At 39.8% G+C, this 144179-nt stretch overlaps 6 protein-coding genes across 10 annotated transcripts in view; 5 read left to right on the top strand and 1 right to left on the bottom strand.

The window, feature by feature from the left end:
• The window catches only part of ydjc (YdjC chitooligosaccharide deacetylase homolog), a 7401-nt gene extending 5919 nt beyond the window's left edge, over positions 1-1482 (bottom strand). For 2 of the 4 annotated variants that reach the window (XM_058375121.1, XM_058375118.1), the window contains exon 1: positions 584-894. In XM_058375121.1, coding sequence (XP_058231104.1) covers positions 584-774 — 191 coding nt within the window. In that variant the 5' untranslated portion in view covers positions 775-894. The other 2 variants (XM_058375119.1, XM_058375120.1) reach the window with 2 other exon arrangements.
• Positions 1483-3576: 2094 nt separating this feature from the next.
• Positions 3577-7275, top strand: sdf2l1 (stromal cell-derived factor 2-like 1). Its single transcript, XM_058375744.1, has 3 exons — positions 3577-3837; positions 4973-5169; positions 6477-7275. Exons 1-3 carry the CDS (start codon positions 3660-3662, stop codon positions 6753-6755), a joined length of 654 nt encoding a protein of 217 aa, XP_058231727.1. The 5' UTR covers positions 3577-3659; the 3' UTR covers positions 6756-7275.
• Positions 7276-40491: 33216 nt separating this feature from the next.
• Positions 40492-56748, top strand: top3b (DNA topoisomerase III beta). Its single transcript, XM_058375707.1, has 17 exons — positions 40492-40767; positions 46381-46512; positions 46753-46859; positions 47240-47314; positions 47428-47624; positions 48083-48239; positions 48379-48492; positions 48579-48669; positions 48919-49073; positions 49279-49384; positions 49510-49656; positions 50328-50501; positions 51295-51423; positions 52279-52428; positions 52968-53068; positions 54668-54869; positions 56187-56748. The coding sequence occupies exons 1-17, from the start codon at positions 40698-40700 to the stop codon at positions 56663-56665; spliced, it is 2586 nt and encodes an 861-aa protein (XP_058231690.1). The 5' UTR covers positions 40492-40697; the 3' UTR covers positions 56666-56748.
• A 2412-nt stretch (positions 56749-59160) lies between these two features.
• ppm1f (protein phosphatase, Mg2+/Mn2+ dependent, 1F) lies at positions 59161-76890 on the top strand. Its single transcript, XM_058375096.1, has 8 exons — positions 59161-59314; positions 62169-62432; positions 64530-64660; positions 64905-65107; positions 65630-65818; positions 68987-69130; positions 70969-71062; positions 73137-76890. Exons 2-8 carry the CDS (start codon positions 62257-62259, stop codon positions 73439-73441), a joined length of 1242 nt encoding a protein of 413 aa, XP_058231079.1. The 5' UTR covers positions 59161-59314; positions 62169-62256; the 3' UTR covers positions 73442-76890.
• Positions 76891-78818: 1928 nt separating this feature from the next.
• On the top strand, positions 78819-104250 carry mapk1 (mitogen-activated protein kinase 1). Its single transcript, XM_058375493.1, has 8 exons — positions 78819-79284; positions 92475-92657; positions 94516-94705; positions 94790-94906; positions 96227-96341; positions 100981-101112; positions 101222-101331; positions 101419-104250. The coding sequence occupies exons 1-8, from the start codon at positions 79115-79117 to the stop codon at positions 101533-101535; spliced, it is 1134 nt and encodes a 377-aa protein (XP_058231476.1). The 5' UTR covers positions 78819-79114; the 3' UTR covers positions 101536-104250.
• Positions 104251-107126: 2876 nt separating this feature from the next.
• On the top strand, positions 107127-131255 carry ypel1 (yippee-like 1). Of its 2 annotated transcripts, none has more exons than XM_058375504.1 (5): positions 107127-107720; positions 113686-113973; positions 127307-127350; positions 128072-128180; positions 130620-131255. In XM_058375504.1, exons 2-5 carry the CDS (start codon positions 113857-113859, stop codon positions 130707-130709), a joined length of 360 nt encoding a protein of 119 aa, XP_058231487.1. In that variant the 5' UTR covers positions 107127-107720; positions 113686-113856; the 3' UTR covers positions 130710-131255. The 2 variants fall into 2 exon arrangements, with proteins under 2 accessions (XP_058231487.1, XP_058231486.1); XM_058375503.1 differs by lacking the exon at positions 107127-107720 and adding an exon at positions 109780-109981.
• Positions 131256-144179: the final 12924 nt, after the last annotated feature.

Here is a 144179-nt window from a genome sequence, read left to right as displayed (position 1 = left end):
TACACAGGAATACAAGTACTTGGGCAGATTGTTTTTATATATCAGCAACTAATGTTATCATATTGCTCACAATGACAAATCACTGCTCATCACAGAGTCCCAACAATCCATCACTAATCACAATCTCCTTTTCTCCATCACACAAAAACTGCTAAGAAATGAAATGTATTGGAATCCAATAAACGTGTCTTAGATGTGCTAGAATTCCACTCATGTAAATTGCCATAATAATGGAAACATTAAGAAGATACAGTGGAATAATATTCGTTAATTGCCAGCACTCATCTGTATTAATTGAACTGATGGATCCAAACAAGAGATGAGAAAGCTCCAGAAGGCATAGTGATGGCTCTGACCTTGGATGTGACCAAGACATCAGAAAGCCAAAAAAGATCATTATGAATATGCAAATTAGTAGACTATATGTTGACACCTGGTGACTTTTTGACCTTTCTGGCTATTTTCCTCTGAAGAGCTGGGAAAACTGGTTCCATTGCCAAACCAGTTAAAACACCGACTCCTCTGGATCTCCGTACATTTTCCATAAGGTAGCCTGTTTAAATAAATTATTTGGTGATGTTACCTCTTGGCTAGCTGGGCCGCATGTTCCGCAGAAGCTCCATTGACCAGCAAAGACGCGTTGGAGATGCCACCAGCCAGAAAAGCCTCGGCGATGCCCCGGTTCCTCCGAGTGCAGTACCCAAAATCATCTCCGGTCACCACCAGCTTGACTCTGGGCTGAGGCATGTTCAATGCCGGGCTCTGGCGGCACATAAGTCAATTACAGTTTTTGAACATCTGTGGGGTGACTAGTTTCCTTTAAAGGTTAAATTAGCTTCTTCAAACACTATAGCAAGCTGAACATTAACGGTAAATGTCTCTAATTTAGCAACAGCCTACATTTGCACGTGGCTCCCTTCCTGTGAGTCACGATGAGGTGGAACCTCGGTATTAAACCCAGATGAGGATCTGTTTAGTAGCCGGTAAACTCCGTCCTCTTGAATAATTCATTACTATGCTGCTAGTGAAGTGACAGTGTGTTCGGGTTTGGATTACAGTAGAATATCATCTTTCAGTAAACTATTCTTCCAGGAAATAGAGAACCTAATCTCTATATAATGGCACTAATAAACACATTGTTACATTGAACACACCACTCTGATACATACTTACTTACAAAGATACATTATTGCCTTTGGATCTATTTCTCTAGCCTTTTATTCCCAGAACCATTCAAACAAATTTTGCTCGACGTCAGTCCAGGGACTCTTAATATACGCTGTTGTACTAATTAAATACGCATAGCTGAACAGATACAAGGTTAACGTACCCATTTTATTACAAGACCCGTGCCATTTATGCCGGTTCTCCTTGATAACTAGCAACTGTGTTTTCTCCTACTCGAACTGAACAAGCCGTCATAAAAAATATTTGGGTTTGCTCCCAAATATATCTCTATTTGCTCCCTTACGTAGAGCATTACATAGTCTTTAGTAGACGTTACATCATTCCCTACGTAGTGCACTAATATAGACACTGTAGATGTATTTGAAATTTGGCCTTAGACTTAAATACGCTTCCTTTTCCGGGGGTTTGATTCCCTCTACTGGACATATAGAGCAATGATTATTGAGTTTTCACTTTCTTTTTATTTCTATATTTTTCATAATAGCAATCATATTTATTTATACATTTTCCACATTTCTTATTTTTAGTCATTTATTCAGTCTACTCTCTATATAAAACATAATAGTTGAGAGTTTACACTTAAAACTGTTGGACCAATTTAGTCAATTATAGCAAAATCCTCAATGTTACATAAAACCTGTCCTTTGAGGTCTTTCTTTTCCAATACCTTGTTGTATTTAATCACAACTTAGATGGCATATTTAGCTAGATTTATACATTTAAACATTTTTTTTAATTGTCTTACATTGTAGACATTCATTTCTTAACCTGTGCATAAAGTTTATTTGCCAACAGAACAAAACACCCTTAACAGCCTTATTTAAATGGACCGAAAGTTCCTTCAAAAACTGGAAAATGTATTTAAAAAAATCTTCACAGCTGAGACAGGAAACTGTAGAACAAATTCATAACAGAGACCTTTTGTTACATCTGGTATTCCCCTATTCACCTAAACAAAATATTTTACATACTTTTGCCTGTGGTTCACAACACTAGGTAAAAATAAATAAGCTCTCCATGCTTGATAGTAGAATTACAGGCATACCCAGTGGCTCACTATTATGCTATGATATAACTGGTTTGGATAGTATTTGTGGCCATGCTTGAGTAGATTTTAACTTTAGATTGTGAAAGAAAGAAAGAAAGAAAGAAAGAAAGAAAGAAAGAAAGATAGAAAGAAAGAAAGAAAGTACTACTACTAATTAGTAATTAGTACAACTAATTCACTTGCAGGTTCACCAGGAAATAACTTTGCCTTAAGTACTTTGTATGTTGGAAAGCTTCACCAGGGTTTTTCACCCTTTTTGTTGACTGGTCCAGCTTTAGTCCTTTACTCTTTCCAGCACTCTCACCTTCCTATTTGTACACTCTGCCCAAATATCTCAGATAGCAAATCTTCAACTTTCATGCTAATACCACCATGATCGTCATCTCATAGATCACTAACTAGCCAAGTGCAGTTTACTTTTCTTATGTTTGATTTCTTTTTACTACATTAAAAGTGTCCGGCAAACCATGACAGAAGAAAGAAGAAGAAGCTCTTGTAATTATATGCATTTATCCTTATGTCTGAGAAGGTTTTTCTCTTATTCAGCACCTTTGTAATGTTAGTAGAAATACACCAATCAGGCATAACATTATGACTACTGAGAGGTGACCTGAATAACACTGATGATCTCTTCATCATGGCACCTGTTAGTGGGTGGCATATATTAGGCAGCAAGTGAACGTTTTGTCCTCAAAGTTGATGTGTTAGAAGCAGGAAAAATGGACAAGTGTAAGGATTTGATGAAGGGCCAAATTGTGATGGCTAGACGACTGGATCAGAGCATCTCCAAAACTGCAGCTCTTGTGGGGTGTTCCCGGTCTGCAGTGGTCAGTATCTATCAAAAGTGGTTCAAGGAAGGAACAGTGGTGAACAGGGTGACAGGGTAAGGGGCGGCCAAGGCTCATTGATGCATGTGGGGAGCGAAGGCTGGCCCGGGTGATCCGATCCAACAGACGGTTGTTGCTGAAGGAGTTAATGCTGGTTCTGATAGAAAGGTGTCAGAATACACAGTGGCTGCAAAAAGGGGGACCAACACAATATTAGGCGGGTGGTCATAATGTTATGCCTGATGTATAGTCAACAGAGAAAACTTTTTATGAGGATAAAGAATTTTACAGCAACAAATTATTACCAGAATCGTTAAATACATGACAAATATTTCAGTGTCAACCTTTGTGGAGGGTTATTTTCCTTTAAGTAAACTTCATGCAAATTTACATAGATAGCGTTTTGTTTCAGCGTAGCCGCGGCGACGCGTTGCGTCATCACGCCTCTCGACCAATCGCCGATTACCGGGTGTTCGCATTACTTCCTGGTTTTCGGACTTGTCATGCTGTGATTGGTCAGCAGCAGCTCCGGTGTTTTGAATGGAGCTGGTCGACCTCGCGGTGGTTATGTAGGTATTCTCTACTACATCTGCGCAATGGAACCTGCAAAAGCCACACGCGTCTGTTTAGATTTCTTCTTATTGTTTTTCATCTTCGCAAAATGTCAGGGTCGCGAGTCAGACTCGGAATATGTTACGTGTGGATCTTTGGTCAAACTGATGAACCCAAAGCACAACGTTAGACTCCACTCGCATGATGTGAAATACGGCTCAGGTAATAAACAGCCTACAGGAAATTAATGTAATCTTCTACAAATACAGCTCTAACACAGTTCAACACCAGGAGCACGTATTAGTATTATCAGTATATATTTACTGTTATAAATTGTTATTTCCTTGAACCCTGCCGGTTAGCTTATTAGCCATGTGGCTAATACCACCATGCAATAATAGTCATGTATTATGCTAATATGTTTATTTGTGAGTGAACTGCAGGTTGAATTCAGCCAGCTAGTGCTGATGAAATACTACATGGTTTGCACAACATAGAAAGCAAGCTGATGAAGGATTGAGATAAATAATCATCTTGCATATTGGGGTTTCTCATTCTTGTTGCTTAGCAGCTCACTTCCGGTTTGTTCTGTTTTTTCCCTTTTTGACACGACATAATGAAGTTTTCTGCCTTTACCTTTTTTTACTACCATAACAAAGCAGTCTGGCATTTGGCAAATAAAATGTTTCCTGTATATTGAAGGATGTTAGATGTTGTTTATAAGACCATGAATGTCATTTATTCATCTGTTTATCTTAAGTAAGAGCTTTATCCTGGTCAGGGATGCAGTGGATCCGGAGTCTGTCACAAGGCATGAGGAGGGAATACATTCTGAATGAGATGCTAGGCATCATACACACACCCACACACAAAAAACACAAACCTAGTCACACCATCATAGGGGTCAGTTTAGCATATCCAGTCCACCTGCTGTCCTGTGGAGGTGTGAGGCAGGTTTAGTTGTCTTTATTTGTCATACATTACTGCACAGTGAAGTTATTTCTTCGTATATTCCGTCCTTGTGGGTTGGGGTCAGAGCACAGGGTCAGCCATGATACAGCACCCCTGGAGCAGGGTGGGTTGGGGGCCTTGCTCAAGGGCCCAGCGGCGGTGGTGTGTCTTGAACCCCGATCTTCTGGTCAACACCCCAGAACTGTAACCACTTGAGCTACCACCACCGTGGGTGAAGGAAACCCACATGTACACAGGAATAGCATGCAAAACGTTACACAGACAGTAACCCAAGTGCTACCTTTTGTACCACTGTGCAGCATTGACACTGCTATAACATCCTAATATATAATATATATACAGTATGGCTTATGCATATGACTATTTTCCAATATACCCCTGATAGGTAGTGGGCAGCAGTCAGTAACAGGTGTGGATGCAGTAGACGACGCAAACAGTTACTGGCGCATCCGTGGTAAACCAAATGAAATATGCCAGCGTGGAGTGCCCATTAAATGTGGTCAGGCTATCCGTTTCACTCACATGAAGACAGGACGCAACCTCCACAGTCACCATTTCAGCTCTCCTCTTTCGAACCACCAGGTAATTTGTTTATTTGTTTTGAATTTTGAGTTTATTTGATTTCATTACTTTCTCACACATGCATTCAGTGTGTATGCTTTCCTTCCCCAAAGTGAGCAGAACCAGAGCGGTGTGGTTTTAATTCCTCTTTGCTATTTAGGTACTACAAAAACAAATTTCTTTAAATGGGCAATAAAGAAATAAATGTTTTCACCCACTCAAATGCTTGATTCTAAAATCAGCTATGTAGAGTAGTAATACACATCCGTTAAAGAGAGAAACTCTACTATTTTGTCTGTGCCTCAGCATGTCAAAAAAAAGGAACTGGGAGAAAAAAACGAACACACACAAACACCTGCACACATGCTCGACTCACTGTTGGAGAGATGTTTCCAAATTACTAGTAGGTGATTACTAGAAAAGATATTAGAAAATACTCTAAACAAAAGCAGACTCATATATTAGATATTCATGACATGGCATGACATTGTTCTGTATGTAACAGATGTCTCCTGTCTCAGGGCATTCCATCAGACTGATACTCTGCTTCATATGTCCTTATATGAGGACAGCAGGTTATATATATATATATATATATATATATATATATATATATATATATATGGAGACTAATAAAATTACTGGGCTGCGTTTCTCTGCAAGTCACCCTCATTTTGAATTTATTTGAAGCTCATGAAATTTTCCTCCCATTTTTCTCTTATCAAGACAACTCGGTTCCATAAATATACAAATTGTAAATTATTTATTTTTATAATTATTATTTTTTATTGTTTATGCCCTTTGACACATTATATGTGCTGCATTAGTGTATTTGCTATCTCTTTGTTTTGTATTTTTAATGTTTTTTTGCCAGTATTTTATTAAAGACATGGGTGTGACATGTCTTGTTTTGTTTTTTAAGATTTGAAAACACACACCCCTCAGTAATTATCTGGAAATTATCTTTTTTAGGTTCACTAGTAGTATTTTATTATTCCCTGAGGTTACGTTTGAAGGATTGCAGTCATTAGATTTAATATTTTTTTAATTAGTAATAGCAGATTCCTTTATTCCCTCAAACAGAAATGTACTGTGGGTTTTTAAGAGGCATGATGTTGGTTAAGTATTTTCAGAATATCTAGCTTTTAGTCATCCAGGTTGGTTTATACTAATCCTGTCATTTTGTTCTAAATGCACAAATAAAATAACATGCATCTTATTCCATCTCTGTATTTTGTCTAAAAAATGTCTGCAGACTTTGCATGAATGTTTCTTGAGCTTCATAGTAACTGTGCTTTTCGGTTGCAAAAAAAAAATGGTGAATGCAGGAGGTGAGTGCTTTTGGAGAGAACGGTGAAGGTGATGATTTAGATGTGTGGACGGTCCAGTGCAGCGGGACCTACTGGGAGCGTGAAGATGATGTCCAGTTCAAGCATCTTGGCACCAGTGTCTTCCTCAGCGTGACTGGAGAGCAGTATGGCCATCCAATCAGGGGCCAGCGTGAGGTTCATGGAATGCCCTCGCCCAATTCGAACAGCTACTGGAAAGTGATGGAGGGGGTTTTTATTCTTCCCGGTACTGAACCCTTAAATCATGATGAGCTCTGATGACTCAAAAAGCACTGTACTCTCAGCCAATAAAGACTGTACCACTATTTCACAACTGGTGTTGCTTTATTTTCATTTGTCCTGTCTGATCTGAGTTTAGTTTTTATTTCCAGTTTATTTTCTACTCCTCATGTCTGCTTTGTAATTAAAAAATCACATCATCAATAAAATGTATGGAATAAAAATGCTAATTTGAATCAGTTTCCCTGTTGGAAAGGAATGACATTTCTTTCATTACTTGCATTTTTATTTTCTTATGTATATAGGTAAAATGACTACTGGCTGTGTGTTTGAGGTTTTTGCAGTGGCTGTTCTGTATTTATCAGTAGTGCATAGTCTGTTGATCAGCTGTTTGAAGGATGGAATTATACTATAAAAATAAATTCATTTTTACAAACATGAAATCAGGTTTTGGCAGTCCATGCCCTCCATCACTGTATGTGTTTTATTCTCTTGATAACTATGAATGAATGAATAAATAAATTTAAATAAAACACACACATTATGACCACCTGCCTAATATTGTATTGCTCCCCTTTTTGCTGCCAAAACAGTCCTGACCCGTCATGCACTGTGTATTCTGACACCTTTCTATCAGAACCAGCATTAACTTCTTCAGCAATTTGATCAACAGTAGCTCGTCTGTTGGATCGGACCACACGGGCCAGCCTTTGCTCTCCACGTGCATCAATGAGTCTTGGCCGCCCATGACCCTGTCGCCAGTTCACCGCTGTTCCTTCCTTGGACCACTTTTGATAGATACTGACCACTGCAGACCAGGAACACCCCACAAGAGCTGCAGGTTTGTAGACGCTCTGATCCAGTCGTCTAGCCACAATTTGGCCCTTGTCAAATTCTAACACATTAACTGACACAATGTTCACTTGCTGCCTAATATATCCCACCCACTAACAGGTGCCATGATGAGGAGATCATCAGTGTTATTCACTTCACCTCTCACTGGTCATAATGTTATGCCAGATCGGTATATAAACGGGTAAAGATACATTCTTCTGTCTCCCTGTATTATCCCTGCCATTTTGTGACACAATACAAAATAATACATGTGTAATAAGTTAATATAATGAAATTTAGCCTAAACTCACTCATCAAATGATCAATATAAATAACAAAATAAATTTAAATACAATATTTTGAATTTCTATTTTCTATTTTGAATTTATATATATATATATATAGAGAGAGAGAGAGAGAGAGAGAGAGAGAGAGAGAGAGAGAGTCCTCCACTCTCTTTTCTTCTTATTATTATTATTATATTTATTTTATTTTTATTATTATTATTATTTTGTTATATATTATACTATTTGGAGCTACAATTTATTTGCGCAATTTTTAAAAAAAATAATATTACATTTAAATCAAAAGAATTTATATAAGATGAGTTTCCTAAATGTATCACATTCAAAGCTGTTTATCAATTACGATGTCTTTCACTTTATGATGCTTTTGGGAAACTGAGTCCTAGTGATCATAATGTGGAAATTAGGGATAATAACTGGAAAACCGCAGACAGGTGACAAAGTGGGAAATAATTATAAAGCGTTTTAGTAGCTTTAATAGTTTTGGTGATAATGATGATAAAGAGTGCTGTCTAACAGGTCGCTATTTAAGTGTTCATCTGTATTGGGGACTGGTGTGTGTGATGGTCTAAGAATGATTTTCGTCATTAACATCCTCATCGAACCATTCAAAGAGCCCTTGTGTATTCTGGCCGGGGGCGTGGCCATCATGGGAGAGACCACGCCCACCACAGGATAAAGGTGATTAGAGAGATAGAAACGTATTGATTTGCAGTGACAAGTAAACATTTGGGAAATGTCGTACATAACATAAAAAACGGAGTCCATAATGTCAGGCAATACAAAAAAATGAAAATAACTAATCAGTTAAAATCTTGCCGCGGGGAATTAAAAAAATTAAGAAGGTACAAAGGATTTGGCCACATTTTTCCCTATAAATTTCCCCATTCTCTAAATCTGAAGGATCTACGTTGTTTTTCTCTCAACTGACAGCAGAAACCGTGTAAATGCTTTCCAGCCTCATTGAAGATAGATATCTGAGTAAAAGCCGCCCATGTGATAATTTCTGCCAGTAGGTGGCGCACTAGCATTAAAAGAAGTGATCAAAGTACAGCCGTTTCTGCAATAACGAAATCCTCCATGTTGTGATTCACTGTGACCCTTGTCATTTAAAGCCTTAAGTTTAATACCTCAAGTGTCGAAATGAAAAATATGCCGTTCTCATACCTTATATAAAAATGTCCACTAATATAAAAATATGACTGAATTATCATTTCTCTGTGAATTCGTCTATATAGACTTCCTAAACAGAGTTTTCCCATCATGGCGTCCGAAGTTCTTTCAAATTAGGGGGAAAGAAACCTTAAAACACTCAACATACTTATTCCAAGCCTATTTATGTAAACGAATAAAAGGAATATCACACTTAATGTTAAAACACTTTAGCATGTCACCAGTATGCTAATGGCGTTGTATTTCGACGTTACTAGCAAACACTGGATCATAGAACGGAGTGGAAAATAACAAGATGTTTTACCAAATATCAATATAACTCATATTCTGACATTTTGTCTGGATACATATATATAGGAAATATCAATATTTAGCACGAATTCCCTTGTGTTGTCCTTCGTTCAGTTGCTGAGGTACACGTTGCTAGCATCACATTTCTATTACACATTAACTGACGTTTAAACAATGTTTATAAGCATGTAATATATTTCTTTTTGTGTTTCGTTTGCTTATATAATTAAACTACACTGTGTGTAACAGCTACGTGTCTATATACTATGCTTGAATCCAAGTAATTAGGATATACAACTTGCTAGTTCATTTACATGCCCACAAATAGCCTTCTAATACATTACTAACTTTATAACATAAAGCAAAACTGAATATCCATCAACTGTGATTTGTGTTTTATGTGAATATAGTGGGATGAAATAATTCAGATGACACTATGTAGCCACTCATGTATTTGTTTTGTTTTGTTGTTTTTCTTTTTCATTTTGGCCTACACATAGTAAGTAGGAAGTATTACAAAATCCTGATAATAGTCCCTCTAAGTTGGTTTGGTCAGTAATTAACCCATATTATTTCCCGTGACATCTGTCACTTCAAGCAAGTAAACAAAATCCAAGCTAACCTGTAAAGTAGAGTCTCTCTCTGGATATTAAATTTCACAGCAGGTAAAGTTAACAGCATTTCTGAATACGTTCATCAGTAAGCTACATGAATGTAATACAAATTACAATAAATAAATTATTTCAGCTTTTATTTATTCATCTGCCTTTTACAGTGTCACATACAAAGAATAAGCACAAACACATTCGGACATGTTTAATTGTGGGTAAATTTGTGGTTGGGAGCTCTGTGTGTTAGCCAGCTACATCAGTGAAAAACACACACATTGCAGAGAAATAGATAGATAGATAGATAGATAGATACGTATGGGTTTGTATGTGTGTGTTTTAGTCTAGTGGACTGATGCCCTTTCATTATTGCACTGCTAGCTGCATCTCCCACAGTAGTGCAACAGAGAAAGAGTGTCAGGCAACAGACGACTAACAGTCAGTGGATACAAGAGCTTTTCCAGACCTACACTCGCATGCACATTATGTCTGTCTGTTTGTCTATCTATTTACCTATCACACAAAAGAATTTAATCTTTGCTTCACCTAACACTAATTGTTATCGTAAGATTTGCTCAGTGTGTAAAGCTCCTTAACCAAAGCAGCGTGTTAATAAAATCAATAAAATCATACATTACCTAATCCACATTGCAGGAACTGTCATTTTGTATGCATTATTGTGTATCCATTCAAAGATGAGGTCAGAATTAAGTTTAAAACCAAGATATGGCATATGACCCATATGTGCTTTCATGCTTCTCTGAAAGATAAACCTCAATCCTTAGTGCGTCTGGATATGTCTAAATAAATACTTATATAATCAAATCATTAGATTGTCCTGATTAAATTGTGGGAAAACATCAAATCAATGTACCAACATGCCTGCAGGGTCATTTGTTTTCAAAACACACTTTCTGTAACGAGTTCAATGTGTTCGAAAGCAAAACAAAAATGAACAGAACCTTGCATTTAATGTAATTGAATGTTTACTGTTTCAGCAATAATCTTTAGGGATCAATGAAGCATAATCATACTGTTCATACAAACAAACCCCAAAAGATCCCAATCTTTCTAGATTTATTTACAATGGGAGCCAGACCTAATTCCTGAATTTTGATGTTTAATCATTTGCACAAGTGCAGAAAAATACATCTCATCAAACAATAATTATTACAGTTTTGTTTGGATTAAAAGATATACTATTTTTTTAAATACTTTAAATTAAGGCAAAGAAAATGAGCATTCATACATCAGGCTTCCTTGCTGTAATTAAATAATGATGTAATTCAGCAAGCTGGCATCTAATATTTTGCTATATATTATGCTATATTTCTCCACATATATGAGGAATCTCAGGACCACATTTCTGTAAACTCATATAATTCGTAAAGAAATGCAAAATAAATTGAAATGAACATAACAGCAAATATACATTCATTACACCATCACTGCATTGTCTTACATTTTTTCCTAATCATATAAAAACAGTCAAATTCCTATTGTAGATATGCCTTAAAGTCAAGACCCTATAAGCAATATTGCACTACTACAGTTACAGTTGAAAAAGCAGAGGCAATATTGATAGGGTCTCGCCTGCAAGGTGGAATTCGTATTGTAAATGCATTATAGCATTTTAAAGTAAACAGGGCTGAGCTTTTATGTGAAAATATGGCTTTTTCCTTAAAGAAATTACTAGTGAGCTTTAAACCTCTGCTTGTGACCACACCCCCTTTCCTGCTGCCTACCATCAAGCCTACTACAGCACTGTCCATCCTGCCTTTTTTTTTTTTTTAACCACCTCCATATATTACCATACATTTACATCAAGCCTGTTTTGTATGAACGACACACAAAACTTGTATTTGCATTAGAATGCATGATTCACAAACTTTAAACTGTCTTACATTTTTATAATTTGTATGATAATTTTCTGATTCAGTCTGTATGTTGAGATTTAAATTGAAAACAATGGAAATTCAGATCAAACCATGGTGTTGGAGGGATTGCCTCAGTGGAGAACAAACAATAAATATATTACAAAAAAAATTAAATCATCCTAAACATACACAATCTCCTTTCCCATTCATGTGAAATGTACAGCCTAAAAAAAAATCACTTTGCAGAGAAAAAAAAAAAACCAAACAGTCGATATTTTTCTTATTGCCTATACAGTGATAAAGATATGACAAAACCCTTGCTGAAAGAGCCATAAAATTCAATTAGCCCATATGACATCCACTCATTTCAGTGTAGCTTAGAATGCTGCAAAGCTTTTAAGATCAGAAGCACTCAATCCAAATACGCCTATGTTACTGGATCCTGATTCACCTTCATGACACATAGCAACACACAAATGATTAAACCTTATATGCTTCACTTTCACGTTGGTAAACTCTTTAATTCCTCACATACCAGCTTTTGCCTGCGAGCAAATGACATGCTCCAACAGAATAGTTTTTGTGCCCCCCCCCTCCCCCTTTCTTGGGGGATTTCACGTTGAAGTGACATGCATGATCGTACATGTCCCATGCCAAATATGGCTGATTTTTTTTTTTAAACGAGCCTTTCTTTCATAGTGAAGACATGTAATAAATGCGGGTGTATACGGAGACGAGATCTGTACACTCTTAAGTATGGGTGACTACACTATACACTGCGTAAAATATCAATAGTGGACAACGGCACTAATGGCATTAATATTATAGTCAATAATAACAATAATGGCAACAAGCATCATGCAAATCTCTTAATGAGAAAGGTTCCAACTGATAAATGAGCCCGCCGGAAAATAACACTAGTTGGGCCCTAATGTGTTACCATATATTAAAGGTTGTTCTGGTTTGTAGGCCAAATATTTTTTACAAAAACTAAAACAGTCACAGGAAGAATGTTCATTTGCACTTACCACCAATGAAACCAACGCATTTAGCCTTCTATTAAAGTAGAGCCTTGATCATGAAGAGCAGGAAAAGGTGTCGCAAAGGCCCCGTGTTTCCTATGCCAGAGTGCCGCGCATGCGCGTTGAGCCACGCGGGAACATTTTTTCCCATGAATTTCCTTAATTCTAGGCGTTTACGGCTGCATGTGACGTCAGGTAAAATGTCCAGAAAATCCCGCCTTATATCACCACCATTGTTCACAATAAAATGACCACAGTGATAATAAACACACAGGTTATAGCTTATTTGGTGCATACAGGTTTAAATAAATAAATAAAACAATAAAAAAAAAACAATGGCTAGGAAGGAGATCAGAGTGCGAGTGTAGCCTATACAAAGCCATTTAGAGAAAGAAAAAAAAAAGACAGGAAGCCTAATTGATCATGTCATCAAGGGTGATATTCTATAATTAGGCTACACATCGCCATTGTCCAGCTTTGACGAATGGAGCGAGTGAGGTTGTTTATTTATATTTTGGTTTATGTTTTTGTGATGTGCACGCGCTAACGTGCTGCCATGGGAGACCCCGAGACCACCGCGCGTGAGGAAGGAAACGGAGGGGTGGAGGTGGAGGAGGAGGAGGTGGTGGTGGTGGTGGGCGGATGAGGGGTGGGTTGGAGTCTGCTGTTGCCAGGATACATAAAAGAGAACCAATAGAAAAGCAAATGTACCTTTCATAATCACAGATATACTATTAAAATGTCAAATCAGTGAAACAGGGAAACGCAATAAAGGTGTTGTTTATTGGATATGTTCATATAACATGCTGTATGAAGGCGAAATTCAAAGTTGAAATAACAAATCTTTTTTGCTTCACTCACGATATGGGTAAACATGCACTTGATAGCTAAAAGCTAAACTTGCACATCCCCTATGCATGATGTTATGTGGGAAGTATGAAGTCTGTAATTTAAACCATCGTCGAGTACTTTAATTCTAACCAAAAAAATGTTACAATTGTAGACTACCACCTCGAACTCTGTAGTCTGCAAGACTCTTTGTGCATGCAACATTCCGTTTAGCCAAACTTCTCACTCACTCTGTTAAGTGATGAGATTAAAGCAAAAGTTCAACTTGCCTAACCTTGCAGACACCGACCAAGGAGTAAAAATGTCACTCTGGGTGGGATGTTCCCTCCTTCCCTCCCTCTTTCCCTTCCTCTACTCACTGAACGAAACCTGCCCCCCTCCCGCATTCCTTACAAATAGTCCCATCCCCCCACCGACCTGCCTCAAATAGGAAATTCATCCCCCTCCTCCTCCTCTGTCCACAGTCTCACTATATACCCCTGCAAAATGTATAGCTTTTGTTTAAGTCCTGTGTGTCCACATAGTCTGTTTACACAGAAGCACAGAATAATTGCAATACATTATTCATACAAAGCAATTAGATGTATTAGTCCATATTCCTGACAACTAACCGCTCTCTAGCTATATGTTTAGAAGAAGACGAAGAAGAAGAAAAAAAGCACAGACAAACACTCGTACTTGTGTTATAATAGGCCTAAATGGCTTAATCTCTAATTTTGATATTTATCAGACACGGCTGTTAGAAAGCGTGGTACAAAATCCTGTCATAACGTCTCACTTTATCGCGTGACACTCCTGCCTAAGCTTTATTTTATGGATCATTTCTAAATAAATAGCCTTTGCATTTAATCCATAGCACAGTTTTGTGCGTGCTGCTCCTTCTGTTTTTTATTTATTTACTTTTTACACCATCAGCGCGTGATTAAAAAATCCCACTGGGATGAAATAAAATAATGATTCTCTAAAGTGCTTCATATTCTGTTTTGGCTGCGAGAATGGTAATAAAAAATATGGCGTGCGTTTAATTAGAAAATATAATATTGCACGTGGTACGATAGAGCTGTTTTTAAATCTGATTTAGGAAGACTTGCGGACGTTAAAAATATTCAAGATGAAGAATAAATAGCCTAAAATTAACGAGGCGTTTAATAGTCCTACTACGCCTTATCTCGGAAAGTGAGTTAAGTTAATTTCTGAATGTTATTTAAACATGTAAGTTTAAGTGCTGCAAACGAAGACGACCTCTGAAGCTCTGTTGAACAGAATGTTCTTTCTCTGGGGGCGTGGTATCGAGGCCTTTTTTTAACCACGAGGGGAAAGAGCATTGCTACTATATGGATGGCCTATAGCGCGCGCGCGCACGCACACACACACACACATATACACACACAGTCAGGGACATGGGACTTTAGCCTAACTCCAGACCTCTACAAAGTGTTTGTGGTGTCAGTGTGGGCAGTATGGCTCAAAAAGATAATGTCTCCAAGCTGTGTGGTATTAAAGAGACACACGAATACACAGTGTGCATGACAATTATGAATTAGGCTTTCATTAAAGTTTTGCCCAAATGAGAAAATGCACCAGGCAGAAAAACAAACATACACATACAAAAACAAGCAAACAAAACACTGGTTGCAAAGTAACCTATTTAACAAGGAAAAAATCCAATTGGCAAAATGGTAAACAATGCAAAATGTACAGTGAGCTTTTGGTTTACGTTTTGTTTAAAATCAGCCATGCTTTCTTTCCTTCTTTGTTTTATTTTTGTTGTTGTTTTGTTTTCAAACTAAGGTGCACTAACAAAATTTTCTTATGTGCTACAGTCTCAGTTTATTTAATAAACGTGACCAGTAATTGTGTCCAGATCCTGTTTATATATATCGTAATTTGTGGCCTGGACCAATGGGAATGAGCTTTGCCAAGTAAAGGTTAATATGATAATTTTATGACAACATTGCGACATCATATACTATACAGAAAACAACTACTAACAAATAAGATATTTTTCACAGGTCGGTTTATAAGAAATCTATTAATTTTATCAATAAGTTAAAAATATACATATCGTTATGCAGGCTAATTTATCGTGGTAATGTTCAGAAAATCATATCGTGACGTAGGTTAATTCAGCTAGGCAATTATGAGAGAAATGTATTGTGACGCAGGCTAATTTATCGTGGTAATCAGACAATCGTATCGTGAAGCAGGTTAATTTAGCTCGGCAATTATCAGAGAAATTTGTTGTGATATGCTAATTTATTGTGCCATTGATCAGAAATCCGTATCGTGACGTAAGCTAATTTAGCTCGGCAATTATCAGAGAAATGTATTGTGACGTAGGCTAATTTATCGTGCTGATGATCAGAAAATCGTATCGTGACGTAGGCTAATTTATCGTTCTAAAGATGTCGTCCACCACTAACGTGTGGGACACGTGAATACTTTTTCACGCACTCCAGACATGCAGTATACGTTTCTAGTATTACGTATTAGGGACACATGGACTTTAGGTTGGCTCCAGACTGCCACTGTATATCTGTAGTACACTTAGCACGGTCTGGGTCATATTTATTACACTAGAGTTATACTATGAAGGGCTGGAGTCAGTGTAAAGACTACTGTTATGGCCCTCTCGTGTTACGAAAAAAAAATCCCCTTAAGGGTCTGACTGAGTGTGTCCATATTAAACAGCACATGGCCTACTGCTGCCTTGGTGCTAAAGCAAATTCCTATGTCCGCATATATATCGCCATACGAGTTGGCGAAAGCCGAATGCAATGACAATACTATTGCACTGCTTGATTAGATGGTTCAGTAGTGCAACATCGTCAAAGCAAAAGACTTTAGCACTTTCTAATGAGTAGTTCAGGCTACAACCAGAGTGCTTTTGGACCTTTAAGACTATGAAGTGAAAACTGATGATCAAAATAAACGTAACTCTGACTTTACGAACTTACTGGATCACATAATTGCATGTAATTTACTATTATATACATTATCGTGTACATATTAATGTGTGCTGAAATTAAATCATTGGTGCCACCAGAACACAAATATTTGTGTATAAATTATTATATAAAACTTATGATAAAAGGATTATGATCGTTGTTTTAGAGGCAATACCTAAAAATAAAAAATAAAAAATAAGCGAGCAAATGAGGCCTAGTTTATTTTTATTTTAATAAAGATTGTCACTGAAAAATAACAATGCAGAGAAAACAATGTATGAGACTGTGTAACCAAATCTACTTCTAAGAATGAGAGTAATTTCTAGGAAGGAGTTTGGACACGTTTAACTGGAATGGTAAGGCTGGAGTGTTTCTTGTCATCCAATGCCCTTTTAATATTGCACTGCTTATCTGATTCACAGTAGTACAACAGAAAAAGGGCCCTGGTTAACAATATGAGAGGAGCAAAGCAGAAACTGACCATCTCAGCTTACTGCATTTATTTACTATGTAATTGTCCACATATCGTATTTGCTTTATATTAAATGGGGATTGTGAAATCAGGATTTCATCGTAGAACCAGGACAGAAAAAAACAACAACAGCGAGAGACTATTTCAAATATGTAAATAAACCAGCAAGACCAATTCAAATGCAGACTTTAAAGTCATAGTTTAGGATAATTTCGAAATTCTCTAACGATCCAATAAATAAATAAATAAACAAATAAATAAAAACATCACGAAAGAAGAAAGACGACAGGTTGGAATATTTTAGTCATCTCCAGAATGGCTTATAATAATTCCTGAAGTCATACAAAATAGCAAGTGAACTTCATGAAGTATTGAAATTAGTTTTGCATTGTCACACAAACACTGCTTTCCAGAACAAGAAAAAACATGATCAATGTCTTTTGTGAAATTAGTGTGAAAATAAATTTCACCAGCACAGCGATTGGAAAGGGGGGAAAAATTAACTCGATGCCTTCGAGTAGGAAACGAGGGAGAGGGGGAAAATGGGGCAAAGAGCGCATTCCGCGATACAATACCTGAATCCTTCATTTAATATGTACTATTCTTATCCCTTTTGCCAAAGTGGCAATTTGAAACCCCCCTCCTGTCCTCCACTCCTCTCCTCCTGTTCGGGGGGTGAAGTGAGGGGGCGGGAGCTGCTGAACCGAGCCTGGCATTTTCACTCTCCACTACTGAAAGATTCTGACCACTTGCAAAGCCAGTGCATGACATTAATATCTCCCACGCCTGTTGGTCTGTTTGGTATTTAATTTAATGCAATTAATTTCCTATTACGATTTATGCATCCACTGTAAATTGCATAGGCTAACGCCAATATATAAGCAACACACACTCTCTTTCTGACTCACACTCTCTTTTCCTCTCTCTCTCTCTCTCTCTCTCACACACACACACACACACACACACTATAATAATAGCACTGTTACACTTTTCAACAAGGGGATTTATACTTCTTGTTTTCCCCAACAACCTATAATAATAATAAGTAGCTCAGTTATTGCTGCTGTATTTTGAAGTAAACAAACAACTCGGAAAAAAACTTTATAATTTTTAACAAATAATGAATGAACGGGATTTACTGTTACAAACTATTCTATTTAAATAAATCAGACGTAATCATGTGGAACTTGTGTGTGAAATCCCTACAAAAGAAACAAAACAGATTCTTCTAAAAAAAATTCGTCTGGTGTTAATCTAAACTCCAACAGGCAGGCCTCGAAAAGGGCCCGAAAAAAAACACATTAGGTCAATTAAATGTTTCTAAGTAACAAGTATTGTTTTGGTTTTTTTTTATTATTATTATTATTTATTTAATGCACTATTAATATCGGCATGCTGATTGCAGGTTAACCCATGGCCTACTTTAATGGACTAATTAGACCAACATTTCAGGTAGTTCCAGAAGTGTAATTTCTAATATATCCACGGTGATCCAAGTGATGAAAGCTCGACCTCATGGAAGATAAAATATTCTTGTAAGAAGGAAACCAAGCAAAAACCAGCAAATCCAGTGTAATGCAACGCAGTGCCCTCCATGCCGTCTACAACTAGTGTGCTCTTCAACATCTCCAACTACAGCCATGTTTAGGGGCTTCAAACTAGACTAGACTAGACCAGCCACCCTGTTTGCAGTTTCACCCACCCAAAGCGACACGATATTGTCGATTTTGCCTTCAGCTCCCGCCATTTCCGAGAAATCACCCGGATGATGCTACTCACAAACAGAAAGAGGGACCCCCCTCCCGAATTTCATGAATGGTACCTGGCCAAAAGGTGAGACAATCCTTGAAAGCAGAAGAAGAAACGACAAAAACGAGAAAAAAGTTGGACCAAATAATTGCAAGCCCAAAAAAGGGGGTCATCAATAATCTCCAACCAGCTCCTTCGCTTTCATCCAGTTTAACCAACGCCATCTTGTCATCCTTGCGCATTCGTTCTTCGCATTGTCTTGGTAATGTAAATTGTAATTTATCCGTGGCCAGCCTGTCGGCCTCTCAGCTCCAAGACTCCATCTTTGACTAGTTGACATTCAGCTCTTGCTGAAGCGGATTCCATAATTTGCATGCGCGTTTCCGATTGGTCCGTTTCTGCGCTAGTCTTTGCCGCTCGATGGGCCATTGGTCGAATTCTGAGGCATTTAACTGTCCCATCACTGTCCTGATTGGTCGCTTCCCGCGAAACGTCATCATATAGTTTTAGTTTAACAATGAACGCTCACATTCCATTCTCCATTCACAAATTTTTCATTATATCTACCGCGCAACTTGAGAATTTGGTGATTTAGTTTTAGGACACAGTCACGCAACTAGCTGTAAATATATACCTGAAAATAAACATGAATAGTAAATAATGTTTAATGTTTACAGAAAAGTTGAACAGTTTAAAATTGATTGGTTAGACATGGATATAAATTCAACAACAAATCGGCATATAACAGAATGACTATTTAATCATAGTACTAGCTTTTAGAAAGGCTATCAAGTTTAAAAAAAAAAAAAAATTATAATAATATCTTGCTATTGAGAAATTGTTTTACATCCGAAAAAAATGTAATACTATGCTATACTTCACTGGGTTCTTTGCTGGTTTTGGGGACTGTTGTCTTCTTAAACGATCCTAATTTTGAAGCTTTTTTACATACGGATCGTCAATGGTTCTTGATTTGCCCGTTTTTCTTAAGGGTGTTGGCTACAGATGACTGTCAGTACTTTGCCTCGTGGCACTGTTAGAATAAAGACTAGTCTCGGACTGCTCTCATATATATATAAAACAAGTGAGTTGTGTAGATCCTTTGAAATGATCCAGGAGCAGAAATGGTGGAAAGCAATGTGGAAGGCAGTGACAGGGTTGCCAGACTGGATATGCAGATTGGGTTTCCACTTCATAGTCATAGTTTAAAACCTGATCGCTGAAGGCCTATTCCGCAGAACGGCTATAAGTACTACCAGCCCAACGCTATTTTCTCAGCTCGGTGATTAAAAATAGACAGGACAGGAAACTGGCCAATCTGGCAAACTTGTCAGTCTTGGTGGCTGGGATAGATATGCTGCATGGTTTGAGGAAAGGAGGGAAGCAGGGGGGTCCGGAGGCTCTTTGGTTGACGCCTGGAGGAGGGCAGCGGCCTGTAAAATCCGGCATTCCTGACCAATGGAGCCGAAATAATGGCATTGTCCGGCGGAAAAGGGCCCGCCTCTCGCCGCCTCGCTCTCCCCCGTTTACTGCGGCCTAATCGGTACCGAACGTTTGATCTAAAGCAGAGCGTGAATTCAGTAAGTGCTGCGGACACATGGAGAGGGGACAACTCTCAATCTGAAATGCTCTCTCTCTCTCTCTCTCTCTCTCTCTCTCTTTCATACACACTGTCATTCTGTTCTCTGTCTTTCCAAAGAACGTTTCCGCACACACACACACACACACACATTTTGCCCAACAAATAGCTATTGATATCCTCTCAGTGTACTGCAGAATATGTGCAGAATATGTGAAGAATGTGTGTGTGTGTGTGTAGGTGTGTGTGTGTGTGTGTGTGTGGGAGGGACTGCAGAGTGTAAATCACAAGCAGAGGTATGGAGGTATGTATAATATGTATGTATGTATGCATGCATGTATTTATATGCAAGGAGAGGTAATAGTCACATCAAACTGTATCACTTGTAAAAGATTTTACACATGGAACATGTTACGGTCAGTTAAATCAATATACATGATATAAAAAAAAAAACACCCACAACGCAACAACATTGTAACCTCTGGTTCGTGGCGCACGGGTTAATATTTAAGTCGTTGTGCAACATGTAGTGCACGGTTTGAAAATTCACGTGTTGTCTTTTGCATGTACACGTGATACGAGTGAAACAAGTTGCATGCTTACATTTTATATATGTGTACCGTATGCACACGTGTGGCAAATTAAAGGAAAAGCGGAGGCTCTCTTCTGCTATGGGAGGCATTTTAGTGGATTGGATTGAGTCTGTTTTTTTCCCTTTACACTGAGGTGTCAAGTGTTGGGACAAAGTTATTTTACCATAGCGAATTACAGCTTTATTTACCCACTGGTTTATAATTTCTCACCCGTCTTTACGTATTTATTTACACGTAACGTAAGACAGAAAAAAACGTGTATTAACCCTTTTCGTGTCACAAGGTGTGTATATTTATATTTCCTGGAAATGTGCATGTAGTGTACCTTAAGAAAAAGATTTATGGGCTTAATTGAAGAGCAAAACATTAAACGTACACCATATTACAAACCTCTTGGAATATATATATACATATATATATATATATATATATATATATATATATATATATATATATATATATATATTAAAGGTTGCCATAGTTGTACGTCTAAGGGTACCACCCCAGCTCCAGGCAATTTAGTTTAGTACCATTGAGTGTGGAGATGTATTCATTATTTTATATATATTACAAGCTTATTAGTTATAGACAATGCAAAAATCAAGCCCTGTACATACAAGATAAAATAACTGTATATTTATATTTAATTGTTTAATAGAAATGTATGTTGTGCATTACAAATTGTGGCACGTGACGACAGTAAATTATTTTATTATTTCACACACACACACACACACACACACACACACCCATTGTGTGTATATTGTACATTGTATCTACAATGGCCAAACTCGCAACGGCCTACAATCACGACACAGTAGAGGAAAAGAATCAGCACTTATTTTCTCCTCCCAGTCCCCGCCCATTTCCACGCACGTGACCCACGAACTGATGCCAGCCACGCCCCCAGCCGGTAGCACAACTCGTGTCTGAGCTTGAAAAACTTGTGCAGCTCTTTTTTTTCATTCACACGACTCCAGCTGGACATGTTTTCCACCTCTCTCACACACACACACACACACACACACGGATCAGAAATTTTGTCTGGCGTTGAAACTATGTGGTTTACGCGATTTGTGTCAAAACACATTTGGATAAATGATTTGAAAACCATCTTCCACATCAAAACTGACTTGAAGAATAAGATCTGAAGAATAATTTAAGAAAAACAGTTTCAATCATTTTAACTGCCCTAATTTAATGGCTATTAGGTCGCATTGTTGTTTATTTTCGTATTAAATTACCTAGGCAAATGTGTGTTTTAGTAGTGTTTGTCTAAAAATATCGTACAATAAAATGTGCCTTATTTTGGGGTTATAATTAAGTATTAGTTCATTTTTTTTCTAACAAATATTTTTTTAATGCAGAGTCAAATTCGTAAGATTCTTGCCAAGTATTTAGATAATAATAATAATAATAATAATAATAATAATAATAATAATAATAATAATAATAATAATAATTCTCGTTACACATCAGTTCATTTGAAAATTAAAAACTGCTAGTAAATATTTAGAAACATTTGTGTATACGGAGAATTTATATTTATTTAACACAAACACAAGAGTTTATTAAATTACAACATGCTCAGCAAAGATCTCTAACGATATTCTTTTTTGTAGATTGTGTATAATTTATTATTCAACAAAAGATTAGCTGTTTTCTAATAAAATGTGTGTTTTTCAGTATTAATCTGATCCTACATTTATGAGGAGGGGATTAAATTGTTCCAGTTAATTTATTAGTGTATTAATGACTCACTCAATATTCATGAGGGTAAGTATGCACGAGAATCTCCAAATTGAAATAACCTTAAGGAAAAACAAACTTGATGCAGTACGCATTGCACTAATTACATTTCATTTAAGCATTTTTTTTCTTAGTTTTGTTAAGCAACGGGTAAACTGAAGTGCTATAATTTTTTTAATGCACCTTATTTTTAAGTTATGGTGTTTATATTGTGTTATAAATGTACTGTTGGGAATATTATTATATTGTTATAGTACAGTTGTCTTTTCATCTGTGACACTAGCAGATTATTCTGCTAAAAAAGCACATAGTTAATCAAACATCTCGAAAAGAAAGCCAGGAAGCACGAATATGGGTTTTTTTTTTCATGTAAACCTGGTTCTTGAGATGTTATCTCTATTCAGTGAACATAAGCAGTCCTAAAATAATCGCGACAGGTGAAAACATTGCCCTTGATGTCTGTATTATTTCGGTTCTTTCGACCTACTTGACAGACACAGATCTAAACGTTAAACGTTTCGCTTTTTTCCTCTCCTGACTCATGCACGGGTTTCCTTCCGCCCCCAGATGGTGCATGTGGCTTCCCTTTTACCCCCTCTCCCTCTTCTCTCTTTCTCGCTCTCTTTTCTCACTTCAGAAGAAGGGGGGTTTGTGACAGAGGGCCAGTTGCTATTGATGGGTATTGATGACTGACTGAGATGGTAAGGAAATGCGGATTCGTTAAAAGGTGGGCGCCTTGAGGCAGTATGTGTTTGGTTTTCTCTCTCTCTCTCTCTCTTTTACCTTGTGATGAAGCCCATTCATACTTTACCCTCTGCCGCTTCTTTCATTCCCCAACCCATATCGAAGTCCCTCTTACACCCCCCCCCTTCTCTGACTCTTCATGCAAGCGGCAGCCCCCTGTTTTCCCTACCCCTAACCCCCCACCCCCAGGCCCTAACCCAGCCCCCTGCCGCAATCGCCCCTAATTGCATGCATGACATTCCAGCTGGGTGGGTGGCATGAAGCCTCCCACTGCAAAAGCCTTACTGCTAAAACAGTGGCGCACGATAGTGGGGAGATGCGCAGATTCACACTTAAAAACCGCAACTAGGCTATTGATACTGTCTATTTCACGCACGCGTGCGCGAGCTCACGCGCGCACAATTACAGACATAAACATCAGCTGTGCATGTAAACTGAGTGAGGGAGTAAGGACAGACACTGACATATACACACACAACCTTGTCGGGTTTTGTAAAAAAAAAATAAAAGTATGGTTATTTTAATTAGCAATTGTATTTGAAGAAGCTTTACCACCAGTGTTCTTGCAGGAGCATTTAAATCTCTGGAAAAGCTTGTTTTCCGATAAATAGTTTATACACATTTGGAACAGTTTGGCGACTGTAAAGAACTGAAATGAATGAGTTCCACGAGCATATGAGAAATAATTTAATTGTTTCTAATTATTAATCTCCAATTACAGTTTTTCATCAATTAAACGTTGCTATTATTTCTCTAAAATAATCACAGGGACGTTTTTTTTTTACAAATCCTTTTAGTCATCCGTTTAATCATAATCAGGTACACTATTATATTATATAATCAGATTAGACTATTATCAAAGAGTATTAGACTATTATCTGAAATATCTGGAACATATCGTGGAAAAAGGGAAAACATCAAGATGGTGTGTATAGACACAAAACAGATCACAGTTGATTTTCTTATAATGCGAGAGGTGTATAATGGCGATAAATTATAAATCAGGGACATAATTAAACAGTTTAATGTTTAATAATGAGCAAAGAGATCAGGCAGAGTGTGAAAAGGGGGACAGAGCCTTATAAACAGCTCTGTTCTCCTCCTCAGAGCCTCGCATAGCTGAGATTAGCATGGGACTTTAAGCTGGCCTATTCATAATGGGTATAGCACATAAACATTTCCATAGGGGCCTTTCCTTCTCCTACCTCCCCCTACCAACCGCTTTGATTTTCACTCCCTCTCTCTCTGCCTCACACACACACACACACACACACACACACAGAGACGCACACACACACCGGGCATACCTTGAATCTCTTTTAACCTCGGTACAGGAAATGCTTCCATGAATGGAAATGTAAATAATAGAAATTCACCATCATTGCCAGATGTGGGTTGGGATGTCATCGACGGTTTTTTTTTTCGTTCTCATTATGGTTCTCTCTCTTTTTCTCTCTGCACCCCCCTACACACCCACACACGAAAGAGGAAACTACGGGACCTCTTGCTGACCTCTGACCCAGTGAGGTCAGCATCCACAGAATTCCCAGATGTCAGAGTTCAGAGACGCCGTTCAGAGGCTCACGTTTCGTGCGGGGCTGTGTGGCGCCAGGACGCTTGCCTCTGCACCACACACACACACACACACCAAGCATGGCCCCTACCTGCCACCCACTCCGTATCCAGAGCTCCCAGAAGTCTGCTGTCACCATCACGTCAGTCCCATGAGCTGCCTTTACGCTCAAAATGTCGCTACTTGCAAATAGTTCATCACCTGTTTGGGTATTTGTAGTCCCACCAAAATATGCAGCTCGCAACCTTACCGAAAACATAAAGACTTGACTCAAAATGAAGACCATTTCAGCTAGCCATTAGCCTTTCACAAAAATGTAACAAACCGTAGGCTACTTTTTCAAGTCCCTGGGGTGGTAGTTCACATATACCTGTTCTGTATACCTTTGGTATATACGTGTCTTACATAAGATTTTACCTATATTCAGCTTTTAGAGAACGTAGTAGTCCTTAAGTGCCAACTATTGGACTTAAATTATTTATAAAGGTTTCTAGGTACCATGTTCCCTTGATGATATGACCTTAACAACAAAGAGCTGTAGCATACAAGAAACAAGTTCAGAGATATAGAGATTAGACTAAATATAAAGATAAATAAATAAATAGATGTAGAGATTAGCATGCTACTGGAAATGGAAAATCTTATACTAGCTATTTAGCTTGGCAATCAGTTTTTGTACCACTGTCATGTAAAAGCTTTAAATTCTCTGGAAATGTTCACGACACATTGTTTGTGCCATTATGACAAGATCTCAATTTCCACCTTAACAGAAAATATGCAAAACCAGATGTGATTCATAACATGATTAAGCACGTGAGAAATAATGACCTGGAATGTACAGTGATTTTTTAGATTCTTCACATTTTCTCATTTGGTTTTTTTTTATTTCATATTCACTTACTACTTTCCCCGTGATTCATTTGTTTCACATGTGATTTCCCCAACATTTGACTTATTTTCCACACATAAGGCATTTGGTGACATTTTCACATGTGTTTTCTCACATTAATCTTTTTTTAATCACATGTATGGTCCAAGTGAGTTGATGTGCGTTTTCAGAGAGCAACCTTCTGAGATAATGAAACCTTTACATGGATGTGATCACGTAGCTATTAATCACATAATCACATGAGGTCTGAATTTTCCTTAAGAGTAAAGATGTTGTCCCAGTGATAGCATTATACCGTTAAGAACAAATTATCGTTTCAATTAATGAATGTTTTTTTTTATTTTATTATCGTACATAACAGTATGGTTGTCTGATATTGAAATCAGTTATATATCTGGAATCACAGATGCTGCTTGTAATGATCGAGCAACTAACCACCCTCTCTCTAGTCAACCAACCTCTTTTGACTAAAATTAGCCACCCCCACCCACCAGTCAGCATCATGCCTATCACCCCCAACCATGCACACCATACCACACAGGGCCCCCAAACACACACACACACACACGCACATGCATACACACACATGCCGAGCCCTAATCACGTCTGAATATGCTTTTCCACTGCCAGTGAAGCTGAAAATATCTTCATAAACAAGGTATGCATAAGACACACAGGCTAAAAGGCTGATGTTTTGTTTTGTTGAAACTGGAATATATTCTCGAGATTTTTTATTTTTCGAAGCTTGGGGAAATTCAGATTTTGCTTAGTTTCCTACAAAATATTTATTTTCTAAACGATTAAAAGTAAATGTAACTGATTCAGACTTGGGATTTTGTCCTCCTAAAGTCACCTTTGTGCCACATTAATCTTGCTTTTTTCCCCCCACAACATAACACATGCTAATTAAATTAACATTTGTGATGTTTTTAATGAAAGACAAACCTTCTTAGTTTAACCAATAGATCCCTATAGTAGGTGCGAGAGCGGCTTTTCAAAGTGGGCGTGGTCTAGCTCGGCGTCAGACTTCCTGTCTTTGAGAGGGGGGGGGGCACACACACTACACAAGAGTATTTCTTCTACATTTTTTGTGAATTATTCCAGACTACACCGCGTTGTCTTTTCATATTTCGTTCGTCTGTGATATTTTCATGTTTTCTGTGCGTATTTTAAGCCATTCTAAATGTAATACATGAAAAAAAACAAATAGAAATTTCATGACGGGAAGCGGCAGGCATTGAGCGTTAGGAATATTTCTCATGTGAGTTCATCCATGTGAACCAAAATCCATAATTCCTGCCAGGATATTTACCTCATTTGGATGAAAGAAGAGTTAGACAGATCTCGAGAACAAACGATTGTACCTAAAACAAAAGATCAGGCTTTATGTGTATCCATATATTTACCCAGACTAACTAATTGCATATTAGTTAAGTAATTACATCATCATAAAACGGATAATAATGTTTAATGCATAGAGCTGGATCGGGTTTAACGAATTATTGCTTGTAAATCCGAATGAACACACACATGTATTTTGCAGGCTAATAAAACCTGATATATGAGGGGAAAATCACAAAGTTTGTTTTTATAATTGTTTATCAAATTTCTTAAATCATTTACAAAATTGTATGAACGTCCTTGTGTTGTTTATTTTACTACTGATGAGTGTTCACACCTTTTTGTCCCCAAATGTTTGAAATGGTTGGAATAATGTGCTAATTTAATACCTATTTATTTACACTCAGTTGTTTAAGACAACTAAATACAGCATGCTATAAATAAATAAATAAATAAATAAATAAATAAAACCCCCACATTAGATAAGTACTTATCCTGTAGTGTTAAAGGGGGGAATTAAAACTGAAAATGCACTGAAAATGTTTTACAGTGTGTACAGTACAGGTTTTTTTTGTTTATGATTCTTGACATCAAATTTCCTCAAATAGAAAAGTTGTATGCAGAGAATTTGACTTAAATTTCAGATGTTTTACAAATGACTGCATGTGGATGTTTCTCTGTGTTCTGCTGCATTATGTTCTTATGCACCTTTGCAGAGAATTAATTACATGTCAGTTCACACTAGGTAGAATATTATAAAACTAAAATGACAGCTTGCTTTTAAACTTTTAAACTATGTAACACCAGCATTCTTGGAATTTGAGAGGGGGAGAAACACCTTCAGGACATTTAGAAACACCATATTTGTGCCCTTATATTTTTCTGTCCTTCATGGACACTGTCCTGTTTTGTCAGGTATAAGACCTAGTATGTGTTAATCAGTTTATTCTGTCATATAATGCCTATGTGTAGTAATCTGAAGTAAATGAATTAGAATGTTTTCTTTCTCTGTAATCTTCAAACATCAGCTCCCTTAGGCAGTGAGGATGAAGATGACGAAGAGCCTCACTGACAGCAAAATGGAAGAAATGACGGCAGAGGCCTCAGTGATTGATTACTTTTGTTATTGATCATCTGTGTGATTGATTGGGTTTCACTGGGGGATAGGGGGAGCTGTGTGCTCTGTGTGTGGTGTGTGGATGTTGTGACAGAGCAGGTTGGACTCGGTGGTCTGAATAGCTTATATTTGACGTATTGGGATATTTTGACAGTGAGTATTTTGAGGTGCCAGGCACATGGTAGATGTTCCCTTACCGTGAGAGTGCTGCCTTCCTTTTCAACCATCTCTCAATACCATGTGTTTATATACCTGCCTCTCCACTCTGTGTGTGTGTGTGTGTGTGTGTGGTAATACCCAGGTTCGACTTCAGACGAATTCCAGGCCTTTGAGGTCTCAGTGTACATACCTCATGCATCAAAGGTCAAAGGCCAATAGCCTCCAGCGAAAGGCACAACCATGACAAGAGCACCCTGTTCAAATAATCCGAAATTCCAGCTTCCCAGGTCGGAAAGATGGAGAGGAGGAAAGGGATAAAGAGGAGAGACAGTGCAAGGAGTGGTGTGTCTGGTGAGGTGAGAGGGCTGGGGATGGAGGATGGATTTTTACTTTTTTCTTTCTAATAAAAAAACATGTCAGGAAGATAGAGCACGTCATCAATCCTGTCCAATAGAGAGAGAGAGAGAGAGAGAGACAGAGACAGAGACAGAGACAGAGAGGTGTTCCCTTAATGTAATTTTGCAAATCAGTGCAAAAGAAAAGGATCAGGAAGTAGAGAGAAACTTCTGGTCAGTGAAATATCAATGCGCTCTCAAAGTATCTTCACACCTTAGAATTATTTTAATTCAAAATTATTTGGAATTCTTTGAGTATTTTATGCTCGTCTTTTGACTCTTTTTCTCCTGAGATGTTGAACTTATAAGTATAAGTGGGAGAGAATAAAAAAGATTACCATTCCTTTATCAGAAATATCATCACTCTCCCTCAAATCACAGACATGTCTATAGATAGGTAGAAAGTAAAAATACCAGTTATACACCTGAGAAGTTTCATATGCACTGTTACCATAAAAATATAGCGTAACCTAGACTTCAGAAACATTCTCTCTCTCAGGATGAACCTGTAAAGGTACTTTGTAGAACCCTATGAAATAGAACTTCATGGTGAATGTGTGTTTATATCCTTGCTCTTTGAAATACACTTTACTCGTTCTCAAATGTTGAAATAATAAACACATACATTACTGTGCAAAGGTTCTGTTTTTAAATACAAATTTTTGTTGGGTTAGATGTATTTAATGGCTTTTACATTATTGTATTCACAAACAAGCATTTTTATGTGTCTGTAAAGAAAGGAACATATTACAGATATTATAATAGACTGCTTTTCAGATGAAAAACATCAGTTTGTCAGGGACTTCCATTCCAAAAACAGAAGCAAGTGTGAGAAAGTCTGTAGAAAAACTGTAGAAGGTTCTTACTATCCTTATAAAACTGCACAAAATGTACATGAGATTACTGATACATTCATAAACGCACCATTTACCACTCATTGATTCTGTATATTGTATTGTCGTTTACTGCTCATTATATTCGATTGGTTTCATGTAGAGAATTTTCATTGTTTTTGTTTATCTGTGCATGCTTCACATGTGCCCAAGACTTTTGCACACATATAAAACCAGTACTCCTGTTCATCCACTGATATTTCACCCATCTTTCTCACCATGCCTTTGCAAATAACGCAAAGAAATCTAAAATCAGTGTTGTGTAATAAAACATTTAGAGACAATTATATTCGGTGTCCTGTTCCTCACCTATAATTTCCACTAAACTCTTATTCTCAAATATTATTCACTCAAAGCAATATTCTGCTGTTTCTCAACCTAATTTCTATTGACGACACACATCTGTAGTTTATGTGTCAGAACAATAGACTAGAATTTCACCACTTTACCTTGTGCTGAGAAAGAAAACTTAAATAAAATGGAAGCCTAAGGGCAGTTGTTCAGATTGATGTGTTGAATATAAGAGATATAATAAACACTTTCATTAGAAAGGTCTGTGAATGTGACAGACCATCTCACTAATGCTGTTCTCATGTCATTCATTAGTGTACAGATTAAAATAAAAATAAAAAAAAATAAAAAACTTAAATTACAGATAAAAAATGGGAGAAACTAGGAACGTGTCCAATAATAATATATGTGTTGCATTAAAATGGTGTAAGCAGGTGAGTATTACTATTCCTGTTCCTGGTATAATATTTATATATTGGTAATATATATATATATATATACATATACTAATAAATATATATATATATAAGAAAACTGTGAAACTAAATAATAATAATAATTTTAAAAATCACTTTAACGATCTCTTCCAGAAAAATCATCCATTATTTTCACGTCTTCACTTGAATTTTCGAAACTTCGATCAGGATTATGATCAACATTATTAACATATAAAGGTTATGTATTATATATATATATATATATATATATATATATATATATATATATATATATATATATATATATATATATATATATATATACATATATATATAAATGAATAATGAAATTTATTTTCATGTTTTCACACATCTTATTATAATGTAGCTGCAAACATTCATTCATTCATATGAAATCAAACGAAATCCTACTTCATTTAAATTCTGAGGAGATTTTCACTGAGTTTCCCCAAAGTACCACAAAGTGAATGTAATCTTTACTGGGAAAGAGAGAGAGAGAGAGAGCGAGAGAGAGAGAGAGAGAGAGCGAGAGTATATTGAGTGTAATGCTTGCTCGACCATTTAACCATGATTTATGTGCTGCGATGGTTAATTATTGAACAAAAGGGTTTTATTCTCAGTGTCTTTGAAAAGTGTATAAAGTGTATGAGCAAAGAGCTCTTAAAGAGTCTACAACCTTTGTTCAAAGCTTGTAATCCTCAAAAAAGTAGCATATTTTAACACACAGATCATTATTTATAGAAGTAAAGAATAAAGTTTAATGCTCTGTTTCAGATAGATTGCTGTTCTAAGTGAAGGTGAAAACATATGTGCAGGTTTGTGCATGGGTATGCATGTGCTGACTTTTGCATATTTGTGTGTGTGTGTGTATGTGTGTGTGTGTGTGTGCCCTCAAGTCTCTTCACAAGGAGCTGTAAGGTGCTCTGGCCTTCAGGCAGAGACAGAGGCTCCTTCACATTCTTCCACTCTTCTGTGAAATGCAGGGTCAAATGGAGTGCAGGATGTCACTAAAGAGAAAAAAAAAGAGAAAGATCAGAAAAACAGCCACCCAGTGAGAGGGACAGAGAGAGAGAGAGAGAGGTGGGGGAAGAGAAGATGGAAGGCTCAAACTAGTTCATCTTGTTCCTCTGTGTCAATATGGTTGTCATGTATCAGTCTGTCTTCTCTCTCTCTTTCGCTTTCTCTCTCTCTCTCTGTACCATGTTTCCTGTCTGTTCTCGTTATGTCTTTAGTCACTTTTTTTCCTTCTGAAGCTTTATACGTATATGTTTTTTGATCTCACCTTTGGGAAGGAAAACACAGAAAACACAACCAGGTGTATTTCAGACAATGGATTGACATTTGTTGTACAGTGTAGTCAAGCAGAGACATAGAGAAGTCACATAGCCTTTATATGTTAATAATAATGTTGATCATAATCCTGATCGAAGTTTCTGAGCATATGCGGCTTTGAATGTTTTTCACACGTGAAGACGTGAAAAATTGGATGATTTTTCTGGAAGAAATCGTTAATGTGATTTTTTTAAAAATTATTATTATGATTATTTAGTTTAATAGTTTTCTTCTAAAACATGTTTTATTCTGATGGTTTTCAAGCAGGAAAGGAGGAAATGAAAGGAACTAAAAGATTAAGAGAAGAAAAGAGGGAAGAAAATGAGAGGAGAAAGTGATTATAGATAAAAAGAGAATTAAGGACAAACGAGTGAATTAACTTAAATTTCTTAAAAACATGTATGCATAGCAAGTGAAAGGGAAATGGATAGATTCATAAAGATGAAGTTCTAAAGAACAAATAATTTCACTTCCTTTAACAAGCAACCACCAGTTCTTCAGGTCAGTCATGCACATTTTAAGAGAAAAGAAAAGAAGAGAAGAGAAGAGAAGAGAAGAGAAGAGAAGAGAAAAGAAAAGAAAAGAAAAGAAAAGAAAAGAAAAGAAAAGAAAAGAAAAGAAGAATGAGAAGAGACAGAACAGAACAGTACGATAAGAAGAGAAGAGAAGAGAAGAGAAGAGAAGAGAAGAGAAGAGAAGAGAAGAGAAGAGAAGAGAAGAGAAGAGAAAAAAGAGGGAAGAAGGGAATAAGGAGAAAATACAAGAAAATATACAAAAAGAGTAGATCAGAGGAGAGATGAAGAGAATCAAGGTTTGTGTGTGTGTGTGTGTGTGTGTGTGAGTGTGTTAGAGAGAGAGAGAGACAGAGAGAGAGAGAAAGAGGGAGATAGAGAGAGAGAGAGAGAGAGAGAGAGAGAGAAAGAGAGAGAGAGAATTTTTCTCTCTTTTGCTGTCTTTTCTCTTCTGTTCCTCAGATACAGTTCCACCATCAATCCCTGACTGCCTTTTAACATCACCTCCGTACAGAAAAGGCAGAGATGTATAAGTCTTCCTCTTCATCTCTCTCCTCCTGCTCTTCCTCTCCATCTGTCCTTTCAGGAGGAACGGAACACGTCTGTGATTACACTTCTCTCGTGCTGTGGTGTGGGATGTGTCGTGGATGGGTGTAGAATACTGATGAACTGTAGGCTATAGATCAGCCAGTTACACCAACCATGACTCATCACATTACCCTAGTACCACCACTCTATCATTCTCTCTCTCTCTCTCTCTCTCTCTCTCTCTCACACACACACACACACACACACACACATATACATGGATCAATATAGATGCAGCAATGGGAATTTAATTGTTCACTGAGTTGGAGCAGATAGGATACCCTTGATGAAGCCACACACACACACACACACACACACACACACACAATTCTTAGGTAAATTCATTTGATAATCTGATAAATGGTTTCCAAAAAATAACAAGCAAGCATTTTCGGGTTTATTTTATTTATTTATTTATTTATTTATTTATTTATTTATTTATTTATTTATTTATTATTTTTTACAATTTTCCTTTATATCATTGTTTTGAAAGCACAAAAAAACTTATGTTGAAAAATCTTTATTTTTTGTTGTTGTTGCTTTTTAGTTATTAGTTTTTAGTTTTATATAAACGGATCGTTACATTTATATCCCTATTCTTAATTTCATTAGTTTTAAATGTAAATAAATAAATAAATAAATAAATAATCTTGTGTTCTGTTGATTGGATTGTAGCTTTTGTGAATTTTGACAAATTAAAACAAAGTTTTTGAGGCTTTTTTTGTTGTTGTTTTTGGTATTTCTGCTCTTTTCTCAGGGAAATCTGCAAAAGAAATATTGTCTATAGTGGTATATATACGTGTATTAGAGAAACAAAAATATAGAAGAAGCTCAAAATATCTTCTATAACATTTCAGGACCTTATTTTTGCAATCATACGGGACAAGAATAAGGTCAGCATTACAATTACTGAACTCTACAAGCAAATGTTTGGGGGAAAAGAAGAGAAAATATAGTTAACTTTGATAAAATGCTACATGAGGAAAAGTAGAAATCTTTTATTTACTTGAATTACTTGTTAAACCTAACCGAACTTGTGTGTCAAAAACTTTAAAAATACTGAATTATTTAAGTTATATAATTCGGATCATCAGTTTCTAGAGACATTTTAGGAGTTCATGAGCTTAGAAACATTCATTTCCTAAATTGAAATGGCACAGTAGCACAAATCTCTTAGATCAAGAGACTCTTGTGATCTGCTGTGAACCTCGAGCTGTGTTCCACTAAACCACGTAACATGGAATTTCCAACTTCTAACTAGGAAAATATAGAAAAAAACGCCTCCTCAACTCGAAAACATGAGATTGGTTTCCTCAGCCTTGAGTTCAGCAAGTGACATCAAATCAACAAGACTGTTCCCAGCATCAACAATAAAGAAGCACTTATTACTTTTACTGTATATATATATATTGTACTATTTAATTTAGACCAATTAACACACAGACTTTATTATCTATTCATTTATTAAACCTGTATCACTGGATATATACAGCTCACCGTTTTGAGAAAAAAGATACACATCACATCACTTGCTTGTTGTTAACTTAAGGTGAACATGGAGGCATCCATATTTATCATTTAAGTCCTTGTTTATATCAAATATATGTTATGGATGGATAACGGTTGGATTTATGCTAGTTTTCTCAGCCAATTAAAAGCTGTGATCCTCTGTGATCGATCTGCTTCAATTTGAAAGTGACTTATATTCAGATATTTTAGTCAATCTTATTTTGTCCTACTGTAGAGTAATGAGAAACAACTGACAGCAAGTTAGCAAATAAGAGAATATATATTTACTGTGGAATGGAAACATTGAAAATATTTTAATACAATATAGAACTTTACTTATGTCCTTGTAATTAGTAATGAGTTAGATATATATCGTTACTGTCCACTTAGTAACAGTAAGAGATCACGTGACTTCAGGGATGTGACATCAAATTACAAACACAATAATACACAATAACAATGTTCCTATAATAATAATAATAATAATAATAATAATAATAATAATAATAATAATAATAATAATAATAAAAAGAAGAAGAAGATGAAGAAAACATAGACTATTACTTCTTTCTCTCTTTCTTTCTTTCTTTCTTTCTTCCTTTCTTTATTTATTTATTTATTAGCATGTTTCAGGAAAATTTCAGTACGTTTTGGACACATGTACATGATGAAGAGCTCTAATGAAATTTGAACGTAAAATGGAAATACGTTTAAATTGTAAATAACTCAAAAATAAAATAAAATAACAAAAAAGAATAACCTAAAGAATTTGTGAATAAGATTTGTACAAGACACAACTGCACCAAGTCAGCTTACATTAATAGTAAAGGACATTTTATTCAGTTTTAGTGTTTAAATACGTTACAGTGCAGGATATTGTGCTGTTTTGTGGTCGTGTATTTATTGTATGTTTACAAAAAGGGCAAGCCGAGCCTTAAAAAACTGCTTAGATAATAAAAAACAAATAATCTGCATTAATTTAGTAAATGAAGAGAGAGAGAGAGAGAGAGAGAGAGAGAGAGAGAGAATGTTGAGTCAGTGAGTATAAAAATCTGTACATTTTAATTGGGAATTTTCGATTGTAAAGTCACACTGTCTGATAATAATAATAATGAAAATAATAAAAGCAACTTTTGGAAATATCAAAATTGCTAAAAGGTGATCTGTGATTATCCAATTTCAATTCAATTTATTTGTATAGAGCTTTTCACAATGGGCATTGTCTCAAAGCAGCTTTACAGAAGAATAGAAACATAGGAAAAATATATATAAAGATAATTAAGGTTAGTTAAGGTACTATTTTATCCCTAACATTTATCCCTAATGAGATGCCTGAGGTGATGGTGGTGAGGAAAAACTCCCTGAGATGATATGAGGAAGAAACCTTGAGAGGAACCATGCTCAGAAGGGAACCTCATCCTCATTTGGGTGACACTGGACAGTAAATAATGTAAATGTCGATAATGTCCTTTCTACAAAAGCGACCAAGAGCTCTTGAGGAACTAATAGGTCAGTGTAAATTTCAGTTCACAGCTTGGAAACAAAATCTGGCGAAGTTTTTTACTGGACAACAATCTAAGCAGATTATATATCAGATATTTTGTATAACAGTGTAGAAAAAATATATATATGTAACTGTGTAAACTGTGATGTGACTATAAATTGTATTGATTATTTATAAGAATAAAACACTGTGAAAAAATGATGAAGTAATGAAAGAAATGTAGAGAGATAAAGTGTTAAAAGGCTCCAAACAGAAAACACTACAGAGCCTCAAAACAATTCCTTTATTTGTTTGTTTCCTGAATAAACTTTTAATTGATGGATCTTTAATCATTTCTTGAACCCACAGAGAGCAAAAATAAATGTTATAATAATGTGCAAGTGGCTTTGTGGTGGAAAAAAAATTATTATTCAGTTTTTATGTCACAATAAAAATGGCTGAAAGGTTCTTCAGAGAATTACAATTTTTCTATTATTTTTTTTTATCTAATTCAAGCCATTGATTTAACAAAGATTCAGAGGCACTTTATTGCTAAAAGTCATTTTTTCTTTAAATGATGCATCTGTGACACACAGAGGATGAAATTATCAGAAATTTGGGACACATCTCATAACCAGAGAACTTATTTGGGACTAAAAGGTCATATTGTCACCCTGTACTCTGTACTCTAAAATAAAAATAAGGTGCCAGAAATATTGTTTAGAGCAATCATATAATAATAAAAAGACAGTCATGGCACTCTATGAATAACGGTGATCATGGTGTCAGTGACAAAAAATAATTAATAAGGATTCAGCAAAAGGTATTTAAATTAAGCAAAATGTCACTTTTGGGTTACTGATACACACCAACCAGGCATAACTTTATGACCACCTGCCTAATATTGTGTTGGTCTCCCTTTTGCTGCCAAAACGGCCCTGACCCTTCATGCACTGTGTATTCTGACACCTTTCTATCAGAACCAGCATTAACTTCTTCAGCAATTTGAGCAACAGTAGCTCATCTGTTGGCCGTCCATGACCCTGTCACCGGTTCACCACTGTTCCTTCCTTGGACCACTTTTGACAGATACTGACCACTGCAGACCGGGAACACCCTACAAGAGCTGCAGTTTTGGAGATGCTCTGTTCCAGTGGTCTAGCCATCACAATCTGGCCCTTCGTCAAACTCGTTCAAATCCTTACACTTGTCCATTTTTCCTGCTTCTAACACATCAACTTTGAGGACAAAATGTTCGCTTGCTGCCTAATATATCCCACCCACTAACAGGTGCCATGATGAGGAGATCATCAGTCTTATTCACTTCACCTCTCAGTGCTCATAATGTTATGCCTGATCGGTGTAAATAACAGTCTTATTTAAACAGTGTGATTTATAAGGATAGTTTTGTTTCATATTCTGGGTCTTCTCTTTTCTTGGCTCCTAGAAGAATGCTTGTTAATTGACCATTAAAATCTCAGATATAATACTTTGTCTATGTTAGTTTTGCAAACAATATGTTTCTTCTCAATAGATAGATAGATAGATAGATAGATAGATAGATAGATAGATAGATAGATAGTTTCCTCTCAATAAATAAATAAATAAATAAATAAACAAGCCAGTGTCATATTAGTTATTTCAGTGTATACCGCAAGCTCGTTGTATTTCTCAGCTCTCTATTTCCCCTTTATTTATTTTCAAACTGTTGAGACGTCAGGTTTTGGGGCCGCGGTGGTGATTAATTTGTTGTCATTTTCTGCCACCTGGCGGTCATGCGGTGTAACTACATTTTTATTCATTAAGCAGGAATACAGTGGAGACAGAATCTAATCAAAACAATTAAATTTTATATAACAAAAAGCTTATCCCTTATACAAGCCCTGAAAGAGTTTTAGACACAATGATCAGAAATAAGTCTTTTAATTTCATTATTTTTCCCCCTCCAATTCAGGGCAGATTTCAGTTATAGGAAATACACCTTAACAAAATGCACCATACCAGATAATACGTGTTTTGAAAATAATTTTTAAACAAAATAGTTTAAAAATAACCCAATTAATAAATTTGTGGTCTTTGTTTTTGTATCCAAACAGGATACCATTTTCAGGATCTTCTTTTTTATCGCAGCACAGAACGATTGTATTCATTTAATTCAGTATTCAAATATGATCAAATATGTCCCAATGTGCCCACATTTTATTATTTGGTCATTGGTTGTGAAATTCTTACACACAAAGCAGCCTCCAAATCATTTACCATTAAAAATGTTGATCTAAAAACATAAACAAAAATACCAGCGCTTTTTCTTGTTTCACTGAAAAAGCAGTAAAATCTTCAACATACGTACCAACTTTTATCCAACATCACCTGAAAGATTTTTAAATCACTGTTCATAAATAAAAAAAAGACGTCATTAATATTTAGCTTTTTTTTTTCTAGTTTTCGACAAGACAAGAATATTTATTCAGATGTTGATTTTAGGAAAGTCTCTTAAAAGCGAGATTGACCTGAATTTGTTAATCCCGTAGTAAGATTATGAAGATGCAGCTAATAAATGCCGCTAGAGGGCGCTGTTTCACAACAGCTGAAACTGCAGATCATTAAAACCGCCGCTTTCTGGTGAGACTGAAACGGTTTACTCCGGAAATATGACGTGTCCAGACACCTGAACACACACACACGCTCTCTCTCTCTCTCTCTCTCTCTCTCTCTCTCTCTCACTGTATTTCCTTCTTTGTGCTTTGTGGATATGTCTCTCTCTTTCTCTCTGTTTTTTTCTCTGTCTCTCTCTCTACCCCTCTCTTTCTCCCCTGTTTCTTTCTTTTCTCTCTCTCTCTCTCTCTCTCTCTCTCTGAGTCAAGTTCTGAGTATCAAGTTAATGCCTGAAAGCTGTAATTCAGAAGTCAGTACTTTTTCCTTGGTGATAAAGTCAGTAGTGTTGCTGCCTCACAGGTTCCTTGCGTTCATACTGTCATTGTAGATGTTCACATGTTCATCCAGTGTTTGCATGGGTTACCTCTGGGTTCTGGGTTAGATAGATAGATAGATAGATAGATAGATAGATAGATAGATAGATAGATAGATAGATAGATAGATAGATAGATAGATAGATAGATAGATAGATAGATAGATAGATAGATAGATAGATAGATAGATAGATAGATAGATAGATAGATACTTCATCCCAATGGGACCTTTACAGGTTCCAACAGTATCTACAAGCACAGGTAATAAGGTAAAAAATAAAATAAGATAGGAATATAACAAAAAATACGAAATACCTGAATTTAAGGGTACAAAATATAACAAAAAATATATAACAAAGAACCTATAATAAAATAAATATTACAAAAAATACTAAATACACAGTTTAAATATATATATATATATATATATATATATATATATATATATATATATATATATATATATATATATATACAGAGTTTAAAAAAAATTATATAACAAAAAATAATGAAGATTAATAAATGAAAAACAATACTCTGTTCATAAAAAAAACAAAAAAAAAAAAACAACAAGCCAAGGTCAAGCTCTGCTATGAAACATCCAATTTCTATTCTTCAGTCTGATGATCATGAGTCGAACTAATGAACATTCATCCTCAAGGTCACGTTCATTCAGAGGTCAACAGCTTCCGCTGTATGCCGCCTTTTACAATGGACATTGTCTCAAAGCAGCTTTACAAAAGAAGAGAAACAGAGAAAGGAGAGAAAGAAAAAATAATAAAATAAATAAAAAATAAATTCCATTCATTCATTCATTTTTTATACCTGCTTTATTCCTAATTAGGGTCACAGGGATCTGCTGGAGCCTATCCCAGCACACATTGGGCAAAAGGCAGGGGTACACCCTGGACAGGTCGTCAGTCCATCACAGGGCCACACATATAGACAGACAACCACACACACTCACACTCACTCCTATGGGCAATTTAGAATTACCAATCAACCTAATGTACATGGGAGGAAACTGGAGTACCCGGAGTAAACCCACGCAGGCATGGTGAGAACATGCAAACTCCACTCAGAACGGCCCCCTGCCTGTTCGAACCCAGGACGTTCTTGCTGTGAGGCAACAGTGCTAACCACTAAGCCCCATAAGAATAAATTATTAAATTGAATTATTAAACTATTTTATCCCTAATGAGCAAGCCTGTGGTGACGATGGTGAGATGATATGAGGAAGGAACCAGACTCAGAAGGGAACCTCATCCTCATTTGGGTATTACAGAATGATGTCTGAAAACGTCCCAAAATGAAGCACCAAAGTAGCTCAATCATCACGTGTAGACATATATTCAGCTATGATTGTCAAAGATTTTCAATTAAAACTTTTACTGTCCTTCAGTGCAGAAATGTTCCATGCGTTACAAAGGACATTGCATCAAGTAGTTTAGAGTACTTTTATTTTGTAGAAATGTGACCCGGATGTTGAAAAGCGTGCGTTCGTGCGGTTAAAAATACCGCTCTGTTTTCAATGTAATTTCTACTAAAAAGGGCACAAGATATAAATCCTGTGGATAAATCTAATGTTTATTTATTTATTTCCGAAGCGGAGTTAATCGAGTTTGAATGTATTGGTGTGAGAAATTAAGCTCTTAGTGCAGAGACTAACTAGTGCAGGGATGAAGACAGTGCTGATGGTGGCTGAAAAGCCCTCTTTGGCTCAATCCATAGCCAAAATCCTCTCTAAAGGTGAGTGAGAATATCTTAAAAAGGCTGATAAATGGACATATTTACTCATTAATTTAGTGTTTACATTTTTATCCATAATATACGATTTAAGTGAGTATTAACAGTTCTGTACATGGCTGGTTGGTGTAAATGGGCTGTTAGGAACTATCTCAAGAAGTAGTTCCTGGGGCTGATTTCTTCCTGGCCCAGTCTGTGGATTCATCCAGATCAGAACTGCTGAATATCTACAAGGAAAAATTAGTTCAAACATGCTGAAAAAATCACCTGAACAAACTGATAGACCTCTTTCACTGAAGTGTAATGATCATATCAACAACATAGAGAAGGAATACGTTGAGAAAAGAAAAGCCGAATACAAAATGATCTATAAACTATACACTGATCAGGCATAACATTATGACCACCTGACTAATATTGTATTGGTCCCCCCCTCCTTTTGCTGCCGAAACAGACCATGCACTGTGTATTCTGACACCTTTCTATCAGAATTAACGTCTTCAGCAGTTTAGGCAACAGTAGCTTGTCTGTTGGATCAGATCACACGGGTCAGTCTTCTCTCCCCACGTGCATCTATGAGTCTTGGACGCCCATGACCCTGTCACCGGTTCCCCACTGTGCCTTCCTTGGACCACTTTTGATAGATACTGACCACTGCAGACCGGGAACACCCCACAAGAGCTGCAGTTTTGGAGATGCTCTGATCCAGTGGTCTAGCCATCACAATTTGGCCCTTCGTCAAACTCGCTCAAATCCTTACAATTGTCCATTTTTCCTGCTTCTAACACATCAACTTTGAGGACAAAATGTTCACTTGCTGCCTAATATATCCCACCCACTAACAGGTGCCATGATGAGATCATCAGTCTTATTCAGTTCACCTCTCAGTGCTCATAATGTTATGGCCGATCGGTGTATGGCGCAAAGTCTGCCTACACGTGACTGTCAAGCCCTATATGTGCTTGTGTACACGTTTTTCCCAATCCATAGGCATTAATATGGAGTTGGAACTTTACTGCTGTAACAGCCTCCATGTTGTTAGGATTCAGCCACATGCGCATTACTGAGGTCAGGTGATAAGGCTTTAGGTTCCAGGTTTCATCACGGAAGTGTTCAGTGGAGTTGAGTCAAAGTCAGAGCTCTGTACAGGACACTCCAGTTCCTCCACTCCAACCTTCTCAAACCATGTCTTCATGCTGGAACAGATTTGGACAAGTTCCTATACGGCAACTTTAGAAAGCTGTCTAGATTTATCATTCTCATCGGAAGCGCATGTTAGACTTTGCTCACAAACCTGTAGGTCAGGTTGTAGAGCTGGCTGGTGGGTGAGAAGTAGTTAAGACTAAAATTAGAAATGGGAGAAAATGGGATATTTAGGAAATGCTGGCTTTATAATGTTGCCCTTTTGCACTATAACATATGAAATATGACATTGGGGAGTTTTTTGCAGTCCATACATGCAAAGAAATCAACCATAGATGTCCATAAAATAAATTATGTGTAATAATGTAAAATGATAGGGAAAAAAGTATTGAACATATGAAAAAAGGGAGGTGCAAAAAGGATATATTATTATTATTATTATTTATTTATTCATTTATTTCATTTATTTAGGTTTTAATTTTTTTATTTTTTTAAATAAATTTGCTAGTAGTAGAACACTGATTTTTTTATTTTAAATTAGGAATAATAAACATAAGATATAATCCACCTTAATATCACATTATTCGAACGTTTTTTGTGCAGTTTACTAGAATTGTTTTACTTTTCAGCCTTTTAAAAAGGTTTTATTAACATAAAAAAAATACCCCAAACCCTTTTTTGGGTTTTGTAGGAACATCTCACTCTCACATGCATGTCCATGCATACTCCATATAGAAAAAAATATATATAGACAAAGTTCATTTTATTTTTAATGCTTTATTATCCATGAACTTTGACAAGCTTTCAGGATATCACTTACACTACATGAGTATTATGGCTGTTTTCTGATAAGTAGGACCACATCTGTCTTTCTGACACGACGGAGTTGATTTCTGATAATAAAATAAATAGCCTAAGCAGGTGGTGATTAGTTCCGTCGCGCCGAGGCACATATACATGCAATGTTCACCGACTCGAACTCAATGGAGTGGTGCAGGCATCCCGGGTTTCTCCTCAGCACTGGGATTTTGATGGCGATCGGGATGCTCTCCACGCTGACGCTGCTGTCCACGCCGTTACAGGAGTGTCTCGCCAGGCACACGGCTTCGTGGATGACCTGAGGCACGCGGTCCATATCGATCCTCTCGCTGCAGATAAGAGGAAAGACTCCATTATTCTGGAAGTTTCCTGAAGGTTGCATGGGCATGTGATGAGCGGAATGATGTCGCGTTTAACAGACACAGAGAGGTGCATTAAAAAATAGAGAGTTTTAAGAAGAGACTCGTGGCAAAATCATGAAAATATGACGACAAGATTTTTTACAAAATTCACACAACAGATCCAGCATCGATTGCAGTCCTCATGCTGTACTCACACGTAGGTCCATGCTGCCAGGCTGCGCTCGTTCAGGTGTCTGGGCAGGTCAGTAACCTGAGTGTAGTAATCTGAGAGACTCGGGATGCAGGCGGGAGAGATTGCTTCGTCCACTGAGCAACCCACAGCAGGACTGCACAGACTCGGAGCCAACATCAGTACGGTCAGAGAGAGGAGAATCAGGAGCTGAGAGACAGAGAGAGAGAGAGACATGGAGGGATATAGAGAGAGGCGCAGAGGGAGAGAGAGACAGAAAGGGAGAGAGACAGAGAGAGAAACCAAGAAAGGAAGAAATAAAGAGGGAGAGATACAGGGAGGGAGTGGAGGGTGAAAGAGGGAGAGGCACAGAGAGAGAGAGAAAGAGAGAGCGAGACAGACAGACAGAAAGGGAGAGAGAGAGACAGACATGGAGGGATGGAGAGAGGTGCAGAGGGAGGGAGAGAGTGGAGGGGAAAAGTGAGAGAGAGACAGAAAGGGAGAGAGACATAGACAGAGAGAGAAATGGAGAAAGGAAGAAATAAAGAGGGAGAGATACAGGGAGGGAGTGGAGGGTGAAAGAGGGAGAGGCACAGAGAGAGAGAGAGAAAGAGAGAGTGAGACAGACAGACATGGAGGGATGGAGAGAGGTGCAGAGTGAGGTAGAGAGTGGAGGGGAAAAGTGAGAGAGAGACAGAAAGGGAGAGAGACATAGACAGAGAGAGAAACCGAGAAAGGAAGAAATAAAGAGGGAGAGATACAGGGGGGGGGGAGTGGAGGGTGAAAGAGTGAGAGGCACAGAGAGAGAGAGAAAGAGAGAGCGAGACAGACAGACAGAAAGGGAGAGAGAGAGAGAGACAGACATGGACATGGAAGGATGGAGAGAGGTGGCGAAGGAGGGAGAGAGTGGAGGGGAAAAGTGAGAGAGAGACAGAAAGGGAGCGAGACAGACAGAGAGAGAGAAAGAGAAAGGAAGAAATAAAGAGGGAGGGAGAGAGACACACAGGGGATTATATATAGGGATCATTATAATAATAATAATGATAATAATAATAATAATGATGATAATAATAATATAATGAATTGTGTAGCATGTTCCCTTTCATGCAAAATTTACTTGACTAACCTTAAAGTTGCCTGCTGTACAATCTTCCAACATTTTTGTAGAACAATTAATAGAATATTTCCTTATTTGTGCAAAATATAGCAATATTCTTGACAAAATGAAGGCAGTATATTGATGTATGATTTATATTATTATGATAGAGTCCGCACTGATAATGATAGCCACAGATATCAGAATACCAAATTAGGTTAATGTGATTTTTATAGCTCTAGATTTTTCAAAAATAAAAAACTTCTTTAAGAAAAAAAAGGTTTTTATTATTTATGAAATATTAAGAGATTAAAATGCAATATTTAAGATGAGGTATATTATAGCACCAGTATATAATCACACAATTATTTTAGCATGATAATATATATTCAAAATAATAATAATAATAAAAATCCAAAAAGAGTTCAGGAAGGAAGGTGTGGCCTGCTCTTATTTAAAAAAATCATTTAAGAAATTATATCCCATAAAATTGTATCCTATTATATCATTTATACAATTTTTTTCTATTGCATATTGAGCTGTGTGATGATTTTCTATCTGTATTTAACAAACACGGCAACAAACCCATTTTAAAATGTTGTAAACTCAGTCCTAGCTTTCCTGATGTACAGAGAAGCATCAAAAAGTCCTGAAGTCCATCCTAAATCTTTAAACGTCCATTCTAGAGTTAATACTGAGACGCTTACCTGTTGCATGATGTTCTGTAGAGGAGATGTGGGAAAGATGCTCTTCAGTCTCTTAAATGCCTGGCTTGAGTGCTGAGGTATGGTCAGTCTGCTAACCGGGAGCTGCAGGTCCAATCTGGTGCCGTTTCCTTCCTATTTATGTCGTCTGCTCTGAATAGGGTCCACCTGAGGTAACTCAGAGGTTTTTTTTAATTAAAAAAAGGTAGGAGGAGCAGGGATGATGGTCACGTCATTTCATTTTTCCTCATTATGCAAATGAGAAGCTTGGCCTTGAGTGAGACGTAACAACAGGACCAGTAAACACCAGTCAGCGTCATTCACCGCTTTCAGATTAAGACTGATGGAGTGAGTGATGGGGGAAGGGGAGGGTGGAGGCTAGATATTGTATGAATGGCGATAGAGACTGTGGAGGGGTGATATGTTCTTTCCTCCACTCCTTCTTTGCTCTTTCATTCATTCACGCATTCATTGACTCTGGATCGCTCTGCCTCCGCATCAGTAGAAGCATGTCCGGCCGTACGTCTGGTCAATAACAAATTTCTTTTCACAAATATACTGATGCAAAGTTTTTAAGCCCAGAGTGTCTACTTTCATATGAGTCATTAACCACCACTGTGGAGTGAGACATGACAGAGACATCCAGTGATGAATATGGACAAATTCTATTAATCTGTAGGATTTAATACCGCCCTTCTTCAACTCTTCTGGGAAGGCTTTCCACAAGGTTTAGGAGTGTGTTTATGGGAATTTTTGACCATTCTTCTAGAAGCACATTTGTGAGGTCAGGCACTGATGTTTGATGAGAAGGTCTGGCTCTATCAGGTTGAGGTCAGGATTTAGGTCAGGAATGAAAACCTATTCCATGAAGCTCTTTACGCACTGATCTTAATCTGAAGGCCACAGGAAGATTGGTGTGCTCCTCAGCATGTGCTGACCCCGCCCTGTGATTTTACGTGGCCTACCACTTTGCTGTTGTTCTCAATTGCTTCCACTTTGCTATAATACCACTAACAGTTGACCGTGGAATATTTAGTAGTGATGAAATTTCACGAATGGACTTATTACACACGTGTCAATCTATCACAGTACCACATTTGAATTCTCTGAGCCCCTGAGAGCGACCCATTCTTTCACAAATGTTTGTAGAAGCAGTTTCTGCATGCCTAGGTGCTGGATTTTATACACCTATGGCCATGGAAGTGATTGGAGCACCTGAATTCAATGATTTGTTGGGGTGTCCCAAACCCTTTGGCAATATAGTGTTGTTTGTATTGTATTGTTGTGTAATCACTGTGTTTTAACTCTCTGTGTGATTAACAGGCAGCTGTTCTAGCCGTAAAGGTCTGAACGGAGCATGCTCGGTACACGAGTACACGGGATTCTTCATGAGCCAAAATGTCCGCTTTAAGATGACATCAGTTTGCGGTCATGTCATGAGTCTGGATTTCACAGGCAAGCCTTCTTATAATAATAATAATAATAATAATAATAATAATAATAAATAGCTTTTTCAGCCCAATTCTTGAAATAATTTTATCATAAGTTTGTAAAGTTTTTTTAGCACAACCTAGATCAATTAATTAGACTCAAGGCCCTCTATGATTGTTTAGGAATATCTAAAATGATATTAAATATAGTTTTGTCCTTTTTTTGTCATATATTGACACTCTTCGTGTACGTTATCTGTAATAGGGAAATACAATAACTGGGATAAAGTGGATCCTGCTGAGCTTTTCAGTAAAGCACCGACTGAGAAGAAAGAAGCCAACCCTAAACTTAGCATGGTCAAATTTCTACAGGTAAATACTTCTTTTCTTCACATATAAAACATAAAACCAGACTCAGAAGTTTTTAGCTATAATATGGACACAAAACTAGTGTTTGGTGAATTTATTTTTAAAATTTTATAACCAAAGTGTGTTGGTTTTTTATTAATTAATTTATTAATTTGTTTTATATTAATTTAAAATTAAATTTATTCTTTAATTTAAATTATTATTTTTTAAATAAATTTTTTTAATTAAATTAAAGTAAAATAATAAATAAAATAAATTAAATTATTATTTTTATATTTTTTTAGACTAATGTATTGCTGGCAGTTTGTAAACAAACCAATACATTGTGATATATCTGTTTCTTTTAATGTTAATGTTCTTTTAATTCCTTTAATCGTTTCTAGGTTGAAGCTAAAGGTTGCGACTATGTTGTCTTGTGGCTGGATTGTGATAAAGAAGGAGAGAACATCTGTTTTGAGGTATGTCTCAGTCCAGTATAATTAATGAGAATCTCAATGATTGTGTATCAAACGAGTTACAAGTTCACATTATCATTTTTATAATTATGATTTCTATTTTTTTTGTGATTTAGGTCTTGGATGCCATCCGGCCAGTGATGAATAAGCCTTACGGTAACGAGTGCACTGTGTACCGAGCCAAGTTCAGCTCCATCACGGACACAGACATCTGTAATGCCATGAACCGGCTGGGAGAACCCAATAAGAACGAGGCTCTGTCTGTGGACGCTCGCCAGGAACTGGACCTTCGGATCGGCTGTGCTTTCACACGGTACACAGGCGTACACTGACTTTAAGTTTTGTTGTTAGTCAGTAATATGATTCAAATACATATATGTATATATATACTGTGTGTATATATATATATATATATATATATATATATATATATATATATATATATATATATATATATATATGTATATGTATATGTATGTATATGTATGTATGTATGTGTATATATATATATATATATATATATGTATGTATATATATATAATGTATATAAGCGGTAGCATTTATCGTTAAGGTCTAAGCCAATAGAAACCAATTGGGTGGGCTCTTTGATCAGTAAGCTGGTTATTTCTTACTGTTGCTTGGTGTTTATCTGAAAAATAAAGCCATCATTTCCACTGACATACATTAAGGGAAAATTCTTATTCATTTCTGCTTGTTAGCGGATTTATTTTCATTCGATCCTCATTAATCCACTCTCATTCCTTTATTCAGGTTCCAAACCAAATATTTTCAGGGAAAATACGGGAATCTGGACTCCTCTCTGATCTCCTTCGGCCCATGCCAGACACCGACGCTGGGCTTCTGTGTGGAGCGTCATGATAAGATCCAGTCCTTCAAACCTGAGATGTACTGGGTCATCCAGGCCAAGGTCAGTGTCCAGATGTCCAAATCATAGTTGACAGTAACAAGGACACACAGTGTCAGTGATGCAGCGATGGACATTTCCATTCAGCCATGTGATTTTCTCATTAATCATGATTTATTTTGTTTGTTTGTTTGTAATGCAGGTGTTTAAAGGCAAGGAGAGTCCGATCACTCTGGATTGGGATCGCGTTCGGGTGTTTGACCGAGAAATCGGACAGATGTTTGTCAACATGGCAAAAACGGCAAGAGAAGCTGTGGTGTGTCCATTGTCACTTAACTTCCTTTAAATGCCAGTGTAATAACTGAGTATCCTGTACATTAAGACAAGCATCTCGTTTCCCAGGTCGAGTCGGTCAGTAAGAAAGAGAAAGCCAAGCAGAGACCTCTGGCCTTGAACACAGTGGAGATGTTAAGAGTGGCTAGTTCTGCTTTGGGTAAGGAGAATAAGTGTTGCATGTCTTGCCTCAGGCTCAGCGCTTTCTCTTTTTCGTGGCCTAAAAATATTACGTTTATGATGCATGAATTCAAGAACTCTTAACAAATCCACCCTAAGCAGCTCTAGCTGTGATTTGTTTTTTACATTATTTACAAAGTGACCTAGGAGCATAATGTTTATACTGTATATTTGCAGCTTTACTACAGTTTCAGGCATGTTTCTGTGTTTTTATGTTGTTTGTGTATAGGGATGGGTCCTCAGCATGCCATGCAGGTAGCCGAGCGCTTGTACACACAGGGCTACATCAGCTACCCTCGCACTGAGACCACCCACTACCCTGAAAACTTTGACCTCAAGGGGACGCTAAGGCAGCAGGCCAACAACTCTTACTGGTCCGAGACGGTGAGACTTATCAGGGACATCCTAAAAATGTGGCAAAAAAATTCTCTTACACTGACAAAGGATAAAACCACTAAAATACTCCAACAACAGTTATAATTGCTGTCTACTGTCAAAAGAATGACACCATATACTGTATATAAAGTGTAAAGAGTTTCACATTGAAGTGCAGTGTTGTTCAGTTTTGTCAATGTTTGTGTAAAAACAGGTGAGAGCTCTTATTGATGAGGGCATTAACCGACCCAGGAAAGGTGCGGATGCAGGAGATCATCCTCCCATCACTCCGATGAGAGCTGCTACTGAGAGCGAGCTGGGTACCAATCCACACCTACATTATACATACAAGCATGTTATGGCAAATAAATCAGATTTACTTGTGTACAGACTGTATTGTGTATCACACGCCTGTTAAATTCTCTATTCTCTTTGTGCACTGCAGGTAGTGATGGGTGGCGTTTGTACGAGTACATCACACGTCACTTCATAGCCACAGTCAGTCATGACTGCAAGTACCTGCAGACCACTATCGCTTTCCAAATCGGCACTGAGGGATTCTCCTGTATCGGCAAAACTCTTCTTTCTGCAGGTGTGTGTATGGCCATTTCTGACATTACCATTTCACAGTAGGATAATGTTTGCTTGTTTACTTTTAAAAAAGGTTGAACACTGAATTTTACCAGCAACTAATTAACTTTAACTCTATAATGATTTGTAATTTTTAACAAAAATCCTACGCAATATTCACGAATCAGGCATAACATTATGAGCAGTGATTGGTGAAGTGAATAAGACTGATGATCACCTCATCATGACACCTGTTAGTGGGTGGGATATATTAGGCAGCAAGTGAACATTTTGTCCACAAAGTTGATGTGTTAGAAGAAAAATGGGCAAGCGTAAGGATTTTGATGGCTAGATGACTGGATCAGAGCATCTTCAAAACTGCAGCTCTTGTGGGGTGTTCTCTGCAGTGGTCAGGATCTATCAAAAGTAGCCCATGGAGTCCCCACCTCACAACTTACAGGACTTAAAGGATCTGCTGCTAACATCTTGGTGCCAGATACCACAGCACACCTTCAGGTATCTAGTGGAGTCCATGCCTTAACAGGTCAGGGGTGTTTCAGCAGCAAAAGGGGGACCTACACAATATTAGGCAGGTGGTCATAATGTTATGCCTGATTGGTTTCTAAGTTCTCAAAGTTTTCAAAGTTCTACACAGTGTAGTTTTAAATCTCTCTCTCTCTCTCTCTCCTCCAGGTTTTACAGAGGTGATGCCATGGCAGGGTATTCCTCTTGAGGAGGCTTTACCATCCTGTGAGAAAGGAGACACGTTTACAGTTGATGAGATTAAACTGTTGGAGAAGCAGACGAGCCCACCCGACTACCTGACCGAGGCTGAGCTCATCACTCTCATGGAGAAACACGGCATCGGTGAGAGACCAGGAGGAGAGACCTCCTTCTGTAATTATAAACACTGTCCTCTGATCACCCCAGCTCTCTTACTTTTGGTCTCAAAGATGGTCTTCCTTTTAAGCTTTCACCAAAAAAAATCTATTCACACAGCTGTTTGATTGAAATGACATTTAAAGCTACATTAATAGGAACACCTTTACACCTGCTCATCTATTCAGTTATCTAATCAGCAAAAAGCAACAACAGTCACATCCAGTGAGTGGGATTTATGGGTTTTTTTTCCCCTCACCATTCTATATAAACTCTACAGAGAAGAGGTCAACAGTTTCTGAACCATGCCAAGTTAGATCATTTCATTTTTCTGACCTGTATTGACACATTTTCATGCATTGTGCTGTGGCTACACGATTAGTTGATTGGATTATTTAGTGAATGAGTAGTTGAACATAGCAGGTTCCTAATAAACTGGCCAGTGAGAGTATGGCACACTTTGCAGTGGTAGATCTTTACTGATCCCAAATGAAATTATTTTGCCAGAGACTGCTTCAGAATACACAAGAGAAATACAAATAAATGAAATATGGGATATATACAACGTACAAGAAGGTGCCTGAGAAGATGATATTGTATATGGCATGATATTAATGTATATATTGAGATATAATATTATAGATTATAAGATGTAGATTATAATAATGTAGATTGAGAATGCACGTAGTAATGCAGTGAATATAGCTAGTCCTGAATCATTTGGATTGGTATACTGACTTCTGTCTTTGTTGTTGTTCTTTATCTTTTATTTCTTCCTCAGGTACTGATGCTAGTATTCCCGTTCACATCAATAACATCTGTCAGAGGAATTATGTCACCGTGGAGAACGGACGCAAACTCAAACCCACCAATCTGGGAATCGTCCTGGTTCACGGCTACTACAAGATAGGTGAGCGAGGGATGAGACGTTGGTATGACGATGTTCCCTGGACCTGTAGCTGTTATTTTGTGTATACATGTGTTTATATTTCTGTGTTGTGTTGTATATGGGTCAAAGATGGAAAATATAGGAAAAATAACTTAAAGAAATAATACACAGAAACCATCAACACCATCATTTGATTTGGCTGAGTTATCAAATATTATTTTATAAATATATACAGTACATCTATATGATTTGTTTCATAATATATATAATATTCATAATATGTAAATAGGTCTTATACATCATTAAAAGAAAAATGTCAGGAGAAATAAGGGCTTTTGTTTTATGACAATTACAAATACAATTTACAATTTAAACATTAAATACATCGCAAAAAAATCCCATGAAAATATCTTGATTATGGGCAAATGTATCTAATATAATCTAATAATTATATAATAATAATGTATATATAATACAATATAATAATAATAACAATAATAATGTATATTTAATACAATATAATATTGTTATTAATAATAATAATAATAATAATAATGTATATATAATACAATATAATATTATTATTGTTATTGTTATTAATTAAATATTATTATTCATCCTTTTTTCAGGCCATTTTACACATTTTTATTTAATTTATTTTTAATTAATGCTTAAAACTTGCATAAAAATGTCTAGAAATATATTTGTTTAATATTAATACAGGAAATTTGAACGCATTCAAAATATTTTCATTTAATAAGATGCAAGTATTTGCATTTTGATTAAGAAAACTTAAACTGTAATGAATTCTGGGAGATTCTGTGAAATCCAGAGGTTTTTGCTCACTGTGTGTGTGTGTGTGTGTGTGTTTTTTAGATGCGGAGTTGGTATTGCCCACTATCCGTAGTGCAGTGGAGAAGCAACTGAATCTGATTGCTCTGGGCAAAGCGAACTTCCACCAGGTCCTGCAGCACACACTGGACATCTTTAAGAGGAAGTTCCACTACTTTGTCGATTCCATCGCAGGTAAGTGACTTAAACTGGATTTTTGGACACTGCTGTTCCAAAACCTCCTTTATGTAAAAGCTCCACTGATAACTATGACTTGAGGACTGAGAACATCAGAGCCACCCTCACCCAGAAGGCTTGATTAATAGAATAGAATAAAATAGAATAACTTTATTAATCCCTGAATGGAAAATTAAGTTGTTGTGTGAGAATGTGTACATTAAAAAGTTGGAGGTAGTCATATGTGCAAGAATAGACAGATTTGCTAGATGGACTGATGTGGAAGATCAGGAAAGTGGTAAAAGAATATGCAACAAATGTAATAATAAACTACTGACATAATAAATAAGGCTACTGAAAGGACAAGAGAGTTATTAGGGCGTGTCCAATAACAGTCACTCAGTCCAGTTTAGTTATCACAGATCTGACCTGAGCAGAGTTATAAAGTATGGCTAATATCAACACTGCAGCTAATATATAGAGATGTGTGTGTGTATATAGACATGTCATGTCATCTCAAATATTCATTCGCTATTAATCCTTTCTGTGTTGCGCAGGTATGGACGAGTTGATGGAGGTGTCCTTCTCGCCCATCGCTGCTACAGGGAAGCCGTTCTCACGATGTGGGAAGTGCCACCGCTTCATGAAGTATATTCAGGTCTGTACAGAGCCTCTAATGTCTTATTTTAAAGATGTCTGGATTCAGAAACCTTATTCTTCCTTATTATTATTATTATTAGCTTCTTCACATTGTGGCAGGTGTAGAAGTCCGAGAAGTATATTATTCCAGTTCAAGACACATCATATGACAGCATAGATACCTAACTTTCTAACATTTTAAAGATTACGGGCAAAATTTTAACCTCAAATCAACTCCAATGAGAGTTTGTAATTGTTCTAGAAAAACACCGATCAGGCATAACATTATGAACAGTGAGAGGTGAAATGAATAAGACTGATGATCACCTCATCATGGCACCTGTTAGTGGGTGGGATATATTAGACAGCAAGTGAACATTTTGTCCTCAAAGTTGATGTGTTAGAAGCAGAAATAATGGACAAGAGTAAGGATTTGAGCGAGATTGACCAAGGGCCAAATTGTGATGGCTAGACAACTGGATCAGAGCATCTCCAAAACTGCAGCTCTTGTGGGTGGTGTTCCCGGTCTGCAGTGGTCAGTATCTATCAAAAGTATCCTTTAAGTTCTGTTAGTATCCTTTGCAACTTACAGGACTTAAAGGACCTGCTGCTAACATCTTGGTGCCAGATACCACAGCACACCTTAAGGGATCTAGTGGAGTCCATGCCTCAATGGGTCAGGGCTGTTTCAGCAGCAAAAGATGGACCAACACAATATTAGGGAGGTGGTCATAATGTTATGCCTGATCAGTGTATGAACATGCTGTATACGCATATATACACTATGTTTTTTTTTTATCACATGACTCATGTCCAGTTTTCGATCAGAATGACGTTACACAGCTTTATGCTTCCATTGATGAGACTCCGAATGACCTTCAGCAGTGGAAATGAATGATTCATGCATGTGGCCAACTCTTTAAAGTTTCCAACTACAATCCTACTCTGAAACGAATACACACACACACTACAGCTCTATTTTTATTTTTAAACTCATGATTTAATCATAAATGCCCCTCAGGCTTCTCTTTACATGTATTAAAAAATATGTTTAATGACTCAATTTGCCTCGTAAGTGCCACGCTGACCAAGTGACGTTAAACTCGGACATGGACGTTAGACATAATCACAGAACATTGACCTCAGTGGGAACTTTTTAAAAATTAATGACCTTATTAATTCAGTTATTTAGTTTTACTTCCTGTCAAGGCATGTGGAAATGATGAGCATTTACATATAAAGTATTAAAGTGATGGTAATATTTTTAAATAAATAAATATTTTTAAATACTTTTGAATAACCAACATAAAGTAGGAAAGTATTATTTTTTAATATTACTAGTGCAATAAATAATGCGGTAGACTCCGTATTACTTGTAATCTTTAAATTTTCTGTATGTAGGCAGTATATAGAAGGATTTTTTTATTTTATTTCACACATTTTAATACAGATGTGCCGACTCATATATTACTCTCGTATGTGACTCTGGTTGTTGTCCTGAGCAATTTTGCTAATTAACTAAAGGAAAGAATTAGCTCATTTTTGGTTTTCAGGGTTCGAGCTAGCGAAAGTTATCCTGAATTCTGAGTGTTTAGCGTGTGCTGTGTGTTTGTCCCAGGCTAAGCCGAGCCGTCTGCACTGTTCACACTGTGATGAGACGTACAGTCTGCCCCAGAACGGAGCCATCAAACTCTATAAGGAGCTCAGGTGTCCTCTGGATGAGTTCGAGCTGGTGCTGTGGACATCGGGCTCCCGCGGGAAGAGCTACCCTCTGTGTCCCTACTGCTTCAGCAACCCTCCCTTCAGAGACATGAAGAAAGGTAATGAAAAGTTATGAATTCAAAATATATACACTGCGAGCGTCTTGAAACATGAAGCTAACTCAGGGGATGTACCTGTAAAGTAGTCAGTGATTTAATATGTGTTGATTTAGAGCTATTACAGTGTAATGCAAAGTGCTGTTCACTGTTGTGCAAACGGTTCACTTTGATCCAAGAAAAAAGTGTTAGCTTTAAAGAGTAGAAGGCTATATGCTTTAATGGGACTGACAGACACAGACGCCACGTTTCTTTTAATGAGACTGACAGGGAAATAAGCCACGCCTCCTCTACTGTGTCTGAGGCCATACCAAAAAGGCCGCACCTCCTTCAATTTGACTGACGGACACTAACATTACGCCTCCTTCACTGGAACTGACAAACACTGAAGCAACAGCTTCTTCACTTGAACTTACAGACAGAAAGGCCATGCCTCCTTTACCGGGAATATCAGACACAGAGGCCACGCCTTACCACGTCCCTACTGGGACTATCAGACAGTGAGGCCATGCCTCGTTTGCTGGGACTATCAGACAGAGTGAATGCGCCTCCTTTACAGGGACTATCAGACAGAGAGGCCACGTCTCCTTTCCTGGGACTATCAGACAGAGAGGCCACGTCTCCTTTCCTGGGACTATCAGACAGAGAGGCCACGCCTCCTTTACTGGGACTATCAGACAGAGAGGCCACGTCTCCTTTCCTGGGACTATCAGACAGCGAGGTCACGCCTCCTTTACTGGGACTATCAGACAGGGAGGCCAAGCCTCCTTTACTGGAAATATCAGACAGAGAGGCCACACCTTCTTTACTGGGACAGTCACACAGAGAGGCCACACCTCGTTTACTGGGACTATCAAACAGAGAGGCCACGCCTTGTTTACTGGGACTATTAGACAGAGAGGACACGCTAATTTACTGGGACTATCAAACTGAGAGGCCACGCCTCCTTTACTGGGACTATCAGACAGAGAGGCTGCATCTCTTTTACTGGAACTTTCAGACAGAGAGGCCACACCTCCTTTACTGGGACTATCAGGCAGAGAGGCCACGCCTCCTTTACTGGGACTATCAGACAGAGAGGCCACGCCTCCTTTACTGGGACTATCAGACAGAGAAGCCACGCCTCCTTCACTGGGATTATCAGACAGAGAGGCCACGCCTCCTTCACTGGGACCGACAGAGACAGAGGCCTTGGATAAGGATAAATTTATAGATATTACTTTATTACTTGTTACAGGTGATATTAACAAGAAACGCCAACATATTCTGTCTCCCTTTTACCTGTGTATCACCTTCTCTCTCTCTCTCTCTCTCCTGCAGGTATGGGCTGTAACGAGTGCACCCACCCTTCCTGTCCACACTCTCTCAACTCCCTCGGCATTGGTCAGTGTGTGGAGTGTGAGACAGGCGTGCTCGTTTTTGACCCCAACTCCGGCCCTAAATGGCGCATGGCCTGCAACAAGTGCAGTGTAGTGGTGCATTTCTTCGAGCAGGCCCATAAGGTGCAGGTTTCTCAGGAGAGCTGCGATTCTTGCGACGCTTCTCTGGTCATGGTAGACTTCCATAAAGCACGCTTGCCTCTAGCAGACGGAGAGACGCAACACACCGGCTGTGTTTTTTGCGATCCGGTTTTCCAGGATTTGGTGGAGCTTAAGCATGCAGCCATGCGCCATCCGATGCACAGAGGAGGTGGGGCCAGGAGGGGAAGGGGGAGGGGCAGAGGGAGGAGACCTGGAGGACGGGGCAATCCTAAAAAACCGAAAGACAAAATGGCTGCCCTGGCTGCGTACTTTGTATGAAAATGCATGTATAGAGTATTACAGGCAAATGTGGAAGGTGCTCTGAGAATGTTGACTGTAAAATAAGTCAATAAAATTTTACACAACACAAGGCTCTTTTCAGTATTTTCAGAAAATATAAAGATGAGGTAAATCAGCTACAAATTACTTAAGAGCAGAACTGTAAACTGGCGTAAACGTCTATAGTACTCTAGACTGCCAAAAATAAAAAACAAAAAAAAAAATTTAAGTCAAAATATTTTATTGTGCCAGTCCACTGAATTCCTTAGAGATTTTTATTTATTTATTTATTGGTTGGTTTTTAACCTAGTAAGATTTTTAAAATCTGCATTACATATTTTGACCTGAATGTTGAAAACAAATTGGATGTAGGAAAAGTGATTTATTTTCAATTAATTTATTTATTTATTCATCTATCATGGACAATCTAATAATACTGATATTTTGACAAAAAAATCGAAATTTGTACATCATCTGATCATCTAGTTAAAAAGAGAAAATCTGAAAAATCACTTCTTTTAAAAATACATTTTTCAATATATTCCTTCAGTCTTGCCGTAATTTAAGGTTTTTTTTATGCTACTGAACTCTGAATGAGTCTAATTTCTGTAACTAGTTGGTTAGTTGTGCTTTTACAAAGCTAATATGAGTTCACAAACCCACCAGTTTAAGCTAGAGTTGCATAAGTATGTTCGTTATTGGTGTGTCCTGATCTTTTTTTACCAGTATGATCCATAACATTGTGATTCAACCAGCTAGAGGTTAACTTTTTTACCGAAAGTGAACAGCTGGTGGCAGTAAGGGCCTGTTAGTGTATTATAACTGTTTATGAGTAAAATTACACACCACCCTTTGGCTTGCTGATGATGCGTCCTAACATCTCAAACAATAAGCAGTGCCATGTCATCAAAACTTAATGTATCCAGGATGCCACACAAGTAAACACCCTTTACTTCTGTAGTGTGGATCAGAGCTGAGTACATTACAAACAATATGTTAGGATGGGAAAGAAAAGATAAGATAAAGACGGACATTATCAGCACTCAATTCTGATTGGTCGAACCACATTGCATGGCTTTGTGACATCCTCAATATATCCACAGCTGTGACTGCGTCACGATAACTAAAATACAAACAAACAAAAAAACACTCCACCCAGTCTACTGTCTATTGAATCTTTGCCCATTAAGTTGCTTAGCAACCAAATCTTATGGTTACCATAATAAACATACACTATCTTGCCAAAAGTTTTGGGACTCATGTGGGATTCAACTCTTAATGCTTCAGCATACCAAGACATTTTGGACAATTTCATGCTCCCAACTTTATGGGAACAGTTTGGGGATGACCCCTTCCTGTTCCAACATGACTGCACACCAGTGCACAAAGCAAGGTCCATAAAGACATGGATGAGTGAGTTTGTTGTGGAGGAACTTGTCTGGCCTGCACAGAGTCCTGACCTCAACCTGATAGAACACCTCTGGGATGAATTAGAGCAGAGACTGTGAGCCAGGCCAAAACTGGGACCTTTACATGCACATTTATGTAGTATGGAGTTGTCCCACCCTTTGCAGCTATAACAGCTTCTGGGAAGGTTTTCCACAAGGTTTAGGAGTGTGTTTATGGGAATTTTTGACCATTCCTCTAGAAGTGCATTTGTGAGGTCAGACACTGATGTTGGATAAGAAGGTCTGGCTCACAGTCTGCGCTCTAATTCTTCCCAAAGGTGTTCTATCAGGTTGAGGTCAAAACCAAACGTGTTCATCCATGACCTTGCATGTTGGAACAGGAAGGGGTCATCCCCAAACTGTTCCCACAAAGTTGGGAGCATGAGATTGTCCAAAATGTCTTGGTATACTGAATTAAGAGTTCCTTTTACTGGAACTAAGGGGCTGAGTCCAACCCCTGAATTCAAAGATTTGGAGGGGTGTCCCTCAATATAGTGTAGAATGTTATTTATTCAACACTAGATTTTATTCTAAGAATTTTGTCATCAAAAAAGGTTTATAAAAGGTTGTATTACAGTGATCAGTTATTTATCAAGCTTTGTGTTTTGATTAAGAAAGTTATTGCTAACTGAGGCAGGTGTTTCAGCACTATGATATGAAGTAGCTATATCAGAAAGTTTGTTTCATTCGTTGCTATAGTATTAAAGTGATAATTTGCCAACAAACAAATGGACACATTAATTTTAAACCTGATTCTGTCACTTTTTATTACAGGGATAATGTGTGTAGCTAACAATTAAGATATATAAATAAAATTATGCTTATTATACTGTTAATTTTTTTTTTTTTTTGCATATATTAAAAATTAATAAACACTTTCGGACCAATCAGACTAAAGAACTCATCACTGTAGTAGTATAATAATATTTCTTTATTATAATGACCATATACAAAGCCACCACTAGGGGCAGACTTCCTGACTGTACCGAACAGATACACAGAAGGGAAACAGATCTCACAACCAAATGCTTGTTTCACACGCCCGGATGATCTGTTGCTCGGTCAATCCGGATTGTATACAGTATGTTTGCTGCTTATTTCCGGTCTCCGACTTCCGGTTGAGTCTCAGTGAGTGAGCTGAGGTGAGATCTTTTATATCCGAGAGAAGGGAGTGTCAGCGCGAGACTAAAGACGTTCAGAGGTATGTACCAGGTTTGTCCACATGTACAACATAGCTGTGCTTTTGCAAGGCGCGAGACACTGTACACGCGCTACATCCGGAAATAAAAGTTGGCAGGATGTTGTTAAAAGGCCTGCTCGTGTGCACTGTAAACTGTAACCAACCTGCAAATGCTTTATTATTTAAAAGAAAAATCAGCCTGGTGTTTGTCTTGTAGGTTTATGGTTGAGGGAGAAGCATGCAAAGTCCAGCTTTAGCTACAGAGATCTGAAACAGAATATTACACACACAGCAGGGAGGCACGATGTATCGTTTAGGACTCAGCATCGCGATAATACCGATCTCTGAGACACCGATATTGCAGACAGATTTTTATATCACGCGCACAGACTGACCTTTGGCTTTGCAGTTAGACTCAAATTGTTTTAGCAAATTTTCTGGCTTGTATTTTGGCATCCAGTTAAAGTGAATTTATGAAAAAAGAGAAGGAGAAAAATGAATAAATTATGTGTTACTGGGTTATATTATATATGTATTATATATGTATATGTAGGCTGCTAAATACTAAAAGTTTCTTTCGGCATTTTGATAAATCAAGCATTAACTACCTCTGGAAACAGGAAAGCTAAAGGTTAAATCATTGGATTATATACTGCAAATTGAATGAATTATTTTATTTATGGCAGTGTGTATCTGCCTCTCTCTGTCTCTGTCTCTCTCTCTCTCTATGAGATCCTTCCAGGTTGAATCTGTACTATGTTTTTTTGGATTAGTGGCTAGCACTGTCACCTCACAGCAAGAAGGTCCTGGGTTCGAATCTCGGGTTCGAACAGGCACTGCTGCCCCAGCACACATTGGGTGAAAGGCAGGGGTACAGCCAGTCCATCACAGGGCCACACATATAGACAGACAACCCCACTGTGTGGCATTTGCATGTTCTCCCCATGCCTGCGTGGGTTTACTCCGGGTACTCCGGTTTCCTCCCACAGTCCAAAAACATGTACATTAGGTTGATTGGTAATTCTAAATTGCCCATAGGAGTGTGTGTGAGTGTGTGTGGTTGTCTGTCTATATGTGTGGCCTTGTGATGAACTGGTGACCTGTCCAGGGTGTACCCCTGCCTTTCGCCCATGGGATAGACTCCAGCAGATCCCAGTGATTAGGAATAAAGTGGGTTGATGGTTGGATATGAGAAATGAATCATGAGCTGTCAAAATGAATCGATTATAAATAATTCGTCGCACAGTGGGGAAATGTCCATGTTACAGCAGCAAGAAAAGAAGAAAAATGTGCAAATATGAAGCAGAAAAGATCAAGAAATCAATATAAATACAGAAGAAAAATAAAATAATAATAATTTAACAAAAACAAACAATTGCACTAGGTTATTGCACAGAATTTGAATTATTGTAATTACATAGTTGAAGAATATCACACACAACACTGCGTATTATGAGGACAGGTTATTACTTACAACTATTTATTACTGAGGTATTTTTATACAAGAAGAATTATATATGTAGATGTAAGAAGACACCATATGTAGAAGTAAAACAGACTTTTTGTCATTTTTGCAATTATGTGTGAAATATGTAAGCCTTGAGGAAGAGACAGGAGTCAGAGCTGAAGATGTTGAGGTTCTCTTTGGGAGTGAGACGGTTGGACAGGATTAGGAATGAGTACATCAGAGGGACAGCTCATGTTGGACGTTTGGGGGGGGGTGAAGTTAGGGAGGCCAGATTAAGATGGTTTGGACATGTTCAGAGGAGGGAGAGTGAGTATATTGGTAGGAGAATGTTGGACATGGAGCTGCCAGTCAGGAGGAAAAGAGGAAGGTATATGGATGTAATAAATGAGGATATGAAGCTAGTGGGTGCAAGTGTTGAGGATGCAGAAGCTAGGTATAGGTGGAGAGAGATGATTCACTGTGGAGACCCCTGAAGGGAAAAGCCGGAAGAAGAAGACATTATTTAGTGTCCAGTGTCCCCCAAATGAGGATGAGGTTCCCTTCTGAGCCTGGTTCCACTCAAGGATTCTTCCTCATATCATCTCAGGGAGTTTTTCCTCACCACCATCGCCTCAGGTTTGCTCATTAGGGATAAAATAGTAACTTAACTCTAAACTTTTTTCCCCCTCTATGTTTCTATACTTCTGTAAAGCTACTTTGAGACAATATCCATTGTTAAGTGATATATACAAATACATTGAATGTACAATTTTTGCACCCGGGCAATATTCGGATCCGCTAGATCAGAGGATCTAGTGATCGACTTTGACACGTGAACCATGGCTTGTTTAGCAGAATCTACTGATCCGTTGTCAGACTTTGAAATAATGTGTTAATCCATTTTTTTTGGGGGGGTGTATCAGTGTAAACACACAATCAGGATTATTTCATAATTAGTTGCCTGACGTCTCCAGAGCAAAGATGTTTTTTCCTAATTTTTTTCATTTCTTATGGCAGAGACACAAAATGAGCTTTCACGTGAACTATCTCAGACATTCCAGATGTGTTTCTGTAGGTCGGATTTAGACGATCGAACGCAAATCATGTCCGTTTAGAGAGCGCTCATCTCGCAGATGTTCAGAAGCTCTAGCTCTCTGGATTTTGAGCTTGAAATGGAGCCTGTATAGACAGAGCATTAGCAAGAGATTCCTAATTGTGGATCGTGTCTGTGTCACACAGCTCTGACTCACCCTTCAGCTTAGTCTGCATTCCAGCAGTCCAGTGTGTTCTTCAAAACACAGGATTAAACCTGTTCAAACAGAACACAATGGATCATGGTGGTGGTGGTGGTGGTGGTGGTGGTGGTGGTGATGTCGACTGGGCAGTGAGAGAATGTGGGAACTGTCTTTGTGTGTGGTTGATTTTTAGGTGCGAAGAGGAACAAGGCAGATTGCAGAAGCGTCCAGTGTGAGACAGAAGGAACTCTCATCAGGTTGGTCACTCTCAGAAGGCAGTGATGGGGATGAACGAGCAGGACGGAGCTCAGAGCTTCCTGAAAAGTTTCGTGGAGGAGTTTGAGAACCCGCTGGGACACGATGACCCGCTTCCTCTCGCTCCACTCAGCCGCACCGTGACGCTGGAGGAGGTGAAGGGTGAAAGCCTGGACCTGGGGCTTAGACTGTTGTCTGCCAGGTAACTGCTTGTGTTTGTGTGTGTGCATGTGTGTGAATGCATGCGTGTGTGTGTGTGTGCACGCATTTGTTCATGTGTATATCTGTGTGTGTTTGCTTATAGTGTTCAGGTGTGTGTCTGTGTACGTGCACATGCATTTCTTTGTATGTGTTTTTGCACATAGTGTGTGTGTTTGCACATAGCGTTTGTGTGTGCACTTCCACATAGAGTTTATATGTGTGCGTTCACGTGCACATGTATGTGTGTGATTTTGCACTGTGTGTGTGTGTGTCTGCTCATAGTGTTTGTGTGTGCATGTGTGCATGCATTTGTGGGTGTGTGTGGGTGTTTCCACATAGTGTTCATATGTGTGTATATGGGTGTGATTTTGCACATTGTGTTTGTGTGTGTGTGTTTCCACATAGTTTTTGTGTGTGTATGCACACGTGTGCATGTATTTGTTTGTATGGGTGTGATTTTGCACCTAGTGTTTGTGTGTGTGAATGTGTTTGCATATAGTGTGTGTGTGAGTGTTGACATGAATTTTTAAATGTGTGTGAAGTGGTTCACAAGTTAGTTACACTTTCAGTAACAATAGTAACACATTTCTATTAATGAATATAAAACTTGTCAATAGGAAAAGCAACAACCTCAGCTGTCCACTTTGTGTCTATATATATATATGTATATATGTGTGTGTGTGTGTGTGTGTGTGTGTGTGTGTGTACAGTCATACCTGTCACTGCTCCCTGTCTCAAACCAGAAGAGGAGTGTTCACACATTCCTGTCATTCCTCTACGCTTTACTCTCTCGCTATTCTCTTGCTCTCTCTCTCTCATTTTTTTTACTGATAGCATTTGCACAAGTTTAGACTTAGTTCTCTCTCTCACACACACACACTCCCTCTCTCTCTCTCTTTCTCTCTCTCTTTCCTCCCTCCCTCTCTCTCTCCTCTCTCTCTCTCTCTCTCTCCCTTTCTCTCTGTCTGTCTTTCTGTCTCTGTCTCTCTCTCTCTGGTGATTTGCTCTCTATCTCTCTGTGTGTGTCTGTCTGTCTGTGTTTGTGTGTGTGTGTGCCTGTTTCCTGTCTGTTTGTCTCTCTCTCTCTCTCTTACACACACCCACACCCACACACTCCCTCCCTTAGTGTCTCTGTCTCACTCTTATACTCTCTCTCTTTGTCCCATTTATCTCACTCATTTATTCCTATTGTTAATTATTTCTATAATCTTTCTTTTTTGTTCTATTTTGTCTGTCTCTTGCACTCTCTCTCTCTCTCTCTCTCTGTTTCTTGCCTATTCTCTCTTCTTTCTGTCTATCTGTCTCTCCCTCTCTCTCTCTCTCTCTCTCTCTCTCACGCAGTCTCTCTCTCTCTCTCTCTCTCTCTCTCTCTCTGTCTCTGTCTCTGTCTCTGTCTCTGTCTCTGTCTCTGTCTCTTTCTCTCACTCAGTCCCCCTCCCCACTCTCTGTATATATATGTGTATGTGTATTTCCTACTCTTTCTGTTTCTGGTACATTCCTCATGGCAGACTTCCTGTTCATTGTTCTACCCACTTCCTTTCGATCAGAGTTCATTTCCTGTTAGAGTTGCACCGTGTCATTCAGACTGTTGCACTAATCTGATTCAACTTCGAGTGGAAGGAATCGACCTGTCCTTTAATCTGTGCCAAAATAACATGAACGAGTGTGCCGTGTCTTTTAGAAAGCGGTGCTCTTGATGCTCCAGTGTTGCTGATCAGATTCTCAGTACATGATGAACATAGGCTTTAGGTGAAGTGAAGCCAGAAGAGGATCTAATACATTACTCGGGAGATGAGTTACAAACAAAGTGACCCTGATATGTTATCAAGAAAGAGGATGTATGATGCTGTGTGATTAAAATGTGAGCACTGGGAAGTGAGAACAGCTGGACAAGTCGAGGAAGAGGAGTTTGAAATGAGAGAAGTGGACAATAGCAATTGAGGGTTAAGGGCCTTGCTCAGGGGACCAGCTGTAGCCTAGCAGCTTGAGTGGACTTGGGATTTGAACTCAAAACCTCCCAATCAATACCTTATCCACTCAGCTACCACAACCTCCCCTTTAAATGATCTGCTTTTCTTGTGTTTCTGTATGCATACAGGAACGCCTCTGGCTGGCTGAGTGCGTCAATGTGCCATGCTGCGGTCACTGAGCTTCTGAAAGATGACCTTTCACCTTTCCACTGCCCTAAAGACCCTGAACAGCAGCAGGAGGGTGAAACAAAAGTAGTTTGTGAGTGAAGCAAAACATTTCGCTTATTTTATACACACATATATCCCTTTTCTCCAGTTTAATTAGAATTTCCAGCAGTGTAAAAGTCTCCTAGACTGGATAATGCTACATAAGGCTGCCCTCTGGTGGTGATATAGAATACTGCAGCCTGACTGAACATCATCTCTATACAGACTCTTTTCTAAGAAAGAATAAAACATTATGTAAAGCTCCATCTAACATCAGTCTAATTTTCTCTGCACAGTGCTGCAGTCTGAGCCTCTTCAGCGTCTGTTTATCAACAAGCTCAGAGAAGTGGGTGTGGCCTGGCAGAAACAACTGCCCAATCAGACACCTCGGTCCTCGCGCTCCTGCCTCTGCTCTGTCCACGCCATTCGGAACACACGCAGGAAGATGGAGGATCGGCACGTGATGCTGCCTGAGTTTAATCAGCTTTTCGGGTTACAGGTCAGGGGTCAGGCTCCTTATCATGCCCTTATCACCTCAACGTCCGGTTTAGGAGAGTCTTGGAGATTTTGTTCTAAGTTCCGATGTGAAAATCGTTGACAAATATGTCAGAATAATCTTCACACTGAGGAAAAGCTGGAAAATACCCGAGTAATAATTTTAAGTTATAACAGAACAATAATACTGTTTTAAAAATTTTGCACTTTACACAAGTAAGGGCTGTTTGTCTCTAAATTCAAGGTGTTGTACAGATTGTGATAGTCGGAAATGCGGTTTCAGAATGATGGACCGAATGATGTCATTTAAAGCCGCAGAAACAACGCAGCCTCGATGTGAAACCGTTCTAAGTAGGACAGTTACACAATCTGAAAGTTAAATGAATCATGAAACAGTCAAACTAGGAATGAAACAATATTACACACGGGGGAGAAGATCCCTGCATGTAGCTCTCGGGTAGTGATGATACTCTTGATATGACGTCTCCTCTTAATCCTGAGAATAAAGCTTTCCTCTTTCCTACAGGACGGCGTGGAGCGCGAGTACTACGCCGTGTTCGACGGTCACGGAGGAGTCGACGCAGCCACTTACTCTTCTACTCACCTGCACGTCATCCTCAGCCAACAGGAGACGCTGAAGAGCGACACCAGCGCGGCTTTTAAAAACTCCTTCGTACAAACGGACGAGATGTTTAGGATCAAGGCCAGGAGAGAGGTACGAGTGAGCGGAGGAGAGTAAACCTGAAAGGTAGTTTATGATGAGGTTCAGTATTCATCTTAAAGGGATGAATAAATACTGAACTATGTGTAACATGGGATACTGTACTACAAAACACATTGATTGCAAACAAGATTTGTTAATTTGCAGACATAAAAAAAGTCATTTTCCTGACAAATTCTTTGAAGACCATGTTACACCCCAATGAAAGTCTTAGGAGCAAAGCTTTATTTATTTATTTATTTATTTATTTAATGACCAGGCATAACATTATGACCACCTGTGTTGGTCCCCCTTTTACTGCCAAAAACAGCCCTGACCCATCATGCACTGTGTATTCTGACACCTTTCTATCAGAACCAGCATTAACTTCTTCAGCAGTTTGAGCAACAGTAGCTCGTCTGTTGGATCGGATCACACGGGCCAGCCTTCGCTCCCCACGCGCATCAGTGAGCCTCGGACGCCCATGATCCTGTCGCCGGTTCACCACTGTTCCTTCCTTGGACCACTTTTGATAGATACTGACCACTGCAGACCGGGAACACCCCACAAGAGCTGCAGTTTTGGAGATGCTCTGATCCAGTGGTCAAGCCATCACAATTTAGCCTTTGGTCAAACTCACTCAAAATGTTCACCTGCTGCCTAATATATCCCACCCACTAACAGGTGCCATGATGAGGAGATCATCAGTCTTATTCACTTCACCTGTCACTGTTCATAATGTTATGCCTGATCGGTGTAGGTGACTAATAGAAATCTTGGTGCTTGTGCTGTCATTGGAAAGTGATGCTGTATTGTGGTGTAGTCACTTTTACCACCATGAGGTATATTATTTTCCAATATCGGGCAACCAAGAGTTTTTACTCTTAGTTTCCGAAGTAAAATCTGAGCAAGATAAATTTGAATATAGGTGCCAATGAGGCTTGTGCAAACATTCCAATTCCTTTTTATCCATTTATAGTTACGTGGTATGTAGCAGGACATGTGTGAATTATTTTAGTTCTGGTTATCACTTATATTTTAGCAGCCTAATTAATTCAGTTTTGTATATTTGGAAGGTGTAGATGTTGTCACAAAGCCAGGATTTGAAAAGTATAAATTTATCCCTTATGACTAAACCAGAGGCAACGATGCCAAAGAACAAACTTCCTGAATTGACAAAAGGAAAAATCTTAAACCCGTCCTCAGCAAAACAAGACAACGCAAAACACTCTACTCTGAAGACTTTCCTGTACCATAAAATGTAAAATTACACAAACCCTGACACTGGAGACTTCTTACTTCGATTGTGAATAAGCATCTTGACTCATATAGAGTTTTTCCAGCACTTCATACCTGAATGAGAAGTTTTGAACATTTGTTTTTTTGTTGGGCTGTTATCTGTTGTCTAAATATAAATATATAAACACAAATATAATGCTCTATATTAATGTTATTATTATTTTATCACAACCTGATTTAGGAAACAAACTTGTTCAAAACAGTGGAAAGTTTTTTGAAACCATCCTTTTACTTTCGTTTTCATATTGTGTCTTATAATGGAAAGAGTTACAAGTTCCTTTAAATGGAATGAATGAAAGGAAATGAGTGAGCTGATGTATGTGTATATATATATATATATATGAGCAGTGAGAGGTGAAGTGAATAACACTGATGATCTCATCATGGCACCTGTTAGTGGGTGGGATATATTAGGCAGCAAGTGAACATTTTGTCCTCAAAGTTGATGTGTTAGAAGCAGGAAAAATGGACAAGCGTAAGGATTTGAGCGAGTTTGATGAAGGGCCAAATTGTGATGGCTAGACCACTGGATCAGAGCATCTCCAAAACTGCAGCTCTTGTGGGGTGTTCCCGGGCTGCAGTGGTCAGTATCTATCAAAAGTGGTCCAAGGAAGGAACAGTGGTGAACCGACGACAGGGTCATGGGCGGCCAAGGCTCATTGATGTACGTGGGGAGTGAAGGCTGGCCCGTGTGAGCCGATCTAACAGACAAGCTACTCTTGATCAAACTGCTGAAAAGGTTAATGCTGGTTCTGATAGAAAGGTGTCAGAATACACAGTGCAGGACAGGTCAGGGCTGTTTTGGCAGAAAAAGGGGGAGCAACACAATATTAGGCAGGTGGTCATAATGGTATGCTTGGTTGGTGTATGCCAGTACTGTATATGGTGACGCATCATGAGTGACCAAAAAGTAAAACAGAGGTGCAGTTTATATTTCTATAAACTGTATATATCTGGTATAACTTATATATCTGGTATAGTATAAATAATGACTTATCCCTTTGATCATTTTAGCCAAGAACAGTTTAGTGCTCAAGTCTCCATCAGTGAACATTTGATAAGTTCAACAGCAAAACAAACTAGAATAAATTTCATGCTTGTACTTTTTGACAATATAATGCACAGTTACAAAAGGGAAATGGTTCATAATCACACTCTCTGCTGTCACCCAGATGAAGACGAGGTTCCCTTTTGTGTCTGGTTCCTCTCAAGGTTTCTTCCTCATATTGTCTCAGGGAGATTTTCCTCAACGCCATTACCTCCGGCTTATTCGTTAGGGATAAATTTAACATGATATTTAACACTTATAATCTTTCTATATTCTCTCAAGCTGCTTAGTGATAATGTGCATTGTTAAAAGCCCTAGACAAATAAAACTGTACTGAATGTGAGTGTAATGAAAGTGTTCAGAACAGAAGAATCGAGATTTAGAGAAAGTCGGAATGGTAGTACAATCCGAGTCTTAGGGAAACGGGTTTCGTCCCCGGGTGTTATTCCAGTGGAAAGTTCAGAGAATGTTTGTTTAATTTTCTGAGAAAATCTCCTACACACATTCAGACAGTATGGATAGATGTTTGGTAAGAAGCTTTTGAGACTGTGTGTGTGTGCGCATGCAGGTAGTGATTTTAGTCAGCATGGCTACACTGCTGTAATGTGGGCGCAGTGCGAATGCAGTTGAAAAGCAGCGAAAGTTGCACGAGAAGCTTCGGGTTTAGTCATTCTGTAGAAAACACTGTGCTTTTTTTTTCTTTCTGTTTGTTTGTTTATTCCCCTCGGTGTTTTCTGAGAATGGATCGAATGCACGGTACAGAGAGCCGGGTTGCATGAGTTGTGATTGATGACGGACCAATAAATGTTGTGTAACAGTGTGTGTTGCTTCCACAGCGCATGCGCAGCGGCAGTACGGGCGTGGCTGTGTTGCTGGCTGCCGATTGGCTGACGGTGTCCTGGCTAGGCGACTCGCAGGCCATGCTGGTGAGGAAGGGCGAGCCGGTCATCCTCATGGACCCCCATAAACCCGAGAGAGAGGTACGAGACATGCGTCATGGATGGCCTTATGTTATCATACACCACCTAATATAATCGTTAACAATAACCGGCATCGCATTCAGAATCAGCGTGTTATGCAATTTTTAATTTCAATAGTAATGATAAAGTTCTCCTCTGCTTATTTTCACACATCAAAACAAACATTATACCATGCACATGTTTGAGGCAGCCTGGGGAAAACCCCTTCACATGCTGGAATTCACACATTTTCTATTCTATTACTGAACATTACAGGATTTCCTGAACTGAAGTGTCTTTCTATTTTGCATGTATCTCGAGCACAATTAAAGTTGTTTAATGGTTAAATGCAGGAAACAGGAGCAGTCCAGGTTTTCTTACAGTATCCGATTGCAAATTGAATTGATGGACGTTTCCCTACAGTACATGTGAAGAAATCATACAGTTTCAGGCTCAAGCTACACTCACACATGCAGTGAACATTTATATGTGGGTGTTGAAGCTAGCTAACAGATCAGATTTCTTGCTGCTCAAATGAAACAGCGAGTTTGTGTATAAACCTCACCAGTGTATATGTGCATCATATCACAGTAGATGAAGGAGAAGCAGCATGTTCTATTTGTGTAGGATCTCGTGCGCTCCATCATCTTCACTCCCCTTGGCCGTCGCTGCATTTTTGCATGAAGATCTGCTTTTCTCAGCTTTGTCACGTCACGACATTACGAAACAGGATTAAAATCCCCCTCAAAGGACACAGCAACGAGTTTGGATCGATGTCTAGGGACGTTTGCCTTTCCCTGCTTCTGTTCCTCCTGAACAAAACATCCAATGTAAACAGAAAAGAAAAATGGTTTGTAAAGTATACTTCGCTTTAAAAGAAAACAAAAAAAGGATGCTGATGGGAATGTTCCAGAAAAAAAAAAGAGTTTCCTGGTCCTTTAATTTAGAAGGGAATCCTTAGGAGACGGTTAAAGTGCATGAAGTGGACGAAGATTTATTTTCCTTGGATTTGCTGACAGGAGGCTAAATCGAGTGCTGAAAGGATCGGTTTACTTCACCATAAGTGATTACATGTGTTTCGCCGCCTTTTAGCCAAATCTGTCCACGTTTTTAAAAAAAAAACACAGAACAGGCATATCATTATGACCACCTGACTCATATTGTGTTGGTCTCCCTTTTGCTGCCAAACAGCCCTGACCCGTCCTGCACTGAGTATTCTGACACCTTTCTATCAGAACCAGCGTTAACTTCTTCAGCAGTTTGATCAACAGTAGCTCGTCTGTTGGATCGGATCACACGGGCCAGCCTTCACTCCCCACGTGCATCAATGAGCCTTGACCGCCCATGACCCTGTCGCCGGTTCACCACTGTTCCTTCCTTGGATCACTTTTGATAGATACTGACCACTGCAGACCGGGAACACCCCACAAGAGCTGCGGTTTTGGAGATGCTCTGATCCAGTGGTCTAGCCATCACAATTTGGCCCTTTGTCAAACTCGCTCAAATCCTTAAGCTTGCTTATTTTTCCTGCTTCTAACACATCAACTTTGAGGACAAAATGTTCAATTGCCGCCTAATATACCATGATGAGGAGATCATCAGTTTATTTAGTCATAATGTTATGCCTGATCGGTGTGTACCTTAACTTACTCTTTCAGGTGAGAAAATATTTTGAAAATGATAAGCTTTACAGGAAAACCAGCTGAAATCTTTGAAGTGCTTCAGGTTTTATCGTCGTTTCAGATAAGCTTTAGTATCTCGTTATTATACAGTATTATTACGTCATTGCTTCTATGAGGCGGTTGTTATTCCTGCGTGCTCCTGGTGGTCTCTGATGGTGGTCTTCTCTGTCTGTGCAGGATGAGAAGAAGAGAATAGAGGATCTGGGTGGCTGCATTGCCTTCATGGGCTGCTGGCGTGTGAACGGGACATATGCTGTTTCCCGGGCGATAGGTGAGTAAACGGGGTAATCATGTCACTTATATTTTTTTGTCTGGGTGATCTGACTGGAATTGAAAGCATGACCTCATTTTTGGGTCACCGAAACTTACCAGAACTTATTTGCAGATGTCACTGCAGTGTTGATAAGATCTGATCAACTCATTTCCTTGCGAGAGAGGGGTTTCTTTTGTATTTTAATTCTAACAAGCTTTTTAGTGGTTATGTATCTATGTATTTAGATGTCATACATACAGTATCTCACAAAAGTGAGTACACCCCTCACATTTTTGTAAATATTTTATTATATTTATATATTGTACAGCCTGTATAACAGTGTAAATTTGCTGTCCCCCTCAAAATAACTCAACACACATACAACATAAAGATGGCCTAGGCTATAAGAAGATTGCCAAGACCCTGAAACTGAGCTGCAGCACGGTGGGCAAGACCATAGAGCGGTTTTACAGGACAGGTTCCACTCAGAACAGGCCTCGCCATGGTCCACCAAAGAAGTTGAGTGTACGTGCTCAGTGTCATATCCAGAGGTTGTCTTTGGGAAATAGACGTATGAGTGCTGCCAGCATTGCTGCAGAGGTTGAAGGGGTGGGGGGTCAGCCTGTCAGTGCTCAGACCATACGCTGCACACTGCATCAAATTGGCCTCTACTAAAGATGATGCACAAGAAAGCCCACATACAGTTTGCTGAAGACAAGCAGACTAAGGACATGGCCAGAACCATGTCCTGTGGTCTGATAAGACCAAGATAAACTTATTTGGTTCAGATGGTGTCAAGCGTGTGTGGCACAAAGTACAAAGACAAGTGTGCCTTGTCTACAGTCAAGCATGGTGGTGGGAGTGTCATGGTCTGGGCCTGTATGAGTGCTGCCAGCACTGGGGAGCTACAGTTCATTGAGGGATCCATGAATGCCAACATGTACTGTGACCTACTGAAGCAGAGCATGATCCCCTCCCTTCGGAGACTGGGCCGCAGGGCAGTATTCCAACATGATAACGACCCCAAACACATCTCCAAGACGACCACTGCCTTGCTAAAGAAGCTGAGGGTAAAGGTGATGGACTGGCCAAGCATGTCTCCAGACCTAAAGGTAGAGGAGTGCAAGGTCTCTAACATCCACCATCTCTGTGATGTCATCATGGAGGAGTGGAAGAGGACTCCAGTGGCAATCTGTGAAGCTCTGGTGAACTCCATGTCCAAGAGGGTTAAGGCAGTGCTGGAAAATAATGGTGGCCACACAAAATATTGACACTTTGGGCCCAAATTGGACATTTCCTCTTAGGGGTGTACTCACTTTTGTTGCCGACGGTTTAGACAATAATGGCTGTGTGTTGAGTTATTTTGAGGGGACAGCAAATTTACACTGTTATACAGGCTGTACCCTCACTACTTTACACTGTAGCAGAGTGGCATTTCTTCAGTGTTGTCATATAGATATAATAAAATATTTACAAAAATGTGAGGCATGTACTCACTTTTGTGAGATACTGTATATTCATTCAAACTGAATGGATCACTTTATACATGAACAGAGCTTTCACTTTCCATCACTCCTCCACAGAGTGTCACATCAGAAAGCTGAAATGAAAAATTCTTGGTGCTGCAGAAACTTTGCAGTGTTTTGTGAGAAAAATCTCTTCTACACAATGTCTTTAACATCTGCTGTACTGAACTGTTTCTGAACCATTATTGGTGATGTTAAAAACAAAAACCCATAAATTCTATAATGGTGCTCTGTCTCTCTCTCTCTCTCTCTCTCTCTCTGGATGGATGGATGGATAGATAGATACATAGAGGGAGGGAAGAGATGTATACAGGATGATCCACATGAAATGTGTCTCATTTCTGTAAGCTGTAACTTGCATTTTTCATGACAGAGGGTTTTCTCTGTTTTATTTTTACAGGAAATGACTTGTTTTGTGTTTTTCTTAATAAATGTTAGTGGTTAGTGTTGACGTGGTCTAAGAGCAATAAACCACTTCAAGATGTGAATAAGTGTAAAAGGATACTGTTAACACTGTAATGCCGTGTCATGTCTGATTCCTTCTTATTCCCGTCTCTGACTGTCAGGCGATTTCGATCAGAAGCCGTACGTCTCTAACGCGGCAGACTGTTCCTCGGTTCAGCTGAGTGGAGATGAGGACTACGTGCTGCTGGCGTGCGACGGGTTCTTTGATGTCCTGCGGCCGGCCGACGTCCCCGCCCTGGTCCTGGAGGCCCTGCAGGAGTCTGGTGGCTCGGGGCAGGATGTCGCTCAGAGCCTGGTGGCTCAGGCCAAAGCTGCAGGCTCCAGCGATAACATCACCGTCTTGCTGGTGTTCCTGCGTGAACCTCGAGACCTTCTACTGTCCGAGCCGACGGCGGGGAAAGTGTGAGAGGACGAGACGAGACGAGAGTGTTCGAGGAGACCACTAGAGGGCTGATGATCTCTGTGCCATCGCACTGTATCTGACATTGATGCTTCACGTTGCTCAGCGTCATGCGTTCATGATTAAGGTCATCAGAGTTCTTAATATCAGAGAAACAGTGTTGTTTTCTTTTCTTTTTAAAACTGATGCCTTTTATTTGACTTTTTTTTTACAGCCTTGTTTTCTATTATGCCACTTTTACATGCATAAATCTCTAAGATTCCGTTTTTTTATTTCCTGTCAGTTATCTTTGCTCTGACTTCTTGACTGTTTATGATTTCCCAGGTGCTTTATTCTTCCAAAAAAAGGCTGTGATACTGCTCTTATAGGGATCATTGTTCATTTGTTTAATAGTTATGGTTAGAAACCTGTGTTTTTATTTTTATTTCATTTCCTTTTGACGTTTATTTATAGCTGTTACAAAGCAGTATAACGTAATAGGACACGCCAGTCTGTATCGGTCATGCTAAGTGTTATGCTTGGAAGATAATATGCACAGTTTTTTTTGTCTTCTTAAGAACGTCAGTCTGTGTGTTAAATGTTTTTAATATCTATTTGTTCGTGACGTGAACTGTTATCAGATTTTCAGTGCCAAAAAAAAAAACATTGAGAGACTAACTTAGCCAGGAGTTCTTTGTGTACTTGTTTGTGTTCAGTGTATATGTATATGATTTAATGTATTTAACATAAAGGAGCAGTTTGTAATTTTTTAAGAGCTTTCATCTACCTGTGAGCTGAACTACAGGTGCATTGATAAAATTCACAAAACCCAATTTCTCTGTTAAAACTCTGTTGTAAGACTTTCCTTTTAAAGGAACATCAAAAAGAGCTCATTTCTGGGCCAGAAAAATTGTAAAAGTTCCTCAGATTTCGACGGAAATTCTGTCTGTTCCATAGCAGTATTGCAAATCCTGGTTTGCTGAAAGTATTTTCGAAGCTGTATGATTTATTACAAGTTTAGAGAAGCACTTCTAAACTTTACAGACTCCACCTTTAATCCTTTTTCCTCAGTGTTAATAGTGAGTCACGTAGCGCTGGTCCGTTCTCCAGACTTTAATTACTCCGTATTCCAGACTTAGGCAGACTTTTGAGTCCAAGCCTGGGAAAAAATGTCCTTCTAAGCATGTAGGTTTCTCCAAAGACCTAGTTTAGTGTTTGTGTTCGCGTTTGAGGAATATTAACTTGCAGCCAGGCCGGCTTGCCGTCAGGCCGCAGGTCCCGCATGCACTGGGGCGTCTCACGTTACCGCCTGTTCAAATGTCATGAATATTTGAAAGCCTTGTGACATGGAGCTGATATGACTGGACCGTGGCTTTAATGCGAGCAGGCTAAGAATAGAGCTAACTATATAGAGCGTGAGACAGAGAAAGTGTTGATTTAGTGATTTGACGTCTAGAAAAATGGAGATGCGGCGATTCTGTCACTTTTTACGTTCGCGTTCTTAATCTGTCTTAACGGTCTTGTGTATGACTGACTTCTATTATCTTCAGAAAATGTTTCTTTAGGTTCGTTCTTCTGCTTAGCATCGCAATTCGCAACGAAGATCAGACGTCTTGGAGTGACGTGTTTGTATATGTGATATATATATGTTTTTTAAAATGGACTCTTTTTGAAATCTAACAATACAACAGCTGTGCATTTTTGTATGTGAAAAACTGACATAAAGGATTTTGTATCTGTCTTAAGATAAGATAAGATAATGGTTGCCGCGGTTACCGGTATAAATGGACTAGCAGGGCTAACCTCCTCTCTTGTCTTTCAAAAATAGAAAAACATGAATTTTTTTTGGAGTTCACACCAGATTATTTCCTGATAACAAATCTCTTGGAATATTTTGTAATTTTGTAGAAACGAGAGCAACAGCACCACGAATGGTGAATCGTCAAGATTTATAAAAAAAAATACACTGAATGGTATACAGAAGTTGTTCTGTTGCTGATTCCTTTCTAGATTCATGCGGCTTGTCAGAATATATTTTATTTGTCGGGATATTTATAATTCGATTTGAGCCCTAACAATTTTCAGCCGATTTTTTAACTTTTCCTTCTTTCCTTGCTTCAGTCTTTCCTTCCTTCCTTCCTTCCTTCCTTGCTACCTTGTTTCCTTTCTTATTCAAATGCCAATTCCCACCCAACAGTGACCACTCAGGAAGCTGGTCTTTTCAAACTGCTGCTGATGGTCCATCACAGCGCAGTGTAACACACTCGGAGGAAAGTGCAGTCTGCCCTCTTCCTCATACATGAGCTCATTGGAAGCTAGTGATCAGTTAGTGTCACTAATTGCTGAGAGAGTATTCCATTCCTCTCACCCTGAGATCATGGTCAGTTGTGCTCCCTCATCTCCTGGCTGTGGTTGGTTGGCTGTGGCATTGTCTAGTTGGTTGTTTGAGTGTGTTTCCTTTATAACATTATTGAATGTTCCTGTTACCACAGCCTATGTTTTCCTAACATTTATCAGAAACCTCTTAAACGCCTGACTGGACGTTCGGATAAACTCTGGCGCTTTCCTGTCACGACGGTGAACACTTTTAGATCGAGCGGGTGTGTACGTATTTGACTGTGTCCTGCTTTAATTTGCCTATCTGGTTATCTCTCAGCCATGAGTCTTTACAGTCATTGTGTGCCACCAACATAATGTAGGAACTTGATCTGTCTGATCTCCCATTTCCCATCAGAGGAGTAACACTTCATGACATCACTGGCGATGTAATCAGACAGATTTGGATAAAAGCCAACATCCTGCTTTACCGATGTATAGTGTTTGTCGTGTATAAAAGAACACGTTTTTTTGCTGGTGTGTCCATTTTGTATTCTCTCACACACATTGTTTTTCAGCAGAATTAACGTATAATATATCGGCCATCATGGGTATTTCCGTTGATCAACCCATGATGACTTACTTTCTGATGCTGAAACCGAGTTTGATGTTTGAAAATGTTTATCGACCGAATGCCACGTCGCAGAGGAAATGAATAGTTTGTAAGATGTTGATGTTTGTACTATTAGAACACGTGACTTCAGAACACCTAACACATATCTCACACTTTTGTGCCTTATTTTGTTGTAATACAAACACTGCCAAACCGTTTCTTTACCTTTTTACATACTGAACTGCGACTTTCTTTGTTTCACTTGAACTTTTCTACATTTCTATTCTGCCTCTTTCAACAATTTATACACTTTTCTACTTTATATTGATGAATAACCTTGATTCCATGCTGGGGTTTTGTTTTTGTTTTTGTTTTTTTTGTATGTCATTAGATTGTAATACCTAATTGAGTACGTTGGTCATTTGGACATTCTGTATGGAAAAGTGTGTGGAAACCTTTTTCCTGGAAAGAACTGCATTTCATTTGCATTCGCTAACAGGAGAGTTGAAATCTAACCAGTCAGGATATCAAATAAACAATAACCAAATATTTGGATTGCATGTCTCATTTGTCGCAATTTACCGTCATTTCTTATGTAACAGCTGCTTGTAGGAGGCCGTCATTTTTCAAGGCTGTTTAATGACAGAGTGTTTACAGCCAACTCTACAGGTAATTATGTGGAACATAGGTCTGAATTCTAGGCTGTGAAATGGAAATGCTGCGTTAAGAAGCGTGTAGACGTTTGTTGAGATGATCGACGACAAGATCCGAAACCAGCTTCGATCGGACGTGACTTCAGTGCACTCTGGCGAAATTGACGTGGTTCTGTAAAGAGCTCGCGGAGAACCTGATATTAAATCGACATCATCTCTCGGTTCGATCCTGACCTCAGGCTACTGTCTATTTGGAGGTTTTTTTTTATGTGGGTTATGTCCTAAAAAGAATTGGCTAGAATAAATTACCATACCATAAAGAAAAGAACTGGTGTCTTGTCCAGGGTGGAGCCCTGAAACACACACCATGTTTATTTTACACTTAAAGCCACTGGCATAGGCTCCAAACCCACTGGAGTACTTACTGGAAATAAATTATTGAATATACTGATAATATTTAAGCCTAGCACCTAGTAATTTAAATGTAAAAAAAACACAAAAGGAAGTACTTTTGCTGGTAAATTGTGTTTTTCTAGTGTCAGAAGATATAACCTGAGCAAATATTAACAGCTAGGAATGTATAAATACAGACTTCTGGTCCTGTGTTAAAGATATGATTAAGATTAGTAGGTTTCAGTTAAAAACTACACGTTAAGAAAAACCCTTAAAATAAACACTTAGTGAAAGATATTCATTGGAGCAGGACATTTTTAAGAATGTATATATACACCGACCAGGCATAACATTATGACCACCTGCCTAATAATATCAGCCTCCGCTCTCCACGTGCATCAGTGAGCCTTGGCCGCCCATGTCACCGGTTCACCACTGTTCCTTCCTTGGACCCTTTTGATAGATACTGACCACTGCAGACCGGGAACACCCCACAAGAGCTGCAGTTTTGGAGATGCTCTGATCCAGTGGTCTAGCCATCACAATTTGGTTCTTCGTCAAACTCGCTCAAATCCTTACACTTGTCCATTTTTCCTGCTTCTAACACATCAACTTTGAGGACAAAATGTTGACTTGCTGCCTAATATATCCCACCCACTAACAGGTGCCATGATGAGGAGATCATCAGTCTTATTCACGTCACCTCTCATTGGTCATAATGTTATGCCTGATCGGTAAATGATCAGTTAAGGCGTCTATTGTACAGTATAATGCATCGTATCACGTCACACCACACATTTATCCTATATTAAGTGTTTCACGTTCATTTCTGCTCAGCATTTAGGGAACGTTGTGTCCTTCTGCTTCAGAATGTTTCCACCCTCGATATATCTGACTAAAAATACTATATCACTATATTAACTATAAATAATACCAGCTCTTAAGTGTACTCAAGGTCGGCTGGTGGTGCAGGAAAACATGACACTCCTGTCCGTGCTTCTCGGACGCCTTTCTGCATCGACGGCCTGCTAAAATGATCCCAGATGTTTTCTGTTTTCCGCAGCACTCTGTGTAAACTCTAGTGTGTGATCAGCCCTTCAACCTGCCACCACGTGCTTATTTGCCCATCCGATGTGAAGATGTTCAACTGAAGCTCATGACTTGTATTTGCATGACTTTATGCACCGTCACACTGATTTCCTGCCACGTGATTGGCTGACGGATAAGAAACTTAATTCAATGGATAGATCACCGCCTATAATGGCAAATAAATAAATAAATAAATAAATAACAGTAAAGCGTGTTTGTAAACTCTGGGATCTGGTACGAGTTGAAGTTCTTCACACTCCAAAACAGCCCTGATGAATATATACACACTGCTCGGGGGATCACGTGACGTCCCCCCCGTTATTTCCTGCCGCAGCGGTTTAGCTCGCGCTCCGCTCACAAGCTCCGTCTGCAGTCTCCGTCGCTTTCACTGCATGTCAGCTCGCGCACACACACATACGCACGCGCGCGCACACATACACACTTTTTCCTTCTTTACAGCCATTTTTCTTTTTTAACTCGCCGGAAGGAGCAGCTCGTTCAAACTCGGAATACATTCTGGGATAGATTTTTTTGGGACTCTGCTCTGTTAACACCAGAGGGTCTCGGTGTGTGCCGTGTGGTTTGAGTGAGGGAAGCTTGTATTTATTTATTATTATTAATATTTTTCCCCCAGCGATGTCGACAGCAGCAGCAGCTGCAGCGGCGGTGTGTGGCCCTGCTGCTGCCGCCGGTGGCGGCCCGACTCCCGGATCCGGAGCCGAGCTGGTCCGCGGGCAGGCCTTCGACGTCGGCCCACGGTACACCAACCTGTCCTACATAGGGGAAGGCGCTTACGGGATGGTTTGGTAAGTTTCTAAGCCTTTTTCCCCCTCCATTTCTCTTGTTCCATTCCTTCTTGTTAACCGTACGCGTTCATTCAATCAGTGCAGTGCCAGTTACGAATACTCTCACACTAGCATACTAAACTGTACACCAGGATACAACGGTACATTATAACGGCGTACTAGTTTTTCCCCTTGCGTACTACCTAGTATGCGGTTTAGGACGCAGCCTTAGTTTAGCCGTTAGATTAGCTCGAGTGGCTAACACATTCCCCGTACAATACAGTGCATACACGAATTCTGGGTTTGTTTTTGCTTAATAACGTCTTTCATTTAGAAAGGAAGACAACGTTTTTGGCACATTTGCAGCGAATTAAGTGTCAAAAAGAAAGCTAATCGCTAAATTCGAAGCCTTTTTTGAACGCTAGCTAGCTAACTTGAATCACTTGTTGATATTCGATATTGATATTTTTTTTCACCGATCATCTGGCTGTTTTTCTTAAATCGTGGACTAAATATTGATTTACGCATATTTAACAAGGATTTGTGTCGTTTTTTACAACGTGTCATTGGGTTATTTGTTGAACAATAATTAAAATATGGTGACTTCAAATCTATTTGAATAAAAATGATCGTAAAATCCCCCCCCCCCAATCCTTTAGGTTTTGAGGTGTTTTTTTTGGCCCCTCTTGCTTAGATATAGCTTATGCTGCAAAAATGTAGGTTGATGGCTGGCAAGTCATTGCAATAAGGATATTTTGCAATCTTGGTTATTTTGCTTCATGATCAGTGGTTTGGTGCAGTGCAGTGTTGCAAAAGTAGCTAATACATACGCAACAAGTCAGTGGGAGTCTCCAGATAACGTCACAACACTAATTTGCATATTCAATTGACACGTGTTGCATGAAGGAGGACGGTTTTTTTTAAGGAAATGGCTAATAGATATCGTCATTTTAATAGTTTTATCTGAATATTAAATCATATATCTCCTAGAAACACGTTGACTTTGGTCATGGCACTGCAGACTGTTTGTGTTTAAGGTATGAAATATTGCAAATTCTATCAAGAACACAAAGAAAGAAGCTGTGGTATTGAGTAGTTGGGAAATGTACACAGAGGAAACATTATGAAATGATCTTTATTACTTGCTTGCATCTTGCCAAGAAGACAGTTTGCAAATGAAGAATAAAGAAGTGATTCAAATGCTGGTGATTTATTGATTTGTTATTGGGGGGAAAAACTGTGAGAATGTTGAGAACAAGAGTAAGCGGTGATGATAGATTGAGAATAAAGATGATGTTCTCAAACAACCAATCAGTGATTGGTCTTTGGGAATGAAGGTGATCAGTGATTGAATGTTGGGAATGTAGATGATCAGTGATTGGATGTTGGGAATAAAGATGATCAGTGATTGGATGTTGGGAATAAAGCTCAGTGATTGGATGTTTGGGATAAAGATGGTCAGTGATTAGATGTTGGGAATGAAGATGATCAGTGATTGGTTATTAGAAACATCATCGGGTGCAAGAATGATCAACAGCTGTGATTTGAGCTGGAGAACCTTATAAAAGTCTAGGAATATCTCATTTCTGACACACAACTGTGATATAATTGAACTTATTTCAATATATTACAGACTCATAAAATATGCTAATAAACCTTCAGTTTGTTTAATCTAAAGACCAAGCATTTTGCTATAAGTCACAGTATTTGCCTGATTGATTGTATAACTAAAGGATTGGTAATAAGGATGTTGCATGCAAGGATTTTGTATAGTTTTTGAGTACTCTTTACGCAGAAATGCTACATAAAAATAGCATGAAGTGGAAATAATACTGTGCTTTTGTATGCTTTTATATCTGGAGGTAGGGAGAGGTGAAACCTGACCTCTTTGCAGTTGTTATTTATTCCTTGCCCATGTGTGCATGATGGTGATATTGCATGGGCAAGATTATTATTTATTTTAAGTGATGGCTAAAGCATGCACAAAAACAGGGGCAGTTTTAATCTCTGCTCGTCCTTAACGGAGTCGGAGCGCACATCCTGTCCGATCCCAGTCCGATGCCGTCCATCTGTTCCCAGTGAGAGGAGTGGTCAGGCATTGAGAATGAGCTCATTATTGGCCCGAGTCTACTTTGGGTTCTCACACCGAGTGGAATGAATGAGCTGGGCCTCCGGTTTACACCCTGTGCACTATAGAGACAACAACAAAAAAAAAAATACAAAAAAACAGCTCTCGGTGTAAACTTTGCCTTCAAGCTGTAGCGTGGACGACTGAATTGGGAGGAAGTGGGCCGCTATCTGGACTTGGCACGTTGAATCCGACAGGGATGAAATGAATCCCAGCACATATTTGACTAGCACAGGCATGGGACAAACTGTCGCATTGGGTTACGAGGATTGGAAGGGTTTTCCGTAAGGCTTGAGGCTGTAGTGACGGGAATGAGGATGAGGTTGTGAAGCAGAGGAACAAGTCAGAGCAGCATTTCGGAGGATACTGGAATTTTTTTCAGCCTGATTTCTCTTCAATCACAACTGTTGATGATAACGGAGTATTTCCCTGTACTGGGGGAAAACTTAAAGTTTGTTTGATATAATGCGCGTCTACAGAGATTCTCTAGAGTCTCTGAGATTTGAGTGTTCTTTCACAGTGAGGTGTTTGTGGTCGGTGATGAGTTATGGGTGGCGTTTCCAGATAAATGCAGGAAATGGTGTTAACCCAGAAAAACAGTTTAATTAATGATTCAAATAAGCAGGATCAGTTTTTGTCATCTTTCTTTACACACATCGTGACTCATAATGTGAAGGTTGACCTTATAAATGTAAACACCTCCATGTGGATGTTATCGTTTCTATAGTAACAGTGTCACTGATTCACTGGGACTTGTTTGGTGGACGCTTTACATAATCCGATGCTAATAATAAAATGGGTCTTCAGTAACGAGAAACAGAATATCATCAACTTCATGGTGGTCTTCACATTGGGTTGTGGGATCCCATCATTGATTATTTTCCTGACATATTACGCATGTTTCCCAAAAAAAAAATCCCAATAATGCCTCTACACCCCCATCATTAGTGACTCTGGCTTTTCTGTACTCGCACAGATCTGGTAGCTTCAGATTAGTTCAAAAATCCTGGTGTGTTCTCTGGAAATCTCTTTCCACATACTTGCGCTCAGCGGGAGCCATCAAGTCTTAATTATGGAGTGTCGCAGCTCGGGGAGTTCTCCTCCTTCCTCTCGTGTCCTGCAGTCCCCCGTTCCGTTTGGCAGATCTTGGCATCTTGCTGGACTTTCCATCCGCCTCCAGCCCTGAATATGAAACCCTCGTTTCCTGTATCCTCGCATCTGATCTCCTGCATCATCCGAAAGCAGAAAATCACAGCAACTGCGCCTGTCAGCAGCTAGCCACGTCGTAATCCAGCAGCCGGGGCCAAGCATCAAGGATGACTGATCTTGAAACCGTTCTAAATGTCTAGGCTCTACGAGTAGACCCAGATCTGGGTTAGAGTTAAGGACGAGACGTGTTATTATTTTATACCACAGTGGTGTTGAATTCTCAAATTTCTGAGCTTGGTGAATCTCAAGTCTACGTTCATGTGCCCTTTCTGCAACATCATCGTTTCTTTAGTAACGGCTCATTCACAGTAACCCGGGAAGGAGTCTCAAGTGTCAGCATGATGTAACTGTCTAAATTTCCCAGTTGAAGACTTTGTGGTTTCTCTGTAACAAGTTGCAGTTTTACTTTTCCCATGAACTGCTTCACATGATGTGGAGGAGGAAGGAGCTATCTGCCCTCTTCCACATACCTGAGCTCACAGATATCCAGCTTCGCTGTGATGGACAGGATGGAGAGAAGATGGAAGATTTTGCTCTCTTGTTCGGCTTTGAGGATGCTGGGATTCAAAGTTTCCGGATAATAAAACCAACCCTTTTCTGTTTCCTCACTTGGGAGCTTAATGTATAAAAATGTTAAATTACAGTGATGTCATTTGGACAAAAGGAATAAATAAGAAATACTTCATGGCTTCAGCTATAGGAAAATAATCAACTCTGGGGTGCTAACAGTAGCTACCCTATCACATTGTTAAATATTCTCCCTACATCAGCACACCTAAGAAGAGCCTGCATGGTTTAATCGAGGCAAATTGAAGAGCTATCGATGAGAGATGTGAGTTCAAGTCTCGCCCACACAAACTCCACCTATTGGGTTCTTCTTAAGCGAGATCTTTAATCCTCATCTGCTGTCTCTGTTGTAACTTGCTTTGGATTAAATAAGAAAGGATTCAAATAAATAATTACATTTTCATGAAACCTTTCGGAACATTTTTAACATAAGAGGTCAGAAGCTGAAATGAAAGCAGGGAGTGTGTGATGAGGAAGTGTGTTAGTGGGAAACAGACAGGAAGAATGGAAACAGGAAAGAGAGAGGGAGAGAGAGAGAGATGGGGGAATAGTTTAGGTAAAAGAGTAAAAAGTGACAGGGTGGTTTTGGCAGAGACAGAAAGTCAGCACTAGGAGGGAGAGAATTCCATTCTGTTGTTCCCGATCACTGAAGCGGTGGTTCCCGTAAGTGTGTGTGTGTGTGTGTGTGTGTGTGTGTGTTTGCCTGCTCCCAGCCATCCGCATGCCAGCACTCGTGTCCATTGTTTTGGATTTGAACTCGGGGCCTGCTGTAGGTGATGTCATGTCTTGTTCTCCCGTGCAGATTTGACTGTCGGGCTGAAACTTTATCTCCACGTTTGTGCCAGAGCCTCCTGTTTGCTTTAGAGAGGTGTTACACTTTATCCGTCACTCCTGCCCTGCAGTTAAATCAGTCCTTAATCATCTCGTACGGTTCCTGATGGCCTGCTGCATTGTGCATGATAAGCACCTTCACACCCATGCAGGCCTGCCAGAGGAACGTGCTGGCTTTGTTATTTTGCTACTGAAAGCAGTAACTCTCAGCTACTGAAATCACACCGACATGGCCAAACTGGAAGACTGGTAGAGCTACAACAAATGCAGCAAGGAAGTTATTTTATGCAAATAGAGCAACAGTAAGATAGTTAGAAACCTTCTTGTCTGATCTTAGTCTAACAGTCTGACTGGCTTTGACTAGCAAAGTTGTTTCGCCGGAGGCTTCGCTTAAAAAAAGACTTGCTTTGATTATTTCTAATTAAAAATCCATGTACACGAGTCCTTTTCACCCATTTGTAAATCATTTCGAAAATAACGTACAAGTAAACAACGACATGGATTCCTTCAAACGTGCTCCAATAGTTAACAGCTGCTGCCCTTATTCATCGGGAAGTTTACTGTTCGATATTCAGCAGCTGTTACTGACCGCTCATTGGAGGACAGGAAAAAAAAAGAATGTTTTGCCTTTCTCATCCGGTCATCTCTCCATTTTAAACGGATTTGTTTTTTAATAATTTGGTATATTTCCTAAAGATCATAGCAAGTCTCACTTAACCAACATCAAATGTTCAGGCTGTGGCTTTATAACCAGTGCTGTTATATCGAGGTAATGTACACCAACAGGATGGGTGTGACGCTGAGTGCCGCTGCTTCACTGAGACATCTTCAGATGTTAAATGATTATAAATGATCTCTCTAGTCTTAGTTCATGTGGAGCGTCTGCCGAATAAGGCCCCGTGTTACTATAGCTGTCACTATGGCAACAACAACCCATTAGAGGGCATTAATATAAACCTGTCGTTCACCTTACAGCCAGTAACACGGAAATAATAATACCCAGCTTTCGGACCTTGCTGTGGTGTATAGAGAAACACTGAGCACTTCAGTACAGCGAGCACTGAGCACCGAGACATTTGCCATCGCCTACACTTTACTCGCAGGACATGTTCCAGTTAAAGCACCATGGCATTACAGTAAAACATTTTATATGTATGTAATGTTTTGGTAGCTAGTTGGTTTGGGCAATATGAATATGTAATTTTAATATCATGATAAGGGCACAATAATCAATTCTAAGATCATTGTGATGTCTTTTGTTTGTTTGTTTATTTATTTATTTATTAATTATCACAAAAGTCATGATATCCCGGAAAGACTAATTTTCTGGAAACAAAAACAACCTTGGGATAAGCCAAAAAAATGTCTGCATATTTGGTTTTCCTCGTGTTAACAGTCAAACTAAGTGAATGTGCATTAGATGTACTTTGCAGACATCTATTTTTAAATCATCTAAATATCGTAATCATCTTATCTCTTATGTCAAATGTATATTTAGGATGGCTGAGGGTCTGGGTGGTTTATAACTTGAAGCTTTAACGTTACCGTCTCTGTGTTGGTCGTGTTTGTGTGAAATTCCCTTTCATATGAGTGGCTGATATCATACGAAGGGAAAAATGCAAATGTGCTGAGAGAATTACAACAACCCGTTCCAGTGTAAATACAGCATCCTCTCAGCTTTAGGTTACTAAATTTATCGCCCTAGGTCAGACCTCAACATGTTAGTTTTCACTCTCTGCCTCTGTTAATGTCTGTGCTAGTGATTGAGATGCTTATCAGTGGCCTGTAGTAAAATGAGCTCTGTGTAGCTCTACTGTGTCCTTCGGAAAGCACTGAGACGCCGTGGAGTTTATTTAGAGGTTTGTTTTGGAGAAGCGAGCCTAGCTTTGAGCAGTGTTGAGCGCGGCAAAAGACAGGTATTTACTGAGGGAGATTAGTGCCTGTGTGTGGTGGTGTTGCTGATTACTAATAAAAGTTTTGTATTGTAGTGCATTACACACACACACACACACCCCTTGGATTCTGAGTGGTGCTTTCGACCTTTGCCATCTACCTCTGCAGCTTATCTTTTCTTGTACACACGTGCGCGCACACACACACGCACAGCGACATGCAGAACACTCACTCCGACACACCCTTTGTTTATGCACTAGACACTTGCGAATGTACAAGTTCGCACCTCTACACGCTCTCTTTTACACTCTCACTTACACACACACACACAGTGCTTGTAGGGGGGCTTGCTCACTGGCTATTGCCAAGACTGCGACTCCATGCCAGGCACTGCAATGGTGCCAGTCGCCATGGTAACATTCCTGCCAATGACGTCAGCATGCCGCCATTCAATCTGGCTGGACGTACTGTGTCAGGATGAAGAGAATGAGAGAGCGAGCGAGAGAGAGAGAGAGAGAGCTTTATTATTCTGTGTGTATGTACGTGTCTGTCCTCTCGAGTCCGTTTCTTTTAGCAAGCACCGCTTTTATTTTCTCGGCTCGTTACGCAGAAACGCCATTTCACAGCCAAAATGAAATTTTATTTTCTGAGGCTATTTTATAAGGTGTTTGCCATGCAGAAATATAAGTCTTGGGGGGGAAAAAAAGTAAACTCCTGGCAGTGTTTCACTGTTAGCTTCTTAACATTAGCTCTGGGGTGAACCTGGGAGCAACTAGGCTCATGAACCAAAAGACAGGAAAATTTCCACCATTTCAGGTTTAATAAGTTATGTTGTCTTTGTCATATATACAATACTGCACAGTGAAATTCTTTCTTCACATATCCCATCCTTGGGGGGTGGGGTCAGAGCGCAGGGTCAGCCATGATGCAGCACCCCTGGAGCAGGGTGGGTTTGGGGGGCCTTGCTCAAGGACCCAACGGTGGCAGCTTGGCTTCTTCCAGTCAACAACCCAGAGCCTTACCCCACTTGACCTACCACCACCCAATAATCATATCAGTTAACGAAAGCTCAGCTGGACGGTGGATTTTTGTCATTCTACAGAAACATGGCACAAAAAAAATGTCAAAACGGTACATTTTTGACGTAAAACTTAAAGAAAACAAAACAGCGGTTGTCCAACATGGCCGACATTTTCACTGTTAATTGTTAATTGTTGTTTGAACAGGAGGGCAGATTCATTATAATGATTAACACCATTATTTGTAAAGTGTAAAGCTGTTTGTTGTAGGCCTGTCTAATCTCCTTGTCCTTGTTTCTTCTCTTTCAGCCTGAACATGGAACAGGATTTCAAATTTTTAGAAAGGTTTATAGCTTTATTTAACTAAGCGGCGCATACGCTATATGACGGATTATAAACTCACCGTAAATGACCTCAGAACAGAAAGCGATGGAGATCCAGATGAGAGAATATGTGGTATGAGAGTGGGCGGAGCCTCCAGATACAATCAGAGAGTTGAGAACGTCTAAATAACTGTCAGTTATTTCAGGTTCATGTTGTGTATTTGCTGTTTTTATTATAAAAATGAAAACCTGATCTTTGGCAGTTTTGAGTAATGACAAAACATTTAACATTTGGTAGAAGATGAAGATGATGATGATGAAGAAGAAGCAATACAATATAACGGGAGTAAACGTCACTGGATATCGTGGCAGCGTAATATGTAGTAGAGGCGATGAAATAATTTTATATTGCACAAGTTTCTTTCTTTACGTTTCTCGGTCATGTGTCCTGCTAATGTCGTCTACAGCACGTACACCATTTTGTTACAGCTTACTTGTGGTCATGGTGACTAAAGTTTTTGTGCAAGTAGCAGAAGTCAGCAGACGACCAGGTCTGGACTCTGAGTACGTAATTGCGAGCTTCAGCAGTTGTTGTATGTTTATGCCTCTCGCCGCGAAAGGTCAGCGGCCGCTTAATAAGCCTGTCGTCTCCAAGGTGCCGTGGATGTGATGGCAGGCAGGTAAACGTGTGGACCGGACGGCCCATTTCAGTGCTAACCGTGATGCTTCTGTGCTGTCTGTGTAGATCTCATTTGAAGCGAACTCGATGCTTGCCTTAACTTACCGTTTTCTGTGAGCACGGCATATATAAAAGATGTGTTAGAAATGATTTCCTATCTGCTTTTCCACCACTTTTGGACTTTCTACGAGTCGTGGTATAGAAACGGTGGCTAGGCCACACCCAACCTGAGAGAGAACGTTCCGTAATGCTATCATAACATTCATTCCATAGCCTTGAGCGACAAACTGAGAGCAACGATGATGTTTAGCATGTGTGAATTGCTTCTTGATGATGTGAATGCATGGGTAATGAGGTTACACACACACACACACACACACTTTTGTGGTGGACTGGGCCAGATTGCTCATCTGGTTGTTTACAGACTGTAAAAATTGCAGGCTCTTCCCCTCAAACCCTCGTCTTTTCCCCCCAAACGCACAAAGATCGTTCCCCTTCGAGCTTCTTTATTTATAGACGCAGTTGTTATTATTGTCAGCATTTTCCCCTCATTTCCCATTTCATATTCTTCCTTTGTTTCTTAGACCAAAGCAGTAAAGACCAAAGTGAGCGAAACTCACTACGCTCTGTTGCCGCCCTCCGTTTCTTTTTTCGTCGCCATAGCAACATCCTGTTGCATAACTCCTCTCTGCAAAGTCTTGCCTGTCCGTCTCCGTGGAAACCATATCTCTCTTTCTCTCCCTTTTTATCTTGCTCTCTTCCATCCTGCTGACTTTCTCGTTTTTCTATGTTTTTTATTTCTCTCGCTCTCTCTGTTTTTGCCTCCACACTGTCTCACTTGCTTGCTCTTTCTTCACCCTTCATTCGTGTGTGTGTGTGTGTGTGTGTGTGCATGCATGGGTGTTGACTGCAGTAGTATATATTCGCTAAGCTAATTGCTAGCCCATCCCCATGCTGTCCACTCCCTGCAGTAACACACTACATCAGCCTTCTGGCAGCTCGCAATTACAGCCAGGTTTAAAGAGGCAATAAGCATTTCTTTTTTTAGCACTGGTTCTGAATGGTCGAGTTAAGAATATTATCAAACACATAACAGCACACATTTCTTCTGGTTACTGGGAATGAAATACTGGCTTCTGAGCCACACGAGTTCCTGAGCTCTGTTCATGTTACAAAACAAAATGATCCTGGATCCTCGGCTTATAAAACCCGACACGTCTTCCACGTACAGATTCTGTTTTTAACTATGACAAACAGATTCAGTGGCCAGGCACGGTGAACTAAAACCAGAATGTTTTCTTGATGCCCTCTGATTAAGAATGTTTACTGGATTTTGTAAAGAAATTTTTCTTAAAATTCAGAGTTTAAAGAGCATTAACAGTGTGGCTACTAAAGCTGAGGACATGCACTTGGGCTTATAGGACTATGAGATTAATAGTTTAGCAGGAAATCGCCTGTAAGCCTATATAACTCTGTGTTCACACTAGCAAGTGATGAGTTGCTTATAGTTTGGTGCTTGTAAGCATGCACAAACCGGCATGGTTTTAAAGATATTGTACACTATATTGCCAAATGTTTTGGGACACTCCTCCAAATCATTGAATTCAGGGGTTGGACTCGGCCCCTTAGCTCCAGTGAAAGGAAATCTTAATGCTTCAGCTTCATACCGAGACATTTTGAATAATTTCATGCTCCCAACTTTGTGGGAACAGTTTGGGGATGACCCCTTAAAGACGTCCCTTATGATATAGTGTATGTGATAGACTTTGTGCTCGCTTCATAACCGCTTCATAACCATTTCTTCCAAACTTTATTTTCTCTTTCTAATGTCTAAATCATTCATATAAATTTTTCTTCCTTTTGTGTATCAGTAAATGGATCTCCACTTTATATGGTCAAAAGTATGTGAACACACCTATATGTGTGTGTTGAACATCACATTCCAGACTTATCCTCCTTTTCTGGTGTAATAAGCTTCATTCTTGTGGGAAAGCTTTTTATTGGCTCTGAGGATTTCCCCATTCAGCCACTGCTGTGTTAATGAGGTTTAGGCTCTGATGTCAGACGAAAAGGACCTGTTACCTAATCTGCCTTCCAGTTCATCCTAAAGGTGTTAAGTGGGGTTGAGTCAGAGTCAGGGCTGTGTGCAGGACACTCCAGTTCTTCCACTCACACCCATGTCTTCATGGAGCTTGCTTTGTACATGGAAGCATTGTCGTGCTTGAACAGCGTGGAGCCTCTTAGTTCCACTGAAGGACAGTTTTGTCCATATAGTGCAGGTCATTCGGTGGAAAATCTTATTCACTGAAGGGGAAGGGACGTGAGGAGATGTGAAGGATGGATAGTCTCTTTGGTCAGTAAATAGGAGGAAAAGATGATTAAGTAACAGTCAGAACTGATTTTTGCCTCGTCTCATCCTCAGATATGCTGGTGTAATTTTTTTGACACCATGAGCTAATGTCTGCACCTCTGGTGAACCACAATAGTTTTTCTCACCAAATGCTTTCCTAGGTTTGCTTCCTCTGGAAAACCTGTACATCTTTATAAACTTTCAGAGACACCCGTAATTGGTTAGTGTCTGTGATTGACAGGAGAGGGAGCAATTAACGATGTCCCTTCCATCCAGAGGGCAAAGCTGTCCTGTCTCCAGGGCTTTGAATGACTGTCCGGATTGAAACTTGACGACTTCTGAACACTTTTCCTTTCTCACACTCCTCAGTAGACTCAGTAGAGTCCTGACTATGGTTTCTCCAAATGACTGTATATTAATGATTGTTTTTGTCTTTATGATCTATATTTAAATATCGACAGTCTGATGCACTCTGATTGTAGGAATAAATCAGCTGTAGGTTGCAGATTTGGAGATGGTGCAGTGGGCTTTTGTTCATCATTTCACACCTCTCAGTCTCCGATTCAGCACGTGTAAATCGCATGTCATGCTAAGATGCATCTTGTCGTTTTTTATTAACTTTTCTATCGGTTGATCAAACCTCAACAAGCCTCAGAGTGTTCCTTGTACAACCCAGTCGTTCGATGAACACAAAACAGGCTTGCCTACGGGGTTTAAACTTCTGCAGTCAGAGCGAATGCATTTCCGAGCGTTCGAAATAAATAGAGCCGAGATACGGAGGAGAAAGGGAGCACGGTTACCCGGAGTGAGAGAAATGCAGCGAGTGTTGAAAGAGGAGATGGATCTGAAGGTCAGCTATAATGGGTGTGTGTGCGTGCCTCTGTTCTAGCGTACCGTCACTTTCAAAGAGTCACTATGGCAACACACTTCCAAGCCTTTACACCGTGCCGAAGTCTGTTGTGTGGAGCGGACCATGAGCCTTACCTGATCCTTTGTGGGATTTGTATACAAGGCAGTATATATTTTAATCCGATTCAGTGACCACCTGTTTGACGTCCTTTTCTCCAATGGATCATACAACACGTCGTCGTCTTCTCCTCCTCCTCTTCCTCCTTGTAAACGTCTCTCCGTGCACATTAGTCCATCTTTTAACTGCTATGAGTATATGAATTCATTCAAATGCTCTCACTTGACCCAATTTATTAGGAACACATGTACATCTGTAATGGTACTTCTTCAGCTGCCTGGTTTAAGTGACCCTGTGCCTCAGATTCCTGCACTGGACTGACCGGAGTTGACGTCTCTGATTTGTTTGTTCATTTATTTATTCAGTTAGTTGCCGTTGTTGCCTCAAGGTTCGAGTAGTTATTGCGTTTGAGATGCTCTTCTGCTCACCGCAGTTGTAAAGCATGGCTATTTGAGTTGCTCGAGTTACCTGTAGCAAGGTGTTTCTGCAAACTGGTTTCTTTTGTTTTCTGTACTATTCAGTGTGTTATGTGAGCTTAAATCGGCCGAGCTGGAACCCTATCCATGCCACTGACATCGCATTTTGCTCTCCATGTGGAAGCTCTTGCCATGTATCTTCATTATTTTGTGCTTCAAACTGCTGATAACCTTCGACCAAATTCTGTATCATTTTATTGTAAGCTGTGTTAATAAACGAAAGTGAATATGATGGTTTTTGTCAATGATATTTAGCTACCTTTCATTGTATTAATAGAAATGCTTTAGGCTGTTAGGTCGCGCATCCTAAAGCATTTTATGTTTACCGTGTATGCTTGTTATGTAGGGCATGTAGAAAAACACTGCATGGCATAGAAATGGAGACTATGGCAGGAAGGGTAACTGCTTACCACATGATTTATTTGTTTTCGTATATATATAGGTATGTGATGCAGAATTTACTCACTCGCATAAAGTATGACGAATAACATGCGTTTATTTGTAACAGCTAAAAACTATACGGGTAAACAGGCCGACTTTCATTGCTTGTCTTTGAAAATGTAAATATTATTCAGAATGTGACCAGTGAAACATCTGTCTGCCCAATTATTCATGCAACTCCTTGAGAATAGAGAAAAAAATACATTAATAAAAAAAATAGTGTTAAATAACATGCTTTTATTCAGTCCTCTGGTTTAATTTGACGTCTTGTCGATGGCGAGATATTGGCCTTTGCTTATAATTTTTGTTTTTTTGTTTTTATCCATAGTTCGGCGTACGATCGGGATAATAAAGTGCGCGTGGCCATAAAGAAGATCAGCCCATTCGAGCACCAGACGTACTGCCAGCGCACTCTCCGCGAGATCAAGATCCTGCTGCGCTTCAAACACGAGAACATCATCGGCATCAACGACATCATCCGCGCGCCCTCCATCGACCAGATGAAAGACGTGTATCCTTTTCCGTGCCACGTGAGGCCTTGTCCGAGAGGACGTGAACCTCATGATTAGATCTTTCTAATACAACACACACACCTCAGTCTGCACCACACTACTCCTGGTATCAAGGAGATACACACTTGGAATTGATCCACACCCTTGCCCTTTTTGTTCCTCTCAAAAACTCATCTGAAGGTCGATTTAATCATATAGACAGATCATATAGGCTGACCTTCTGCAAGCAGCCTGTCTCTGACTCCCTAATCAGATTTCTCTCCATCAATAAAACGCCGTCCGGTCAGACAGTCCCAACGGTTTCATTTCAAGTCTGAAAGCCTAAGGTTCAACGGCAGAGTCATACTTTTTGGCGCCGAAGCTCCGTTTTTCTCTCCTTTACGCAACATAGTAGATGAGTAGGCAGCGGGCCCCGTAGTAAAGAGTTAATTTTGGCGCAGAAATCAATAGTCAGTAGGCGTTCAGCGGCTCACTGGCAGCGCAAGCGTTCCTGTAGAAAAGGATGAGCCTCTTCTGTTCGGTACACTCAGTCCCTCTCGTGCATCGTGCTCAGGAAGAAGCAGCTTCAAACAGCACTAAGAGATCCTCCCCCTCTTCAGCGGAGGGGTTTTTGGCTGGATGCACACGTTCGCAGTGTGTGGGATGGGAGCTGAAATGGCACGGGTTTGTTGGAAGCTCTGCCTTGAAATGTGCTTCATGAGATTTATTTATTTTTTTAAGGGGTTGTCATTTTCTGTCCTGAAAAGTAGATTATAGAAGGCTGTGTTTGTGGGTTGTGTACTTTTTTTAATCGAGGTTACGTCCTGATCGATGCTGTTATGAACAAGAAAAGAAACATTTCAGTTTGCGTTGGTGATGAGTTGATAATCGCCGTGATTGCGTAAGTCAGTAGGAAGTAGGGTTCGCTTTGTTTTTTTTTTTGGTTGTTGAATGTAAATGTCTACTGGGCTACTACTATGAATTTAAATCTGCTTATCCTGGGTAGATTATTATTATTATTATTTAATTTTATTATTTCTTTTATTTTTATTCATTTTACTTTATTTATTTATTATTTTTATTAATATTATTTTTATTCATTTTATTTGATTAATTTTATTTATTGGTCATGTTTATTAATATTATTTGTATTCATTTTAATTTGTGTTTTTTTTATTTATCACTTTTATTTATATTATTTGTATTCATTTTATTTTATTATAATTTTATTTTATTTATTTGTTATTTTTATTATTTTTTTGTTTTATTTTATTTATTTTTAAAGAAATTACTTTTATCCAAAGCATCTTACAGTGGAGTCTGGACAAAGACCTGAGAGCGGTTTTAGGCTCAAGAACCCAACAGTGGCATTTTCTGATTCTTGGCTCAGAAACCAAACCACTAATTCACCATTTCTATCATTTCTTTTTTTCCTCATTCGCACAAATTTTAGATATAACCTGTACGTGACCTATGCTTGAATCGCCTTTTTAACAGTGATGAACATTTCAGGCTTGACTCCCAGTTGTTTTTTGTTTTGTGCTTGAAAATCTTTACCACATTATTTGTATAGGACATTCATTCGATGCTCTCTGCAACCACTCGCTCCACAAAGCCGACCTAATTCATAACCTTTTCTTTCCTCCTGTCCTTTTTAACAGCATTAGGCTTAAACTGAGACATAACTTTGATCACATGGGACACATTGCATTTCACCGCTTGCCTACAAGAAAGCACAAGCACCACATAGCACAAACCAAACACACAAACTCTAACTCCCAGCAGTGGAAACAGATCCAAATAACCTTCAGGTTTATCCAAACACTCAAATTCAGCCTAGATGCTTCTCTAAACATCCTTGACTTGAGCAATCTCCAGCTACATCGTGCAGGACCTGATGGAGACCGATCTGTACAAGCTGCTGAAGACACAGCATCTCAGCAACGATCACATCTGCTACTTCCTGTATCAGATCCTGCGTGGCCTGAAGTACATCCACTCAGCCAACGTACTCCACAGAGACCTGAAGCCCTCCAACCTGCTGCTCAACACCACCTGTGATCTCAAGGTGTGCTGTGTTTGTTTTTCTGTACATGAGTAATTGATTCACTAATTATGTTCTTATATTTTGTAATTCACCCCGTGTTTCCAGATCTGTGATTTTGGGCTCGCGCGTGTAGCCGACCCGGACCATGATCACACCGGGTTCCTCACAGAGTATGTAGCCACGCGCTGGTACCGTGCCCCGGAGATCATGCTCAACTCAAAGGCAAGAATTTTTTTTTGTCCGTTTTTGGTCAAACTGATTTCCTGGAGATTGAGACAGACCTGTGAACGAGGCATGTCAAAATAACCTGCGAATTAGCCTTTTCCTTCCTCAATACGCGACTTGAGTTATAGTTGTGAAAGACATGCAACATGCAATATCCAACATTATTTAAACAGATATGCACCAACATTCAGCTTTTAACACGTTTGTTATGGTCATTTGTTTAAATGATTAAACGACTGTGAGATCATTAAGGGTGTCGTAATTGGAAAATAATCAACCACAGGGGTGTCCCAAAATTGTTTCCTTTCTCTTACACCACAGCAGTTTGACAGACATTTTTTTTTTAATTATTAAAGAATTAGATGTAAATAAAAATTAATGTTTATTAAAAATGTGTTACCTGTCATTTCCTCATTTTCTTTTGGAGGTAATAAAAGAAAATTGCAGATATTGTGTCCCAATTGACATAGTACACATTCTGCACTTACACTATGCATTATGTATCCTAGTGAGTGGTTAAAGGGTCGAATCGTCTCAAATGATGAACACTGACGTTATTTGATATCGCCCAGGAAACAGTTAGTAAAAAATGTTAAACACGTGTAATACGATGCTGCTAGCTTTTAGCTGAATACACTGAATTTTTGCTTTTAATATTTTTATTGAATTTTCCAATATACATAGCATTTAACAAACCCCCAGCCCTTACCAACACAACCCTAGAGTAGTGTTCATACTGTCCTTTAATTCCGATAAGAATTACAGGTGTTAAAAATAAAAATAAAAAAAAAATAATAATACCAATAATAAATAAAATAATAATAAATAAATACGGGGAAAGACAGAAAAAACCCCCAATAATAATTATATAAGAATACACTGAATTTTTGGTTTTAAATTTTTTTTATTGAATATTCCAATATGCATATACATAACGTTTAACAAATCCCCAGCCCTTACCAACAAAACCCTAGAGTAGCGTTCATGCTGTCCATTAATTCTGATAAGGCTTATGATAGATAAGAGAGATCCTTTTGGCTTTTCTGTGGCTGAAGACTCAGTTACAGCTTTCCTCATGACTGTAACAAAGCCCTGACACTGGACCCTCCTTAGAAAAATCTTAAATAAACATTCAACAGAGAATCTGCTGATCTGGTGAAAATCACCCAGATAGGCTGTTACTATGGAAACGCTGAGGTATTTACACAAGCGTATTAATATAAACCTGTGCTTGAATTACGTCCACCCCCTTCTGACCAGTCCGATTTTGGAACTGAACACTGAGAGTTTGGGTATTTCTTGTGTTTAACTTTGCAGGGTTATACCAAGTCCATTGATATCTGGTCCGTGGGCTGCATCCTGGCTGAAATGCTCTCCAACAGACCCATATTTCCTGGCAAGCACTACCTGGACCAGCTCAATCATATTTTAGGTACGTATTTCTTTCAAAACTGCTGACCACTTCAACTGGAAGCGGAAGGACGTTTTACTTTTTTTAAAAGGTGTACATGAAGGTGTTCCAGGTCTTTGTGTTTGTGAGATCCGTGAGCCTACTGCAGCAAATGTTGGCACAAATTCTCAGGCCTCAATAAATTCAGGTCTCCATTTTGCCTCCACTGCAGTCACACTCATTGAAGGTGTCTGTGTGTCTCTGTATGTGTGTGTGTCTCTGCGTGTGTGTCTGTGTTTGTCTCTCTGTCTGTGTGTGTGTATTTATGTGTCTCTGTATCTGCGTGTGTGTGTGTGTGTCTGTTTGTCTCTCTCTGTCTCTGTGTTTGTGTATTTCTTTTTCTCTGTGTATGTCTCTGTATGTGTTTCTCTCTGTCTGCGTGTGTGTGTGTGTCTGTTTGTCTCTGTCTGTGTGAGTTTCTTTGTCTCTCTGTATGTGTGTGTGTCTCTGTATGTGTGTGTCTCTGTATGTGTGTGTGTGTGTTTCTTTGTCTCTCTGTCACTGTGTGTCTGTTTGTCTCTCTCTGTCTGTGTGCATGTGTGTGTCTCTGTGTGGGACTCTGTGTGCCTGTCTCTCTGTGTGTCTGTCTCTGTATGTGTATTTTTGTGTGTAACTATACTAACTTCAGGAGGAATGCAGTGCAGCTCTGCATACAGCTGAAATCTGTGGTTAAATCTGCACAGTCAGAGTCAGATCAGCAGTGGATGAGTATCGGGGTGAAAAAGGCTGAAGTGACTGTTCATGTACAGATAGCGAGTCGTATCGGGTATCTCTCAGTCACTTCTCTTGCTGATGTACAGTCTGATGTCGGAAGAAGTCATCAGTTTTCCGTGTAGTTTACTGTCTGAGATTTCCGTCTCTGTGCCCGGAGTTGAGTAATGTCTTAAACCTCATTGTACTTGAGTTTTATCCTTCTACGTATTGCGCCGCAATCTTCCTTCCGAGTAGGCTCAGACTGAGTAATAGTGATCATGTTTGCTATGATCACACTGGTGTTACGCCTAGCAGCCGATGTTTTCCAGTCCATTCACAGTTCTTCGTGTGTGTGTGCGCGTGGCCAAGCTCTTCTGGGGGCTGTGTAGTTGATATACACCAGTTGTACTTTTTTAATTGTAATTGATTACCTGTAAACCCCACTGTGTTTGTGTGTGTGTGTGAGAGAGAGAGAGTGTGAGTGAAGTGTGTGTGTGTGTGTCTGTGTGTGAGTGAGGTGAGGGTGTGTGAGTGTTGGGGGTGTGTGTGTGTGAGGTGAGTGAGTTTTAGGTGAGGTGAGTGTGTATGCAAGTGAGTGTGCAAGTAAGGGGTGTATGTGTGTGAGGTACGTGTGTGTGTGTGTGTTTGAGAGAGAGAGACAGATTGTGTGTGTGTGTGTGATTGAGTGTGAGGTGGGTGGGTGTGATTGAGTGAGGTGTAAATGTGTTTGAGAGAGAGAGACAGATTGTGTGTGTGTACACAAGTGAGGTGTGTGTGTGAATATCTGAGAGAGAGAGAGAGACAGGTTGTGTGCAAGTGTGAGGGGTGTGTGGGGGTGTGTATATGTGAGTGAGTGTGTTTGAGAGAGAGAGAGAGACAGATTGTGTGTGATTGTGAGTAAGTGTGTTTGATAGTGTGTGTGTGTGTGTGTGTGTGTGTGTACAATGCAGCAAGGTACACATGCTGGAAGAAAAGTGTATTAGTGCTGCTACTTGCTGTGGTGTTGCAGCTCTTTGTGCGGCGTTAAAGAAAGCCTTGCATCATGGTGACTCTAAGAATGATGAATCACACACCCCGAGTGTGTTGTGGTGGACAATTTCGCATGTCAGCGGTTGCTTGAGATCAAGAGTCCGGCACAGAGCGGTGATTTTCCCCCCCGAGAGGGACACTGAGCAGGACGCGGCCTGCTCACTTAGCGGCGCTCTGGGCAGATAAGTGGGAGCTAGCGTACGGGTTGTGTAAGTGTTAATTTTGGCTGGAGCCGTCATGAGAAGAAGGAGCATTGTTGGATGGAGATGAAATCTTTTTACAGATCATGTTTATCCTGTGTTTGGAGGAAGTGCTCAGCAGTTACGCAACAAAATACTGAAGCAGAATGCAGAAGCGGCTAGAAATTTATTAAAATGTTTGGCTTCCTGAGCTGTCAATCAAATGATGCAATTAACGACAGTTCAGCCCTTTTCGCCTTTCTCATCTCCTCATCTCTTCTCATCCCTAATCCTCTAACCCTGTGTGTTTGTGTGTGTGTCTCTGTCTCTGTGTGTCTGTGTGTCTCTCTGTGTGTGCTTATCTATCTATCTATCTATCTATCTATCTATCTATCTATCTATCTATCTATCTATACACTATATTGCCAAAAGTATTCGCTCACCTGCCTTGACTCGCATATGAACTTAAGTGACATCCCATTCCTAATCCATAGGGTTCAATATGACGTCGGTCCACCCTTTGCAGCTATAACAGCTTCAACTCTTCTGGGAAGGCTGTCCACAAGGTTTAGGAGTGTGTTCATGGGAATTTTTGACCATTCTTCCAGAAGTGCATCTGTGAGGTCACACACTGATGTTGGACGAGAAGGCCTGGCTCTCAGTCTCCGCTCTAATTCATCCCAAAGGTGTTCTATCGGGTTGAGGTCAGGACTCTGTGCAGGCCAGTCAAGTTCATCCACACCAGACTCTGTCATCCATGTCTTTATGGACCTTGCTTTGGTCACTGGTGCACAGTCATGTTGGAAGAGGAAGGGGCCATCTCCAAACTGTTCCCACAAAGTTGGGAGCATGGAATTGTCCAAAATGTCTTGGTATGCTGAAGCATTCAGAGTTCCTTTCACTGGAACTAAGGGGCCAAGCCCAGCTCCTGAAAAACAACCCCACACCATAATCCCCCCTCCACCAAACCCAATGCAAGGCACAATGCAGTCAGACAAGTACCGTTCTCCTGGCAACCGCCAAACCCAGACTCGTCCATCAGATTGCCAGATGGAGAAGCGCGATTCGTCACTCCAGAGAACGCGTCTCCACTGCTCTAGAGTCCAGTGGCGGCGTGCTTTACACCACTGCATCCGACGCTTTGCATTGCACTTGGTGATGTATGGCTTGGATGCAGCTGCTCGGCCATGGAAACCCATTCCATGAAGCTCTCTGCGCACTGTTCTTGAGCTAATCTGAAGGCCACATGAAGTTTGGAGGTCTGTAGCGATTGACTCTGCAGAAAGTTGGTGACCTCTTCGCACTATGCGCCTCAGCATCCGCTGACCCCGCTCCGTCAGTTTACGTGGCCTACCACTTCGTGGCTGAGTTGCTGTCGTTCCCAAACACTTCCACGTTCTTATAATACAGCTGACAGTTGACTGTGGAATATTTAGGAGCGAGGAAATTTCACGACTGGATTTGTTGCACAGGTGGCATCCTATCACAGTTCCACGCTGGAATTCACTGAGCTCCTGAGAGCGACCCATTCTTTCACAAATGTTTGTAAAAACAGTCTGCATGCCTAGGTGCTTGATTTTATACACCTGTGGCCATGGAAGTGATTGGAACACCTGATTCTGATTATTTGGATGGGTGAGCGAATACTTTTGGCAATATAGTGTATGTATAAGGGCTGTCCATAGATTTCCACATTTTTTTAATCGCACGCTTTCGTGTGATATACACATTTTATTTTGTATAACACGTGGGTTTGGTTTGTTACTCGTCGGCTTGCTAGTAAAACCTGTGATGCGTTTTTCTTTTAAATGATATTTTAAACTCGATGAACTCGGATGGTAGGCCAGTTCTTCATTACAGTGTGCACACACAGGTGCGTATTATCTGTGGTAGAATTCGGTCTCTGATGTGTTCACACCGCATGATGGATCAACGACAGGAGCGTTCACACCACATGACTTCACAGCTCTGTCTGGTCCGCAAACTGTGTTTCGCAACCGAATGTACGCCAGAAATGATAAGGAAATAACACAAGATCACACGTAAGAGTTCTGGCCCAAGACTGGAAATGGTACCCTGCAAAAAGTTCGCCATCCAAATGGCCAGTGCAGGGATTCTGTATAATTGAACAAATTAATACTTTTTCACTGTGCTGATGCGGCTGGTCAAGGCGAATATTTCTGCTTTATTTCTGTTTGATGTAATCATAAAGTGTATTTATGCTGATATAATTATATTTAAGACATTTGTTTCCTGATTAAAAAAACCTATAAACTCTAAACTGTAATATTAGGCTCCAACTGAAGCCGTGCTTGCTGATATTGTGGTCCATAACTCCTCCCTGAACTGACCACTGCCCTGTATCTCGCTCTCTCATTGGCTCTAGGTCATCACCAAAGTATTTTTCAGTCACTCCTTTCACACTGCAGGATTTTGAGTCACCGACAGGTCCAGATATTTAGCAAGACCAAATATTTCACGGGCATCATCGGCTCGGGTCGAGTTTTTGGTCATTCACACTGTTATTGTCACTCGTGTACATGAGCTCCGCTTTGCCTTGTTAACGTCATCTATCTATCTATCTATCTATCTATCTATCTATCTATCTATCTATCTATCTATCTATCTAAATAATAATAAATATTTATCATGCATTGTCTCACCTACTTATTATTACCCTTCCTCTTCTCTCTCTCTCTCTCTCTCTCTCTCTCTCTCAGGTATCCTTGGCTCTCCCTCACAAGAAGACCTGAACTGCATCATCAACATAAAGGCCAGGAACTACCTGCTCTCTCTACCCCTGCGCTGTAAAGTGCCCTGGAACCGCCTCTTCCCTAACGCCGACCCTAAAGGTCCGAGTCCATCTCTAAGGTTTTTCACTCCATTACTAAACGACCCGAACGAAACCGGGGCACGACCGCCATTCGGGGTTTTCACTCTGTCACTGTTTTTGTTGTTTAGCGCTGGATCTGCTGGATAGGATGCTGACCTTTAACCCCCATAAGAGGATTGAGGTGGAGCAGGCCCTGGCGCACCCTTACCTGGAGCAGTACTACGACCCGACCGACGAGGTGAGGAAACACTTCACATCCAGGACGCTGTCTTAATAAGTCAACACTGAACCAGTGCAGTCTCTAATCCCGTCATATTTTCCCCAGCCTGTCGCAGAGGCTCCGTTCAAATTCGACATGGAACTCGACGACTTGCCCAAAGAGACCCTCAAGGCACTGATCTTCGATGAAACGGCGCGCTTCCAACCAGACTACAGACCATAACGCAACCCAGTTACACATACTACAGCTCTACATTTCACTCTTTCTCATACTATTCTTCAGTTATTCATTCATCACTATGACTTTATTCCCCTTCCATTGTTTCCCCTCTACATCAGATTCGCTCTGGATTTCTCTCTTCTCTTTTCCTTTCTTCTGCCTTCATCATCATCCTCCTCCTCCTCCTCCTCCTCCTCTGTCTCCTCTGAGATTTGAGTTCAAACAAAGGGTGTGTGGACAGTACGAGTGTGTGTGTGTGTGTGTGAGGTGAAATACGGAGTGCAGGCTGACCAGAATATCGCAGAGGGTTCGCTTCTTCGGACGAACCTCTAACTTTTTATGCTTCAGTAAAAAAAAAAAACAAGCCTGTGATCGTGTAACTGCTGTGCTTAATTATTATTATTATTATTATTATTATTATTGTCTTTTATTTTAAAGAGCTTCTAGTCAGTCTCACTCCCGCTTTCCTGTAAAGCATCCGTAAAGCCATTTTCAAGTCGAGGCCAAATTTTGGATAAAGAAGAAAACGAAGAAAACCGAACCCACAGCCGAGTTTGCCACGGTGCTGTACGTTTAAGGCTTTCTTTACCTAACATGCCACGTGCCCCCTTAAATAATACAATAATATTTTTATTAATGAAATATTGTAATATAGATTTAGAACAACGTTCGGTAAATGTTCCAGATTGGTTAGAGAAATAAATAAAAACGAGCTCAAGCACCAAAGAAAAACAGATTATTCGGTCACCTTGGTGGGGAAAAAGAATATATATATTTTTTTTGTCCATTTAGTTAATAGATGTAGATCCACAGGTGTGAAAGATGAGCTCGGAATCATGTCGAAGCACGCATCAGGGATAGACAGGGAGAGATGTCAAATAAATCCCAATGGGGGGGGGGTGGATTTGTGGCTAGCCACAGTAAAAAAAAAAAAAAAGAAAGAAAGAAAGAAACATGAGCTAAAAAATAAAGTCCAGTGCCTCGTCCGGTTTTTTCCTCTCTCCTTTATATACATATATATAGATATATCTTCATGGCTCTTTTTGCTTTCCTTTTCCAGTGTCTGTCTCTCTCTCTCTCTCTCTCTCTCTCTTGCCTTCTCTCAATAAGACTGTGTCCTTGCATGACTGTTAAAAAACAAAACAAAAAAAAACAAGAAGAAAAGAAATAAAGCTTTCTATACAAAGAACATGGAGGTGCCACACTGCTGGGGATTCCACATCGGGACTCTCAGGTCTTTTTCGGTTCTTATATTCCCTCTCTTTTCTTATTTTGTTGTCGTTAGTGTTAGTTTGGTTGGGTCCCCCTTTTCCTACAACCTTTTAAGGAATATTTCGGAGAGTAGATTTTTCTTTTTTTTAAGAAGCTCAGACGGAGAAAGACGCCATGTTCACTACACAGGAAACCTCACGTTTTTTTACTCGGCGCCGAATCAGAGCCGAGCTTTCTCGCTTTAATAAAGTCTGCTTCGGGCGCAGAGCTAGGCAGTGTGTTACCTTAAAGAGCAAACAAGCACTTAAAATAAACCTAGAAACAGACAACAATGGGAATAGAGAACGAGAAACAGACTTCTGTACTCTGGTGGCTTGACCCTGGGTCAGGTGCTTGAAGAAGACGAGGTTCAGTACTTAGAGCAGAGAAAACGGGCCGGTTTTGTTTGGGGGTTTTTCTTTCTTTCTTTCTAAATTTCTTTCTTGCTTGCTTTCTTTCTTTCTTTCGTGTTCCTGAAAAGCACTGCAAAACCCTGTAAGATAGCTTCAGCCAAGTCCATGTGCAGCCTGTCTGTTCTGTGTGCCTTTACTTATTATGAATAATGGTTTATTATCGTGCAGCTTCGTTTCGCCGGGGATCAGTTGTGATTATTATTATTATTTTATTTTTTTTTATTTAATTAAATTTTATTTTTTGTTTTGTTTTTTGTTTTGGTTTTTTTTTTTTTTGGGGTTTTTTTTTGGCAGTATACCTATTCTTAAATACGTATATATTTAAAAAAAAAAAAAAAAAAAAAAAATAATAATAAAAATCAACAAATAATCTATCTTAACTCTCTGATTTATGTCAATTTTAAATCCAGAGCTTTTGTGATTTTTTTTTTTTTTTTTTTTTTTGTGTGTGTGTGTGTGTGATTGAGTTTGGTAATTAATTAATTAATTAATTAAACAAGGCTTTTATTCCCTTCTCATCGCTCTCTTTTTTTTTTTTCTTTTTTTTGAGGGCGGGTTTCTTGAGATTTTTTTTTTTGGACGGTTTTTGTGCAAATTTTTTTCTTTCTTTCTTTCTTTTTTAAATTGTAAACTGAATGTCATGTTTCTAGTGGTTATTAATCTTGTTACAGAATAGTATCCATGTATTAAAAAACTCTTCTGTAAGTAATGTTCTAAACAATGGAAGACTTTTTTTTTTTTTTGTTGTTGTTGTTGTGGATTTCACTTACAGGTTTAATGTTTCTCCGCCTCTCCTTCAGCTCTCGCCTTCTCTGGGTGGAGGGGGGGCTGTTAATGTAATTGCTCGGGGAAACGTTATAATTGAATATTAAAAAATCTATTAAAATGTTGCACCTTGAAGAAAACAAGTCAGATTACAGGTTTGTCTTTGCTCACAGACAAACTTTTTTTTTTTTTTTTCCTTTTTTCTTTTTAAATTACTACTATTATTGGGTAATTTAGCATCTGCCAAGTCATGTAACCTTGAACACACCAGAATAAACACTGTATCCTACTTCTCCTTGTTGTGGATTCGTTATTCCACGGGTCACGTGACCGAGGTCTTCTTCCCGAAGCTGTATTCGTAGGCAGCGTGTCTGATCTGGTCGTCTTCCCGCTCCGGAGTGAGGGTGGATGACGTCATAAAACGTCCCCATAAGCTAATTTGCTTGTTAAGGCTTGCTTGTTGCCATGGGAGCCTGTTGTCCTTGGCGACTGATGGCAACAACACTTGGAGGATTAGAAATGAGATTCAAGTTCAGCAACAAGCTGCTGTCTGGTAACACAGGTGAGTCATGAAAGAGGAAATTCTGCTGGATTCAGGAGACATTGGAGTAAATTATACACACACAGTTTTTACTGATTATGAAGCGTAACTACTATTATAAAAGGAATAACGTATGTGCTTATGATTGAGCTTGATTAGTAAGGTGCTGGAAGACCACCATTAAAACTCACTCAGCCTGAGATACAAATCAGAGGAATAAGGAAAATTCTTCACCTAGTGATAAATACACATCATGATGAAATGTGTGTCTATTTATTGCTAGATATATATACACCAATCAGGCATAACATTATGACTACTGAGAGGTGAAGTGAATAAGACTGATGTTCTCCTCATCATGGCACCTGTTAGTGGGTGGGATATATTAGACAGCAAGTGAACATTTTGTCCTCATAGTTGATGTGTTGGAAGCAGGAAAAATGGACAAGCGTAAGGATTTGAGCGAGTTTGACGAAGGGCCAAATTGTGATGGCTAGACCACTGGATCAGAGCATCTCCAAAACTGCAGCTCTTGTGGGGTGTTCCCGGTCTGCAGTGGTCAGTATCTATCAAAAGTGGTCCAAGGAAGGAACAGGGTGACAGGGTCATGGACGGCCAAGGATCATTGATGCACGTGGGGAGTGAAGGCTGGCCCGTGTGATCCGATCCAACAGACGAGCTACTGTTGCTCAAACTGCTGAAGAAGTTAATGCTGGTTCTGATAGAAAGGTGTCAGAATACACAGTGCATGATGGGTCACGGCTGTTTTGGCAGCAAAAGGGGGACCAACACAATATTAGGCAAGTGGTCATAATGTTATGCCTGATTGGTGGAGAGGGAGAGAGATAAAGATCACTTTAAGTGTAAACTTGAAGGAAAAATCCACTTCAGGCTATACTAAATGTTTCTAGAGTAGACCTCATGGCCATACAGGAAAAAAGTACAGCTCCAGCCCTAACCAGCTGATACTTATGATGATCTGGATCAGCTCTGTTTGAATAGCACATGAATTAAAACTCCTGTTCATTATCCCTGGGAACAATGGGTGGTTTCTCATTTGCCTTCTGCAGGTGAAGCATTACAGCTAATGTAAATATGTTCCTGCAATCATAACGGGGCATCTCAAACATGCTCTAGCTTTATTAAGGCCATATGAGTTTTTGTTGTCCTGCATTACTGCATTATGTCGGCAGAGGGCGACAAAGGGACGCGGATAATTTGCTCGAAGGGGATCGCGGTTTAATTGAATAAACCCAACACCAATAAATAGTCTTTTTATTACTTGCACTTATTTAATTCATGTTAAATAGAAAACCTGTTATAGATTTTATTCTCTGAATAATTTTGAAATTATGTATTGTGATTTTATAATATTAGTTGCAGTTGCAGTAGTAGTGGTATCATCATCATTTAAGGCCTTAGGATTAAAAGGAAATAAAAGTAATTATTTAATTATTTAAAAAATTATTTGCTAAGGTTTAGGATACATGGCTGCCTACACTAATAACAACAACAACAATAATAATAATGATCATCATCATTAAAAAAGAGATTATTTTATATTATTTGCTAAGGTTTAAGATACATGGCTGCCTACACTGATAATAATAATAATAATAATAATAATAATAATAATAATAATAATAATAATAATAATTATTATTATTATTATACATTATAATAATAATAATACATTTTAGGTTGCTCGGTCATTTTCACATGTTGCTCTATTCCTGACTCCGCCCACACCACCACTTTATTAATTTTTAATACAAATTATTATAATTATATAGAAATACGGGCCCGAGTTCATGTAAATCATCATCATAATAATAATCTTAATCATTAAAAAAGAAATAAAAGTAATTATTTTATATAATTTGCTAAGGTTTAAGATACATGGCTACCTACACTGATAATAATAATAATAATAATAATAATAATAATAATAATAATAATAATAAAATATTATATATAATAAGTATATATATTATATAGGTTTATATATTATAAATAACAAGCATTATTATTATTATTATTATTATTATTATATTCAGAAAAATAATATTTAAATGTTTTTATTTATTTTAGGTTGCATGGTTATTTTCACAAGTTGCTCTAACTTGACTCCGCCCACACCACCACTTTATTTGTTTATTTATTTTTAAATACAAATTATTATAATTATATAGAAACACGGCCCCCGAGTTCACGTAGCTCATCAGGACTCCTCTGCTGTGTGTCTTTCTCCACCATATGTAAACAAACCCTCTTGCCTGTTATGCGCGCGCGGGGCAAATTGTTTACCTCTTCCACGTGTCTCGGTGACGCGAGCCCGCTGCGCGCTCCCGCGGCGACGATGACGACGACACGTGCCCGCGTCCGGGAGCGCGCTTGCTGGCAACGCTAATAACACGGACGTGCGTGCGGGTTTGGTTTGTCCCGGAGTCTGAAGCGCGGCGCTGATTGGCTCGTAGAGGGAGCGACACCGTCCAAGCAGGTGATTGGCTGAAAGGTGGCCCTTGTCGTTCTGATTGGTTGCCAAGGCAGTGGCAGGGCATGGCGTCAATTGCGTTTTTATTATTTTTTTTTTTTCCCCCCTCTTCACAACACGTTCGCTGCGGTTGGTATCAAAACAAACGCTCAGGAATAAACCCGAGTCAGTGTGTGAAGGCGCGCGGACGAGGACGAGGACGAGGACGAGCATCGTAGTCAGGCGTGGGGAATTAGAGATTAATTATAATTAGCATTTTTCTTCTGTTTTAAATGATCCGATTAGGCATGTCCGGTTATAATTTCTACACCGTTTGATGTACTGGACATCCGCCGGAGAGCATAAATCAATCAATCAATAAATACATAAATAAAAATCCGGCTCCATATTTTTTGTTTTTGTTTTTTTTTTAGGTAGGAGATAAACAGTTTTAAGCAGGCTATGAACAAGTTATGCCTCCGTTTGATTGCAGTGTTTCATGGGAATCCAGGCTCAGTGCTCAGTGCATGCTTTTTGCGCAGACTGAAAAACACTTCTGAATGTAATGCAAGTTCATCTGGAGCGCGTTATTGACAAAACGTCGTGTTAAGAAACAAGGCTAGAAATATGAATAAACACTACTGAAAACAAAACAAAAAAAACAAAAACAAAACACAGATCCATCAGTGGGACATCAGTGCTGCTGAATGAGAGAAAAAACCCTCCACTTCCTGCAACAAAAAAGGTATCCTATATTTGCATGAAACATTAAATATTCACTTGTTTGTTTGTTGAAATAGTCTAAGGATCATAGGCTGGGATAAACAGATGCATGATCTCTTCTAATGTCTGCAAGTGCATGAGTGAAGGTCACACACCTAAATGTATCATCAGATATATAAACATTCCTGCTTACATAAGTATGATTTAACCTGAAGTTTGTAGTGCATTCGTATCTCTATCTATCTGTATCTGGTAGAATAATAGAGAAAGTGTGTTATGGAAGGGAGACGCAGAGTGAAAACAAATGACATCATACCTCAGAGCTTCCTTATATAGCCGATCATCATTTAACACTGGAGCAGCCTTGCTACTGTGTGAGTAATAAAAAAAAGGAGGCTGGTTATTATTCTTCGTTATTTCCTCGAATCATAAATGACATCCTAGAGAAATGATGATATCATGTAAAGCTCACAGCCTTTTCATTTCCAGCCCAGGGATGCTTTTAGTGTCCGTCTTTTATTTTTAGACTATGGTGCCTTCACTTATTATTTATTAGATGTAGCAGATGCTCTTTGACGCATAAGGATGATGGGGGCCATCATGCATGGATGAATGGATTTCTAAAACAGCCTTGCTGTTTATTCAGCATCGTGACTGCCCGTCATCAGCAGCAGCAGCAGGAGCCTGTAGCAATCCGAAGTGACAGTCAGAGTTTTGTTTAGTGTTAAAGATCAATGTTTGAATATTTATAAGATGGAGCAAGGTTGTCTTGGACACTACACACACAGTGCCCCGAAGCCTACAGGTACATTTTGTTCTTCAAGCTTCAAAACAATGCATCTAAAACCTCAGTGGAAGTGGAAGGCTGGAGGTGCTGTTATGTTTAAAATCTAATTCGCTCTTATAATAAAGGGACACAAGATGTACTGCTCACAGACAGGTGCTTGTTGCTTTTCTTGGAAAGTGTATGACTTGTTTACCCCTTGCTGACTTTTGTATTATTTATAACCTAGTAATTATGTGAGCATTCATAGTGTAATTGGAGATCAATAGAATATCTATCTATCTATCTATCTATCTATCTATCTATCTATCTATCTATCTATCTATCTATCTATCTATCTATCTATCTGTAAAGGTATTTTGCAGGAACATTGAGTTCCTCAAGATACAAACAATGTGACTGAACCCCTAGTGCAATGAATAGACTAATGAATATCTATCTACCTATCTATCTATCTATCTATCTATCTATCTATCTATCTATCTATCTATCTATCTATCTATCTATCAAGGTATTGTGCAGGAACATTGAGTTCCTCAAAATGCAAACCTAGAGTGCAATTAACAGACTCCTGAAAATCTATCTATCTATCTATCTATCTATCTATCTATCTATCTATCTATCTATCTGTAAAGGTATTTTGCAGGAACATTGAGTTCCTCAAGATACAAACAATGTGACTGAACCCCTAGTGCAATGAATAGACTAATGAATCTATCTATCTATCTATCTATCTATCTATCTATCTATCTATCTATCTATCTATCTATCTATCTATCTATCTATCTATCTATCTAGCAGCCATTTAAATACTTTTTTACTTTTACCTTTTCAAGCTTTCTCTCTCTATATATTTGAAGGTCACAAATAAAAAAAACAATGGGATCAGGGAGGTTGATTTCATGTAGAAGAATAAGGGAATATCTAAAAACAACCGTGTCTGCATTATTATACCTTGGCATCAGAATATCCTAATTTTTTTTTTTTCCAAAAAATAATTTTAAATAATTCCCCCCAGGATTGTATATAATGGGCATGTTTAAAGTCCTTATTTTTTTTCACAACGCACAGACATATAATACCTAGAAACTGGGCTATTTAGCAATCTATCAGCGTCGATCGGTGTCCATGTTATATTTATGTCAAATATAAAACGCCACCTTGCACCGTGTTTTTATTTACACATCCGGGTTCTTCGGCCCCGTCAGGCCCGCCTCCCTCTGCTTGTTACTGCACGCCGTACGCGTCAATCATCTTAAAGTTCCCGCCCCCTGCTGACGTCCTGGACACAAAGCAGCTAGTCTAATCACAAACACAAAGAGAGCAACAAAGCAGTGACATGAATACAGCAGCTGACACACAATACGGCTCAGGATTCAACCAAACTGAGACCAGACAATCACACAACAGCAACAAGCTTGTTGGGGAGAATAGACTAGAGTTACATCAACAGTTTAGTGTTTATGTCAGACACTGAGGAAGGAGATCCTGTCCAGGTGGTGAGTTAACAGTTTCTCTCTCTCTCTCTCTCTCTATATATATATATATATATATTAATTAGGGTATTGTTTTTGTTTAATAACAGCTGAGTGTGCGTGTTAATATTATTGCTTTATGGTGTAATGACAACCCCCTTCCTTGTTGCTTTGCTTTGAGAGAAGAGGAAGCTTGAGCTATGGGGGTATTAGAGGCACAAAACAAAAACAACCCAAACGTGGTAGTCGATTTATTTAGATAAGGGAGAGAGAAAACACACACACACACACACACACAGGGTTTCAGGCTGTCTGATCGACATGTCTGCAACATCCTGAGCTGAAATGTGTTTGCGCTGCTCTTCCTCCTGTTCATGATTAAAGTAGCCCTTTGTTTTGCATCCTCGTGTTTCACTGGCGCTTTTCCTTTGTTTCTCCTAAAGAAAAGAAAAAGATTTTCACCGACATCCAATTTTCTGACAATGTCACTCCCTGTGCACGCTGCCGTGCATTTCGTTGATATTTGCTTAAAACGCAGGTTGTCACGCATGTAACTATTATACGCACATGCACGAGAAGTGTAGACAAAAGCTTAAGGTTACGGACGAGGAAGTTCGCGCTGACAAAGTAACTGACATGAAGCTGACGCGAGCAAAAGAGGCAAGAATGTTGTTGTTGTTGTGCTTGATTGCTTTAGCAAGAATTGATATTCCTCTTTTTGTGCTTAATCCGACTGATTAGCTTTTATCCCCGTGCTCGCTTCCTTCGAGCGGGTGATTCACGAGTCGATTCTCGGCTCGTAGGCATTGCTAGTTCTGAGTCGACTCCGAGGCTTGACAGTCGATTCCGCACTGTAACAAGGAATCGATTCCTGGTTGCGCGCACACACACAGTATTCTCAGTAGCACAAACATGAGCAGGGTAGTATTTTACTCACATTTTTGAACCTGGCAACAAAATGTCAGCACACTTGCAACAAAACAGTAGAGCTCCGAGCTGACGTTGATGCTAATTAAGCTAATTTGGCTTTAGCTTTCAGAATTAACTCGGGTGGCTGATTGAGTCATCATAAAACATCACGTTTAGTTAGTAAACGTGTCAGGATTTGTTATTTTATTATTATTGTTATCATTAATATATGGATTAATTAACGCTCTACTGTATAATTTACATTACAAAGCACTCAGTCCCGTGTTAGTGCATGGAATAAATCGACTCTTCTTTTCGACTCCTTTGATTCATTGGAACACCTGAAAGCAGACTCGGAGTCGAATCTCTAAAAAAAGAGAGAAAAGTCTGGAGTCGAATCTTTAAGATTTGGAGGTTTAGCGCGCGCGCTCAGTGAACGTTCTTTGTTCTTCCAACGGACGGTAGTGACGTCTTTAATTCCCAACTTGACCTTTTAACGACATCCTTTTATTAAAAAAAACAAAACAGACTGACCCCGAATTACTGACCCAAACGGGACGGAATCACGGCGCTACCGCAAATCATATAACTATCTCTCTTATACTAATCTTTCAGATCAATTCACATTCCTGCTTCACGGCACTTGTTACCTTACTTCATGTCAGTTTTATTGTCTCTGGTTTCTAAATAAACAAATAAAAGCTTTCTCGTGGCACCCTCGCGCCCATATGAGCGCTCGCTCCAGGTCCTCGTGCTACGGCGGAGGCGCGCGCGCGCGCTCATATTTTTGATCCTCGCCTGCATGGCAGTAGCCAGACTTCCTGTTCTGTTGCGGAAGCTTCTTTGTTATTCTTTTGCATGGTGTTATTGGAGCCGTCCATTAGCGCAGAGCTGTAACATTTTCCTGTTATTTTTTTTTCATTGTCTGCGCCAGGATGAGAGCTATGAATGGATTTATTCAACCCACATCGTCTAATATTTTAGGAATTTGGCTTAGCAGGTCAGCCAGTTTATACCAACAATCAGAACACGAGCGTCCTGCCAGGGCAAACAAGTTAAGAGAAGCTGACGCACTGCTATAAATGGAAATGGGCAACAGGCTGGGAGAGCTGTATGCCAGCTCTTCTCAAAGGGAGAGTCGCTAATACATGCTTAAAAAGTCACCAGTGGTCATCAGTGAACCCTTTTGCTCTTCATGACTTCATGGAGGAGTTTTTATCAGAAACAAAACATGATGCATTGCAATTTATTTCTTATATATAAAAAAGAATAAGTCTTTTGGTTATGGCACCACATGCGGTTTTGTATTTACAAAAGTACAAGAAGATGAACATAGAAGTGCCTGGGTGGGATAAAGGATGCTGATCAGTGATTGGCTGTTGGGAACAGTGCTGATTAGTGATTAATTGTTTGAATCAGTGCTGATCAGTGATTGGCTGTTGGGAGCAGTGCTGGTCAGTGATTGGCTGTTGGGAACAGTGCTGATTAGTGATTAATTGTTTGAATCAGTGCTGATCAGTGATTGGCTGTTGGGAGCAGTGCTGGTCAGTGATTGGCTGTTGGGAACAGTGCTGATTAGTGATTAATTGTTTGAATCAGTGCTGATCAGTGATTGGCTCTTGGGAACAGTGCCGATCTGTGATTAGTTGTTGGGAGCACTGCTGATCAGTGATTGGTTGTTGGGAGCAGTGCTGATCAGTGATTAGTTGTTTGGGACAGTGCTGATCGGTATTTGGTTTTTGGGAACAGTGCTGATCAGTGATTAGTTGTTTGGGAGCAGTGCTGATCAGTGATTGGTTGTTGGGAGCAGTGCTGATCAGTGATTAGTTGTTTGGGAGCAGTGCTGATCAGTGATTGGTTGTTGGGAGCAGTGCTGATCAGTGATTAGTTGTTTGGGACAGTGCTGATCAGTAATTAGTTGTTTGGGAGCAGTGCTGATCAGTGATTAGTTGTTTGAATCAGTGCTGATCAGTGATTACTTTTTGGGAACAGTGCTGATCAGTGACTAATTTGTGAGAACATAAACTTGTGCAAACACGACCCGGTCAGGCTTTACACAGTCGCGGTGAATCAACTGTCTCTGATTTCTCAACACGTTTACCCATCAGACACAGAGAGCCAAATTGAGCGTGGGACAGTCTGCTCAAAAAGTCACTATATTTGTCTCTGGTCTCTTTTTTTACTTTGAGCTAAATTCATTAAAGTGGATTTAAAAGGTTGGCAACACTATACACCTGTGTGCCAACTGGAAGCACAGCACGTCTCATTAGGTGATGCATAACAAAGATGAAACATGATCGCTGTTTGCAGGGTTCCCATGTCTGATTCACATCAAGGTGTCTCATTCTAACTCATTCTAACTGACCTTTAATGTGTCCACCGTTGTCGCTTTGGATGCAGGTAGTGCTTGTGTGTTTATTACGAATGAAGCTGATGGTCCCTCAGCATTAACCAGAGGCTTGACTTGGCCTCCTCAGTGCTTTCGACTGGTTGCTGCCTCTGTAACATGCCTAAACAGGGATTTGTGTCAGAGGATAAAACATGTGGTATTTGCTGCAGGGCAAAACATACTCATTCAAACACACTTTGATTAAAAAAAAGATAAAGTAGAATTTTTTCCATTCATTTGAACAATGTAGTTTCACAGCTAACAATCCATAAAGGCATGAAAGTGTTATCATTTTATTTTAAACACTTAATATATTATATGTGCGCCTTGGGTAAAGATTAGCCTTTAACCCTGGAGTCCTTTTGAGTGATCAATAATGTTTTTTCCCCCTCTCTGTCTCCCTCTCTCCCTCTCTTGTTACTCTTCCAAGGTTGTTTTTTCTCCCGTGGTGTTTGTGTGGAGCGTGCCACACACCCACTCCACAACAACGACGGCTTTTGCTTGCATCTTCCAGTGTTTCTTCTGTCAGCAAGTTCAGCAGAGCTGCAACTCATCCAGCGCCAGCGCAGACGAGCCCAGCGAGGAGAACCACGACTGTGAGATGGTGAAGATGACCAAGTCGAAAACCTTCCAGGCCTACCTGCCCAACTGCCATCGCACCTACAGCTGCATCCACTGCCGAGCACACCTGGCCAACCACGATGAGCTCATCTCAAAGGTGAGCAAACGGGTTTAAGATAGACACGCACGTTCCCCAAGCGCATCTTAATACGCATGTACACGCACTTTATAGGATCACTAGAACATAACACTCGCCGGATTAACGACAGACATTTTAAGTGTTCGATGTCGAACCTCCAACCATAACAACGATTCAATGAAAACTAGTCAGCGAGGTCAGAATCAATTTACGTTATAAATGCAGTTTAATATTGTAAGTATTTTATAGCCATTTTGGATTTGCCTGCTGGTGGTCCAGCGGCAGGATCCTGCACTCTCATTGCCATGGCCCGGGTTCGATTCCCAATCAGGGCGCTAACCCAGCCACTGAAGGGTTAACTCTTAGTGCCGGTCCCAAACCCGGGTTAAATGGGAGGGTTCCGCCAGGAAGGGCATCCGGCATAAAACCTGTGCCAAATCAAAACATGCAGACCAAATGGGGAGCAGCCGAAAGAAGAACAACAACAACAACGTAGCCATAGATTTGCGTCTAATTAACTGTAAAGAGTACATAGTGCTCTACATGCTCACTAAAGCACCCTTTTTTGCACTCAACGTTTATTATATTAGCATGAGGATTAAAATATTGGCACCCCTTGCTTTATCTGGGTGTCCCAGTCGGATAAGAGTGCTCTTACAAAGACTCGTGTTGCAACACGCTGAAAGTCAACTTGCGAATTTCGAGCAGTTTCCGTGTTAATCGATTCGCTGGCTGCATAATAGTACCGTATTAATCAACTACATTGTGGGCAATGTTGAGTGTAATACAGTATTATGCCGCTATACCCTCTAGGCAATACACAGTGCTAATCCATCATACCGACTCCATACAATCTCTATAATAGGTTCTGAGGTTAATCCACCCCACTGGGTTTAGTTGTTTGTAATAAACACACATCAAAGCAACTGTTCTACATCCTGTGTTTTTTGCTGATTAGGACCTCGAGTTCATCAGCACTGGAAACACCTAAGCCGATAATGCCGCAGGCGGATATGATTGCGATCCCAGCATGCATCGTGCCAGGCGCTCCTCTAAGAGTAGCATGAATAGGATCCCTTTGATGGGCTTTGTTCGCTCAATTGTTTCTAAGTTGTCTCGTTTCTCGCTGTTCCTCACCTCGGCAGGTGATAGAAATTTGCCCTGTTTACAGTCAAAAAGATCACTTGTTCGTTCTACTACGCTGCAAATTTCTCGCACAAATAAAGAGTGAAAGCGCTCTCGAGTTTGCGAAGTGGTTTCCTGTTTCCGCAGTCGGGCTAAAGCACGTATTTTTGACCTTGAGAACTTGAGGAAACGGTTCCTCAGCCACTGTAAGTCGCAATTCTGAAACCTGCTGAACACGCAGTAAACATTTTCCTCCAGCTGTCGTGTTGTCAGAATGTCAGCGAACTTGTATATCCAGTCTGTTATTCAAGAATGGAATGAAGTTAAGTCACCAGCCGTCCTTTCGGTTAATTTGGTTCGAGCCACCTCGAGGTTGAGACTATTTTTAAACCCAGTCACGTGACCCGAGCTTCCCAAAGCACATTGCGGTCTGCTTGACCCAAACAATCTCAGCTCCACCCAAAACAAAAATCCTGCAAGCAAACCCACTTTACGTCTCTTATCACCTTATCACAAGAACAGTAAGCCCCTATAAAGCTAAACAAACCATATGCAAGAGGGGAAGGGATGCAAAAAAATCCACCCAGGGCAAGTTTAGTTCCACTATAAACATCATGCTCGATGCTAAATCAGCTGGTATTTAGCTCTAATAGACGCATGTTGACATTCTGGTTATGCAAAGCACACCCAGCTCCATTGAACTTAATAAGCTTCCTTTTTTCTACTTCACCAGAAAGGATCTTTTTATCAAGTGAAATAGCCTCGGTGTAAAGGATGGAGCTGCGAGTGTTGGAGGAGGAAGGAGGAATGAGACTGGCCTTTGGAGAGACTGTAGAGTTCATACTTGAATTTGATTCTTTGATTTGAAGCACTGTGAAAAGCCTTTTGGTTGAGAAGTGCTTGAATAGAAATGCATTTAGAAAGCAATGCATTATTTAAAAAGATGTTTTTTTTTATTTTTTTTATTCGATTTATGTGATTTATTTACACTTCTGCACTAGTTTGTTGACGGCATGCGTGGAAGTCCCTTTGTTTACGATTTATCCCTAACATTTATTTATTTATTTATTTATTTTTCATTCTTACCGCAATATGAACGACACCTGAATACTTTTATTTTCTGCTTTTTCTTTTGCCTAAAGCAACTTTCAGACCCAGTGCAAATCATGTCCGCTCACCAGAAGTGGCAGCTTTCTCAATACAGTTTTCTTTCCTGTCTGTGACGGTTTCTATGGAAACGGCGATAAGCTCCGCCCCCCCCCCTTACTCAATTAAAACTTGTTCCTCTTAATTTGCTTTTTAAGACGTAAACACTGTGTTTAGGATATGACGTCGGGCCTGAATTGAAGGAACAAGACGTTGTTCTTTGCAAACACTGGATTATCATGCGTCTAGAAATACAATTATCTGCTTTTTCACCTAAAGCAGCGGTCAGAACACATGCAAATAATGTCCGCTGAACAGAAAAAAAGGTCGTTTTCTGAGGAGGAAAGGATGTTAGTGGTTCAATTCACTTTGCGCTAACTTTCTAACCTTGACCTGTGAATTAAAGATCTCATGAGCCAACAGAAACAAAATTGGGATTGTGGTTTTATTATATTACGTAGGGCTCACTCCAACTCTCTGGATATGAAACACACGTGTGTTGTCAAACAATATGCACTGACCAGGCATAACATTATGCCCACCTGCCTGATATTGTGTTGGTCCCCCTTTTGCTGCCAAAACAGCCCTGACCCGTCCTGCACTGTGTATTCTGACACCTTTCTATCAGAACCAGCATTAACTTCTTCAGCAGTTTGATCAACAGTAGCTCGTCTGTTGGATCGGATCACACGGGTCAGCCTTCTCTCCCCACGTACATCAATGAGCCTTGGCCGCCCATGACCCTGTCGCCGGTTCACCAGTGTTCCTTCATTGGTCAAGCTTTGATAGATACTGACCACTGCAGACCGGGAACACCCCACAAGAGCTGCAGTTTTGGAGATGCTCTGATCCAGTGGTCTAGCCATCACAATTCGGCCCTTCGTCAAACTCACTCAAATCCTTACACTTGTCCATTTTTCCTGCTTCTAACACATCAACTCTGAGGACAAAATGTTCACTTGCTGCCTAATATATCCCACCCACTAACAGGTGCCATGATGAGGAGATCATCAGTCTTATTCACTTCACCTCTCAGTAGTCATAATGTTATGCCTGATCATTGTATACTTGTGTGCCTGTGATGAAATTTAGGGATCTTCTCTCAGTCGTCAGCTCTCGGACATCATCAGGCAGGAGCCTTCTAACCTCGCTGTCTCACACAAAGAGCATCTAGGGATGGAGCTGTCTCCTGGCTCACCGCTTTACTGGCAGAAGTAGCGACGAATGACGACAAATCACTTGTAATGCAGATGGAAATGTGGTCAGTTGTTTATAGATTTATTTAAGATCTGGGATCTTCTTGTAAGCAATGTTATCACCTCTTCTGTTTAAAAAAACTGATTTACAGCATCTGCATGAATCCATGTCCAGCACCTTCATTAGCTCATATTAGTGGGTGTTAAGTAAGAGATAAAACACAAAATAGTGTCCCAGAGTGAAACAAAAAGAACAGATCAGATGGAGGCAGAAATCAGCACGACGTCATTAAATCTTTAAAGCACACATCAGTGTTTGAGAATCGGAGATTTGGTATACATAATGACCGGTATGTAGGACGATCAGTTGAAGAAGTAAAAGTCATATCCAAGACTCTGAGGTCAGTCTATAAACCTGGACCAGGTCAGTCAAATGAAGGAGGTGGGTCTTGACCTCAGAGGAATCCTCAGTCAGCATTTGTGTCTAAACTAATGCAGTAACACTCGCAGCACTCGAGAAGCTTTACAAACTCATGCTCTATGTGGAAATGTAATTATAGCACAGGGTTCTCCTGTCTTCTCCTTCTCCTCCTCCTCCTCCTCCTCCTCCTCCCTCTCTCTCTCTCTCTCTCTCTCTCTCTCTCTCTCTCTAGTCCATTAGCTGATTATGTCACTACTTTAGGAAGATGATATTGTGAGCCCTGCACTTTATATCCAGTTTGTGTCAAAAAAACTCTGCATCAGCCTGTTCAGGTTAAAGAGCTTCCATGTATAGTTGAATGTTCTGTATTATATAGTCAAAATGTAAGCGGACACTGGGAGATTGAGTTAAACGGTGGGATGATTGGCTATTCAAATAAACGGCATACACAGACACAGTCATCTAAAAACATCTTAAACCTGATGGAATTTAAATCTCAAGACCGTCCGCTCGGATCCCGACCATCACAGCTGTCCCTGCCCAGGAACGCACACAAAATACATTACCTGATGTTCAGTAGAATCACAATCAGGAATTTTCTTGTGGAGTATTTTAAGTTTCTATTGGTAAGATTTTCATCAGTACTTCTAATATTGTAGAGCCTTCTTGTCAACCAAAAGAATATCTATGCATCTATGCATCTCCCTGTCTGTCTCTGTCTGTCTGTCTGTCTCTCTGACTATCTGTCTACCTGTCTATCGATCGATCTATCTATCCATTGGTCTGCTTATTGATCTGACTTTCTATCTATCTGTCTGTCTGTCTGTTCATTTGTCTGCATATCTAACTATCTATCGGTCTATTGGTCTGCCTATCGATCTGTCTGTCTCTGTCTATCTGCCTATCTGTCTATCTATTTATTGGTCTGTCTACTTATCTATCTCTCTGTCTGTCTATCTATCTGTCTGTCTATTTCTGACTATCTAACTGTCTGTCTGTCTCTGTCTATCTGTCTCTTGGTCTGCCTATTGGTCTGTCTGTCTCTGCATATCTGCCTATCTGTCTATCTATTTATTGGTCTGTCTACTTATCTTTCTTTCTGTCCATCTCTCTATCTATCTGTCTGTCTGTCTATTTCTGTCTATCTATCTGTCTATTTGTCTGTCTGTCTGTTCATTGGTCTGTATATCTAACTATCTATCTGTCTATTGGTCTGTCTGTCTATCTGCCTATCTGTCTATTGGTCTGTCTACTTATCTATCTCTCTGTCTGTCTATCTAACTGTCTGTCTATTTCTGTCTCTATCTATCTATCTATCTATCTATCTATCTATCTATCTATCTATCTATCTATCTATCTATCTATCTATCTATCTATCTATCTATCTATCTATCTATATCCGCAGACTATAAAATTGTATCATTTTAAATTTAAAGCAGCAGTCTGTAATATTTAGAGCCCTCTACCGTCTGCTCCGAGGTGCACTACAGTTTCTATGGAAGCAAGCTCCTCCCTTCAAGCTTCCCTTCTTACTCGCTCAATTCGAAACTGGTGCCTCTTCGGTTGCTTTTTAAGAAATAAACACAAAGTAGCTCTGTTTAGTCTACGGAGTGGGACTAGACTCTTTTTTTTTGGTCATGTTGTCTTTGGAAATACGGCCTTATGATACATCCAGAAACACTGCAGCTTTAACCACATATTCCTTGGCATCCACTACATCGATGCCGACGCGAAGCATCAACTTTTTTGGACCGTCAGGCGGCTGCCAAGAATCAGAGCAGCATTCAAAAGAGGATTAGCTATCCTTAGTGTAGCCAAAGAAAATCTGGGATCTCATGCTGGATTTCTGTAGATGCATTAAACGAGGTTGTCTACTGGAATGTGTGCTCCATTGTGAAAAGGCTGCTCTCGGGCATCATCAGGCAGGAGCCTTCTAACCTCGCTGTCTCACACAAAAAGCATCTAGGGATGGAGCTGTCTCCTGGCGCACCGCTTTACAGGCAGAAGTAGTGACGAATGACGACAAATCACTTGTAATACAGGTGGAAATGTGGTCAGTTGTTTATAGATTTGTTTAATCTTGATGCTCGATGAGGGAAGCATGTCGTCCTTGGGTAGTTTCATTTGATCAATCAGTTCCAAGTATGATTTTTTTGGTTGTGAACTCCTTGTGTTAATTACATGATATTTGCATTAGCAAGCTTTTTGGTGCATGGTTTTAAAAGACATTTTCAGCCCTCTGCTTTTTTGGCTGGCTTTTTGTTATATTTCGATCATGTCAAGCTAGCTATCTTTCTCCATGCCATGTTTACGCAGTGCAATTATTGTGTGCCATGCATTACGTCACACAGGTGAAATGTTAGATAACAGGGGTAACCTGTCTTATCTAGAAAAGAGCATTCCAATCAAGCTGGAGCCACACCTTTTTTAATCAGCTGATCTTCCAGCTTTTAATAGACTCAGGTGTGGCTTCTGCTTGGATGGAATGGAAACCTGCTCCCACACCGAACCCTTTCCAGGTTTATATAACCAGGTTTAACGCAAGCCCCGCCCACTTTTCATCCTGAGATCAGGAGATGAAATTACACCATGTTCCCTAAGTGGCTTGCGAGGTTATGTAAATGAGTTGACACCGATGCAAAAGCCCGAGCCTCTCCCTTCCAAGGTTGAAGTTTGACCTTTTATTATGCAGTTACTTGTTTAGAGCTACCTGAGTAAATCCTGTTATTGGAAAGCCGCGCTCTCTTCTTTCTGCTCCATTGCTCTTAACAGATTATCCACCTCTATTTATGTGATGGAGGCTTGTACGTCTAAACTGCACCTGCAATCAGACTCTGATTGAAAAGCCCCGGGACAAACCCATCATTGACTGCAGGTCCTCCGAGGACCAGGTGCCCGTGATGGGAACAGTAAATGACCCACTTGTGCCGATTCTGACAACGCAAATGGATCTCGGGTTACTTCAGCGCCAGGAGCCAAGGGAGAGACTGACTGGTTTGAGTTTTCTGTTCCCAGAGACATGCTGGGGCTGGGGAAAGAATGAGCTGATTGTGCAGCAAGGAGCCAACCTCAACCAGGCAAAGACTCCATCATCATCATCGTCATCATCATCATCATGATGGTGATTTTGTTAGATGTCCTGAAATCTCAGATAGAATTTCAGCTTTTTGATCATCAGCTCAGGGGGGAAAAGTAAAACAACCTACTTAAAAATCCAGGGCTTGTTTGACTTTAGGAAAATATCCTGACTTGTGTTTCTGTTTAAAAGCTTTTGAACCGCTCGTAGCACACATTACTTTCTAAATACATCACAGAGGTGGCATACTTACTCCAAATTACAATCATTTCAGACTGGAAGTCCTGCCGTGAATCGGCTCTCTGCATTTGTGGCTAGCTAATGATTACCTTTTAACCACACTCCAGTTAACGCTAACAGCATTACACCAAAGAAAAGAGGTTATCCTTTCACTAATCCCTCCAAAGGAGGAATTTGTCTTTAGGTGAACCACCTTGAGCCCTGAACACCTCTGGCACGTACCACACACACACACACACACACACACACACACACCTGGACCAGAAAGTGAGATCATCTTTCTCATAGCACATGAGCTAATACAGAAATCATGAAGGGGGGGAAAGATAGTCATGCTCTTGTTTGTTTTTTTTTTTTTAATGGAGCGCTCCTGCTGTTCTAGCAACAGTTGGCACTCTTGTTAGAAACCTGGCAGCCGAAAAATGCCCTCAGATCATGTCTTCCAGTGCCAGCATGCTAGGGACATGGAAAAAATATCATATTGCAGTACTTGAGGACATTTTTTACCATATGTGGTATGCAGCAAGATCTTTTTATTTTTAATAGACAAAAATCTGGAGCCATATCTATAATAATCGTCCTTATCACAACAACATCGAGTATGAAAATCTGAAAAGCCTTTACATATGAAATATGAGAGGTTTTTTAATAAATGTGCGCATTCTTATGCTACCAGCATGTTCAAAGATAGATAGATAGATAGATAGATAGATAGATAGATAGATAGATAGATAGATAGATAGATAGATAGATAGATAGATACTTTATTCATCCCAATGGGAATTTTACAACATAGGGCCTTGAATGGCAGACGTTCTGCATTAACAGATAGTTATCGTCTATATTGTGACGTTTCTTGTAAGGATGTTTACGTAACATTTACAGAAGGAGTCTCCAGCGTCGGCTCTTTGTAACGGTCAGAGCTAAAGCCGTAACTTTGCCCGACATCTTCACGACCGAGGAGTTTATGCTTTGCGGTCTCTCAGTCACATGATAAACATGCTTATGATAAGACGAACCAATGTGTAAGGAATTAAACCGTCGGCTTCACATTCAACCTGAAGTTGATTATTTTCCGGTATCAGCATGTCCTGTAGGTTTCTTACATCATTGAGTTATTTTTGTTAATTAAAGAACATCACATTGTAGTTGTTGAGAGGGCACTGGTGGCTCAGACCATGTGGAAGGCCCGGGTTCGATTCCCAGCCAGTGTCCATACCCCAGCCATTGGATGCAGTGCCCGTCCCAAGCCCGGATAAAAATGGGAGGGTTGGGTCAGGAAGGGCGTCCGGCGTAAAACCTGTGCCAAGTTGTTGTGCAGCCCACTGTGGTGACCCCTCACACACGTAGAGGGCAGCCAAAAGATCAACAACCTTGATCAATTTTGTTGAGTGCTTCCAAAACAAATTAGTTCCTGTAATCACTTGCGCTAGAGCAGCCGCAAACAGTAGTTCTCTCTCTCTTTCTCTCTCTCTCTTGCTTAAACTTAACAAGCCCTACTTACTACGTCGTCGCCTTCTTCATATTACGTATGTAAATGTATCTATGTATTCTAAAGACATCTAATTAAAAAACATATTCATCTATTAAAAAGCAATTCTTTTAATAAGAAAGTGGGGACAAATCGCAAAAAACTCATTTAAAATGTCCATCGACTTTACAATAAACGCCGACGTGATGCTTATAAAAGCGTATTGCGACGTCCAGCTAATATCACATCCCTCCAGCCATGCGGCACGCACGCGTAAATGCAGCTGTAAAGTCTACAAACACAACAATGCCGGCTTCACAGCTTGAAGCAGTCCTAGGGTTAGGGTTATTCTGCAATAAAAACCTCTGTACACTTCCTTGTAGATTAGATCCTTAGATTTTTAAGGGTAGAACGTGAATAGCAATGGAGTGCAATGCCTTCGGCTGAAGATCGATCACATGGATTTTATGTAACCCTTCTTGTTGATTTGCACAAGACTTGTTTTTATTACATAATTCACCTAGAAGTTCTGCTTCCCGTCATATTACAGTGAAATATTCTGTGCTTCTGAAGAAGTTGACAATCAAACCTTTCTGTAGAACTTATGCACCCACACTGAAACGGTGTATGTGAGAGATGTGCTCGGGGTGAAGGAGTGGCCAGGCTTCATTAACGCGCGCTAAGCCTGCAGGACTCCCTCCAGGTCATCCGCAGCGGAAAAAGTAAAGCCGATTCGCAGCCTGCGTCTCACCACAGACGTCAACTGCCTCGCTAAGGCGAGACCCCTAGAGCTGCAGCAGTGAGGCAGAGGCACACATGCAACCTACAAAACAATGAGCCCTCACAGTAATGTGCACTGAAATACATGCAGTCTTTACTTTTGCTTCGCTTTTTAATCAAGCCTGGAGATGAGGCAATTCAGTACGCTCTACACACACCTGAGGCATTTTTTTGCTGGTTTTTTCACTCTTCTTCATTCTTTTCTTTATCAGAATGATCTCTGTTCAGTATAATCAGTTGTAAACCATTTCACTTTTCTTTCTCTAGAGAGAAGCTAGGGCTTAAAGTAGCAGCACCTAAATAAATAGGGCGAGTTTGTTCTAGTCCGTATTAAATGTAATGCTATTAAAGTATTAGGGTGCCCCCCCCCCCATCATCCTGCTCTAGAAGAGGCATTAGTGAGTGTGCAGGGAAAATACTTGCATTGCCAAATAATATGCTTTGCTTTTAAAGGGGCGGTTTGTTCTTTTTTTCGAGCCCTCTGCTGCCTGTGTGGTGTATTACATAAATAATGGCAGGATTTTCTGTGCCTCCTGTTTGTCTTGGGAAAAGTTTTTCGGTGCCGGAAGAGAAAAAAATCGAAGGGCCAAATTGGAATAGTTTTTCACTTTTACAGGCGCACCTCCGTATAAGACGCCTCTGTTACTGCATTAGTGTTTATAAGGCAATGAGATGCAGGAAATATTTTCTGTATAAAGGAAATCGCTCCTGCTGAGCAGTTTTAGAGCGGAAATTTGTTCACCCAGCAGGGAGGTGAGAGAGCAGGAACGCTAACTGTTCAGAGTTTCGACCACATTTCCCCACTAACACAATTCCCAAACTCTGGTCAGCTCTGCAACTGGTTCTTATGAGACTGAATATCACTGGGCAGTTAAACACACTCTGTCTATCTGCCCTCTTCTACATATAGCAGCTCACAGACTGTGAGACTTAGTGTCACTGTGAGGACAGAGTGAGAGAAAGAGAGACAGGCAGACAGAGACAAATTGACAGACTGAAAGAGAGAGAGACAGACAGATAGAGAGACAGACAGACATACAGAGAGAGAGGCAGGCAGAGAGAGAGAGAGAGACAGATTGACAGACAGAAAGTGAGACAGACAGGCAGACAGAGAGAGAGAGAAAGACAGTATTGTTAGTGTGTATATGGTGTCTTGTAGCTGTTGAGCAGTGGACATGTGACAGTGTTTGTCTTTGCAGCAGGGACACCAGCGATGATGTATAACTGTTGATACACGGAAACTCTTCCTGATTTGTGTCCTATTGCGCAGAGAGAGAGACTAAAGCAGCCTAATGCTTTTTAAACCAAAGAGTTAGAGAGAGCAGTGAGGATGTGAGTGTCTTGGAGAGTGATGAAGCTTAATACAGACAGAGAGTGAGAGCGATGCCCAGTGGAAAACCGAGGCCAGCGTGCTCGCCAGGTCAGTGTAGGACTCGCTGATTTATGATTGTTTTAATGATGAGGTTTAGAACAACGTGTCTGTAGACTCACCCTCTCCTCCCAGAGCATTGTGGGAAGCATAATCTACAGAACAGTTTAACAAGTCGCACACGAACACGCAGCACAGACCGGCATAATTGTAGACTATTATAACGTGAAGTTCTAGACAAATGGGCTGTTTCATGGTCACACACACACAGTATGAATTGATGAAATGCACATGTTGGCTTAAGTCCAGAGCTTGGCAGTCACAGTTTAGTTTGTCTTACCACGAGAAAGGAAAAAAAAACACTACTCCTTCTCTCTCTCTTGCTCTCTCTCTCTCTCTCACACACACACACTTTTTTTTAACATAAACACAGCGATATATACAGTGAACACAAACTTTCAAGCAAAGGTAGTGTTTTTGTTTTACGCACACACACACCAAAAGGAGAACTCCACTTATTAACAATAGTATGTAGATAACTGAGGTGACCAAGATTAAGACTATTTTATACTAATATCAACACACACACACACACAAAGGAGAACACCACAAAAATAATTATTATTAATAGTATGTAGATAACTGAGGTGAGAGCTTGACCAAGATTAAGACTATTTTCCACTAACAAACACTCTCTCTCTCTCACACACACACACACACACACACACACACACACACACACACTGTTCTGCCTCCTTGCCACTCATCGTCTTTAATGTTGAACCCAAATTGTGCGTGTACAGTATATGCGTGGGTATTTGTGTGTGTGTGTGTGTGTGTGTGTGTGTGCATGTTCACCCTGAGGCTGTCAAAACAAACTTCAGTGTTCAAACGCTGTTTAAATTTTTATACCTACATACAAAAATATCCACACAATTTCATGTCCAACCTTTTGTACGTTAAACTAATGAAAGTGTGTTTCCTAAAGTTTTTATATATATTATGTAGAAAAATACTAATTAAATATTTATACAGCGGCTCAGTTTTCAACAGACTGTTGGCGGAGTCACACAGAAGAGCCGCGGCTAAATGTCAAATAAAAACCGTAGTGGTCTAGAGTGTGTTACAGGACATCCGTGGTTAATATACAGGTGTGTGTGTGTGTGTTCTGGTATGAGGATATGAAACCAGGAGCTTCTGATCAAGTCTAGTAAAAGATTAGACATTAATGTGCGTTAATAAACATAATTCAGTATGAATTATTCTGCCAAACGCTGTCTTATCCACTCTCCGCCCACCTGTACACCTCCACAGATATAACATCAGATAATCAGGCATAACATTATGACCACCTGCCTAATATTGTGTTGGTCCCCCTTTTGCTGCCAAAAACAGCCCCGATCCATCATGCACTGTGTATTCTGACACCTTTCTATCAGAACCAGCATTAACTTCTTCAGCAGTTTGATCAACAGTAGCTCGTCTGTTGGATCGGATCACACGGGCCAGCCTTTGCTCCCCACGTACATCAATGAGCCTTGGCCGCCCATGACCCTGTCGCCGGTTCACCACTGTTCCTTCCTTGGACCACTTTTGATAGATACTGACCACTGCAGACCGGGAACACCCCACAAGAGCTGCAGTTTTGGAGATGCTCTGATCCAGTGGTCTAGCCATCACAATCTGGCCCTTGGTCAAACTCGCTCAAATCCTTACGTCCATTTTTCCTGCTTCTAACACATCAACTTTGAGGACAAAATGTTCACTTGCTGTCTAATATATCCCACCCACTAACAGGTGCCATGATGAGATCATCAGTCTTATTCACTTCACCTGTCAGTAGTCATAATATTATGCCTGATCGGTGTATAAGAGCTCACAGCTCACTTAATGTTCACATTGAACTTCAGCTGTTCAGTTTGGTGAGTCCGTGCTCGCTTTAGAGTCAGATTCCAGATCTTGGCTGACGGCACTGGAACCTCGTGTGCTCCTCTGCTGTTGCAGCTCAGGGTTTGGCATGTTATTCGAGATGCTTTTCTGCTCAGCACGGTTGCAAAGAGTTGAGTTACCGTGGCCTTCCTGACCGTTCAACCTCGTCTGGCCGTTCTCCTCCGACTGCTCTTGAACTGCAGCTCACTGGAGCTTTTTTTAGTTTGTTTTTCACACCGTTCTGTGAAATGGAAATGTTTTGTATGAAAATCAGATTCTGATCTGCAGATTGCGAAAGAGTCAAAGCGTGTCATCCGTGTCACAGTCGAAGTCACTGTGCTGACATTTCTGTCCTATTCTTATGTTTGACGTGAACATGAAGCTGAAGCGCTCTTTATTATTATTGTTATTATTGTTATTATTATTATTGTTATTATTGTTATTATTATTATTATTTGTGATTTAGTAAACTGATAAAACTTATTAAACCTGTAATTCATATTTAAATGCAATCTAACATGAAATCTAAATCAAATGCAAATTTAGAAATAACAGAATCTCTCAATCTCTCTCTCTCTCTCTGTCTCTCTCTCTGCAGTCATTCCAAGGCAGCCAAGGACGAGCCTACCTCTTCAACTCAGTGTGAGTATTTTAACCCACTTCCTCTACATCAACATTTACACCTGCCCCTGAAAACCTGTCCTTGATCTACTCAGCATGTCTAGACAACATTCTCCAGCTGCGTGACGATAAAAATTCAGTAGCAGACTGAAAAAGGTGTTGGGTTCAATCTTCCAAGGCTGATAGGTTTGCATGTCAACATGCTCCACGCTGAGCCCATAGCTCTGGGCCAACAAAGCAGGAGGGTCTGAGCATGATATCCGAGAGAGGGGAATATATTATGAAATTTGCTTAGGCATTCACAGAAAGCTGATTCCATTGTGTGTGTGTGTGTGTGTGTGTGTGGGGTTGCTAAGCCCCAAACCTCTGCAAAATTCTAATTTAGAAACAGTATTTATGGCAATGCAGCTGCTGGTAACTGGTGCCTTGCTTTTCCACACAGGAGAGTTTCGAGGATTGCTAACTCCGTTACTGCTTTACATTATTCAAGTATTTCTCTCCTAATGTAAGCCAGAACGAAGGAAGCGCATATATATATATATAAACGTTTGGGAGCCACTTCCCACTCTGCACTCTTGCTAACTGCTAACTCTCGTAAACAACGTGACCCGGAATCTTCCGAATCACATCTGTTCCTGGTTTAACGTGGCTTTGGCTAAAGGATCAGTGCAACACGCTGAACATCGGGCTATTGACAGATGAATTAATCCTCTCTCTCTTCCCCCCCCCCCCTCTCTCTCAGGGTGAACGTGGGCTGCGGTCCAGCAGAGGAGAGGGTTCTCCTGACAGGTTTACACGCCGTGGCAGATATCTACTGTGAAAATTGCAAAACCACTCTGGGCTGGAAATACGTACGTTTCTATTTTTGTTTTTCCTCTTTCTGGCAGCCAGAATTCCCAGAATCCTTTTTTCCTGGTATTAAAAGAAAAAACATCTTGAACCTGGTTCAGGGGGAAAAAAAAATTTCTTTCAGCTGGGTCAAAACATCGACAAAGATTTTAGTCTAGTGCAAAGTGCTAATGATCTTCATTAAGAAATTCACGCTTCGTATCGAACAGATTATTTGTATAAATATCCGAAGCTCAAACTGGATCCACTTCTTTAATAAGATGATCTATTTTATATATAAATATGTATGTAAATAAATCCTCACCATGATATGAACACAGCCATCTTGGAAACTTCCCCTCAAGCACAGTCTGATATTTTTTTTAACTCTTTTTACAAGTACATGAATGACTTATTATTCGACAGCCTCATTAGCTGTGTGTTAAAAACCGAAGAAGAAGAAGAACATTTCAGATCAGACATGTCCTGGCACTTCGGGGGGTGTGTGTGTGTGGGGGGGATTATGTCATTTAGATATATTTTTTCCCTCTGAAAGACTCCTCAGTCAGCATCGTCTCGCTGTGTGCTCGTCTTGAGCGTGCCGAGGTGCGAGTAGGTTCATCCGATCCCTGCGTGTGTCTGTTCATTTATTTATATCCCTGATATCTTGTTTCGGAGTTGGACCATGTAGTAAAGGCTGATGGATTAGTAAGACAGGCAGTTTCCAAATCCTCCCACTGCATGATAATGGAGTACAGGCAAAAGACACCATCGAGTACACCATCTGTAACTGGATTGTGTAGTTTGGGTTCGATTTATTTTCTAAGCAAAACCGCAATCTGACGGAGACTAGCACGGCGTCGAGGTCCGAGCGAAGGCCCGGAAGACGGCACCGCTTCACTGAAACCAGCTTATTTAAACACCGACGAGGGAACGTGTGAGTCTGGCGTCCTGGAGGGAACTTAGCAGATCATGTGAGCCTTTTTAGAAATAGAATGCCAGCCATCTGCATCGGTGTGGCGTTAGGATATAAATCAGTATCCGGTGCCACCGGTTGAGCTTCGGGTTGGATCAGGAGTGCTGTCCGAGGAGGAGGGGTAATCATACGCTAAGCATTTCCGCAGCCAATCCGTAACCAGATACGAACGCCTTAGCCGCGATCCTGACTCGGGATTTTACTTTACACTACGGCAGGATGTCGTATTCGTCATGGTTCAGAAACACCAGAGAGTTCTCTCGTGTTTATCGTTCTCTTCCAGAGAATTTCACTCCTAGCCGATGAACAAAGCAAACAGAAGATAATCAGCTCTCATCAGTTTTAGTATCTGACTCGAACACCGTGTCCTGAAGTGTTTCGTACGCCGTCCTTTTCTTTCTTTTTTTTTTTTTGTCATTTATTTTTACGGTTCGATTTAATGTCGTGGAACAACTGCGAAATAAGATGTTCCTGTTATCACTCATCCCTCATCTATTCGGTTAATGAGAAAGAAACGCAGGTTATTAAGACATTTCTGGAGACTCCGGAGTCATCGCTGTTGCAAAGCACTGACACTGGAGACTCCTTACTCCTTTCATTGTTGCTATAGAAACGGTAGAGTTTAGGTCTGAGATGCTGGAAAAAAATTAGATTCGAGAATCTGACCAATCAGATGCGAGCTTGTGGGAAAACAAACAGTCAAATAAGTTGCGATGAAATTTGACGATTCACACGACGGATAACGACCTCTGCTTTTTGGCTTTCATGATTCGATGAACTTTATTAATCCCAGGGGGAAATTCCTTTGCCATGTTACAGTTGCTCTAATAAAAATCTTAGAGAGAAAGAAAAAAATATATACTCCTTTATAAACTGTAAAATAGGATAAATAAATGCAAATAATAGTGTTGAACTGTAATATTGCACAGCAGGATTGTAAATTGGTGATTTTTAACAGGTGATAATGGGAAAGTCATGATGTTCATGATAGATAATGGTGACACTGTAATGTACATGAAAGGCCCATAATTACGATAGCACCCATTATTGATTATTGCACATGAAAATGTCCCAACACTTGCCACAGAGATGAAAGATTTCCTAAAGTTTCGTAGTTTGTCCCAGTTTATCTTCCAAGATTTTATTTTATACAACATGATGTCATGGCGTAAATAAAGCCGAGCTGAAACCATGACTTGGTTACAACAAATAAAACCTTCTTGTATGGAGCTTGTTCTGTTGATGTAGTGTTTTGTGCTTGTGATCCAGTTGAGGTTTGTTTTGTGCTCCTGTTTTAATGGATTGTTAATGGAAATGCGGATGTCACACCTACTAATGTAGCATTTAACTCAAAGGACTGCTGCACGGTGCCAATATTGAGCTCCAAGCTAAGATTAAAAAATAAAAAGGATGGTTAATATATCATTATGAATTAGCTTATTAAATTTTGCTATTCTCTCTCTCTCTCTCTCTCTCTCTCTCTCAGGAGCATGCTTTCGAGAGCAGTCAGAAATACAAAGAGGGAAAGTTCATCATCGAGCTGGCGCACATGATCAAGGACAACGGCTGGGAGTGACCCACTCGTCCGTTCCCTTTCTGCTCAGTGACCTTTCGGGCCGCTCTGTAGCGGACTTCAGAGTGACAACACACACACACACACATACACGCACACACCAACTCCAAACACACACTCTACCATCCTACCACCACCATGTTTCACCCCCGACACACTCGGACGCCCTCACCAGTGTTCTGAAACTCAACAGGAGTGACGCGATGGAGGGATGGGGAGCAGGAGAAGGCGACGAGATCTCACTCCTCCATCCGCACTCGACTCTGCTCCGTGATGTAGACGCCCCACGACTCGAGGATTTGCTCCGCCTCTCTAACTGGTTTTCGTGTTGCTGCCGGTCGTGAGCAGTTAACAGTATCTGGAAGACTTTTACTCTTTCTTCCTTTCATTTTCACCCTGTTTGCCGAAGCGAATGACAAGCTCTCTCTCTCTCTCTGTGTGTGTGTGTTTCATGTAGGAATCCTTTCTGATGGACTGATGTTGCTGGTTAGCATTACTCCCAGAGACAGATTTTCACTGAGCATGCTCTTTTCTGTGTTTTGGGGTGGGGTGGGGTGTGGGTGGGAGGGAGGGAGGGGTTTTATGGGACGGGAGGGGCGGGATCTGAAATGTGTTTTAAATGAGATTTCTTAGAAAGGGGGTGTGGCTTATGTAGCAGTATCGCAGACCCTATCGGACCAGGGTGGGTTTGAGGGGGCGGGGTTTGAGCTTTGCAGTGACCTTTTATATTTATGATCCATCCTTATACTTTATCTCTCGTATGTGAGATCCAACTCCCTTTGATTTTCCTGATATCTTCAACCCCACCACCCCGTCCTATTTTTTCTCTCTCTCTCTCTTCCTCAGATGACTTCACTGTGCAATTATTTGTGCGCCCTTCCGGTACAGTTCGTCCCCCTGTCTTTAGCTGTAATTGGTGCTTTAGGCATGATCATCATCATCAAAAAAAAAAAAAAAAAAGAAGTGTTGCTTTTAGTGTTGAGGTGGCATTTGTGGCAGGCTCCATGTTTGCATCAGTACTATAAGTGAATTGTATTTTTTATTTTATTTTAAAAAATGCTGTCTGAAGCGCACTGGACAGCAGGGGAAAACTGAACCTAGTGTCTGTGATCCACAGCACCACTTCCTCTCCTCTCCTCACCTCTCCATCATCATACATCAGAACCATCGCCTAGTTTTTCCTGCTCACGCGATCGCTCACGCATACGTCGTGCATGCGTCGGCGAGCGTGTGCGCTCGTGTGTTTTACTTGAACGCAGATGTTTCGTTTGCACTTTGCAGAGGCCTTGTTCATGGGTTTGGAGGCAAACTTAAAGATCTTTTTCAGTCCAGTCCAGGTTTTCATGGATGATTATAGCCTTGGATGAATTTCAGGGTCAGGTGATTGCTGGCATGATCATCTTCCCTCTTTTTGTTGTTTCTTCTAGACATTCTGCTGCTTACATTTTTTGCTTCTGTTTCCCAAGTTGGCGAATTGAACCAGAACTACCCGCAAAAACACTAGGAATTTGGCCGATTTGATCGAGAACATGGATAAGAAGCAGAAATCATAATGATAATTAAGAAAATGAAAACGACGTGTTGCAAAACAAAAATATGCTGCTATTAAACAAATGCAATCCGGAGCTTTCACTTTATACCTCCTGCACTTTAGCTGTGTGTGTGTGTGTGTGTGTGTGTGTGAGAGAGAGAGAGTGTGTGTGTGTGTATCTTGTGTATCCTCCTCCACATCTTTGCCTCTAAGCTGCATGAACCTTGTGCCTCTCCAAAAGGACAAAATAAAAAAAAAAAAAGTAGTAATTCCTCCCTTTCCTGTTGTGCAGTGCATGACTCCATGATGACTGATTTCCCTCCTGGCTCTACATGGGTCAAAGAAAATAAACCTCTCAAAATTTTTTTCTTTATCCACTTAAATAGCTCTACTCAGAAACCTCATACGAGGCAATATTTTTTTCGTAGTGGTAGCGGATGAAGTTAGCACTTGTATTAACGAAGTGGGGATTGGCGAGTGGGCGGGCAGACAGGGGGGCGGGCTCTTCGTCGTGACGGGAAGGGGCGGGCTTTCTTCCAGTAGCAAGGCGTTCGATCGTTTAGCGTAGATTTCTATCGAATATAAATCGATGGATTATCGATGAGTGAGTTGTTTTGTTTGTTCGTTTGGAGTCGAATCAGTGGCAAACCCCTCCGTTTCTCACCTTTATCGCCAACAAGGTCAGTCAGGTCACATGACCTTTTTTGTTTTAATCAGCCGAAGTCAATGCAAAACGGGAAATAGTCGAAGAGATCCTACTTGAAACCAGAGTTACAGACAAGATATTGTCCCTGTCTCAGATTTTGTACATAAAGTAACATATTTAAGGTTTTATATATTATATTATATTAATTATATTATATTATATTATATATATATAAATATATATATATACACATACTTCATATTTCTACTGGGTTAAGTTCCTCTACTTCCCTGACTTGAAGCACTTTTGTTCACTGTACCTCTAGCTTTCTGTATGTTTGTGAGACAGAATGTGAGTGTTTTTGTTTTGTTATCCCTCTCTCCTTTCATTCAGAAGTAAATTTTATTCATCCATCTCTCCCACAATCCCGGCTTCTGTACTTCGTTTTTTTTTTTGTTTGTTTGTTTGCCGTCTCGATGAGAAATGAGGCTATTTATTTGGAAGCTTTGGAAGACTTTGCTGTTCTCTCGATAAAGAGTTGGTCTGCTGGTCCCGGTTTAGCGTCACGCTCAGCGGTGAGCTGGATTCACCCGCAAGAAACGTTCACAATAAACAGAGACCCGGTGTTCTTAACAAGAAAACACAAACCCGACCTTTTAAGTTTCAGAACTCGGACAAGCCGAAGACGAGCGAGACCAGTGTCACTACTGTCAGTACGCAGCCGTGAACTGCTGAAAACTCCAACCAAAACAAACCCAAACTATTTCAATTTTATTCATATTTCTATTTTTTTTTTTTTTTTGCCTGAATCAGCAGCTTAGTATTCTTCTTATTTTCTCCTTTTTTTTTTTTTTGTTATCGGTTGTTGAGACAGATTTTTTTTTTTTTTTTTTTTTTTTTTATCTCCCCATCGCTTTGCCTTCTGTTAGTGACACTGGTTTCAGAACCTCTAGTTTTAAAGCATCGCAGTTATGCGGAGGAAAACAGCTGGAAGTTTGGAAGAGTTGCTTTTGTTGTTTTTGTTTTCTTTTTCTTAGGACTGTTATACTATAAGGTCTGAAGCATGTTGTATTTATAAAGGCTATATTAAGTCGTGCCTGTTTTTATTTTTCTTTCTCCAGTTTTTTTTTTCTTTTTACTTGATTTCATTGCTTTGCATTCTGTCCTAGTGAGATGTCACACGTCTGTTTTTCACTGTATTGTAAACTTATCAGATATCACAATAAAGCTTAAATGGCATTCGGGTAGTCTGGATTCATTCATTCATTTATTTATTTATTTATTTGGTATTTGTAAGGAATAAAACACTGAGGGGGTTTTAAAGAAATAATAATTGTATGTATAATAATTAATAATGGATAATTTATAATAATGATGATTATAATTAATAATATTTTATTTTATTACTATCGTGACCCACCATGTTCCCAAAACAGCACCTCCTCAAGTGTTTTATTCCTCTTGTACAACAATTTGCCGATTAGAAGTCTGAATTTGACACAAACATAACAGGTTAATCGTTAGAGTTAATAATGTGGAACAACCACGAGATGAGCTTTTAAAATGTTATAGCAGCTAAAAACTCTCTGTCTCTAGCTCTCTCTCTCTTTCTGTCCGTCTCGCTCTCTGCCTCTGTCTCTTTTTCTCTGTCTCTCACTCTGTCTCTAGCTCTCTCTCTCTTTCTGTCCGTCTCGCTCTCTGCCTCTGTCTCTTTTTCTCTCTGTCTCTCACTCTGTCTCTAGCTCTCTCTTTCAGTCTGTCTCTCTCTCTCTCTCTCTGTCTCTTTCACTGCCTCTCTATCTTTCTGTCTCTCACTGTCTCTCTCACTGCCTCTCTCTCTCTCTCTCTCTCTCTCTCTCTCTCTCTCTCACACAGAGTCAAATAGTACAGATGATGGCTAGATAAAGTGTCTCACTCAACCAGATAACACCTGACACTCACTCTCTGTCTCTCTCTTTTTGTCTGTCTTTTTCTGTCTCTCTCTCTTTCTGTCTGTCTGTCTCTCTTTTTCTGTCTGTCTCTCACTCTCTGTTTCTGGCTCTCTCTCTTTTTTTGTCTGTCTCTCTCTCGGCCTCTCTGTCTCTAGCTCTCTCTCTCGCTCTCTTTCACTGTCTCACTCTCTCTCGCTCTCTGTCTCTCACTCTGTCTCTAGCTCTCTCTCTTTTTCTGTCTGTCTGTCTGTCTGTCTGTCTGTCTCTCTCTCTCTCTGTCTCTTTCACAGCCTCTCTATCTTTCTGTCTCTCTCACTGTCTCTCTCACTGCCTCTCTCTCTCTCTCTCTCTCTCTCAGAGTCAAATAGTACAGATGATGGCTAGATAAAGTGTCTCACTCAACCAGATAACACCTGACACTCTCACTCTCTGTCTCTCTCCCTGTCTGTCTCTCTCTTTCTGTCTGTCTGTTTCTGTCTCTCTGTTTCTATCTCTGTTTCTCTCTCTCTCTCTCTCTCTCTCTTTCTGTCTGTCTGTCTGTCTCTCACTCTGTTTCTGGCTCTCTCTCTTTTTTTGTCTGTCTCTCTCTCGGCCTCTCTGTCTCTAGCTCTCTCTCTCGCTCTCTTTCACTGTCTCGCTCTCTCTCGCTCTCTGTCTCTCGCTCTGTCTCTAGCTCTCTCTCTTTTTCTGTCTGTCTGTCTCTCTCTCTCTCAGTTAAGATTTAAAAAAGTTCATCACAGCTCTTCATCTTATAAAGAACCCGTAATAAAAAGCGTAAACCTCTCTGTCCTGAAGACTTCCTGTGGCAAAAAAAACATCCGTAAAACTTCACCATATCAATAATTATACTTTTTTTTTCAGCTCCAATTATAATCAGACACAGATTGTCACACATTACACATCGTACATGTCCCTGTTACTATAGAATGAGGTGTTACTATAGCATAGATAACCTCTACTATAGAACGATCTGTTACTATAGAAACCATGTTAGTACCAGTGCCTTAATCTAAACCTGTTACTGAACTATAGGCAGCACAACTGCTGTTATAGAGAACGAATCAACTCTATCTGACCAATCAGATTTGAGAGTTCAGATATGGTACACCGTTAACCCACAAGGAAAAATGAGTGCTCATGGAATGTTCCAGTGCGTTTCAAACTAATCTCCGTAATACACGTTACCATGGAGCACGACATTGACGTGCTTCTTTGAGGAGAAGAAGGCACTTGGCACACACACACTCATTACTCAAATAGTTTTATCAATGGGTTTTTTGGCTCTTTTTCCCCCAATACAGGGAAATTCCTGTCTGTAATAATCACACAAACACCACAGATGTAGAGGATTAGTTTAGAAAATACAATCTTTCAAAATGTTCTCCTGATGTTTTTCACTTGGTTCCTGGCAGAAACACTCCTCTTCGCTAACTACAGCCTGAACTTCTTCACTTATGAGCCAGACAGGAGCTGGCGTCATCGCTCGAGCCGGCTGATTAACATGAGCAGCTCATGGGTCAGTGGGTCAAGAGAGCTGACTCGGTGCAGTCATGCTAAAGAAAAGAAAAGAGTGCTTCTTTCTTCTCTACAGGAAGTAGTGTGAGTTGCATCATCGTCATTTACTCCTACATTAATCTGCCTGGTTACTGCAGGGGAAACCTGCTCTGAGTTTCCAGCAGCTGAGCTACGGTCAGTTTTAGTTAAAGTTCACTGAGGACTGCTGACAGTTTTACTACAAAGTTAGACACGCAATTGTCTAGAATATCTTTGTCTGCTTTAGGGTTAGGGTTTGATAGGATTAGACTTTACCCAGTGTTTGGGTTTGATAGGGTTAGAGTTTACCCAGTGTTTGGGTTTGATAGGATTAGACTTTACCCAGTGTTTGGGTTTGATAGAGTTAGACTTGTGCCAGTGTTAGGGTTTAATAGGATTAGACTTACTCTAGTGTTAGGGTTTGATAGGGTTAGACTTTACCCAGTGTTAGGGTTTGATAGGATTAGACTTTACCCAGTGTCGGGGTTTGATAGGGTTAGACTTTACCCAGTGTCGGGGTTTGATAGGGTTAGACTTTACCCAGTGTCGGGGTTTGATAGGATTAGACTTTACCCAGTGTCGGGGTTTGATAGGATTAGACTTTACCCAGTGTCGGGGTTTGATAGGATTAGACTTTACCCAGTGTTGGGGTTTGATAGGATTAGACTTTACCCAGTGTTAGGGTTTGATAGGATTAGACTTTACCCAGTGTTAGGGTTTGATAGGATTACACTTTACCCAGTGTTTGGGTTTGATAGGATTAGACTTTACCCAGTGTTTGGGTTTGATAGGATTAGACTTTACCCAGTGTTGGGGTTTGATAGGATTAGACTTTACCCAGTGTTGGGGTTTGATAGGATTAGACTTTACCCAGTGTTAGGGTTTGATAGGATTAGACTTTACCCAGTGTTGGGGTTTGATAGGGTTAGACTTTACCTAGTGTTAGGGATTGATAGGGTTAGACTTTACCCAGTGTTGGGGTTTGATAGGGTTACACTTTACCCAGTGTTAGGGTTTGATAGGATTAGACTTTACCCAGTGTTCGGGTTTGATAGGATTAGACTTTACCCAGTGTTAGGGTTTGATAGGATTAGACTTTACCCAGTGTTAGGGTTTGATAGGGTTAGACTTTACCCAGTGTTAGGGTTTGATAGGATTAGACTTACTCTAGTGTTAGGGTTTGATAGGGTTAGACTTTACCCAGTGTTAGGGTTTGATAGGATTAGACTTACTCTAGTGTTAGGGTTTGATAGGATTAGACTTACTCTAGTGTTAGGGTTTGATAGGATTAGACTTTACCCAGTGTTGGGGTTTGATAGGATTAGACTTTACCTAGTGTTAGGGATTGATAGGATTAGACTTTACCCAGTGTTCGGGTTTGATAGGGTAGACTTTACCCAGTGTTAGGGTTTGATAGGATTAGACTTTACCCAGTGTTAGGGTTTGATAGGGTTAGACTTTACCAAGTGTTTGGGTTTGATAGGGTTAGACTTGCTCTAGTGTTAGGGTTTGATAGGGTTAGACTTTACCCAGTGTTTGGGTTTGATAGGGTTAGACTTGCTCTAGTGTTAGGGTTTGATAGGATTAGACTTTACCCAGTGTTAGGGTTTCATAGGGTTAGACTTTACCAAGTGTTTGGGTTTGATAGGGTTAGACTTGCTCTAGTGTTAGGGTTTGATAGGGTTAGACTTTACCCAGTGTTAGGGTTTGATAGGGTTAGACTTTACCAAGTGTTTGGGTTTGATAGGGTTAGACTTGCTCTAGTGTTAGGGTTTGATAGGATTAGACTTTACCCAGTGTTGGGGTTTGATAGGATTAGACTTTACCCAGTGTTAGGGTTTGATAGGGTTAGACTTTACCTAGTGTTAGGGTTTGATAGGATTAGACTTTACCCAGTGTTAGGGTTTGATAGGGTTAGACTTTACCCAGTGTTAGGGTTTGATAGGGTTAGACTTTACCTAGTGTTAGGGTTTGATAGGATTAGACTTTACCCAGTGTTTGGGTTTGATAGGGTTAGACTTTACCCAGTGTTTGGGTTTGATAGGGTTAGACTTTACCCAGTGTTGGGGTTTGATAGGGTTAGACTTGCTCTAGTGTTAGGGTTTGATAGGGTTAGACTTTACCCAGTGTTTGGGTTTGATAGGGTTAGACTTGCTCTAGTGTTAGGGTTTGATAGGATTAGACTTGTGCCAGTGTTAGAGAATTTTCTTGCAAATGACTACACTATATTCTCAAAAGTTTGTGCACCCCTGACCATCACACCCACATTCTAGTTCTTCTCCAAACTGTTACTACAAAGATAGAAGCACACAATTGTCTAGAACATCTTTGTCTGCTTTAGAGTCACACTTTTCGCACTATTACAGGAGCTAAGAGGCTCAAACACACTGTTCCAGCATGACAATGCCCCTGAGCACAAAGCACAGGGCTCCATAAAGACATAGTGTGGAGGTTAAGGTTGGAGTGGAAGAACGCGAGTGACTCTGACTCAACCCCACGGAACACCTTCAGGATGAACTAGAACACCGACTCAACCACAGACCTCCTCACCTAACATCAGTGTCTGATCTCACTAACGCTCTTGTAGCTGAATGATCACTAATCCCCACAGCCACACAATCTCCAAACATCTAGTGTAAAGCCTTCCCAGAATAGTGAAGCTTACTCTAACTGGGAAAGAGAATATGAGAATATATCTGGGACTGGGTGTTCAGCACATATGGGTGTAATGGTCAGGGGGAAAGCACAAACTTTTGCACATCTAATATTTCTTCTGAACCTGGAAAATGTGCTGTTAGAAGGCTATCATTTAGCATTTCTAGACTAGCATAACCTGCCAGAATTTGAGAACGTAGCCAGATATTTTTAAAAAGGTGTTCTGGTCGAGACTGAAGGAAAGAAAATCTCAAAACACAAGTGATAGCATCACAAAAGCTTCACAAAGAAGAAGTGTTGGTGCAAAAGCTGTCCCAGAATGCAATGCTGAGAGTTTTAGTTCGGCTAGTCAGAAAGCTGAAGCTTGGGAAGTTGATCTGTTTGAGTAGGAGTGCTGAAAGAACCTGAATGAAGTCTGAATGACTAAAGCGCCGCTGCATCACTCTCTTAAAATGAAGTGAAGGTTTAATCCCACTGGCACTCAATTCAGATAGTAGAAAGGCATTATGGGAGACGTAGGAGACTGTAGTACTTCAACTGAGGTGAAAATGTATTCATGGTGGAATCAGTAGGTTTCCTGTGGAACCCGTGGTGTAGCTGATTAAACTCTGAGTGATTAATACATGGTAGATATTACACACTACCTTGAGTATAGACTGGCTCGAACCCTCTACACTGCTGAAAAGAAGCCTGTTTTACCGAGAGAGCGTGACGGAGACACTGCATCTCAGTGTGTGTGTGTGTGTGTGTGTGTGCAGCTGGTGTGAGACGTGTATTTTGGCATCTCAGTTTATGTACAAAGAAAACTCTGGAACTGGACCACCATTCATACCATTTGGCCTTCGAGGTTCTGTTTGAACTTGTGAACACACACACACACACACCTACCTATGTGTGCACTCTGACCCCATTTAAAGGCTTTAAATGGCTGGCTATAAACCACGCTTAGCAACTTTTCCTCCCATTAAAGCACAACCTCCTGCCTTCTGCTGGAAAGAAACAACAGATGCTTTGTTTCAGATTCTCAGGGTTACAATAAGTTGTACTCATGGAGCAGAGGCAGGGGCAGAAGTGGCACAGCACAGAGTGAGAACATATGGAAGAGTTAGTGTAAAAGTCTGTCATCTCAGTGTGTGTGTGTGTGTGTGTGTGTGTGTGTGTGTGTCTGTGTGTGTGTGTAATTCAGCTTTCACAACATGGACTGTATTTTTTTTACTTTACTCACTGTCTAGAAGGTAAAATACAGAACAGAAAACATTTCCAATAAACAAAGACTTTGCTATTGCCAGGGTTTGATAGGATTACACTTTACCCAGTGTTAGGGTTTGATAGGATTACACTTTACCCAGTGTTAGGGTTTGATAGGATTAGACTTTACCCAGTGTTGGGGTTTAATAGGATTAGACTTTACCCAGTGTTGGGGTTTGATAGGGTTAGACTTTACCCAGTGTTAGGGTTTGATAGGATTACACTTTACCCAGTGTTGGGGTTTGATAGGATTACACTTTACCCAGTGTTGGGGTTTGATAGGGTTACACTTTACCCAGTGTTGGGGTTTGATAGGGTTAGACTTTACCCAGTGTTAGGGTTTGATAGGATTACACTTTACCCAGTGTTGGGGTTTGATAGGATTACACTTTACCCAGTGTTGGGGTTTGATAGGGTTACACTTTACCCAGTGTTGGGGTTTGATAGGGTTAGACTTTACCCAGTGTTGGGGTTTGATAGGGTTAGACTTTACCCAGTGTTAGGGTTTGATAGGATTACACTTTACCCAGTGTTGGGGTTTGATAGGATTAGACTTTACCCAGTGTTGGGGTTTGATAGTATTACACTTTACCCAGTGTTGGGGTTTGATAGGATTAGACTTTACCCAGTGTTGGGGTTTGATAGGATTAGACTTTACCCAGTGTTGGGGTTTGATAGTATTACACTTTACCCAGTGTTAGGGTTTGATAGGGTTACACTTTACCCAGTGTTGGGGTTTGATAGGGTTAGACTTTACCCAGTGTTAGGGTTTGATAGGATTACACTTTACCCAGTGTTAGGGTTTGATAGGGTTAGACTTTACCCAGTGTTGGGGTTTGATAGGATTACACTTTACCCAGTGTTGGGGTTTGATAGGATTACACTTTACCCAGTGTTGGGGTTTGATAGGATTACACTTTACCCAGTGTTGGGGTTTGATAGGATTACACTTTACCCAGTGTTGGGGTTTGATAGGATTACACTTTACCCAGTGTTGGGGTTTGATAGGATTACACTTTACCCAGTGTTGGGGTTTGATAGGATTACACTTTACCCAGTGTTGGGGTTTGATAGGATTACACTTTACCCAGTGTTGGGGTTTGATAGGATTACACTTTACCCAGTGTTGGGGTTTGATAGGATTACACTTTACCCAGTGTTGGGGTTTGATAGGATTACACTTTACCCAGTGTTGGGGTTTGATAGGATTACACTTTACCCAGTGTTGGGGTTTGATAGGATTACACTTTACCCAGTGTTGGGGTTTGATAGGATTACACTTTACCCAGTGTTGGGGTTTGATAGGATTACACTTTACCCAGTGTTGGGGTTTGATAGGATTACACTTTACCCAGTGTTGGGGTTTGATAGGATTACACTTTACCCAGTGTTGGGGTTTGATAGGATTACACTTTACCCAGTGTTGGGGTTTGATAGGATTACACTTTACCCAGTGTTGGGGTTTGATAGGATTACACTTTACCCAGTGTTGGGGTTTGATAGGATTACACTTTACCCAGTGTTGGGGTTTGATAGGATTACACTTTACCCAGTGTTGGGGTTTGATAGGATTACACTTTACCCAGTGTTGGGGTTTGATAGGATTACACTTTACCCAGTGTTGGGGTTTGATAGGATTACACTTTACCCAGTGTTGGGGTTTGATAGGATTACACTTTACCCAGTGTTGGGGTTTGATAGGATTACACTTTACCCAGTGTTGGGGTTTGATAGGATTACACTTTACCCAGTGTTGGGGTTTGATAGGATTACACTTTACCCAGTGTTGGGGTTTGATAGGATTACACTTTACCCAGTGTTGGGGTTTGATAGGATTACACTTTACCCAGTGTTGGGGTTTGATAGGATTACACTTTACCCAGTGTTGGGGTTTGATAGGATTACACTTTACCCAGTGTTGGGGTTTGATAGGATTACACTTTACCCAGTGTTGGGGTTTGATAGGATTACACTTTACCCAGTGTTGGGGTTTGATAGGATTACACTTTACCCAGTGTTGGGGTTTGATAGGATTACACTTTACCCAGTGTTGGGGTTTGATAGGATTACACTTTACCCAGTGTTGGGGTTTGATAGGATTACACTTTACCCAGTGTTGGGGTTTGATAGGATTACACTTTACCCAGTGTTGGGGTTTGATAGGATTACACTTTACCCAGTGTTGGGGTTTGATAGGATTACACTTTACCCAGTGTTGGGGTTTGATAGGATTACACTTTACCCAGTGTTGGGGTTTGATAGGATTACACTTTACCCAGTGTTGGGGTTTGATAGGATTACACTTTACCCAGTGTTGGGGTTTGATAGGATTACACTTTACCCAGTGTTGGGGTTTGATAGGATTACACTTTACCCAGTGTTGGGGTTTGATAGGATTACACTTTACCCAGTGTTGGGGTTTGATAGGATTACACTTTACCCAGTGTTGGGGTTTGATAGGATTACACTTTACCCAGTGTTGGGGTTTGATAGGATTACACTTTACCCAGTGTTGGGGTTTGATAGGATTACACTTTACCCAGTGTTGGGGTTTGATAGGATTACACTTTACCCAGTGTTGGGGTTTGATAGGATTACACTTTACCCAGTGTTGGGGTTTGATAGGATTACACTTTACCCAGTGTTGGGGTTTGATAGGATTACACTTTACCCAGTGTTAGGGTTTGATAGGATTACACTTTACCCAGTGTTAGGGTTTGATAGGATTACACTTTACCCAGTGTTAGGGTTTGATAGGATTAGACTTTACCCAGTGTTAGGGTTTGATATGACTCGGCTTTTGTGAGTATTTTTACACAGGTTTTTTTTTTATATTTGCTTTGCTTTGTTATGTCTCGTAAGTGTGATAGTGTTTGTGTGTGTGTGTGTTTGTGTGTGTGTGTGTGTGTGTGTGTCTGGCAGTTATTGTTGCATTAGGTACTGTTTGACCTTACTGCAGTGGCTTCAATCCAGATCAGTCAAAGAGCGCAGATGATGGCTAGATAAGATGTCTCACTCAACCAGATAACACCTGATTCTCTCTCTGTCTCTCTGTCTCTCTCTCTCTCTGTCTCTGTCTCTCTCTCTCATTGTTCTAAGAACATTCCATGGTATCATGGCAACTGTAATGATGGTGGTGTTTGGCATGGCGGTGGTTTGAATGTGGAGGCTAATGGCCTGCCCAGGCCTTCAAACCCACAGATGTAAAGGAAGTGTGTGTGTGTGTGTGTGTGTGTGTGTGCTGGTGTCACAGAGGTTCCCTGTTTCCATTTTCAGTGTTGAATGATTTATAACTGGGGCTTTTTTTTTTTAGAACAAACACATGAGGAATCCTCTGAAGGAAGATTTCCTATCTATCTGAAACTGAACAGAACGTGAGACAGACGTACCTGACAGTAAATGCAGCTGCGTGATCAGAGGGCATGATTTGATCAGTTCCAGTCTGGTGACTCTGCGTCTGCGTCAGTCCATCGTCAACTGCTGGTTTTTGGGTGTTGCTGATGCTTAGTCATGCTGGATGTAATGGTGTTTCCATGGAGACTTGCCAAAAAAAACAAAACAAACAGATCCCTGAAAAACACCAAAACACCAGCATGCTCCTGGCAGATGCTCATTGTTTTAAGGAAAGAAAATCCATTTTGTTTTCTATTACAGGACTATTCTAGTCTCTTTCATACTTTATTTGTGTCTACAGCATCCGTAGTGTACGATTAGAACCAAGAATTACAAACTTGTTAACTTAAACTGCTGACAAAAGTACAAAGATCCAGAAAACGCGCTCAGAACAGAAGCCTGAGGGCAACTAAAACATGTCACCTTGCATTGTTTTCATCTAAAACTGTAACATGAACTTGTGAAAAAATGACTTTTACAGGCGAAAAAGAAATCAAGTAAGAAAATCAGCTGAAAACAGTAACTTCAGGTATTAC

This window comes from Hemibagrus wyckioides, linkage group LG22, assembly GCF_019097595.1.
Source record: "Hemibagrus wyckioides isolate EC202008001 linkage group LG22, SWU_Hwy_1.0, whole genome shotgun sequence".
NCBI classification, from domain to species: Eukaryota; Metazoa; Chordata; class Actinopteri; order Siluriformes; family Bagridae; genus Hemibagrus; species Hemibagrus wyckioides.
The sequence above is the reverse complement of the archived record's forward strand: the minus strand, read 5'-3'. Positions and strand labels throughout refer to the sequence as shown.

Excerpts from the sequence above, each read along its gene's own strand:
- top3b (XM_058375707.1), top strand. The coding sequence starts at position 40,698 with ATGAAGACAGTGCTGATGGTGGCTGAAAAGCCCTCTTTGGCTCAATCC. Across the intron at positions 49,385-49,509 it reads TGCTACTGAGAGCGAGCTGG|GTAGTGATGGGTGGCGTTTG; the intron begins GTACCAATCCAC and ends TGTGCACTGCAG. Across the intron at positions 52,429-52,967 it reads CTTTGTCGATTCCATCGCAG|GTATGGACGAGTTGATGGAG; the intron begins GTAAGTGACTTA and ends TGTGTTGCGCAG.
- ppm1f (XM_058375096.1), top strand. The coding sequence starts at position 62,257 with ATGGGGATGAACGAGCAGGACGGAGCTCAGAGCTTCCTGAAAAGTTTC. Across the intron at positions 65,108-65,629 it reads ATCAGCTTTTCGGGTTACAG|GACGGCGTGGAGCGCGAGTA; the intron begins GTCAGGGGTCAG and ends TCTTTCCTACAG. Across the intron at positions 69,131-70,968 it reads CCCATAAACCCGAGAGAGAG|GATGAGAAGAAGAGAATAGA; the intron begins GTACGAGACATG and ends CTGTCTGTGCAG.
- ypel1 (XM_058375503.1), top strand. The coding sequence starts at position 109,946 with ATGTCAGACACTGAGGAAGGAGATCCTGTCCAGGTG. Across the intron at positions 127,351-128,071 it reads GCCTACCTCTTCAACTCAGT|GGTGAACGTGGGCTGCGGTC; the intron begins GTGAGTATTTTA and ends CCTCTCTCTCAG. Across the intron at positions 128,181-130,619 it reads CCACTCTGGGCTGGAAATAC|GAGCATGCTTTCGAGAGCAG; the intron begins GTACGTTTCTAT and ends TCTCTCTCTCAG.
- sdf2l1 (XM_058375744.1), top strand. The coding sequence starts at position 3,660 with ATGGAACCTGCAAAAGCCACACGCGTCTGTTTAGATTTCTTCTTATTG. Across the intron at positions 3,838-4,972 it reads TGATGTGAAATACGGCTCAG|GTAGTGGGCAGCAGTCAGTA; the intron begins GTAATAAACAGC and ends TACCCCTGATAG. Across the intron at positions 5,170-6,476 it reads CTCCTCTTTCGAACCACCAG|GAGGTGAGTGCTTTTGGAGA; the intron begins GTAATTTGTTTA and ends TGGTGAATGCAG.
- mapk1 (XM_058375493.1), top strand. The coding sequence starts at position 79,115 with ATGTCGACAGCAGCAGCAGCTGCAGCGGCGGTGTGTGGCCCTGCTGCT. Across the intron at positions 79,285-92,474 it reads GGCGCTTACGGGATGGTTTG|TTCGGCGTACGATCGGGATA; the intron begins GTAAGTTTCTAA and ends TTTTATCCATAG. Across the intron at positions 92,658-94,515 it reads ATCGACCAGATGAAAGACGT|CTACATCGTGCAGGACCTGA; the intron begins GTATCCTTTTCC and ends AGCAATCTCCAG.